The 144,179-nt window shown below is 31.7% G+C and overlaps 11 protein-coding genes, 1 long non-coding RNA gene and 3 other non-coding genes across 21 annotated transcripts; 10 read left to right on the top strand and 5 right to left on the bottom strand.

Moving 5' to 3' along the window:
- Positions 1–4,832: 4,832 nt before the first annotated feature.
- LOC129303669 (uncharacterized protein At1g66480-like) lies at positions 4,833–6,720 on the bottom strand. The gene is made up of 2 exons (XM_054943142.1): positions 6,050–6,720; positions 4,833–5,157 (listed from the first exon to the last, which is right to left on the bottom strand). Exons 1-2 carry the CDS (start codon positions 6,650–6,652, stop codon positions 5,098–5,100), a joined length of 663 nt encoding a protein of 220 aa, XP_054799117.1. The 5' UTR covers positions 6,653–6,720; the 3' UTR covers positions 4,833–5,097.
- Positions 6,721–22,068: 15,348 nt separating this feature from the next.
- LOC129302557 (uncharacterized) lies at positions 22,069–23,092 on the bottom strand. The gene is made up of 2 exons (XM_054941493.1): positions 22,151–23,092; positions 22,069–22,074 (listed from the first exon to the last, which is right to left on the bottom strand). Exons 1-2 carry the CDS (start codon positions 23,090–23,092, stop codon positions 22,069–22,071), a joined length of 948 nt encoding a protein of 315 aa, XP_054797468.1.
- Positions 23,093–28,978: 5,886 nt separating this feature from the next.
- LOC129301703 (transcription repressor MYB6-like) lies at positions 28,979–30,657 on the bottom strand. Its single transcript, XM_054940302.1, has 3 exons — positions 30,399–30,657; positions 30,061–30,190; positions 28,979–29,816 (listed from the first exon to the last, which is right to left on the bottom strand). Exons 1-3 carry the CDS (start codon positions 30,526–30,528, stop codon positions 29,432–29,434), a joined length of 645 nt encoding a protein of 214 aa, XP_054796277.1. The 5' UTR covers positions 30,529–30,657; the 3' UTR covers positions 28,979–29,431.
- Positions 30,658–53,157: 22,500 nt separating this feature from the next.
- On the top strand, positions 53,158–63,114 carry LOC129303127 (pyridoxal kinase). The gene is made up of 14 exons (XM_054942202.1): positions 53,158–53,209; positions 57,034–57,134; positions 57,329–57,431; positions 57,816–57,909; positions 58,066–58,170; positions 58,763–58,846; positions 60,066–60,139; positions 60,521–60,585; positions 61,215–61,278; positions 61,868–61,933; positions 62,188–62,244; positions 62,456–62,500; positions 62,596–62,649; positions 62,879–63,114. The coding sequence occupies exons 1-14, from the start codon at positions 53,201–53,203 to the stop codon at positions 63,017–63,019; spliced, it is 1,062 nt and encodes a 353-aa protein (XP_054798177.1). The 5' UTR covers positions 53,158–53,200; the 3' UTR covers positions 63,020–63,114.
- A 1,404-nt stretch (positions 63,115–64,518) lies between these two features.
- LOC129303018 (uncharacterized) lies at positions 64,519–73,964 on the top strand. 2 transcript variants are annotated; one of them, XM_054942009.1, is made up of 13 exons: positions 64,519–65,123; positions 66,042–66,263; positions 66,835–66,917; positions 67,462–67,519; positions 68,401–68,460; positions 69,543–69,672; positions 69,847–70,070; positions 70,211–70,303; positions 70,383–70,454; positions 71,336–71,368; positions 72,212–72,337; positions 72,871–72,927; positions 73,563–73,964. In XM_054942009.1, the coding sequence occupies exons 1-13, from the start codon at positions 65,091–65,093 to the stop codon at positions 73,767–73,769; spliced, it is 1,398 nt and encodes a 465-aa protein (XP_054797984.1). In that variant the 5' UTR covers positions 64,519–65,090; the 3' UTR covers positions 73,770–73,964. The 2 variants fall into 2 exon arrangements, with proteins under 2 accessions (XP_054797984.1, XP_054797985.1); XM_054942010.1 differs by lacking the exon at positions 64,519–65,123 and having other exon boundaries at positions 73,563–73,658; positions 73,741–73,964.
- Positions 73,965–77,307: 3,343 nt separating this feature from the next.
- Positions 77,308–81,355, top strand: LOC129303102 (receptor-like cytoplasmic kinase 176). The gene is made up of 6 exons (XM_054942150.1): positions 77,308–77,683; positions 78,174–78,499; positions 78,682–78,817; positions 78,928–79,070; positions 79,153–79,276; positions 80,622–81,355. The coding sequence occupies exons 1-6, from the start codon at positions 77,632–77,634 to the stop codon at positions 81,056–81,058; spliced, it is 1,218 nt and encodes a 405-aa protein (XP_054798125.1). The 5' UTR covers positions 77,308–77,631; the 3' UTR covers positions 81,059–81,355.
- A 6,873-nt stretch (positions 81,356–88,228) lies between these two features.
- Positions 88,229–91,302, top strand: LOC129302555 (alpha-L-arabinofuranosidase 1-like). Its single transcript, XM_054941492.1, has 13 exons — positions 88,229–88,372; positions 88,481–88,535; positions 88,653–88,855; positions 88,964–89,082; positions 89,161–89,314; positions 89,420–89,489; positions 89,575–89,720; positions 89,812–89,910; positions 89,991–90,430; positions 90,505–90,561; positions 90,656–90,848; positions 90,937–91,080; positions 91,207–91,302. The coding sequence occupies exons 1-13, from the start codon at positions 88,229–88,231 to the stop codon at positions 91,300–91,302; spliced, it is 1,920 nt and encodes a 639-aa protein (XP_054797467.1).
- A 4,533-nt stretch (positions 91,303–95,835) lies between these two features.
- Positions 95,836–100,419, top strand: LOC129303575 (serine/arginine-rich SC35-like splicing factor SCL30). Of its 5 annotated transcripts, none has more exons than XM_054942977.1 (9): positions 95,905–95,992; positions 96,328–96,487; positions 96,614–96,691; positions 98,061–98,225; positions 98,337–98,377; positions 99,399–99,477; positions 99,559–99,735; positions 99,855–99,979; positions 100,054–100,419. In XM_054942977.1, the coding sequence occupies exons 1-8, from the start codon at positions 95,962–95,964 to the stop codon at positions 99,976–99,978; spliced, it is 855 nt and encodes a 284-aa protein (XP_054798952.1). In that variant the 5' UTR covers positions 95,905–95,961; the 3' UTR covers position 99,979; positions 100,054–100,419. The 5 variants fall into 5 exon arrangements, with proteins under 5 accessions (XP_054798954.1, XP_054798953.1, XP_054798952.1 ...); XM_054942976.1 differs by having other exon boundaries at positions 95,974–95,992; positions 100,075–100,419; XM_054942979.1 differs by having other exon boundaries at positions 95,836–95,951; positions 99,855–100,419.
- A 1,942-nt stretch (positions 100,420–102,361) lies between these two features.
- LOC129303706 (16 kDa phloem protein 1) lies at positions 102,362–104,897 on the top strand. Its single transcript, XM_054943186.1, has 5 exons — positions 102,362–102,594; positions 102,820–102,885; positions 104,113–104,251; positions 104,432–104,567; positions 104,676–104,897. Exons 1-5 carry the CDS (start codon positions 102,528–102,530, stop codon positions 104,730–104,732), a joined length of 465 nt encoding a protein of 154 aa, XP_054799161.1. The 5' UTR covers positions 102,362–102,527; the 3' UTR covers positions 104,733–104,897.
- Positions 104,898–105,325: 428 nt separating this feature from the next.
- On the top strand, positions 105,326–105,397 carry TRNAK-UUU (transfer RNA lysine (anticodon UUU)). Its single transcript has one exon. It is a non-coding gene; the product is annotated as a tRNA-Lys (tRNA).
- Positions 105,398–107,507: 2,110 nt separating this feature from the next.
- Positions 107,508–107,579, top strand: TRNAK-UUU (transfer RNA lysine (anticodon UUU)). Its single transcript has one exon. It is a non-coding gene; the product is annotated as a tRNA-Lys (tRNA).
- Positions 107,580–109,646: 2,067 nt separating this feature from the next.
- Positions 109,647–120,123, bottom strand: LOC129303525 (AP3-complex subunit beta-A). Of its 2 annotated transcripts, none has more exons than XM_054942899.1 (11): positions 119,793–120,123; positions 118,831–118,907; positions 118,239–118,488; positions 117,387–118,016; positions 116,331–116,504; positions 115,870–115,996; positions 115,682–115,797; positions 114,087–114,287; positions 111,882–112,861; positions 111,005–111,268; positions 109,647–110,220 (listed from the first exon to the last, which is right to left on the bottom strand). In XM_054942899.1, the coding sequence occupies exons 1-11, from the start codon at positions 120,006–120,008 to the stop codon at positions 109,857–109,859; spliced, it is 3,399 nt and encodes a 1,132-aa protein (XP_054798874.1). In that variant the 5' UTR covers positions 120,009–120,123; the 3' UTR covers positions 109,647–109,856. The 2 variants fall into 2 exon arrangements, with proteins under 2 accessions (XP_054798874.1, XP_054798875.1); XM_054942900.1 differs by having other exon boundaries at positions 115,682–115,791.
- A 5,521-nt stretch (positions 120,124–125,644) lies between these two features.
- LOC129304103 (uncharacterized) lies at positions 125,645–127,349 on the top strand. Its single transcript, XR_008591594.1, has 2 exons — positions 125,645–126,596; positions 127,075–127,349. It is a non-coding gene; the product is annotated as an uncharacterized LOC129304103 (long non-coding RNA).
- Positions 126,143–126,302, top strand: LOC129304313 (small nucleolar RNA snoR143). Its single transcript, XR_008591678.1, has one exon. It is a non-coding gene; the product is annotated as a small nucleolar RNA snoR143 (small nucleolar RNA).
- A 902-nt stretch (positions 127,350–128,251) lies between the features above and the next one.
- LOC129304008 (expansin-A4) lies at positions 128,252–130,434 on the bottom strand. The gene is made up of 3 exons (XM_054943621.1): positions 130,230–130,434; positions 129,799–130,117; positions 128,252–129,018 (listed from the first exon to the last, which is right to left on the bottom strand). Exons 1-3 carry the CDS (start codon positions 130,378–130,380, stop codon positions 128,709–128,711), a joined length of 780 nt encoding a protein of 259 aa, XP_054799596.1. The 5' UTR covers positions 130,381–130,434; the 3' UTR covers positions 128,252–128,708.
- Positions 130,435–144,179: the final 13,745 nt, after the last annotated feature.

Genomic DNA, 144,179 nt, shown 5'->3' with positions numbered 1-144,179 from the left:
TTCATTCTAGTCTGCCGTAAATCCACACCAGTTCTTGCTTTGTTTAATTTCTTGGGGATAGTGATTTTTAGCTTGAAGTACTGGATTGCATTTTTGAACTCGCACGAGATTAAATTGGTATTGTGAGGTTTTGGAGACGTCTCTAGGTTGCTGAATTGCTGTGGCGTGGTTGACTCTGCGAGGTTTAACATAGTTAATTCTGAAACAGTATGTGAAGACAATATAGCTGCCCAAATAGTGGTCGATTCCTCAGTGAGATTCCAAGTATTAATGTTGGGTTTAACAGCCATAAGAGTAATTCGAAAGGTCAATATGAATTCTACTTAGCTGATACATTTAGGGGCTTCAGACTTGCATGATGATTTTGTTATTTTGCTTCAAAGAGATTGGCAAGTGGAGGTGGTGAATATTGACCATGTGTGTAATGAGGTTGTGGATTATTTGGTTAAGTTGACCTGAGTTAAACTACAGCGTTGCAGATTTTAACTGGTGAAGAGGCCAGTATACTAAAGAAGATCCTGGTGGCTAGTATGCCACTATAGTTTTGTTGTTTTTTTCAGCATTGTTGATTTTTCTTTGATCATAAAAATATAATCCTTAAGGTCAAAGCACTTTTCCTAACAAAGCAAAAGGAAGGGATAACTGCCGTCTGGAAATGTCATGTCAGCACAATAAAGTCAAAAAGATAGGGTTAACTGTAATATTACGATCAAGGAACATTTATACCATTTTGAAAAATGACAAGATGAAATTATATTTTTAAATATTTTAGAATATCAATTGTGTCTAAAAAAAACACTTCAAGGGTAAATTTATATTTTAATCCCAATTTTAACTAATTTCGACTAATTATGGATCGTGATGCGGAAGCTGGAAGATGATCGCTTAAGAGGTGTAATCCCTCCCACAAAATAAAAGTAAAAGCGAAAATCAAACTAGTAGCAGTAAAATTGTTTGGCAAAAATAAAAACACTAGCAAGAAATATTGGAAGAAACTGTTGGAGTAATTTGTAATAAAAGGAAAATTTGGCCAATTATAATTTTATATATTTTTCATGATAAATTATGATAAATTTTTTACTCTTGTAAATCTTCCGATAGAATTTGCTCTCAATTTTTCTGTCGGACTTGATTCTGTGTCTACCCAGTATCAGTTATTTCAAGGTCACATCGGATTTTTGGAATGCTGGTTAGTCTGGTTAATTAAATAAATACGTTACTTTTTTTGGCCAAAAAATAAATAAATTACTTTAAGAAGTGCTCATTTAAATTACAATCCAGGCGGAGGTAAGTAAAAAGGATCAATGAAAAATTATTCATAAAAATCAAATTCATGAACTATTCATTCTTCTGAGCCAACTTCAAATATCTACTTTAATTTCTATTGTCAAAATTCTAAAACATTTTCAACCATATTTTGCATACCAATAAAAAAAAATTATTTCCTTACTTTCACGAAAAATGACATTTTTTTCCTTTTTCCCTTAACTCATTTGTCATGAAAAATGAAAAGAAGTGTTTAATCAGATTTATTTTTCATGCCTACATTAATTAATATGAGGGTAAATTTTTTTAAAAAAATAATTTCTAAAAGTACTAAGTTTCATATATATTCCTCTTGGTCCCTAATTAATATAAGATGAAGTTTGAAAATATTTTCTAGTCCTTAATATAAGACTAAGCTATAGTAATTAAATTTTTTTAAAATTTTACCCCTTGATTGTTTATTCATTTGAATTCCTCGACAACAATTTATTATAATTATTAATTATAACGAAAGATAAAATTAACAAGTTATACATTTTTTAGTAATTTTAAAAATATAACTATCATTTCTTAATAAACTTGAAATTGATTAACTTTATCATATATTAATGACAAGAGAGAATATTTCGAATCAAAGCTAGCTAGTTATGAAAAAATGTTTTATAATTTAGATAAAAGGAGGCAACATCTAGTAGACATGGAAAATTTATAAATATGGGTTCAAACATGTAAATTTAACACTCAAAATTCTTGAAAATAAATAGTGTGTGAATTTTGGAATAATTTTTTGTTAGAGACAAATGTGAGTGGGGTAAGTATTTGAATATTTTGCGTTGCAGATGGAAGGAAGACGTGGGAAGAAGTCTGCAGTCAAATTGCTTGCAAATGAGGGAGTGGTAAGAAAGCGATTAATGAAAGGAGAGATAAAGATGCATGAAAGGAATATTACTCCCCCCATCACATTCATTATCCACATCTCTTCTAGTCAAAAAAAACCCGACAAAGAGGCAATCCAAAACAAAATCACATTCAGAATATATTCGTTTTGGTTTCTTGTGTTTTCATTCACGGGCTCGACTTAACCAGGATATGGGACCCTCCTTGAGTTGAGCTTTCCAAGGACTTGAAACTCGCAAACTTTGGCGTTAATCAAGCGCCTTCTGTATAATTCTGTGTGGTATTATTAGTATATCGTAGTCCTTCATCAATAATAGTACTACTTACTATTATTATTTTAATTAATTAGATTTCGTTATATACACCCAAATCGAACTTAATATACTCTTTTATGGGATTCGTATTTCCATCTATTATGCTCACGAGACCCCTTTCATTTCCTCTGTTTTCTTATTTCTCAAGTGATATGGCTGCTGATTTTATTTCCCCACAAATCCTCTGCCCCCTTTCAATATTCCCCCGCCTTAATATCTTTTCATGATATAAGTCGTTTTTTTAAAATAATCAATGATTTATTTCAAAATTACCCTTCATTAATTAAATTTGTAATAAATTAACTGAGGGTCTTAGTAAAAATATAAAAGATATGACCATTTAAATATAAGATCTCGAGTTTGGGTTTGAATCCTTGTGAATTTTAAAAATATATTTGAGTGTTATTTTTAATTTAACGTAATGATGCTCGAATATAATCAGTCAAATAGTCATATAAAAAACATAAGTTTAGGTTGTATTAAATGAGTGGGTATTTTTAAAATTTTATATTTTTTAAAAAAATTAAAATTTCAAATTGTATTTAGTTGACTTCATGGGTATTGACAATAAATTTGTAAACAAAAGGTCTTATAAAATTGAATGGAGAGAATATTAATTTATAATTAATGGCACGTTAATTAAAACTACCCCTTATGTTGCACAAAATGCACGCACAAGGACGAAAGAGAAGAAGGTGAATAATAATAATGAAGGCTGAGGAACTCAAACTTGGAAGCTTGGGAGATAATCAAGCAGGGAGGGTTTGAAGTCGCGTTACAGATTATAGCAGAAGCAACCCATTCAATTAAGTATTCCTCAACCCATTCCCTCTATTCCTCTCTCTGTCTTTCTTTGCTTACAAGTTCCTCTTCACTTCCTCCACTCACAACTTCTCGTTAAACAACAATTTATCGATCTGCAGAGACAGCCACCGTGTCGAGCAATCTCATCTTTTACTATACTTAGAATGGCCCTCATGTATTTATATACAATTTAATAAGAACAAGATTGAAAGCTTTTAAATCACGTGAAAAGTAATTTATAAATAAAACGAGAGGAAATAATTACAGCCTAGTGTTAGTTTTGAGGCTCTGAATTTTTATGCATGGCTAGACATGTAGGGTGCAAAGTAGCCTAATGTATGGCATAGGGCTGCAACATATACCTACTAACGGACCCAGGTCCCAAGGCGCTGTGCCCAAAATGTCAAAGCAAAGTTTGACTATGGTTGGGATGATAGAACAGGGGATTAGTCAACATCTACTTCATTGTACACATTGACAATATTAGAGTTTGATGCACCTACACATTTTTACTCCCAACCATTTCCCATGTGCCCATGTTTGTGTTATCCTTCTTTTCTTTTCTTTTTTAATGTCCATTTATTACACCACATGCATGATCTCCTTCTCACTTTTCCCATTGTTATCACGAGAGACGAATTTCTCCATTTTCCTTATTCTCCTTTGCTTTCATTTTCCCTTCATTATTTGGATCAAAATTCTCCACAGTTTTGACTTAAAAGTGTTTTTTTCAGTTTTTTTTTTTAGGGAGAATCTCACGGGTTCTCATATTATAAAATTTTACATTTAAAACCTAATACAATCTAAAAACTCTCTACAGTATCAAGGGCCTTAAGTTGTTGGAAATAGGTTTTAATGTCCTTCTATTACACTGCATTGATGCTCTGCTTCTCACTTTCCCTTGTTGTCGTGGGAGAGGAACTTCTCCAATTGCCTCACTCTCCTTCGTTTTCATTATTAAAGTGATTTTTCAGCTTTTTTTTATTATTTAAACTGATACTAAATCATAGCCCTTGAAGAATTAATAAGGGTAGTTTTAAAAAGCACTATTATAATTTTTTTTTGACAAATTTAATGGGTTGCTCCCTTCAATTCTAATTATAAATCACTCTTTCAACATGTTTTATTAAAATTAAAAGAAATTTAAAACACATTATTTAAAAAAATTAATAAATTCTTAACTTTATTTTTTTAAATATACATATCTTGATTATGTATTAGATATTTTGATTACGTATTCTCTCTCACTAATATTTAATAAAATAAAAAAAAATTTTTGCTAAAAAATTAATGACATGTCTTATAATTTAAACAAAGAAAAAAAAACAAAATCTTTCTCCTCATCATACATGAGGGCCAAGGTTACATTTAACTTCCTTCATTTGATTTGTAGGTAAATTAAACTTATATTTTGGGATATTTGAATGAATTACCTTTATATATAAAACTCTTAGATATTATAGAGCATGTAGCGTTGAAATTTTCTAAGAATACAAGGGAAACATGGTTGGGCTGCTGGAGCGAGTCAGGGCGATATGATATGAAACCAAGTTTGCAGCTTCAAACAACTGTGATCCATTAATCCTACTTACTCACAAGGATCTACTACAAGCAATCAAATCGAGCCGCGAAGCCATGCTTGATTTGAATTCTGAAGCTAACTCTAAACGCCTATAATACAGTTAATTTGCTCTGAAAACTGAATTAAGCTATAACAACATTTCATAACAAAATTCAGTCACTTCTGAAGCTCCAAAACAGAGACCGCTCCTCTGTGCTGCTACTGCTATAAATACAAATATTCGAGAACCAATTACTATTGAGAAGCTGCTTCCACGCGTATTTCCCCTTCCATTGGACTGAAACTCACCCGCTTCTGCAATCCAAAAAAATAAAAAAAAAAAACATCAACCATCAAGATATTTTTTATAAATTAAGAAGCATAAGCACCGACTTGAAAGTTTCGACAGAGTCTAACATTTGACCTTTTGTTTTTACACTTAACAGAAACAGACAACGCACGAATCCAGCAACAAGCAGTTCCCACAAACAATTGCTAATCTTGATTCCATCATTTACTACTACATTCGTACGTAGCTTGTTTTACTCACGTTTTGTTCAAAAATCCGAACATGTCAAAAGTCAAACATTCAAATATGCGTTTCTTTGTTCGTACTTTTTAATGTAAATGCTTCTATATAAGGGTCAAAGAACAATGCCCTTATTAAAATAACACGCTGCTTTAAATCCGGAATAAGAAAACGGCCGTGTCGGCCGTTGTCTTCCTCGTTCAAGATCGCAACACAAGCGCCCTAACATGCGTGTGTGATATTTAAATTAAACCCAATAAAATTTTTTACCTTTTTTTAATTTAATCTCTCATATCATTACTCTTTCATTCAATCAGTTATTCATGACTCATGAGTGTTTATTAATTTGATTCATCAAATCAAATAAAATCATTATGAATAATATCCAGAGATCAATCTAACATGTTACTAATTTTTTATAAATTATAAATAATGTCTTCCGTGGATTAATAAGAGCGTGTGTTTGTATTTATAATTGTTAATTCTAGTTTGTCAGAGATTATAAATTGAAATTAAATAATTTTAGAAAAGCTTGAATTAAAATTAGTTTTATCTGTATCAAATTACATTAAAAATTCAACACTATCCTCTTTATTACGAAAATTTATTTCTTTTTATTTTTTGGCCAATCAAAAATGAGACTTTATTGGATGAGAATATCAAGAGATAAGTGCATACCCCTCGCGGCTTTCGAGCCTCTTTTTTGGCACCCAGCTCAGGCTTGGCTTCGACGGCGACGCCACCGGCCTCGGCGGCATTATTGGCCATGTACAATTTGATGATCTTCTCGGCGACCTGAGCTCTGTCGTCACTCTCCTCCATGAGCTTCTCCAGCTGGGCCTTGGGAAGCCTCATTTTGACTCTTATTGGCTCGCCGTCGGCCCCGGACCCATCCAGTTGGCCGACGGGCGGCAGCTGCTTGTTAGCAAACGTGATATCGGAGACCGATCGCTTGGAAAGCATCAAGAAGTCGAGCCTATCCTTAGCATTCATACCCCGAATCCCGCTGGATCGGACCCTCCTGGCCAGCTGAGGCTCCGCCGGAGGCTGAGCCTTGGGTAGCTCCACGAGGAAGTAGATTCTCTTGGGCTTCAGCTCCTGATGGGGCTCCAACGGTTTGGCCCGAACTCCGAAATGCTTAACCGCCTCCGAATCCAACAGCACATGACCCGGGTGGTCCTTGACGACGTCGTCCACCCTCGCCGGCGTTTTCAGCTTGAACGTCTCTCCATCTACTTTCATCACCTTCGCTTTCCTACTCCGTCCAACGGCGTTACCCATTTCTCTCTCTCTCTATAAAAGTTGGTTTGTGTGAGTTGTGTTGTGTTTGTTTCTTTCTCTGGAGCGAGAACGTTGGTTGTGGGGTATTTATACGGCTATGTGCGTGAGTTGATATGGGAAGTTGAAGAAATCAAAATTGATTTTACGGTATGTTTGTTTTTTGTGTGCGTGGGTGTGAAATACGGAAATATGGTCGAGATTCCATTGATTAAAGATTAGGATGATTAGCTTGAAACTGGATTAAAAAGGGGACAATTTTTTGTTTGGTGGGCTTACTAAAATTAAAAGCATGAATTAAAATAACAAACTAAATATTCATGTGGGGTAGGCCAAGCTAACCTTCCCAACCGAGAAAAATTGAAATCAGTGCGTTAGATAGCTTTCACATCCTATTCTTCCATCACTCCTAAGGTGAAACCATGTCGTTATTTTAGCATTCCCTTTATCTAATTTGTTTTTCTTTATTAAAATATTGGGATTTTTGCTCATTTCACGCCACAACATCAGGTTTAAGGTTTACCGTGACTGTGCGTGCACAGGGGCAGGCCTAGAACCAAATTTACGGACGGGCCAAAATGTAAAATTATGGGGCTAAAATTAATTTTAGCATTTTTAATTAAGGCTGTGCATAAGTCCTTTCATCTTGTTTGACCCAATCCAATACAAGATGGTCTTATCCTATCTGCTCCTTATAAATATTGATCCTTCAAAACTAAAAAAATTAAAAAAATTAGATTATTTCTTCAAGTTGGGCTGGATAGGAGATTGGGCATTTGAACCATAATTTATTTAATATAATTATAATTAATTTATTTTTGATAAATGCTTCAAGTGTAATTTATATAAGGAGATGATTGTACGAAGATTTGTTGAATTTGTTTCTAAATTATTGTTGTAATATAGTGTTGTAAAAGTTTGTTGACTGTTGTTTTTATTAAAGTTATAAATTTAAATAATTTAGATTGTAATTAAAATATTTTTTCTTATTGAAAATTATTTTAGATTTATTATGATTATAAGTGATCTTATTATCTTAATTGAATTTATTAGATTGGAATGGATTATTGCTTCTCATAAAGGAAAAGGTAAACAAAAAAATAGTCAAGTGAATATTGAATTAATAGAACCAGTTTTCTAGTTTTATGGACCAAGTTCAGTCCTGTTAATTTTTGGGTTATCACTAGATGAGACCGGACTATGAGTTGGCTAATCCAATTCTTTTTATGAAAGAGATCAGGCTTCATGTTAGGTCGAAGTCCAGTGCTATCCAATCTTTTTTACAACTCTATTTTTGACAAATAAAAATGTAATTTTAAAAGATTTTTTTGTTGGTGACATTCTCTCAGTATCCTAAGAAATTCTTATATGAGTCCGACTTATTATATCACCTATAGTCTATTTAATAAAAACATTATATTTATATGATATTAATTATAAATTAATTTTGACATAAATAATAATAAAAAGAAAAAAAGATAAGAAATTAAATAGATATTTTATTATTAAAAAATCCATTAAAAATAATTACACATACAATTTTATTTAAGTGAATTTGTAAAATTTGACTAGATTGATCATAAATAATGTAGTGCATCAGGTTTATTTAAAAATTTCTCAAAAATCTGTCCCTGAATGTGGAAAATTGCTTCTTCATTTGATAGATTTATTGGCATAATTTAAAAAATGATATATGAATTCATCCATGATATGATTAATCAATAATGGGAAAAGGCAGTGTGAAAAGAAGATGCATGAAAGGTTAAAGTTGGGGGGCAATGAAAAGTAGTGGCGAGCATAAGCTTAGGCGACAAAATTCATGATTCAACTTGATTACTCGTTGGCTTTATATAAGTTCTCTTTTGTTAGGAAAACTACGTACTTGAAGGTTACGTGTGGTTACTAAATAAAATAAAATAAAATAGATTAAAAAAATCAAAATAAAAATGAATTAAATCATCCTTCTTTATCATAATAAACATAATAAAATTTATTAATATACATTATAAATGTAAGAATAATCACATTTTTATAAAATTTTTATAAATTATGATTCTTAATTTTATGAACTAAATTGCCCATTTCTTTATAAATATAATTTACTATTTTTTTTTATCTTCTCATTTTTTTATTTTAATTTATTTCATTTCTTTTTAATAATGAAACATGACAAAAATTTGTAAGAGGCATTGATTATGAAGGAGGGAAATAAAGGGTGATTAGGAAACATGGAGATGGAAAAAGAGGATAAGGACATGAAGGGGGTGCTACGTACGTTTTCCACCAGAGGTGCATCAAATTTTAACGAAAGGATGTAACGTCAGTGTCGGAGAACCCTTTCTCATAAAGATTGATCATCACATGCATCTGCCTCTGTCCAATATTGACTTTTCCTTTCTCATAAGTGTGTAGGCCTCCTGCATTTATCAAAACTACTGTTGGTGGTTAACAGTTGGTTGGTTATGCTCTTCGTCTTTGCCTTTTTTTTTTTTTTTTCTCTTCTTTTCTTCCTTTTAAGTACATCATCATGTGTCTGAAAATCAATGTTTTTGACATATTCAGATTAAGCCGGGTCAAGAAGATCATTTCGGGCGGAAACTCTACAATTAAACACTGCTATATTTTCAGGACTACTCGATCATAACTCTGATTAAGCTGGCACAATTTAATAGATCAATAATATAGTAATATTTATTGATAATCTTCCCATATACACTTATTTATAGTTTAAATAAATTTAATAAATTTTAATTTCTTCTACTTCGTTGGCATTATTTTCATAAATATTTTTAAATAAAAATTTTTTGAAATTTTTTTTCTCAAGTTGAGAGTGAGAATAAAAATAAAAAGATTAGAGAGATTGACTCATCGTAGGTTTCATAAGTCAAAAAATAAATAATATTTAATCAAAATTGATAAAAAAAAAGTGTTGGATGGTCTATTTTTTACAATAGAGGCTACCCAATATTTTTTAAAAAATAATTTACGATTAAATTTACACCTTTATATATTGAAGTGGCTTGCCATGCATTATTTATAGGCCCCACATAATGTTTACTGAGTAAAATTAATGGTAAGCTATTGAATACTTTATTTTTATAAGTTGAGAATTTATTTTATATCACTTGATATTATATCAGTGCTTCTAAGAAATAATTTGTAGTGAAATTCACTTCTTTACCCTGATAAAAGTATAGTTTAAATAGAATGATGACGAGGGGCACTTTAGCATATTGAAATGACACTAGATAACATTTTTTTTATTTCGGGTCTTGCCAGTCTAAATAACTTTTAACATGCATAAAACCGTAGATTGCAATTTGCGCATGATTGTCTCCAAGCTTAACCTCGGGAAGCGAATGAATTAATAGGGTTTTGAATAATTATTATTAATTGGACAAGGTCGTGGTTGATTAGCAAGTTGAGACGTGATGGAATTAATAAGACAGCAGCGGACCAAGACTAAGTTCTGAATTTTCACGGCCTGTCTCCTTCTCTAAATATAAAGCAATCGATTTTATCGATTACACCACCCTCCCACACTCTCTTCCTATTTTTATACATAAATTTTTTTTTAATTTTTTTTATTTTTAAATATAAAAAATTATTAATATTTTTTTAATAAATGAATCATTATATCCTTATTAAATTAAAAAAAAGTACTCTCATTAATTTACTTTTAAAAAAATTATTTTTTATTTATAATGATTAGGAGTAAAATTAAAATGTTATTGTACTTTTAATTAGATAATCAATTTTCATTTATTTACGTAATTCGATTAAAAATATCTTATATATAGGAACAGAAGGTAGTTGTTTCCCCTTATTCTATGGCTTGGTATTCTAGAAAAAAATGATGCTAATTACTATCTCCCACTTATATTAATTCAAATCCCATTGTGTATGATCATTGTTCCCAAGGAAGCCATACTTATTTTATATATATATATATATATATAACATTACATCTAAAAATCAAACTCTTCAAAACCATATGTAGCTATTATCTTTAACTATCGAGTGGTTCAGGTGGTTTGGTGTAGATTCCGTTCAAGCAACGGCGGTCTCATGTTGTGATCATTTTGACTCGATTCTTCTTGGACTTATTCAATTTAATACGGTTTTTTTTGAAGTTAGTGATATATCAAACAAACAAAATATATATCAAACTTGAAGTGAGCTTTGTACACATCACATTACATCTTATGGATAATGACACGTAACTCATGAATGAAATCAGATTCTTCCCATTTATCGTTATAAAATATTTTATATTGAGATTGATTATACACAAATTATTATGATCAAGTTTTGCCTTTAAGAATAATTATTTTTAAATATTTTTAATGTAAAAATAATAAGTCTCTACATTATCTTGATTAGTAGCAACAACAGAAGCAACAGTAATAGTAATAGTAGCAATAGTAGTAGTAGTAAGAAAAATATATCTTTTAATTCTTACACTTTGCATGCAATTTGTTTTGGTCCCTACATTTTATTTTCAGTATTCTAAGTCTATATAGTTTTCTCTGTCTGCACTTTAGGTTCTTACACTTTTAGAGGGGTGCTAATGTGGCATCAACAGTATTAATTATGCTAATGTGGATAATAACACCATTAATTATACAATGACATATCAGTTAGTGACTTATGTGTATTTTTTTTGAGAAAAAAAGAAAGAAAAGCTTATGTGTACTTTTTAATAATTATATATATATAAACAGGGTTTAAAATTATGAGAAAATATCACATGTTTTTTTTAGATTTGCTACAATTCTATGCTTCAAGGTGTCTTTTCTGTGATTCCGTGCTCCAAAGTTAGGTTTGAAGTTAAATTTGAAATGATTTATTATTTTTTAATGTATATAAAATATATTATTCAGATTTAAAATTAGGACAAATTTTTTTCACTTTCTGACTATTAAAAAAAATACTCCCTTGGGTCATATTTACAAGATATATTTTAAAAGAAATTTTTGGTCTAAATATAATATACTTTGTAATAATGAAACTACTTTTTTAATTTTATCATTTCTTGATTAACATAAGAGTATTTAATATAGTTTTATAATTATTTAAAGCTAAGGGTAAAAATAAAAATATATATTATTTTTTATGATATAAAAAAATTAAATTTTCTTAAAATACATGAAACGACTGAAAGTGTTTTATAATAAAAACTAGATGAAGTATGCATAAGCTTTTCTTTCCTTTTTTTTTCCTAGAAAAAATACACATCAGCCACTAACTGGCACGCCACCATATAATTAACAGTGTTATTATTCACATCAACATAACTAAAATCGTTAATATCACGTCAGCACCCCTCTAAAAGTGTAAGGACCTGAAGTGCAAAGGAAGAAAATTGTAGGGACTTAAAATACTAAAAATAAAATGTAAGAATTAATACAAAATCACGTGTAAAATGTAGAAAATAAAAATTATGTTTTCCCTCATCATCATCATCATCATCATCATCATCATCATCATCATCATCATCATCATCATCATCATCATCATCATCATCATCATCATCATCATCATCATCATCAATAGTTGTAAAAATTTGGAAGAACCATGGATCCCCCTATAGTCCTTCTTTCTTTAACCATTGATTGCTTTTATATAGTTAGGCTTAGGAATCTTCTATACATAAGCTGACGATCTTAGTAATAATAAAACTATAGTTTAAATAGAATGATGATGAGGGGTACTTTAACAGATTGAAATAACACTAGATAGCATTTTTTTCTTTCAGGTCTAGCTAGTCTAAGCAACTTTTAACATGCATAAAACCGTAGATTGCAATTTGCATATGATTGTCTCAAAACTAAACTTGGGCAAGCTAATGAATTAATGGGGTTGAATAATTATTATCAATTGGATAAGGTCGTGGTTGATTAGCAAGTTGAGATGTGATGGAATTAATAAGACACAGCAACGGACCAAGAAAGTTCTGAATTTTCTTGCACCTGTCTCCTACTCCAATTATGAAGGGATTGATTTTGTCAATTGCACCCTCTCAAATACCACCACCATCCTAAATTATAAAATATTTTTTAAAAAAATCTTATATACTAATAAACTTTATTAAATATAACAAATAGCAACCTTATTTTTTAAAAATAAAAAATAAACTTTTAAAATATCATTCATTTAATATATTAAAAAAAAGAAAAAAATTTAAATCAAGATAAAGAAAAGATAATATTGAAATACTTTTATTTAATAAGATCTTAATCTTTTCAAAATATCTTTTGAAGTACTTGTTTTCTTATTTTATCACTTGATATTCTGAGAAATGTATTATTAATTATTATCCCTCATTTAATCCAATCCAAACCTTGTTATAAAGAATCGGTATTACCAACAAAAACATGCTTATTCATTAGAGATATATATATATATATATATATAATGTAAAGATTACATCTAAAAATCAAACTCTTAAAACCATATATAACTATTATCTTTTAGAATCAAAGTGACAATTGAAATAAATAATAAGCAATATAATATCAATTTGTTCAAGAGTTTTGGTGTAGCTTCCCTTAATTTTGATCATTTTGACTCGAGTCGGGTCATGATTAGTTCAATCTAATAAATTTTTTTGAAGTCGGTGATATCAAAAAATTATTATTATACTAGATGTAAGCTCTGGAGATCATATCACATTAAATCTTATGCATAATTCAGATTATTCTCATTTTAAAAGTTGGAGATTTAAAATATAAAATATTTTTAATGTTTTAAGGTGTAGTTAATATGTTTTCTCCATAATTGTTCATAATAAATAAATTACTTTATATTTATTTTAAAGTGAAGCACACTATTAAATAGTAGTAAATATAAAAAGATAATATTAATTTAAAGATAATTGACTATTTTATTATCCATTAGAGTGGGACGATTCAATTAAAAATGTCTTATATTTTTGAACAAAGAGAGTATATTATATATTTTATATTAATATTACTTATACACAATTTATTATGAGATTTTATGAATCCTTTAAAAAAGCTTAATGTAAAATGTTTAAGAAATAATTATAAGTCTTTAAATTGATTGGTTGACCCAATTATATTATTATTATCTATAGAAGTCTCACTAAACTAAGCAAGGTCAACTTAAGTAACCTATTCTGAATTTCTAATTCAGTGCTAATCAAATTACCATGAATGAACCGCCATCCTACTATTCGAGTCCATGTTTTGGCCGACCCCATGTTCAGTGTCATGATGAGCATCAATCACTACAGTGCAATCCACCGTCTTTTTTTAATATTTCTTAAAAAGCAGAAAGTGGTATTCTACGAATTAAACTGAATAAATTAAGAAAACGTCTTCAAATAATTAGTTAATTAATTAAGAAAATCTAAGTCATGATGACCATCACTCTCTAGATGAATTAGATCATAATTAAGTTCTGCACAAAAATTCAACTGGTTCAATGACACAATGATAAGAGCATCATTCTGGTTTGTATAAATTCGGTTTAATTCAGTTTAATTATGGGAAATTAAAGCTACGTTAGGTGAAGCTGGTTTATAATAAAATCAATTTTAAACTTTTTGTAAGTTTTGGTTTCGTAGTCTTCGTTTGTTTGCACCGAAAACACTTAAGAAAGTCAATGCTGTCACCGAAAACACTTCAACGTTTGCACCAACCCAAAAAAGGTCAACGTTGTAATAAATCGCTTTATGACGCTACCTAATGGAAATGATTAGGGAAAAAAGTTCAAACAGACATCACTACATGACTTTATCTTTACAGATAATTTAGTTTCTACAATTATAGCAGCAATGTCTGAAACCAATCGAGATTTATTCTCATTATGTCCATACATAAGTAAATGTTATAAAGAAAGAAGAATAAGTTTGATCCATAAATAATAGAGTTTAACGATTATTTTAATCAGTATGTTAAGGTTGTATAAATGCTCTTAAAAGAAGGAGTTAGTTTTTTTTATAATGTGAGGAATCAAAGTTTAAATATTTATTGATCAAGAATGGTAACATGATTGTTTCTTTTACAATGATATTAGTGAGACAAAAAAAAACCCCCTTTAACCTTTTAAATTTTTAAAATTTATATAATGCAAATATATAAAACATATATATTTTCTAAATAGTTTCTATTGAATATACATTATATGTATCAGGGGAGGGTGCATTGTTTGCAATGCAAGGTGTGATTGTGGGAGTTGCTGTGAAAAACGATGAAAGAAAAGGCAATGTTGTGTGTGAAAGTGAAACCGGCGCGAGGGAGGGGGGGGTTGGCGGAAAGAGAAGTATGTCTACTTTTTCACATGGCTCTTTTTTTTTTTTTTTTAATAACTATATAGAAATTGGTTTGATAGAAGCAAATTTCATAAAATATGACATAAAAAGAATTTAAAACTTGAAATGTATCAAATTGAGTTGTAATTTATAGTATCATGCATGATAAATATTTTATAAAATGTAGTATCTTGATAAATAAAAATTTTACTTGCAGCATGATGGTCAATTTGCTTATTAAGTGTGTGTGTGTGTTCTCATTTTGATTTTTTATTGGACACTGATTTTTTAAAAAAAAAATGTGAGGTTTTTGAGCACAAGAGGTTAGCTGTCTAGCATATTTGAAAATAAATGTTCAAAGTGTCCGAGTAGCTTGTGCTGTTGTAATTCGATTAAAATCTAATTTGGTTCCCACCAGTGATTAAAATAATTAAAAATTACTTAAATAGTTAAATAATTGCTTTATTGCAAAATGAGAAATGCTAGCTTAATCACGACCGGAGCTTGCATGATTTTTTCCAAGGAACTTCGGGATTTTTTTTTTTTTTTGGGCCAGAGACATCATCACTGAAGACCGACAAAACCGTGTTGCTATGAGTTTGACTTAAATTTCTTATGAAAAAATATATCAACAGGTGTTTATAATTTTACTTAATTTTAAATTAAATTCTTACAATCTATTTTATTTTAATTATGTCTTTATAATTTAGTCTATTACATATTAACCTTTTAAAGTTAAAATTAATAAATTTTATAAAATAAAAATATTCTTGGAGTTTAAAAAAAATTAATTTAATATACTGTTTACATTTTTATTAATTTTTTATAAAAATTTTATATGTATAAAAGTATTTAGAAGACAACTTAATTATATAAATTTGAGTTGTAAAAATTATACAATTAATTTTAAAGTTATATAATCATTTAATAAAAATATAAATTTTCTTAATTTTTTAAAGAAAAAATTAAAGAATTTTAACCTTCAACTATTAAAAATTTTAATTAATTAAACTATAAGGATTTAATTAAATAAAATAAATTATAAGAACTTAATTTAAAATTGAATGAAATTGTGAGGATCTGCAGATATATTTTTTTAATTTTTATTATCATGATTTTTCTTTCACGTGCATTGTCTTAATTACTGATTTTTCGTAAAATACGAGGACAGTAAAAAATTAAAAGATTCCCTCTATATATTTGTGTATATATATAATTATATAAATTTGGCCAACGATTCCCTGTATATTTAAAGACAGATTGTAGAAAGCAGCACATGCAACATGAAACAGCGTTAATTAAGATTTAAGACCTAAAACCAACGAGGGCTTTTCTTTTTAAATTACTGTTATCATACTTTTTATTTAAGTTGTTGAAAAGTATAAGTTAGTAAATTAAATCAGCTCGCTGAAAATATTTTTATACATAATAGGTGAATTACAGGGAAAAAATATATATAACATGAAATATCATTATTAAACAACATCAAAATATATCAATGAAATGTTAAATAATATCATTTTTGACAGAAAAATATGTTTATGTTATAATACTTAAAAACTTGTGATTGAAAATTTGCAAATAATATATATAATTTACAAAACACCATAATATTTTGAAATTTTTCATAGTAACTTTTAGTTGTACCATCAATCCAATTAAAAATAATATATGCACACACAGTTAACATTTTCATTTATTTATATTTTAATAAGGGGTAGATGGACAAAATTATCCTTAAACTTTAAATTCAGATATTATAGACCTTGAACTTATTTATTATTCAAATTATTCTTTTAACTTTTGAAAATGGTATAATCTAACTTTTGCCATTAAACAAAGTTAATTTTAACTATTAGTTAATCAAAAAATAATTTCAAAAATTATAAAAAAATGATCAAAATGTTTTAGTTATTTTCTATAATTTTTTGAGTTCTTATCTGTAAGTTTTGAATTCTTTATTATAATTTTTAATTTTTTTATAATTTTTAATGTCATTTTCTAACTAAATTACAATTAAAGTTAACTTTTGTTAAGGATAGAGGTTAGATTATATCATTTTTAAAAGTTAAAGGATCAATTTGTATAATAAATAAGTTCAGAATCTATGGTACTATTGAAATTAAAGTTCTGAAATAATTTACTTATTTACTCTTTCATAAACCATTGTGGAAAATTAAGAAAAAGTATTATTTGTATGTTTGCATCAAATATATAAATTGAAAATTAGAAGTCACCTAAGGTTAAATCAGATCGGAAGGGAATGATATTGATAGGGTGTAGTTAGATATTGGATGTTCAAATCCTCTTAATGCATGCATAAAAAATAAGATAAACTCAAGGAGAAGATTGATGAAAAAAAATAATAAAAGGCAAAAATAAGGGAGATGGCAAAAAAGACAAAGGAACAATAAAAAATAAAACAAAAAAAATGTCAGTACATTCAAGTTAAAATATTAAATAAAAATTTTCAGGCATAAATTCAACAAATTATTTAGTGGGTCCAAAATCATAAAATTAATGCGTGCTGTAACAAAATGTTAAAATTAATATTAGATGCAACTTACAAACATTTCAAAGGGGGGAGGGGGCGAACATACACCAAAGCTCCCCCAGTTATCAAACCCTTAAAACATTAATTTGCCACTAAAATTCAATTTTGAGCCAAACAAAAAAACTGAGATGGTGTGTAATATATAGCATTTATAGTTTTGTGTCACACTCAAACGAACTTTTAATTTAATTATAATTAAATTAGTTATTCATACTCGTATTTCATACTCTCTCTTAATTCTACCTCGATCCCTCAGGTATAAAAAATTAATTATGCTCTTATCTCACAGTTTCACGATGATTAGCTTTTTTGTGATTGATAAATATTTTTCATTTTAAATTATAAGATACTATAAATAAAATCTTAATATCAATAAATCTCATTAAATACATTTAACAACTTTATTTTTTCAAAACAAAAATATAAACTTTTAAAAATATTCATTATTTAATATATTAAAAGGAGAATAGATAAAAATTAATTATAGAGAGAGAAATAGTAATATTGAAATAAACATATTTAATAAAATTTTAATGTTCTCAAAGTGTCTTATATTTTGAGATGTTAATTTTTTTAAAAGTGTTTTGTAATTTGGGATGAAAGAAGTACATTCAGATAGGCCTTAATTCACCTCATTTATTTAATACACATCCTTTCCATACTATACTCTGATCCTCGATGTAAGAGATAGATAATTGATTTGCTGAGATTAAAAAAAGTTAGTTAAATTAATTATTTATATAAAAACAAAGAAGTGTGCGTCAGCTGGGTTTCTTAAAATACCCTATTTAATTATTTACATTAGAAAAATTACTCTCATCGATGAAAGTCACACTTTAATATGTGCAATCATAGTTTATATATATATATATATATATATTTGTAAAATTTTGGAAATAAAGTGGATTGAGATCTTATATCTAGGATCAAAACAAATTCCTCAACTAGTTTTTATATTTAATTAGGTCGAATGAGAGTAAATTAATATTGTATAGATAAGATTTAAACAGTCCTGACTCTTGATGTTTTATTTTGTTATGAAGATTTTGTTAATGGAGGAATGTTTTTTTTTCAAAGCATAAGCTGCACACGGCAAGCATATATACAGTGAGACGCGATCGTAATCCTCGCGTATGTTCTGCCTAAGATATCTCCTGTGATCTCACGATATTTACAATTAAAATAATAATATCTAAATCCCTACAGTCACGTGCTTTAGTTATGCCGCATATCACGCATGAGCCCACGTGAATAGTTATTACGCACGAGAGTACCATGCATGCACGCTTTCACTCTCCCCTCAAGTTGGAGTGTGAAGGTCCGTAACACCCAATTTGCTAGTCAGATCATGATGGCGTTCCTTGATCAAGGCCTTCGTAAATATGTCAGCCACCTGATGCTTTGTCCAAATCTTTCGTGGGGATATTTCCTTGGACTGTATCCGCTCGCGAACGAAGTAGCAATCCATTTCGACATGCTTAGTTCGCTCATGAAAGACGGGGTTTGCTGCTATATGAAGTGCAGCCTGATTGTCACAATAAAGAGGAGTGGCTTCTGAGCAATGAATACCTAGTTCTTTGAGCAACCATCTCAACCAAACTACTTCACTCACAGTACAAGCCATCGCACGATATTCTGCCTCTGCGGATGATTTAGACACAACACTTTGTCTCTTGGAACGCCATGAGATTGGAGAACCGCCGAGACTAACAAAGTATCCAGTACACGACCTCCTCGTCATTGGGCAGCCTGCCCAATCGGCGTCACAGTATGCAACGAGCCCCAATGAACCAGAGCTTCTCATAATAATTCCTTGTCCTGGAGTCGCTTTTAAGTAGCGGAGGATGCGTTCTGCAGCGTCCATGTGGATCTTACGTGGTGACCCACTAAACTGACTCAATACATTAACAGCATAGGTGATGTCAGGGCGTGTGATGGTGAGGTACTGGAGTCTTCCCAACAAGCGACGATATCGTCCTTCATTAGCAAAAGGGTCTTCATCAGTGGGTTTTAATCTACAACTTTGTTCCATGGGAGTATAGCATGGTCTACACCCCATCATTCCACTATCTTTCAAAATGTCTAGGATGTATTTTCGTTGACTAAGCATGAACCCCTCACTAGATCGGGCAACTTCAATGCCTAAGAAGTACTTTAGCTTCCCAAGGTCTTTGATGCTGAATCGCTGATGGAGGAAAGTCTTTACACTCTGCATGTGAGTCTCATCATTACCTACCAATAAAACATCATCCACATAGATAAGGGCTGCTGTGAACCGCTCCCCCTGTCGATGAAGGAAAAGAGAATGGTCGGCAGAAGAATGTACAAAACCACGTGCAAGAAGGGCATCCGTGAATTTGTGATACCAGTTCCGTGAAGCCTGTCGCAAACCATATAGGGACTTCCTTAATCGACACACCTTGCGCGGTCCAGAACGATGGAAACCCTGTGGGATCTTCATGTATACTTCCTCATCGAGGTCACCATGGAGAAAAGCATTGTTTACGTCGAGTTGGTGGACAAACCAATTCATCTTGGCAGCGAGAGCAAGAAGGCACCGTACGGTCACAAGCTTAGCAACCGGAGCAAATGTCTCATGAAAGTCGATACCCTCTCGTTGAGTAAATCCTTTTGCTACGAGACGAGCCTTATATCGCTCTACCTCTCCCGTGGGTTTATACTTAACTTTGTATACCCATTTCGAGTCAATAGCATGTTTGCCAGGTGGGAGATCGACAATCGACCATGTACCATTCTGTTCAAGAGCCTCGATCTCACATGCCATGGCCTCACGCCAATGTGCATGGCGGACTGCTTCTGTAAAATGCTTGGGCTCATCTTGCTTATCAATTGCTGCCAAGAATGCTTTGTGCGAGGAAGAGAAACGCACGTTAGAAACAAAATTAGTAAGAGGGTGTGCAGTGGAGTTACCTGATGCAGATATCGAGATCCCTGAAGAGGGTAGAGTAGGATGAGACGGATGGGCTAAAGAAGTTGGAAGGTCGAGATCATAATCTCCTAAATGGCTTGGTGCTCGCCTGGTTCGTTGACTACGACGAACTGCGTCAATCTGTTCAACTTCTACAGTAGGAAGACAGTCAACCGATTGCTCAGTACTTGATGCAGCACCAGTCTCAACAAGAGAAGAATGACTAGTAAGTGGTGCCTCTGATGCATGTGCTACCTTTTCATCATCAATAATGGCACCATGGGTAGGTGGCTTACTAACCGAAGCTGTAGTCTCGGTTTGTAGGTTCTGGAAGGGAAACTGAGTTTCCAAGAAAACCACATGGCGTGATACATAGACTTCTCCACTACGGATATCGTACAAGCGATATCCCTTCTGGCCTGTGGGGTATCCGATGAAGACACACGCTCTCCCACGTTCATCAAACTTATCTACAATTCTTGAGTTGTGTGCATATGCCAAACACCCAAAACTGCGTAAGTGTTCATATGTCGGTGTCTTACCGAGTAGCACCTCATATGGTGTTTTATGACGCAACACCCTCGACGGGAGGCGATTGATAAGGTGCACAGCTGTCAACACACACTCCCCCCAAAACGACGTTGGCAAGCCCGCTTGAAAACGTAATGCTCGAGCCACCTCCAATATATATCGATGTTTGCGCTCCACGACCCCATTTTGCTGTGGGGTATATGGGCACGTGGTTTGTAGTGTAATGCCCTTCTCAACATACAATGCAAGCATGAAGCTGGACTGGAATTCTAAGCCATTATCTGTGCGAATTGTTTTTACTCGTGCCCCATACTGTGTTTCTATCATGGTCAAGAACATTGGTAAATATATTTTCACATCTGACTTATGCTTCATGAGATAGACCCAAACAGTTCGACTAAAGTCATCTACAATGGTGAGGAAGTAATGTGCACCTGACAAAGATGGTACTTTATATCCACCCCATATATCGCAATGGATCATGTCAAAACAAGAAGAGGTTTTTATTGTACTAGAAGGAAATACAAGATGGGTCTGTTTTGCTCTTAAACAAGAATCACAGTGTGCCAAGAGCTCATTATTGAAAGCATTTGAGAGTAGACTCATTTTCTTCATTTTGTCTTCAGGAGGGTGCCCGAGTCGATGATGCCAAACCTGCAGATCCACTGTGTTTCGCACATTCATCACACTTCGCACATGCGTGGCTGCCTTTTGTGACATTTTCGACTCAAACATATATAGCCCATCCCGTTCTCTAGCCACTCCAATCAGGGTCCTCGATCTGTAGTCCTGGATAAGACAAATATTACGCACAAGAATCACCATATAATCATATTGTTTTAGCAGCTTCATTATAGACAACAAATTGCATTTAAAATCTGGGATATATAAAACTTTGTCTAGCTGTAGATGATCATTTATTGTAGCCTGCCCAATGCCTGCCACTTGCACACTATCTCCATTAGGAATTTGCACTGGAGGCTGATTTAAAGCCTTTGAAATGTTATGCAACAACGTTGGGTTGCAAACTATGTGGTCGGTTGCCCCTGTGTCAATCACCCAGCTATTATTAGAATTCACCATACCTGCCATGTTGGCTCGCGGTCCACTTTCAACCTTATTGACATCTATTTCTTGGTTGATGCATTGTAGAAGGCGTTCATATTGATCAGTTGTCAATCCTGGAATAGGACTCTCAGTCATGCTCACCTGTGCAGCACGTGGCATACCCTTTTTCTCACCCCAGTTCGTCCGTCTTTCTCGTTTGTCACGACTCCCTTTCTTCCAATCCTCAGGGAACCCAATCAACTCGTAACATCGATCTTCTGTATGTCCTAACTTTTGGCAATGATTGCATTTAGGCTTTTCCCTTTTTCCATCTCTGGGTACTTTATCAGTACGCACTTGAAACGCCGCACTTTCGATCACAGGCCTCTGCATAGCTGAAACTTGCCTTTGTTGTTCATCCTCTGCAACCAGGTGGTATGCTTGTCCCAGCCTTGGTGTGGGTTTCATACTAAGAATCTGAGTTTTAATGGTGTTGGATGCCTCATCTAGTCCCATGAGAAACTCGTACAAGCGATCTCGTTCCTTCATTTCAACAAGCTGCTTTTCAATATCACACGTGCATTTACCACACTCGCACTTAGGCATCGGCATGATCGTCTCTATTTCATCCCACAAGCTTTTCAGCTTGGTGTAGTAAGTGGGTGCTGAAGATCGATCCTGCCGCATCATTGCTACCTGCCTTCGGAGTTCATATACGCGAGGCGCATTACCTTTTCCGAATCGCTCCTCGAGATCTGTCCATATCTCACGAGCACTCTTAGCGTAACGTACGCTAATGCGAACATCCTTGTCCATCGAACTCTTCAACCATCCCTTCACCATTGCGTTGCAACGCATCCACGCACTGAGTTCCGACGAGTCGACAGACGGCATTGACAGTGTGCCATCAACAAATCCTATTTTGTTCTTAGCGAAGAGAGCGTTCGCCATGTCGTTCACCCACTCCGCATAGTTGCCTTCATTAAGCAGTTCACTGACATAAACTTGCCCTGGGTTATCAGATGGGTGTAAGTAATAAGGAGACGATGTGTCGCTACTGTTCTTCCCATCGGCACCACTCTTGGCTTCATCAGTTTCAATCATGGTTGAACACAAACAAGGTATTCAGGACCTCAGCTCTGATACCATGAAGATTTTGTTAATGGAGGAATGTTTTTTTTTTCAAAGCATAAGCTGCACACGGCAAGCATATATACAGTGAGACGCGATCGTAATCCTCGCGTATGTTCTGCCTAAGATATCTCCTGTGATCTCACGATATTTACAATTAAAATAATAATATCTAAATCCCTACAGTCACGTGCTTTAGTTATGCCGCATATCACGCATGAGCCCACGTGAATAGTTATTACGCACGAGAGTACCATGCATGCACGCTTTCATGTTAACCAAATTTGAACACTTGTTTATTTCAAATGATGTAGAAAATAAAATAATACTAATATCGAAGTTATAACCACATCAATTTGTTAGCGAAAAATTAATATTTCAGCTTAAAAATGTAGGGGGAAATAAAATAAAATAAAATAAAAGATCTGGACTTTAATTGACGTACCTAATCATCTGGATCGTTTAAAATAAGACATGTAAAACATCATTAAGCCCAATTAGAAACCTTACGAATTAGGATTGTTTAGGACCCAAGAAGGTGCAACATCCTCATGCAATCCACTCGGTCTCCACATGGAACCACACAAACATATTTTTGGCAGTGTACATGTTTATGAGAAACTATAGCAAAAATGTTTTTCGTGGTTTTAACAAAGTTAATAATATTGACGATGACAGTCAAAATATATGTGTGGCTTAATTAATAAAGATATCGAGATGACTAATTACAACTTGTCATACAATTAATTAAATTAGACTTGTTGAATTGATTTTTTTTTTTTTAAGCATTCTAGAATTAGACTGGACTAAGATGGATTCAAACTCTTCCTATACACACATGCACACACGTGATGGATGACGACTATATAAAATGTGCACAATTCATGCTTTCAGCTCAGGCAACTGTCGATATATTCTTTTCGTGTAAAATTTTTGTCTCATGAAATTATCTTCTTAATGTGAACATTTCTTGTTGAATAATTCATAGTATACTTCGTACGTACTAATTATATACGAGTTAGTCAAAATTGGAAACCATATACACAAATTATGAAAACAACCATATATATATTTGGAGGATAAATTTTCCACTTTTTTCAAACTTTTTTTTTTTTGAAAAAAGGTGGAAGATACATGACATAAATCATGCACAAATGTATAAGAGTATTACAATCGAAATCAAACTGCGTGCATCATTCGTAACTTTAATTTGTAGAATAATATTGGTCAAGTAATAAAGTTGGAGAACAAATTATTATTTAATCATCTCAAATACGTAAGTCCTTTATATCCATGCATAGATCATTCTTTTTAAAAAGGTCTTGCTTTTCTATCTTATCACTTTTTTTTTGGGACGGAAATTATCATTCACATTTCACAATTCAAATCCACGTCAATTCATGCACAAAAGTTTTTGGAAAAGTAAACAGATTCTCTTGCTATTGTGTTTGATGGATCATTTACTTATTTTTGTTTTTATTATCACACTGTTTCTATTTTTCTCTTAAACATCAAAATGAAAGCTTGTTACAGGTCAACAAAAATTGGAAGTTTGTTCTTAAATCGAGTTAAATATTAATTATTTCAGGTCACACAAAAATTCGTTTCATGGAATTCTTTTTCCTCCTTCTATAAATAGTCTCTTGAATTCATTTCATGCACCAATACGATAGTTATATAGATGACCGTTTGATATTTCTGGAGCAAAATATATATTTTTTAATTCCTATTATGCTACTATGTACTCAAAATTGAATAATTTTTATATTCTATATAATTTTTTTAAACAATAGAGATGCAAAGATCCATTTTCATAATTAAATTTCTTTTTTATTATATTTTAGTTCTATATCAAATAAAGTACTAATCATATTACTAAGTTCCCATACACACACACACATATATATATAGACATGCAATTAAACAATATTGTTAATCATGAACAGACTTGATTTGGTTTGGAAAAAAAGTATAAGATTGGATAAAACTAAATTTAGTGTGTGTGTGTGTGAATGAAAAAAATTATAAACTTGAATTTTAAAATTTTAAATTATCATAATTAATTTAGAAAAGAAACATATCTTCAACTAATAGCATCATAACTGTAACTGTTAAGGAAAGAAAAAAGTTTAGAGTGAAATTGGCTATTTGGTTCGACTAGTTTTTTGTCAATTCAAAACAACAATTCAAAGCAATTCATTAAATAATAAGAATAGGATAAACTTGTATAAGATTTCAATTCAATTACGTTGTTAACTTCTTGGGGGGTTCCAAACGCACCCATAAAATGTCATCGTTGGCACTAATTATTAATTATGGTTGCATGTGAGTAATTTCTCTTGTAATTAATTAGAATTTGTGGTTCAATCACACATGCTTCTGATGAACTGGTCACCCATGCTTGCTTATTTTTTTGTCTTTGAATGGTAGCTGCCCCGACACACGTGATGTAGGACGGACGGATGTGAAAGATATCTAGGTAAATTATTTCTAGAGAACCATAAAATTTAAATAATTGAAGTTAAATATTTTTAAATAATTTAAATAAGATCGAGGAATCAAATCTCCTAAATGAAAAAAAGAAATTATTTTAAAAAATTGACAATTGCTAGGTTTTAGGTAAATTATTAATTTATTATTCATAATATACATTGATAAGATTTTTTTAAGTTTCAATAATAATTTTTGAATAATCTTACAGTAAGGTTTCTTTCAATAATTATTGATAGGTAACATTTAATAAAATCAAGGACCCCATTTAATTGCTTGTTTAATTTTAATTATTGAATAAATTAATAAAATTATTAATTATAATTGTTAATATCTTTTGACATAAAATTTCAAACTTTGGATGATTAGATGTAAAAGAAATATGATGGGTGATGATGAATTTGTTGTCAATGCATTAGGTCATGGAGCAAATGGTTTAGGGATAAATCAGAAGTATATATAACCGTCCTACTGATGTTACGTATTAGAAGTGGGTAAACCAGAGGGTTAATTAATTTAATTCAATGAAGTTGACGGATTTAATTAATTTAATGACTTCTTCAACACTTTGGGTAAAGACGATCACTACCCGTCTAATCTATCACCAATGGGGACAATGACGTCCCTAAATGTGAAAAGCTTACAGCAAAAACTGTGCACTGATCAATGATTGTACCAAAAAAATCAAAACAGCACACAATTATGGGCTCATTTGGCCCAATAAACTTGTTCTGGATTTCAGAATTTGCTTGGGCTATCCCATAAGGCCCAAAATCCACAATAACCAACAAAACAATCAGAGAGCTCTCCCAACATGATTGTAAAGTCCGAATTGTATTTGAATTATTTTTTTGAAACATAAAATTTGTATCAAGTCATGAAAACTAATATAAACTTTCATAGCTTGGCCCCACACACACACACTTGGAAGGCTGGTGAAGTCATGGAAGCTGAAGCTGGCAATCACGCAAATTTTGTGCTGATGAGTAGCTGCAACTACCGTTCTATAAATAGTATAAACTTTATGGGTTGGGAATGCCAACATAAAAGGAAGTCTTAATGGTACAGAGCTTCACATTTATGACAAATCTAACTACCACTTGCTCTCTCCTTCAAACGTTGTCTAGTTTTTCATTTCAATCTACCTGGCTACGGAAAGAGGTCTCTCCTTTTCTTTCATTTTCTGAATCTCCACGTTGATTTTATTCTATTAAATAAATTTATTTTAATTACAAATTTTGTAAATGATGAGGATTGAGAAAACGAGGAAAAAGAAAAGGAGAGTCTCTTGTCCCACCTCAGTAGCTCTTTGGAACATATTCATTTCGGTTTTTATTAGAGGCTATTTTTAATTATTTTATTAGAATTAGAGAATGACAGTTAACTTATTAAATATATTTTAAAATTTAAAAATTTAACTTTACCCCTATTATGTTGGAATTTGGGGTGAGGGAATCTCTAAATAATTGATATAAGCTTGGACAAGAAAAGAATAGTTTCATTGAAAGAGTAGTTTCATTCAAAGAAAATTTTTATTGCAAACTCTTTCAACAATTTACACATGCTCTTGTTGACTTTTCAACACTCACAAGCTCTCACCATGTCATTTCACTTTCTTTCTTTCTTTCTTTTTTTTGGCTTGCTTCTCACACACGCATAGCACTGGACACACTCACATGCTTGCAGAGAAAAAAAAAAGTCAGACAAAGGTATAGAAAATTTTGAAGGAAGAAAGACGTCGATTTCAACATATTAAAGATAGGAAGAGGGATATAAAATATTCAATGAGTCATAAAATTAAATTTATAATAAAAATAAAATTGAAACATTGTAATAAATAATTTTTGATGTGCTTTATATTAAGGATTAAAGTGGATCCTTCCAAAATGTGCCATACACCGAGGGAGTACACTCTCTCATGGTACGTGAGATTTTTAGCCCAGGATTGTCACCACTATATGCACACATTCATGTTCTCTCAATTATTATTATTATTATTATTATTATTATTATTATTATTATTATTATTTTGAACAAGAAAAATTTAGACAAGCTTAATCTTGGGATATTTGCTAAAGTCAAGGTAGGTCTCAAAATTATTTAAACAACACTTGTAGAAATATTTATTAATTACTCATGAACAAGGTTTCATATTAATAATAGGATTCAAATCCGTGTCCTTGCAGGATAACAAGCCTTAACTAGTTCGATTTTTATATACAGTTACAGGGTCAAGTTATCTTCAAATATTTTAACAATTATAATTTTTTTGAGAAAAATATAAAATTTCATGTAACTTGAGATCCAGTGAAGCAAAATTAATAATAGTAACACATGAAACATATAAATTCAATTCAAATCTACCCAGTTTTTAATGTGGTAGGGTGTTCGGGCAGCATGCGAAGCCTCACAGATGAAGCCCCACCCACCTCCTAGCCGACCGAACACCCAAATGAAGGCTATCACCAAAAAAAAAAACAAAAACAAAAACAAAAACAAAGTAAAAGAAGGCTGAAATGGAAATTTCAAATATGTTGAGAGAATGGTCTATCCACTTAAAACTCAGTCAAACTCAATTCCCTAATCTTGATATTGTTATGATCATTTCCTTATATAAGAAATGTTAATCTATATGTACATGTACTTATATAATTATATACTATAAGCTTTATGTTTACACAAAATTTAAAGAGCGAATTACATTGCTTAGGAATAATACGAATTTTAGTAAATTTTGCAATGCATCGTTTTTTTAAGCTTCTAGTATTATTGTTAGCACATATCTTCCTCAAGATACATGCTCCTCATCTTCTTATTCGGCCTCATGCTCCTTGATTGGGATCGAACTGAACTTGCGATGCCTTTATTCCAGAAAATTCAAGTATATGATTAATGTTTTTATGACTCAGATATCTTTACAACACTTTTTATAATTTCAAGCATCAAAATGTTCTCGAGAATAATCCTGTTTTATTCGGCCTGCGTAGGAATTAGGTTATCCATATAAATCACATGTCGAGATAAAGAGAATGTTTGACTACGTCCCATATACTGTACAAGGCTTGTCAGGCCCACCTTTGTTACTTCATAACCGAGTTTATACATGCATATACATATATACATATTTATTGTACAGTTTAATTATTTAGTTGTACGTACAGCCTCTGTATGTATTGACGTAAAACAGTTACCAAAGTATCAATAATACTCATTCTCATTCAGTACCATTCCCATTTTTTGACTCAGTCGTCACAAGGCTATGTTTTTGAGTATCTTGTTACTTGATACCTTTTTCATGTTAAGAGAGGGCTCGCTTTTCCCTGTCTTCTTATCTTGGAGGTCTTTCATGTTGAAATAATGAATACAAGCTACGCAAACGACACTTTCTTGCCATATATATGTATACACACACTGACACACACATCTATTTGTTACAAGGAAGCTGTTTGAATGAAGAATTTAACTCCAAAAGCAGCTTATCAAAGTTATGACGCATCTAACAGTCCTATATAAGATAATTTAGAATAAAGCTATGTACAAAGTACTCACTAATAAGGCATTCCCATTAGCAGCAAAACTCAAATAAACCCACACCATTTTTAAGATATGAAACATATCATAATCATGATCAATTGGATGAATGTTTTTTGTCGACCTCGTGACCTAATTTTCTTGCCGTAACCAACAAGCACCTAAATTTACAAAATACAGAGAGATCTGAATATTTGCGCTCAACTTGTACTGACATAAAGGTCAATATATATATATATATATATTGAACATTCAATTAGAATTTATACATGAGACATATATATTATGAAGCTAGTTAAATAGAGGAAGGGTTGGAGCTGATTGGCTCTGATCCATGTCCTTATTATTAGCAGCAGTATTGTGGGAGGACTCAGCAGAATTTAGGTTTGGTGCAGTGCGAGAAGGAAAAGCAATAGTGAGGTCAAGATTCAACTTGGACGATGGTTTTTCTTTTTCCTTTAATGAGTCAGAGGATGTCGCGGCAGCAGCCGGTAGGGCATCATCATCGTCATCATCATGACGAGGACGATGATTATGAAAGCTCTGGTGAAGATGAAGCTTATGGTTCTCAGGGTCTATACCCATCTTCGTTAGCTTCCTACGGATGTGAGAATTCCAATAGTTCTTTATCTCGTTGTCTGTTCTTCCAGGCAACCTTCCAGCTATCAAGGACCACCTTGTAAAATTACATACCAGTAAGCTAAACTGTTCATGAGTTATTATTAGGGACCTGGTTTCTTAAACTCGTGGGCCCACATCTAGTATAGTTACATGTAAATGCCAACTATAATTAACAGTGGATAAAATTTGTCAGGGAAATTAATTACTCTAATGGGTAAAATAAATAAATACAGTAAGATAGCAGATAAAATATATGTTTTACTTAAGATTTGTATCAGATTATATATATATATATATACCGGTTGCCGAGGAGGGCATGGAGCTTGATGATGAGGTCTTCTTCGTCTTGAGCAAAGTTTCCACGTTTGATATCAGGCTTCAAATAATTTATCCATCTCAACCTGCAACTTTTTCCGCAACGATGCAGCCCTGAGATGAATTATTTACAGTGATATATATATATATATATTAGCAGAGCTCTGAGGTATATCCCATAAAGGACCTGATTTGAAAGACTGTAATTTCTTTAAAGGAGAGATCTCTTTCAGTTGAAACCAGCAGGTAGCAGAATGAAAATAGAACCACACTATATATATATCAGTTGGTTTGAGAATGAAAGAAAGAAAAAGGAGAAAACCTGCGGCTTTGGGAAGGGAACGCCAACAGCCTTCACCATGAGTTTGGATGTAATCGATGAGCTTTTGGTCTTCTTGCTTAGACCAAGCTCCTTTGTTGGTGTCTTGTTTTTCACAGCAAGGCTTTCTCATTCCTTATGAGCTTCTTCTTCTTCTTCTTCTTCTTCTTCTTCTTCTCTCTCTTTCTTTGGCATTCAATGTAAGATGTAAGAAAGAACCCAGAGAACTATGGCTATGGCTTTAAAGAGAAAGAGAGAAGGGGGGGGGGTTCCCTTGAGAAGGGCACGGGAGAGGGTAGATATATGCACGCCGTCAAGTCCTTTGGGAGGTTGGTTGACTTGGACCGGTGGGTTAGCCCGCGTGGGTGCATGCATGGCTTACTCACTGTTCTGGATATGTTTCAAACTTTAAACTAATACATTTTTCTTATTGTTTTTATTACTATTATTCATAAACATCTCATTTAATTTTTTTTTAAACCAGATCATGTCATTATTTTTGTTATTATAAAATATCCGAATTATGAATGTATATAACTATATATTCACATAACAAAATGTAATTAATATATATATATGACATCTATTTTTTATCTGTTTTACTCATATTTTCTTTCCCTGTATATATATTTTTATCTATGTCGTCTTGTATTATATGAAATTGTTTTATAATTTATAACTTTAAAATATTTGAAGGCAATGATATGCATGGGTAATGAAGGGAGTGAAATTCATTGGAAATTAAAGGATAAGGTGGGTTCTTCTGAATTGCTTACTGTCAAGTAAATGTCATTTTCATTTCGTCATGTACGTTTGAGAAAGTGTTTTCATGTCATTGAGATTTAGTTACTGGTCAATTTTCATGGTTGAAATTCAGAGGGAAGGTGTCACAGTACAAATTATTTTCCAAGGACAATTACCAAATTAAGTGTATGGTTATTGGAAGTGAATACCCAAAATTTTGGAGGAATTAACAGTCTCATCCGGAGCATCAAGTGCGGCTACATGAATTAAAGGATGTTATGGTACTTTATAACATCCAAATCTTTGAATATAATGTTAATTAAAAGATCTCTTTCAATAATTTTATTGAGTTTTTTTTTTTGTCTTTCTACCCAAAATATGTGTTTATTTTCCTTTTTTGCCAATTTTAAAAATGTTTGAACCATCAACAGCTTTTGAAATTAATAAAAAAACAACCAATATAAAATACACAAATTCTAGCAAGCTTTGTATATGCTGTGAACAATATGATTCTTTTATCAACTTTTATACGATATGTATGGGACTCATGTGGAGTTTCATGTTATGCGTGTATATGAATTTATATAATTGTAGAAATAACTTCGGCCAAAAAAATAATTGTAGAAATAACAGAAACTGTCCTCTTTAACTACACTAAACCTTAGGAAATTACACTTATGCAATTTACAATAATTAAAAATTATTTTTGAAGCCCTCTTTTAATTGATGGCGTAAAATCTAATTTTAGAAAGCTTGCCATACGCATCACCCATGGGAAGCTATTACAGCAATTAGGAAATTCGATCAGCTGTACGACATTGATAGATAGTGATAGATTATAGAATAGAAAATGGTAGATTAATATGGATTTAAATTCAGTGCTGTACTTAATATAGGTATTAAATATGTGTATCATTTAAATTATTAAAATATAAATCAACGATTCAAATAAATTCATTTATTTATTAATCATAAATAAAGTATAAATTCATAATCATTGATCTAAATTTTAAGTACAGTTACCAAATCTAAATTTAACTACATATGAGTACGTCCAAATCTCATTTCCTTAATTTTGTTTTTCTTTTAAATTGTGAGGGCATAGGAAAAGGATGTTTCCTTCATATTGTCTTGTGACCCTAAATTAATATCATAAAATATCAGAAAGAGAAAGCGAAATTAAACTTGACATACATATCCGAAACCAGTGCCATTTCCATCCACTAGTTGTATCTAAGGATAACAAATTTTATCCTTTTATTCACACACATATGAGTTTTTTTTTTTTGGGTAAAAACATATATGAGTACAAAGAAAGATTCTCCAAAAGTTTTTATCGCGGACTTCTTCTAGAATTCGAAAATAGAATTAAACAAATTACTTATTATTTGTTGAAGAGAAATATATCTCTTAGATTCCTCATCGAAAGAGGGGGGGAAAAATACCCCTTAGATTCTATGGAAGCTTCCACACTCATTTAGAATGAATTTTCTCATACTCATTTGCCTTTCAATCCTTTCAAGAAAATTAATTCGAGACCTTTGAACATGAATTTAGATGGTAGCGTTAATGTCTAGAGAAGTTAACAAATGCTTAGACTAGCTCTCTCACCATCAAGTGATTCGGGATAATTTGGATATATACCAAGATCGTTAACAAATTACTCATTTTATCTCAATTTTTTTAAACATTTTAGGTAAAATTATACATACTAGTAAAACTTTTTAAATACACTTTTATTTATTTATTTATTTATTTTTATGAGAAGCGATGCAAAAAAAAAAACCAAAACAATTTACACGGAGACATGATCAAGAAAGAACTTCCTTTCATTATTCACTACTTTGACCTAACAAGGTCAGAGTTGTACAATTTTATTTTTTAAAACAATAATATAAATTTTTAAAAATACATTTTATTTAATAACTTTAAAGAGAGGGAAAATATAATAATAAAAGAATGATAATATTAAAAAAGTATATTTAATAAAATTTTATTATTATTAAATTGTTTTATATTTTGGGATGTTAAATTGTTAAAAATATGATAATATGGGCTTTGGGCCTTGACCCAATATTGTCATTGTATAACAAGCTCCTAAGAGTCTAGCCGTATGTGGTTTAGTCTAAATCTACTCATGTCTCAATTGACTGTACTTGTAATCAAGATATTTATTGAACTCTCCCATTCTCTCTCTTTCTCAGTTTGTCTCGTATAAATCACTTTTAAAATTGTCTTTAAACTAAGACGGAGCCAGTATATTCTATTTAAAAAAGAATACCAAAAGGAAAGTGTAGAAAATGATAGGAATACTCCGATTATTTTGATAAGATTATTGGTGATTTGGAGATAGCAAATCAATCTTTGTTATCCCAGAAGTCAAACAATTTGAGACGAGCTGCTGCTAACTAATTAAACCATATCAGATTGTGTATATATCTACAGCTCCAAACCCCTTTACGTGTGTGTGTATATATTTTCCTATCCATGTCATAAATATTTTAACACTATATATATATATATATATAAGCGCAACCTTTTCTGATTCTATTCTATATACATATAACTCTTGAAAAGATCAAAGAAGGCGTAGCAGAGCAAGTGGTGAGGTCTTGTTTTGTTTTACAATTTCCCATGTCACTGTCTTTTTGCCCTTTCCCGCATATAGTCACGACTCTATCACAAAGGACCAACACTCTCTTTTTCTGTGGTCTTGGCATATTCTACATTTAGTAAAACCATTGCCAATTGTTGTGGACTTTATTCAATTTCACCTTTTCCAAAGCTCCCAATCTTGATTTTCAGAAGTACACAGGCGACTGAGAATCTGAGATGAGTGAAGAAGATGCCATAGAAACCGTAGAATACATGGGAATCTTTTCAGGTAACCTCAGCTGCTTCGACTGTTGAAATGGACATGGTATGTTATTTGACTCAGTGCATTACATGTTACTTTTTACTGACCCCAAAACCAGCTTTTTTTATTGCATCAAATAAGGATTAAATTGAAGCCCTCATGGAATGTTTCAGGTGACCCATTCTATAAATATTTGCCATTATATTGCATTTACGGGAACTGAGAAAGCACCTGCCTCAGAATTTAAGATCTGAGACACTCAAATATCATTTCACTCTTAATTAAGATCCAAAAATTTATATATTCTATCTTGTGTGTTCAAGATACTAATTAAAAGATAAAAATAATGTTATCCAAATTGTCTGAATAAAATATATACACTCTCTCTTGTCCCTATTATAAGGTATTTTCAACTATTTCGTAGAAATTAAGAAATAACAGTTAATTTTTTTAAATATATCTTAAAATGAAAAAAATTAACTTTATTGCTATTAAAAATACAATAGAAATAAAAAAAATGTAATAATAAATAAACCTCAACGTACGTTACATTAAAAATTAAATAATTTTTTAAAAGATGTCTTATAATGATAAGAGAATTGAGTACTTAATTTACACATCTTTAAAGGCATGCAAGGAATCTTGACTGAGATAGTATTGCATTCCAGAAGATGAGGAAAGTTAGATTTCTTGAACAACTATTCAATACCTTAAGATAAGCAGGTCATAGAAAAAACTCATCCATCTAGTATTTTATCAACTTACTAGCTATCATTATTGGCAATTTTTCAAATTAATAAAAAAAGTATTTTGATAAACTAAATTTATAATTATTATTAGTTTATTGCTCCTCGTAAAAATGACTATAATAGCTTTAACATGTATGAGATCTTAAATTTGAGTTTGCCTTATGAAAGCTATCTTAATTGGTTCAAACACTACTTGAAATTATTAACTCAATAATATTAGATATAACATGTACTCCCTCCCGTCTCTATTATAAATCACTTTTAATTATTTTATTAGAGTTAAGATAACTTATTAAATTTGTCTTAAATTAAAAAATATTTTAACTTTCCTCCTATTAAAGAGAGAGGGAGAAGCCCAACATTCCATGAGTCATATAAAAACACTAAATTAAAATTAAATTCTCCTTAACCTTTAGTAATTTGATAGGGGCAACATTCAGTGGCGCAGCCATATTGAACCAAAGGGGCAGATGCACCCTCTCAACTGGGGTTAGTTTGATATGTGTGATGAAGGAAAGAGAAACTTGAAAGTATCTAAATGTTGAAAGTCATGCCACATAGGAAAGAAATGTGAAATTGTACATCTTGCGTGGTTTTTCTACTATACTGTATTTGACAAAAAAGTCACTTAACTTGCAATAATCACCTCCTTTCTATTCATTTTACTAAATACTTTTTTTATATATTAAAAATGTAAATACTTCTTTTTTTGATTAGATTGTGTAAGATTTAAGCTTTTAGTCTTCTATTTTTTGATATTTTGCACACCATTATACTTATTGTTTGACAGTCACCTAATCTTGATTTATATCCAAATATACTATATATATAGATGTGTGTTCTAACTTACAATCTAATAAACTTTAAACATAAATTGTAAACTCATTAACTTGAGTATGCCAATATTTTTTTATTATACATATATCAAATAAAAAAATATTCACAACAATTTTTTTAAAATTATTTAGTTTTTTATTTCTCATATTCAATGTTTTTTAAAACATGAAATCACAACTATAAGATATAAAATTAAATTTTAATTACTAAAATTTATTTTAAATATTTTTAAATTATATTGCACCTCCTAAGTTGGGGTCTTGGCTTCATTACTGGTAACATTTAAATATATCAATTAACGTGATTTATATTGAGAATCAATAAATTTTTCAAAAAAGTGACATATAATAGGAATAGGATGGAGTGCTTAAATATATTGAAAAAAAATCAAATTTAGTTAAATATATATATTGCTAGAGTTTAAAAATCAATATTAGTGTATAGTGAACCGAACCAAGGAGTTTTGAAGTGGAATGGTTGGTCATACTCATACAGATGCTATATGTATCTCATCTGTATGCTATATGTATCTCATCTAACAGTCTTTGCTTTTATAAATGGATACATATCCTTTGACGCTTATAATCCCCACATTCACACGCAACAAACTAAGGATTTCATACATTTGTTGACGTGATATGAGACGAAGAAATTTAGGGAGTGGCGAGTGTGGATAATCATCTGAATAACACATGAATCAGCCTTGCATTTCCTGACAACAAAACCAACTGTTACGTACAGTTCGTGAAAGGGACAATTCAACAACACACATCGACATTCATTGCTCATTCAATCTTTTACTGTTATTCTGTCATATTATTGGACCAATTTAATATGAATATATGCCTCTTGATCTTATCTCATAGGTTTTGTCCATCACCAAGTACCTCATAGTCCAAGAAAAAAACTCACCGATTTGTAAAATAGATGTGACAGTACATTGTTGTGTGGCTTTATGGGATGATATGTACAGATAAATATAAATCAATATCAATATTCAACATAAACCATGCAACAAATTATATTGTATGCACACACAATACAGGTCATAAAAACATTACAATTTATTTTTCAAACCTTGGAAACCGTATAGAAAAAAAAGGCTTGTTTAATGGTAGTTAAAAAAAAAAACCTTATTTGTCTCTATTTTTATGTGTTTTAATTAGATGTTTTTTTTTTTTTTGCTTAAAAAAAGGTGTGTATTTGTTTTTGCATTATTCTTTATCTAATGGAAGGACTTACCCGCAGGACGCTCATGAAAGGTTAAACCGGCGACGTCATGCTTAAGACGTAAGCTTAATGGATCGGATGTGCTTAGGGTTATTATGAAATAAGACCCCAACAAATTTAAGTGTTGTTTTAATCCATATAATAATATAAAAATATATCATAACATAATATAGATTTTATATTAAAAAAGTCATTTATAAGTTATGAATAATATAATTAACTTGCCCAATATCCTGGCCTAGGTCTACTTATTGCTAGATTAACTGTGCTTTCTTAAAATTAGAATAGAATTAAATTTTCCATGATGTGGTTTAGATGTGATTGAGTAGGTTTTGACGTTTTAAAACAAATTCGTTCTCACTTAGGGGAAAAAAAATAATAGAAAGAATCCTATTTTGATTTGAAAATCTGTTGTTATTTTTTTATTATTAATAGGTATTTTACCATTATAAACAACTCTATTCAAAATAGGTTAGATAATAAATGTTAGTATCTCTCTTAGTTGAGATTTGAACATCAATTTATTATCTTATGAGAGACTGACCTCTCACTAGACCCAAATCCATTGTTATTTATTTATTCATAAAAAATACATTGTTATTTATTAGGCTAAAGTAAACTTTTAACACCCTAACTTTATATAATGTTTCAATTTGATCATTTAATTTTATAAAGTATCTTTTTAATCATTTAATCATAATATCATTAATTTTAAATAATTATTTTTTGTGACAAATATTGTTATTTTAAAAATATTAAATTTAATATATTAATATTTAATAATATTTTATTAATATTTAAAAATTTAATGTAAAAATTTATTGACATAAAATTAATGATATTATGATTAAAGAATTAAAAAAATATTTAATAAAATTAAAGGATGGGTACGTTGAATTGGGTAGAGCTTTAGGCTGCCCAATATGTAATAGGACTACCAAAAGTCTGAACAGCTGGATGGGTTCGGCGTGAGCTGACCGTGTTTTCATTTGATCAGAGGCCATTATTTTACAGGGAAAATTACAGTTAAGACCCACCCAAAAGAATTAATTATTATAAAATTTATTAATAACTGAACTAAACTACAAAAATCTTACAATAATTAATTTTTTTTATATAGGACTTTAATATAATTATCTCTATTTTATATTGAATATTTATTATAATATGTATAACTAGATTTTATACACCAGAATATTAACATATTATTTAGTTTGAAAGAATTAAAATGGAATGAAAAAAGGAAGAAGATTTTAATGAGCTCATTTTTTTCAAAAAGATGATAACTGATGTTATACAAATTTAATAAAGAGAAAACATAAAGGGAAAGACTAAGAACAATTAATTAAAAATAATTTAAGACAATTTATTTCAGCTTTATTTTATTAAAAAAATGACTTATTTTTTTTATAATAAACAAAAAATCAACACAGCATTAAAAAGAAAAAAAGCAACTAACTAGCCAGAATCAACTTCCCTCCAGAGAATGTTTGCCTCATTGCTTGGAAAGAGCATCAAATGAGTCACTGGTTTTAGAGCTTTTTTAGCTAAAAAATATGTTCCTCTATTGCTGTCTCGATCAATTTTCAAAACTTTCACTTGCCAATCTCTCTACAACAAACTTTCAATCTCATGGATAATAATCCAAACCTCATGTATGTCAGGACCCTCAAAGTATACCAGCTCAACAACTTCCATGAAATCATATAATAGTTTGAGGCACCAAGATTTTTATTCCATGCATAACAAAGTCTCATTAAAATCCCCCATAATTCAACCGATAGGCCATCCTTTTCACTAATGTATCGATAATGCCTCTTCAATCTAATTAGAGAATATAAAAAGCACAGCACCACAGCCACTAACTTGTGTCATAAATAGCTATTGCTTAATTATTAATATTCCTAGTGAAATTGTCAGTGCACAAGATTTGAAAATATTTTATAAAATTTATGAGATCTTTCAATAATAAATTTTTTTCTGTGAGACCTGAATGTAATTTTTTCAAACACTAATAAGGGAATCAAAGTTTGATACTCGAACGACATGCATAATACTGGCTCCCAAATACAAGTCAGTAATTAACCGGATCAAGGATGTTCAGTTGGTGAACAATCTTTCCCTCACAGCAATCTTCTAAGCTATCAATCTTCACTTGTTCATGTTTCTTCCTCATATGCCCCTTGCGCGCTCTCTCTCCTCTTCTTTTGTGACTAAAATAACAACCAAAAGCTTCAATACACAATGATAAAAGACAAATCAACTCAATTAATTGACATAGATTGGTGCAGCTAATAACAGTGCAACCTATAAAGACATGGATTCAAATCCCGTTCCCATATATCCAAATAAAATTATTTGGGGGGAAGTATCAAGGACCATCAGCTTACAGCGCTTTAATTGAAGGTGGCATTCTATGCAGCAAGCTCTGTTTCCTCAGTAATGTTAAAATAATAGTGAACACTCAACGTTTCTACATTATTGTGAGCTAAAAGAAGTGAAGAAATGAATGTGTAACTTTTTAGTGTTTCACAGCAGTCTTGAATTATTCGACTGCTCACAATATTAACCCAAAAACTTCAGTAAAATGAACTTAACAATTAGATCAGCATAAAAAGGTTCCGTAAATATAACTATATGAGCTTTCCTTATGGTGGGAGGAAATACAAGCTCAGAGAAAGCTTGATAATATAGAGATCAACACACAGGAAGATTAAATTATCAGATAGCTTACGTTTGCCTGGCTATCAAATAGTATGACGCACGTTTCTTGTGAAATCAACAGAGAACACAATCATAGATCACGATCGTGAATATAAATTTATCAATACTAATAGCACTCTCTTGGCCAAACTCAATCGTTAACGTAAGTAACATCTGACCTGCCAGCACATGTGAGGGCATACGAATGCCAATCACAAAATACCTAAATTATGATCATTTGAAATACAAAAAGGCCATTTCCAGAGCCAAAAAACTACTGACAGGTCCCATATGCGAGTATATTTCCATTGCCCAAATTCAAAGCTTCTAAGCAACATCACTAGAGAAAGTACAGGACAAATCGTTCAAAAGGAGCTTTCCTAGCAGCATACGCAAGATGCCCAAAATAACAATATACCATGACTTGGTCCTTGGAACATAATTTCGTCGGATCAACTAACAGAAGTAGTGATAATCTTCTTTTCGATCCACAAAAATAAAATAAAAAAGACTACCACTTCCATTGTGGTTATTAGATAGTACTCGAGTGTTGCCGTATCTTACAGTAGAACTGAACTAACACGGGCATGACAGAATTTTTTTCCCCAACATTAATTCAAAAATGAGGTTCCAACTTATGTACCCTAGATGTTTGGCCCAGTTTTGATGAAAGACAAAAATCTCAAGCATTTCCTCCAGCTTTTGAAGAAGCTTTGTTATTTATGCAAGCATCACAGAGCACAAATATGTAAGAATTATCAAAGAGATAATTAATATAAAAGAAGAAAACCAGTTCCAACAGAAGCATCCCAGCATGCAAGCATAATCAAAAGGAAAAACAAGACATCATCTTTCCTGCAACGTTTCACGTCAACTAAAGTGTCTGGAAAGAGTCTAATGCCCATAAAACAGAAATACAATAAACTGACGATTGAATTTTCCTTTCATTACAGTTATAGACCAATATATATATACTCTTTAGCTCTTTCAATTACAAGACAGCTGATAGGGAATTTAAGCAATCACAAGAATAATACTCAAATTTATCTATTTATGCTCATTGTATCTAATCTTCTGTTCCACTTCTACCATATGTTAAGCAGTCTTAAGTATTCCTAACAATTATGCTGTAACAATAACAATGCATGGTGACAGAATAATTGCAATACCTTCTTGATCAGTGAAACATAACAACAACAACAACAACAACAACAACAAGCCTTTATCCCACATCAGTGAAACATAACAGGGTAACATAAACGCACTTAGACAACCACCTATGCATTTGGCAGGCACAAGCGGAACATCTCAATAAAACAGTGAATCGTGAAAGAGAATAGCTTCTTCATTCAAATTGCATGATTCTTAATAAATTGTTATTTAGGAAAGTTTTCAATTAAGTAATGTACTAAAAACTAAAAAAATGTGACATACTCATAAGCCTTTCACTTGGGTCTTTCTTCTATGGAGCCATTTGATATTTAAGCCCGGATAAGATCAATCTTTCCCTTACACTGCCTCATAACTGAAGACATCCTTCCAAGAAAATATTAAATCGTGATACACTTAGGAAAGATCAGTCTAGGCAGCTAACAAGTTGGGTCACCCATTAACAAGTAAAGGCAAAAGCTGCAATTGCATAAATCTGGAAAGATTATTCCCATTTCTCACACCATGTAATGGCTTTAAACAAGAATCCGTCTTCTCAGATCTAGAAAAGATCAGTTGCCCCGACCTATACATGGTGTATATGAAGAGTTCAAACTTAAAACTACAGTCTACATAAATTCTGAAGGCGAATTGGAATCAGGTTTTACATTTTCACCCAATCCATCTGTATGCTGCAAATTCTGCAATACTTGAGGAGGCTAAGCCCCCAACCCAGCACCCAATGCATCAGTGGCCGAGCCAAAAAATTGACAAATGAGTCGAGCCGTGATTCCAAGAATCTGCATTTGGTTCTGACACGCATCAGCATGCATCTGCATCATCTGCTTCTCGTGTTCAACTTGCAAGGCCACCATTCTCTCCCTCCACTCCATCTCCTCTTCCTCCATCTTCTCCTCCATCCTCTTCCTCCATTTCCTCTCTTCGTTCAGTTCTCGTTCCAACCTTATCCTTTTCTCAAACTCCTTTCGTGCCCACGTCAATTGCCTCTCTTCCAATTCCAATTCCCTATTCTCCAACCATTCCTCCCTCTCACTCCTTCGTTTCTCCTTTCTAAACTCAGCTTCTTTCCTCCTGGCTTCCCTCTCCAACTCGACCTTCTCTTTTCGAAACTCCCTTTCCCTTCTCCTCTCTTCTCTCTTCATCATCGCATCCCTCAATTCCAAAACCTGCGCACCAATGGAACCCAATCTCCTGTACACACCAAAACCCTTCTTCAGCTTCTTCACTGGAGGAAGACCCACTTCAACAATTTCCTTTTCACCCCGAAATTCACCCTCACTTCCCACGCCTTCTTCACCCACCTCGTCCGCATCAGTATTATCATCATCATCACAGCCTTCTGGCTCATCTTCCTCCTCCTCGTCCTCCTCCTCCGAATCATAGGTATCAATCCCAAAATCTAAATCCCCACAATCCCCAAAAACGTCAATATTATCGGTCATCCGTTTCCCCTTAGGATCGAGCTCCACATCGCCGAAAACCTCCTTGTATTTCAAGAAATTCTCCCAGTGGTTCTCTCCATCTTTCCAATTGAACTCGTCCTTGGAGACTCGGATCTTCTGCTTGACGCCCAAGTACTGATGGCGCATGTTCTGGACCTTGATGGAAACGTCGCGCCATGACCACTTGAAAGGGAAGGTGACAGGGTCCTGAAGATGGTGGACAGAGTTGACGTGATCGGCAACGGGCTTGAACTTCTTCTCGCGGGTCCTGAGCTTGGCTAAGGCACCTGAGTTGAGCAGCTCCGAATATTTAGAAAGCAGAGTCTGCTCTTCGAGTTCGGACCATTTCTTGCGCTTCATTGCTGAGTAAGTGAGAGAACGACGATTAAGGTGGCGATGCGTGTCTTTCTGTCTGATGTCTGCCTCAAATCGAAGGCTCCGATTGGGGCCTGTTTGGTGTGAATGTGATTCTGGGGCACTATATGCCCCATTTGGCACGGAAGCGAGCTTCCTTTTCCCCATTTTAATAAAGAAAAAGTTTAGATACGGTTGAATCTCAAGACCTCACAAAAATTTGAACATGCTTTTGAATTTAAATAACACTTATAAATTATTTATTAATAAAATTTTTATATTAACAATAAAATTTAATTTTATAATATTGTGAATTATTTTTTATAGAAAAGAGCCGTTGAAAGATGTGTGAATGGAGATGAGACTGTCATGAGTGACAGGAAAAAAATAATCCCACGTACTAATAAAAAATGACATGGGGTGCGTTTGCTTTGGAGGAGAGAAGGGGGATAAAATGACACCTTGTTTGGATTTATTGAAAATAAGGAGAGGGGAGGAGAAAAGTTTTTAATAATCCCTTGTTTAAAAAGAAAGGAGGGGAATGGAGATAATAAATGACAATACCCTCGTAAATTAATTTATTTTTAAAAATGGTTCCTTATATAAGGTAATTTTTCACCTTAATTATTAAATTATAATTTTAAATGGTGTTATATTATTTTTTTAATTTATTATAATTTTTATATTAATTATTGTTATATATCTCCATATTGATTAAGTAAATAAAACTAGAAGGTTGAATGGAAGTAATGTGGACAAACCACTCGAGGATGGATTTGGATCCTCTCAGCGGCCAAACTCTCAACATCCCTCAATGTCCAAATCTGGTCCACTTAAATCGTCAAAGTCTTATCAATACATACATTACATGGCTACTAAAATTATATATAAATAATTTATTTTTAAATAGTAAATATATATATATATATATATATTGAAATATTAGAATGAGTAAAAATAAATCAAGCTTAAGCTAGATTTTAAGTAAACAAGCTTAGCCTATTTATAAAAATAAGCTTAATTATAAATTTAAATGTGATTTTTTTGTTAAACAAATTATATCAAAATTTAAAAAGGACAAACTATATATCTCTACAGGCATATTTGCTTATTTTAATATAATCAATTTTCTAATTAAATAGACCTAACCTTGCTTGCAAAAACATATAGCATGTCTTGGTTAAATTTTGATGTGGTCAATTTAATGAAAAGATCATACTTAAATTTATAATTAAGCTTGTATATATAAATAGGCTAAGTCTATTTACTCAAAATTTGGCTTAAATTTGACTTATTCTTATCCATACATGATATTTCAAAATATATTTGGGAAAATGACAATTAATGACCCCTTAAGGACATTAATCTCAATTAAGAACCATAAAAAATATATCTAATTTTATAAAATTGTCCTTCACTAAAGACTAAAAGATAATAGCTTATTCTTGTGTTCTCTATTCTTCTTTTTGGACACAAAAAATTTGTTCTCATGTGCTCTTGTGCGCAAAAAAGTTGGGTGAAAAAATAGTGGAATGGATCGTCATTTAGGTCATCATCATCTCCCCTCTTGGTAGTAAGTAATTGTATGCATTGTTTCTTTTACATCTTCTCCCACTCTCGTGTGTGAAAAATCTATAATTTTTTATTCTTTGTTTTTTACATCTTTTTCTCTATCATGCATGAAATAATTTTTATATCTTTGTAAATGTTATTTTGCACTGTTTCTCTTTTATAGTTAGGAAAAGAAGTAATCTTTTTGATGATTATATAGATTATAGATACACACTCACACACAATAAATGATTTCTAAGAATGATAGTATTGAAAAAAAAATTGAGTGAAAAACAAGAAAGATGTAATATGGATTTGAATTTTTATGTTTTGTAATGAAAAGTGAGCTAATATTGAAAAATATAACATAGTTGCTAAATTATTATAGCTATGGTTGAGATTACAAGAAGGATAGTGTGGGGTAATAAATTTGTATGTTGTTTCTAGTTATTCTAGATTTATCTTAATACTTGTTCTCTATTTCATGCTAACAACAACTATTGGTCTGATGATGAGTGTGGGAACTTTTGGCCGAATGACTCCTCACGATTGGAGAGCGGGGCTAATCTAGTCACATGGGCTAAACCTGTATGAGATAATAGCACATTGATTTGATCAGACGATATAAGGAGTGGTATAAGGCTATTGTATTTGATCATGCGAAATACATTATAATTATACATTGTGAATAATGTTAGTCTGCCTTATGTGATATTAAACACTTAATTGTTAGAAATGTCATACTTTAATATGCTTGATTAAATTACTTAGTTATTAAAGTGTTTATTTCACTTTCGTAATTTAATGTTTACATGTGAGGATCAACTTAAGGGAAAAGAGGAGGCCTTTAAAACTAGAGACTGAATAGTTAATTGTAATATCTTTAGTTTCATCATTTATGTGTAATTTAAATACAATATTTGCTAACTGAAGTTCTTTTATATTGACTTGTGTTTATTTGAAGTCCACTTGTATTTGTAGCCTTAAACATCAAATTTAGACATTTTTGTTCTTGTTTTGGCCATGATAGGGTTTAAACCCCTAATCTGACTATGGTGGTGTGTCAAGATATTTGAACGAGTATAATTTAACAAGTTAAATGATTTTTGTATGATTCGAGTGATTATTTAGCTTGAATGTAAAAAGTTACACTTTCACCCCCTCTTTGTGTGCTTTATGGTGACTAGGTGGTCAAATCTTAAATTATAAGTTGTTTGATGCATATAATTGTTCAGACAAGTATATTATGATTTATTGAGTGTGGTTCAAATCCAACCCTTATTTAAAGAGTTCAGGGCTGGGCCCATAAGCCATTTATTATTATTGTTTGAGTTTTTTTTAAAATTTAAAATTTCAATTATAACATTTCATATTTTTTAAATACAAATTATAATGTTAGAAAATTTAAAATAAATAAAAAAATTAAATTTTAAAGTTTAAATTTAATTTAAAAAATAAAAATATTTTATTTTCTTAGAATTAAAATGAAATAGGGCTGCCTTAGCCCATTTTTCGAGAGCCTATCAGGGCTGGGCTTCAAAGCTTGATTTTCCTAAAAAATAACCTTTTTTCAAGGCCAAACTCTTATAAAATTTAGTTTAAATGGGTGGCCCATCATGTCTAGCACTTATTACTAGCTCTACCTTGTGTGGATTAGTGGCTTATGGTGTGAGATTTGGATATTTGGTTGATGACTTTAGAGGCAAAATGTGAAATTATGGTCTCAGGTGTATAAATTCTTCTTTTGATGCTGGATTGACATGAGACCAAAAAATTAGCTAGATTATGAATTGTTAATATATGGGTGCTTAAATCACCTCAATTGAATATCCAATTTAAAAGATATGCACATTAAAAGTTTGTGGTTAGTAGCTGTCGTGATAGATGCTGTCATGACAGCTTTGCCTGCGGCTTATAGATTGTTGGCTATAACCAAAGGAGTTTTTGAGACCATTTGGCCATAGCCAAATCTTTATTAGAAGTATTAGTCATGGCTTAATGTTTTATAGTCATAGCCAAGTATCCTTATTAAGTGAAAATGACCTATTTTCTCTCATTTTAACTTGTTTTCAACTCTAGTTAATTTTCATGCTTTCAAAATATTTTTTTCCCTTATTTATAGTGGTTAAATGATATTTGAAGCTCCATTTTGAGATTAAATGATTTATAGGATCTCATCTCTATAGGGTTTTCTTACTTAATTTTTTTTGTTTTTATATAGCTAAGATTGATCATTCTTCTTCCATCATATATGTTATTGTTAATTAAATTAGTTGTAATTACCATTACAATATAATTCTATCTTAAAGTTAAGTGTGTGTTAATTATTTATTTAAGTGGAGGTTTTACATATTTGGTATATTTATTTAATGTGATTGAATATCCAAAACTCAAACTCTAAATCTTGGTAATTTGAGTCAAATTTGAATAAGTTTGAAAAACTAGGCTTAGTAAAATTATACTTTTTAATAAAAAATTTGGTCAAGCCTAAACCTAAATACAAAAAATTTCTTAATATTTAATATATTTTATATATTAAATATATTAAGTATTAATAAATTATTTAACTTTTAAATCATTTTATACTATGATATTATATATTTGAATACATTATTATAAATATTTCTTAAAAATTTAAAATATTTATGTTGTCATATTTTAATTATTTTTAATGCATAAAATACCTCAAAGCAATATTAAAAATGTATTTTAATATTGATTTTAAATTTTAAAACTCACATATTTTTTAAAAAAAGTTTGAATCTTCTACATCATTTAAATATTTCCAAAAGTATATTTTATATTTTTTATAAAATAAAAATAATTAATTATAAATTAAAAAATTAAATTAAAATTAATTTTAAAAAATAAAAAATTGATAATTTAGATATTCATGTTTGTGAACACTGTATTTTATTTGAGCATATTTTACATGTAATAAAAATAGTGATAAATTAAACCAAAAATAAGAATATAAAAATAAAATTTAATCCTTTTTAGAATTATATTTTTAAAATTAAAAAATCTTTAATTAATATGTTTAATTTTATTTTAACCTTGATAATATTTTATTAGTTAGGATTTATTTATTTTAGTTCATTAAAAAAATAATAACCAAAAAAATAAATATAAAAAAATTTAATCCTTTTTAGGATTATATTTTAAAAATAATAATTTAACAAAGTTAAAAAAATATATAATCTTGCTTCAATCTTTAAAAATCTCTCTTAAATTATTCCAACCATTCAAAAATAATAAGAATTAACTTTTGAAAGTTAACTTTTTTAATTATATTTTAAAAATTAGATTAACAAAAGAAAAGAAGCAAAAGCATTAAAAAAATAATAAATAAAAGGGAGTGTGAAACACTACAATCTACACCGTTTCACTCACCCCTTTTATCTCTTCTCTTTGCTTTCAGTAGACAAGAAACACACGCACAACAGAAACGCAACACTCACACAGCAAGTAGAAAAAGAGAAAAAGAGAAGGCAAATGATTATGCACACGAAAAAGCAAAAAGGCAGAGCAAAAACACAGCCAGCATGCGCGAAAAAAACATAGGGAGATCAGACTCGCAGAAGACACAAACACACATGAAAAACACACAGAAACACAGCCATGCAAATGCACGTCACAATAGAGTCAAAAAGAGAAGGCGGAGAGGAGAGATGGATACAGGGAGCAGGCTCGCGTGCAACTGAGAGGAGCAGAACAGATGCACACACAGCCACTTTCGACGCGGGTAGATAGAATGAGAGAGGAAGAACGAGAGAGAGAAGGAGAAGAAGTTTAAGAAAGAAAAGGGAGACAGAACAAGAGGTGGAAGCACGAAGAGAGAGATCGAGAGAGGAAGGGGGAGGATCGAGAGTCTGAGAGAAGGAGGAGATTTAAAAAACAGAGCGAGAGAAAGAAAGGAGACCAAGAGTGGGAGAGCAATGGTAGTTGGAAGAGGAACCAAAAGAAAAAAAGAAAGGAGAAGATGGTTCAGCTCAAGGGACGCAGGCGAGGCATTTGTGGGTTGTTATTCATTTAACATTTTACAAAAAACAAATACTACAATCTTCCACGGGAGAAAAACGGCGCATGCAGCAATGTTTCATCAAACCTTGTACCGCTACTTTTCCCCTATCAGACTCACACTACACTTTATTTTTTGAATCTGGCATCTTGAATGGATTCACTTCGGTGTTGATGGTCTATTTATTGTGGCAATTGGGGCTTGTATGCTCACTTCTTTGGTTTTCCCAGTCTCTAATGGTGGATAAGAGGGGGATGGTGATTCCGCCAGGGATGGAACTCATATTAGGTTCGCTGTGGTTAGGATTGTTGGCTTCATTCCTTATTTTAATTGGCTGGTAATCTGCATTTCCTGTTCTTTCATCTTTTTGGGAATATAAAATTTGATCATTAAAAGTTTAGCTCTTGACCCTGGAATTGTCATATTTCTGTTAATTGCTATCTACGTATTGAGTGAGTTAGTATATGATTTGGTCGACTTAAATCTCTTGAGTGCTTTTAAGTTATGATGAGTTTTAAATGATTGGATGTGTCTTTGATCTTACTATTCTTACCTATCATAATATGTAATTAGTACAATAGTTAATTGTTTTTCTCCATATAGTTTAAGTGAGGTTCTATTTGTTGTTCCAATTAGTTTAATTTAGCTTCGAACAAATTTTCATTTTGTTTGTGCCCCAAGTTGCGAGTGATTTGTGACATAGATTGAAATTGGATTTAGATTCATATTGGCACCAACAAAAAAATGTATAAACTTCTTGTTATTTTATTGAAGGGATGTGTTGATTATTTTTGGAAAGATTAGAAGCTTTACTTGTAAGGATAATACTGTGATTGCTACATGACTTACATATTTGGTTTTCCCATTTTAATGAAATAACATTGCTACTTTCATATTATTTAATGTTACTTTCTTTTGAATATCATTGAAGCATTAAACCAAGCATTTAAGGTAACATGGCCTAGTCAAAAGTGAAAATGGTTTACTCCTTATTAACTGCTTCTGTAAATTTTATATTTAAATGAATGATTCTTGAATATACATACTCTTTTATGACCAGATGCTAAACACAAATATCAATTTTTAAAGTTTGTTGTATGAAATTTTGAAAATCTTCACAGGCATTTAAATGATCTCATACCGTGTAAATCAATAAGATTTCGCAGGTATGAGGATCAATCTTATATGTATTTATATGAGTTCCAAAGGTTTATTATTAAAATTAATTTTCTTTTTATAATAAATATTTAAGTCTTATATGAGATTTTAAAAATTTTCGTAGAGACTTAAATTAATCACATCATCATGTGGGATAATATATCCTCACAGATATTGTGATTCTCAATTTATATGATAAGTAAATAAACAAATTTTTGTAAATAAATTAATAAACATTTTTATAATATTAATTAATTAAATTAATAAATTATAATCATATTTATCGATTATATTTTTTAATCATATGAGATTGTTGAATCTTCATATAGTTTTAAAATAATTGTATTATCATATGAGTCAATAAGACTCTACAGATATGACGATTAAGTTTTAAAAAAATATATGTAAAGTATATAAATACATAATAAATATGGTAAATTAATAAAAATATATTTAAATAAATTTAATTCTTTTATCGTGTGAGATTTTAGAATCTCTGCAGATATTTAGGATAATAATAAACATTATTTTATAATATTAATTAATTAAATTAATAAATTTAAATTATAATCTTACTGATTATATCTTTTAGTCATGTGAGATTTTTTGAATTTTTATAGATTTCTAAGATAATCGTATTATTGTATGAGTCAATAAGACTCTACAGATATGACAATTAAGTTTTAAAAAAATATATGTAAGTTATATATTAAATCAATTAAATTAAAAATGTACTTAAGTGTATATTATTTAATTTTTTATTGTGTGAGATTTTGGAATCTCTGCAGATATTTAGGATAATCATATTACCGTATAAGTTAATAAGACTTTATAGATATTGTGAACACTGTATTTTGTTCAAGCATTTTTTTTATTTAATAATAATAACTAACCATAAAAAAATAATAATAAAAAATACAAAAATAAAATTTAATTTTTCTTAAGATTATGTTTTTGAAGTGTAAAAATTTCTAAAATTTAATCTTATGATTAGGATTTTTATTTCTTTTAGTTCACTAAAAGAAATTAATTAAATTCAAAAATAAAATTTAATCCTTGTTAGGATCATTTTTTAAAAAAATAAAATTAAATAAAATAACCTAGCAAAAAAAACAGAGGAGGTATTCTTGCTTAATTCAAAATCAAATTTTTCTCTTAATCGGATTTCCAGAATTATAATATGAATAAAAAGAAAAGAGGGAAAAAAGGGAAGAAAAAAAAAATATATATATATATATATATCTAGGTAGATGAAATGCTGAAAGGCCTAGCAATTTCATCCTGCCCACACACGCATAGCCGAATGAATGATGGACCAAAACCCCCACACACAGCCTAATAGATGATGGACCAGAACCCACACACACAGCACAAAGGGGTGACACGGACCAGAATGCGCACACACGGCATAGGGCAGAACACACGATACAGAGTAGGACGCACATACACGGCACAGACTGGAACGCGCACACACGAGAGGCAGAGTGTAGAGCAGCCCTAGATTAGGTTTTTCGGCTAGAGCAGAGCAAGACAAGTTACACACGACAGCAAAACGAAGGTAGAAGTCGCCATCAAGATGAAAAGACAGAGCAGAGCAGATCAAGAGTGCACAGCAAAGGAGAGCAAAAGCGACAATGAGAAAAGGAAATCAGAACAGATTACTTCACCTACCCCTGAGCACTTTCGGCAAAAGGCAAAAGAAAAGCACGAACGTGGACGGAAACTTGGCGGAAAGGAAGGAAAAGCAGAAAAATGGAGATGATGATTTGAGAGGGAAACGTGTAACGGTAAGTGATGGTTGATCCTTTATATAAATTCTGAGGTTGAGGATTCGTGACGTCTGGGTTTTTTAGGGCTGGCCAAATTTCTAAAAAAAAAGGAGAGAGACCGAGAGTCAAAACTAAAAATGTTGAGAGGATTTTTGGGAGGAGGAGTTGGCTGAATTTGTTTTAGAGAGGAATCAGGCAAGAGGAGTCCGAAGTCTCTAAATATTTTTCTGGAGAAGGGAACCAAGAAAAACTGAGGGAGTTCGTGACTGATTCTGGAAACAGTTTGAGTCTCTGAAAATGAGAAAGATTTGAAATTCTCAGTTTACCCCAATAGGTTCGAAATTCTTGAATCAAATTACTCTGACTTTGATCGATTAGCTTATGTTACCTGTTTGCATATTTGTCTTTGTTTCTTTCTGACTATGATTTGGTGCTGGTAATCTGGAGTTGAGAATTAGATGGGATTTTTTTGTATTTTTTTCTTTCGTTCAGTTTGCAGGGAATCTAGGTTAGCTCAATATACGTATGTGTATGTGTTGAACGAATACATGTATGGTTGAATGAATGATCTTGGCTTGGCTCAATATATATAGGCGTTTGGACGAGTGTTTGAAATTATCTCTACATTTGTATGTGTTAGATGAGTGTACAAGAGTACAGTTACAGGTTCAAATTATATTGTTTCTTTTTTTTATTTTTTTTCATTTTTTTAATTTTATGCCCTTAGCAATCAGATCATGCTTGCTTATTAGTTATGAGAATTTATTGATTGGTCATGAGAATTTGATAATCTCATGGTGATTGCTCCGAGTATGGTTGGATTATAATATTAATCTTTTTATTTATTTATTGGCCATGTGAGATTATTTTTAAGAAATCCGCATAGGCGTTTAAAATGATCACCTACCATGAAAATCAATAAGATTTCGTAGGTGGACAGATCTAACTTATACATATGATGATATAGATTCCAAGGATCCTCCATGATAATTAGTTTTATTGATTTATCATTTTTTTAATTAAATCAATAAAATATATAAGTTTATTTTTGTGTGAAAGTTCAAGGAATTTTTAGAGAACTTTAAAATAATTGCATTATCATAATATATTCTCACAGATAATGTGATTATTAATTTATATATAAATTTTTGTAAATAAAATAAAACAAAATAATAAACGTTTTTTTAAATAAAATAAAATAAATTGATATATTTATATAATGACCTCAAAATCTTTTAGCCTTATGAGATTTCCTAATCTCTATAATTTGCTAAGATAATTTTTGTATCGTGAGTTGATAAGACTCTCTTGTTATGATGATTATGGGTTTTTTTTTTTATCATACTCTATGAGTGATAAAAGCTTTTATTGGCATATCAAATAAATTTTCAATGTACAAAAGAACATATATTAGAATAAAAATGTTTTATAAATGATCTACGATTTTATATGGAAACACAATACGAAATTTTAAAAAGGCATTAAGGTCATTTGAATTATCTAAGCGTCCACGAGTGGCAATAAGTCTCCGTAGACATATTGAAATATTCTTTAAAAACATATATATATATATATATATATAACAATAATACTTTGCTATGTTGACAAGGTGAATTTTCAAAAAAAAAAGTATAACAGAGAAAATAGCTTAAAAATATATATATATATATAAATGGAACAAGGAAATTATCTTTACACAATAAATCATACCAACTCACAGCGTGTAAAAATTGTTTTGTTTGCAATTGATAAGTTATTACTCTTTTTTATGAAAATTCTAAATAAAGAAAACCATTGACAATTTTCTTAACCCGAACTACGTGGACTTTGATTCCCACCGCAGGGTACGTAGGCCTCAGAGTCAGATTTTGAGTCAAGTCCTCCCCATAAATAAATAAACATTTCGCACTTAATTCTTATTTTTTTATATCAAACACATAAATATAAAAGGAATAATTAGAATAATTTTAAAACTATATTTATAGAGCACGACAAACTTTAAGTAACCGTTCTTACGAACGGGTGTTGTGAGGTGCCTAACACCTTTTCCACACTCAATCGACTTTCAAACTTATTTTTTATTTTTGCAGACCATCCTTATTCACCTTTAAATGATTTCCCGAAATTTTTCTTAAAATTTTGGTGGCGACTCTTATTTCTTCGATCTTCCTTTCGAAGGCCGGAACCTTCGCTCTCACACCGTCCGCATCACATTTCTAGATGCGACAGGTATGATGATTAAGATTTTTTGAAAAAAAATTGTACATGTACACACATGCTTAAAAAATAAACTAAGTTGTTAAACTTTTTTGTCGTGTGAGATTTTAAAATCTTTGCAAATATATAGAATAATTATATTGCCGTATAAGTCAATAAAGCTCTGCAGGTATTGTAATTAAATTTTCAATCATAAAATATAAAAAAATAATTTTTAAACTCTTTTCTTTTCTTTATTCCAAAAATTCAAAAATTTAAAAAATAATTAAAATTAAATTACTTTTTACAATTTAAAAACACACATGTCAAATTTTTAAAAATTATTTTATTTACAAAATAGTAAATTATTTCTAATTAATTTCTCTTCAAAAATATTTTCACGAACTACATGAACTTTGATCCTCATCGTAGGGTACGGCCTCAGAGTTTGATTTTGAGTCAAGTTCTCCCTTTAAATAAATAAATATTCTCCACTTTATTATTATCATTTTTTAAAACACGTGAATAAAAAAATAATTAAAATAACTTTAAAACCATATTAATTTAGTATAATAAACTTCAGGTAACCGTTCTCACGAATAGGTATTGTGAGGTGTCTAATACCTTTTTCATATTCAATCGACTCCCAAACCTAGTTTTTGTTTTTGTAGGCCTTTCTTATTCTCCTTTAATTAGTTTCCCAAGATTTCTCTCAAAATTTTAATGGCAACTCCCGTTTTATTTTGTTCCTACCTCGAAGGCCGAAACCTCCTATCGCGCTCCATCCATGTTACATTTTTGGGTGCGATAGTGTTGACCTAAATAAGCCTGAGGCCTGAAGCAATTTAAGTAAGGTTTGGCTATTTGAGTTCTTCTTTAAATTCATGCTTATTTAGCCCATCTCAAATAAGCCTAGCCCGGTTATACTTGGTTCGCTTGAATTACTAGCTTTACCAAGTCCTAGAATCAAGTTGATTTAATTCTCTAAACCAATTAAACAAAATACGTTTGATTAGATGAAAATAATATGAAATGATGAGGAGAATTGGTCAAATGACATAATATTCCCAATAAAAAATAAATGAAATATCCATTATTATTTTTTTATTTAGCAAAATTTTTTTTATGCTCATAGTTAATAAAACACCAATTTTTGTTTAATAACCTTTTGAATTCGTAAAACTATTTTTTAAAATTATTAAAAAAATATTTTTAAATTTGATATTAAAAAGTTAGATTATTTAATTGATACTTTAAATTTTGACCTTTTTTGAGACATAACCTTTAAATTTTGATTTATTGATAAGAACATCATTTTGGCTAGAAGAAAATCAATTCATTAAAAAAAAAAAATAGTTACACAAGCCAATCAACCATAACTCAACTATAAAAGAGCCCAAAACAAACAATGGCTCATGCACCCTAACATAAGTAAACTTAAAATACTCAAGGACATTAAGATAAACTCTTTGCAAATCAAGAAGCAAACTGAGATACAACATATAATTCTTTGTGCCTTGAAACTCATGGTAGTCTAAAGTAAACTTAAATGGCTGGAAGGAAAGGTAGTCTAAAGCCTTGCTCAAATATTGAGCCCATATGCTTATGCCCCAGTGCAACATAATTCATAGCATTTTTAACAGCCACTCTCATCATAAGAGGGAAGGAAATGACCTAAATGCCAAAAACAATTTCCAAGTCAACAAAGAACACTATAGAATCGAACCAACAACATCCATAACAATGGCAAATGATTCACAGGGCACAATCTCTCGTAATGCCAAACAAAATAGGAAAAAATAAAAAATACACACACTAGCCTACTCAGATCACATCTACTATATAGTGAGGGCATATTAATCTCCATCAGCACCACCAAGAGAGCTCCAAGCCCTTATTTACACCAATCAATCGCTATAAACCAGCCACATTGGCTCTCAAAGTATGCTTTCACAAGTCCTTTAGCCATTGCATCTTGAATAATCATTAAGCAGTCATGAAGCAAAACTTGACAAAACAATCTAACCATAATCGGAGATTATACCAAATGATTTAGATTCAATAGGAGAATTATCAAAACCATTATCACCAACTACATTATATGTCAACCCATACATACTTGAGATATCACTTGCCTAGCCCATCTTCACACACGGTTTCACAAAAATGTAATGGCACATTCATTGAGTCATACATAGCCAATTATTAGTCATTTTCATTCGTTACCTTGCATAGAAGTTCCATTGCATCGGTATTCAATCTCCATCAGTCTATGCAAGTATTCAAGTCAAGTTATTCAGTGAGCAAAGCATACCTTATGTGTAGATTTGGATCCATATCGCTCAATGTATCTGCTACTTGAATTGTCCAAATGACCTTCAGAATATTTCTCATATAGCTTCATGACTTACCATTCTTGATCATCTTACTAATTTTGTTGAATTGTGTTTCCACATACTCATTCAACTAATTAGTGAACAAACTCATCAATTCAACTATTAGATTGCTCATAATATTGCTAGCGAATAGCCTCCTTTATTTCTCATTAATAATAGACTTTATCGACACATCTTAATTAAATCTCCTAATTAAAAATTTTAAATCATTATCGTGTCCCAGTACCTTAATCATGTGCTTTAAATCAACACAATTCATGTCAATCGGCACTCTTTCTTTAAGATTGTCCTTCTCCTCTATGATTCTTGCTCCAATCTTTTCCTTCCAATCCTTTTTCATTGCCTCTTTCATCTCCACTTCAAAATTGCTATGGAACCAACAAGTGCTTCTATGTCAATCATTGCCATCACCACGCCTATCCTCATCGTCCACTAATAACGGAGAAAATAGATATGTCACATGGATGTTGCAATGAGCTCCCATGAAGGATAGTCAAAGCTCCCATACCATTATAGGTAGAGTCAATGACTTATAGGAACGTTTAATTTCATAATAACTTTACATTAGATTTTCAAGTATAATATCTCGATTACTGCCTCTTCCAATCTTTTCCTGCCAATCCTCCTTCATTGCCTCTTCCATCTTCACTTCAAAAACTACTATGGAACCAACAACTGCTTCTATGTCAACCATTGCCATCACCACACCTTTCCTTATCGTCCACCAATAAGGGAGAAAATAAAAAAGTCACATGGATGCCAAAATAAGCCCCCATTGAGGAGAGTCAAAGCTCCCGCACCATTGCAGGAGAGTCAATGACTTATAGGAACGTTTAACTTTGTGATAACCTTACATTGAATTTCCAAATATAATATCTCATTCCATCCCTCACTGCATAAAAAATTCTCATTTCAATATTCCAAATAAAGATAAGAAAAGTGGAATTTTTTTTAATCAACAGAAAGGTGAAAATTAAACAAGAGAATCACATCTAAAGACTTAACAAAAAAGTTAATCATAGATAAAAATAAATACAAAATGAATTATTATTAAAATAAGAATAGATATTTATATTTTTTTAAAATATAACTTATTGTTGGTTTTTATTTATAAATATTTTTTTTTTCAGATCTTTGACATATTAAATTCCTATTCCTGGACAGGTTCACTCTCAACCTAACATTACCAAACACGTTAGAAAAATCCTCCTTTCATTTTTTCTCCAAGATATGTTAAAATCTTCCTTCCATTTCATTTGCTTCATCTCGACCAATAAAATTAAGTTATCTTTCTGTTCTCGCTCAAAATTTACGTTGTTGTGGTCATACAAGAAACCCTAAAAATCTACGCATTAGATCCCCTGAAATCAACGCGGCTGATTGCGCTGACGGCTGAAATTGATGGAATTAATTATTAATTATTAATTATTACTTTAATTAATTTCTTAATAATTTATTTAGAGCCGGCACCAAACACCACGTCGTCCTTCTTCGATGCTGGCGCAGTCCCTGTTCATAAGCCAACCCGGGTTCAATTTCCCCCGAGAAACTCTCATTTTCCGGTAAAATGACACTTAAACTCGTGATTTGTACTTATCTTCCCCACTTTTTCACCTGTTGCTCTGTTCAAAATCGCATTGGACAGAGCTTGAGCTAGACATGCGATATGCAATCTGCTTTCTATTTTCTTCATTGTCTCTTAACTTCTGTTCTGGTTTGTTTTAATCCTCTGTCTTTTGATTGCTCGAAATTTTAGGGCGAAGAATTCCAGAAATTCAGAAATGGCGCCACCGATTCTTTCTCTTGCTCTTCCGTCGGAGACTGGTCGAGTTCTCAGCATTCAATCACACACTGTGCAGGTTTTTGTAGTCCCATTTCAAATAAGACCTCCTTATACTTCATGAATAAGAGCTATGGGGTTGCTTAATTATTATACATCAAATGTGCTTGTAAGACTTTGCCAAGAGTTGGATCCTGGGTTGTTCTTGCTAGGCGTATAAGGAGTTAAAGTATCAAGGGGCACTCCTTTGTTACATAATTTCGTAGAATGGTAAATTGTTGATGTAAATAAGTTTTTTAATGTAAATATTTAGATTATGCTGCCTCTTAATGAACAATAAAATTCATCTCATTGTTTTTCGATTGCCATTTCTAGTTTGCTCTTAGCCTAATTCTGCATGTAGGTTGCATGCAACATGCTAAAGAATTACCTTGACAACGTAGCCACTTGCTATTCTTCTTAGGGTTATGTCGGAAATAAGTCAGCTGTCTTTCCGCTACAACTTTTGGGCTATGATGTGGACCCAATTAACTCTGTGCAGTTTTCGAATCACACAGGCAAGCTGCTTCTATTTCTTCATTCAGTCTCAAGACTCTGACTCTTTGAGACCTGATTTATGGTGCGATGACATTTGTCAATCTGAATAAGTCCAGACATGGTATAATTTTAAGTAACAGTGAAATTTTGGTTTAATAGATTTAAGGACCATGCAGGATATCCAACTTTTAAGGGTCAAGTTTTGAATGGACAGCAACTCTGGGATATTATAGAAGGCCTTGAAGCAAATGAATTATTGTTCTACACTCACTTATTAACTGGTATGTCAAGATGTTTCCTATATGTGTTGTTAATAGTGAACTGCATACTACTCTTCTTACCTCTGACGAAATTTAAATCAGCATTGTGACAGCACATGTTAAGAACATCACAGTATATAAAAGCAATTAGCTAGATCATTATGCTGCACTATGGCGTATCCTAAATTCCTAAACCAATAGCCAAAGCATGTTTCCAGCAAATTCAGTTACAAGCTTTACTCATAATTGTGAGACCATATTATCCATGAGGGAGCTGAGCACCTTTGAATTAATAAGGGAGGTAGATTGCAGATTCTCCTTGGAAGGGGGTATTTCTAATGAAGGATGAGTCACCTGACCTTTTTCCAGTAGCTTTTGATGAAATCTTCTGGGCCAGTCACTTGTCATAGAGATGAGGTCATATTATGTCAAGCGTTACTGAATTATTCTGCTAAAATCTCTGCTTCAGTATTAGAAACTCTGATCTTTAGGCTCTATCTTATTATGTCATGGGTTACGTGACATTGTCACTAACATACCAATTTTGTTGTTGTTGTTCTTGTCATTGTTGTTTGTTTTCCCCCTACTTTGGTTTCAATTTATATATTTTCAGGTTATATTGGTTCAGTTTCTTTCCTGAACACTATATTGGAAGTTGTCAGCAAGCTTCGTACAATAAACCCTGAACTTACATATGGTGAGATTTCTGAAATTATTGAAGCACAAGGGTAATCATGAGTTGATTTCAGTTTGAGGCTCAACCTTGCTCTGAATAAACATTAATTGGTTCCTTTGCTAAAAAAAAAATTGTTGGTTCTGAGCTCTGATGTTTCCAAACTCAATTCAAACCAAGAGGGCTTGTAGGACTTCCCAAATCAAACCATCAATTTTTGGTTTGGTTCTGTTTCAACCTTAGTGCATCTTTGTTGTGTCAGTCAAAGAAATCTGGGCATGGCATAAATACATATAAGACCAAGTTCATACTTCATACCTGTGGTCTCTCAAAAAATCAGCACCAATGATTTGCATGTACGGTGTACCAACAATTTCTAATTTGTGATCCATATTATTGTTCTTCGGCATGCATATCTCATGTTATTATTGTTTAATATTCTTATGTTTATGTAACTCTTACTAGCTGCATTACAACATTGTATGGAAACTCTTTGTTCCCTCTTCTGTCAAACTACAAGATATAACATTGTATGTTCTAAGGCCTTGATGTAAGATTATTTAATTTGAACACATGCAGCAAGTTTCTGTAGTTAAAAACAAACTATAAAGGATATGGATGGTTCTGACATTGCAAATTATTACATATTTAATGTATAATAATATTCTTTTACTAAATGTTGGTGTCATCTGGGTTACACCCCCTGTGTGAAAGATGATAAAGTGAATGAAAGAAGAGTCTGTGTCCTTCTTGTTTGAGAATTCCAGTTCATTTTTAAGTTCAAACCATATTTTACAAATATTGAGTGGTATTCGAATAAGACACAAGACACTGGACTCTTGAGGGATCAAGAAAGTGTGTATAAAACAGACTGGGATGATGTGGAACTACTATCATAACCAATCAATGAAGTACCATGCCTTTATCAATTGATAAAGGGCTCAATAAAATCATTTTTTAAAAAGCTACCTTCATTTAGATCGAAAATCCTTGAATTTAACCTGATAGTTCTGACTACCAAATAATTATATAAAAAAAACGGACCATGCTTTTTTGTAGTCTCAACTAATAATTCATGCCCTAGAGGGCATGTATTGTTTAATTTTATTTTCAATCTCAAGGTTGACAATTAAGCTCTTTTCAGTCTTCAATTCTTTTTAGGAGCTCTACTTTATCTTACTTCTCCTGGAAAAGTAGAGTTTGTATACCTGTATCTTCTCTGAAGTTTGTATTTTCTTGTCAGTATGTGATCCGGTGATGGGTGATGAAGGAAAGCTTTATGTTCCTCAAGAGCTGGTATCAGTTTATCGTGAGAAGGTAAGACTGATCCACAAAATATTGCTGGAAGCGGGTTCAAATATTATAATATTCATTATTAAGAGTTAGATTATATTTTATCACTTCTTTGGCTGCCCTGTGCAGACCCAAGTCACTAATAATTGAAATCCAGCTTTATTGCATGATTCTGTGTCCTATGTATGAGATGGCATTTGCATAATTTACTTTTAGATGGTAATCTTTTTTGGCCCTGATAAAAGGGAATATATTAACTGTGCACTTACACGTCTTGGCGTAATACCCCTGATACATTCATCATCCACCATCTTGAGACTGCAAGGGGGTGGATGATATGTGGTCCATTCTTAATATAGAATCTCGTTGCTTGTTTTAGCATCTGAGTAACTCACATTTTGTTAGGTTGTTCCAGTAGCTTCAATGTTGACTCCCAATCAATTTGAAGCTGAACTGTTGACAGGGTTCAGGTAATCATATGACAACTAAGGTTGCCTGACTCTTTTTTTTTCCCCATGTTTTATATGCTCCTTATTTTCAGTCTCTTCTAAGTTTTAGTATATTGCGTGGCTGGTACTTGGTAGCATAGTGCTTTGCTTGTCATGTTATTATATGGTATAATAACATGACGTAAATGACTATTCAATATCACTGAAGTTTTGTGGCGGATTTGGAATACTGTTAATTGTCTTTAGTGAGCACCATGTTTGCCCTCCTGACTTGGAGCATTGTTTAGATATTAAGTTTGAAGACTTAGGATTGTTGGAGATAAACCTTGAAAAAAGTTCCAAAGAACAATGAGAAAACAAAGGTTATAAGCATGTGGCAATCCTAATCAAGTGGTTTAATTTAGTTTGTTTACTTTTCTTATTAATGGTTGGGAAGATATCTTGTTCTTTATTTATTTATTTAATTATTTTCTGGTTTTCTTTTCACATTATGTTTAAAATATTTTTTAATTTAATTAAAAAATTAACAAGTGATTGAAACCTTATTTCCCGAGCCAAAACATAATTTAAGTTCTTCAACATTGTTCATGCTTTTCCTACTCCTTTGTGGTTTATCAAGGAGATTGCCTATTCATCCTATTTTTTAACAGGATTCAGTCCGAAGCAGATGGCCGGAAAGCCTGTAACCTTCTTCATGAGGCTGGACCTTCAAAGGTTTGCATTTGTATTTGCACTGCGGGAATCCTATGTTCACATTTTTACTCTCTCTCTCTCTCTCTCACACACACACACACGCTCTGAAATATTTCTGTTCTAGGATGCTTTTCTTCTCCTCTGGACTTGGACTTTTTGTTCTGATCTTGATTCATCCTTTATGAATTGTCTATCTGAAAGGTGCTTATCTCTCTAATCGTTATAAACTTCTAATATGGCTATCCATTGTAACCAATCAGCTGCAAATGTTTCATGCTTTTCGCTGTGATGCAAATTGACTACTCGCCATAATTTAAGCCACATGCTTAGAGGGAATGAATATTCACTTATTGAAATCCTGTTGAAGATGCAATGTAGCTATCTAAGCTGGATCTGTTTCAGTTTTTTTTATAATAAAGTTCTACTTGATCTTTCTCTTAACAACAGACAAACACGTTGCTCAAATTTGTGTTACATATGTTAATTCTGAGCAGTAGAAGTAACCTGTCTCTGAAAATGTTTGTGTTCTTGCGTTTCACTTTTGTCTTTACTTAACGTCACCTGTAACTTGTGTACAATGAATGTCAATATAAGTGCTCTTGACCTTCAGGTTGTAATTACTAGCATAAGTATAGCCGGCAATCTCTTCCTGATAGGCAGCCATCAAAAAGAAAAGGTAGGTCTATATCATGCATGATTCTATTAATTCTAATATTTTATTTTTAATTCCTGATATTTGAGCAGTTATGTTTATTTAAAGTGTTTACTTTTCATAATTACCTTATGTTTGCTTGTATCTTGACAGTCATGCAATTTTTTTCCAACGACTTTTCATAAATTTTATATTTTATATTTATATTTTCAGTTACTAAAATCCTATCTGCCTTCCATGTGGCAATGGCTTATGATCATATTACGATTGTGTGACAGGGACAGCCTCCCAAGCAATTTAAGATCGTGATTCCCAAAATTCCAGCTTATTTCACTGTACGAATAGTTCATTGCCTTAAATTTATTGTTTAATCTGTGCTACGATTGTTCCAAGAAAAAGAAATGGCAACTTTATTGAACGTGAGATCATGTTGATTCATAAATTTATACGAATATGGTTTTCCTACATCTTATTCTGTTTAGAGTTGCCTCCATACACTAACTGAAGCTTTACTTTTTTTTCTTGGGTATGCTTTTATGTTTGTAGGGAACGGGGGATCTCACGACAGCTCTCCTTCTTGGTTGGAGCAATGTACTTCCGATTCTCATTATTTTTTGGCTTTAGCTGTATTTTTTATTGTCTAGTAATTCCATAATATTCATAGAAAATGTCGTTTTGCATTCTAGAAATACCCAGACAATCTTGAGAAGGCTGCAGAACTTGCTGTATCAAGCCTGCAGGTATTTGTTTTATTTTTTATTTTCTCATGCATATCATTGATGTTATTCATCCCTCTCAATATTGCGCTGGCGTTGCCACAGAAATGGAGAGCTTTCCATAATTTGCCATTTTGCAAATTTCTCGGTTCTACATTTTCTGGCCTGCAACGCCATGAAATTAGGCTTTCTGAGATTTCAAAACTTCTGAATGATGGGAGCTTAATGTTCTCTGTACCCCGAAATCATGCAGGCACTTTTGCAGAGGACGGTCAATGATTACCAAAGAGCTGGACATAATCCTCAGTCAACTAGTTTAGAGATCAGATTAATTCAAAGCCAGGATGACATTCGTAGCCCCAAAGTCCTATTTAAAGCTGAAATATACAGTTAAAATTGTGATGCCATTGGTGCAGGATATGTGATCTTTGCTTCTTCTAGAACTTCAAACTGTAAGGTATAATAAAAAGGAAAGATGGTTCATTCTTATTTGTTAATCAGACACACACAGGAAGTAAATTTATGACGATGTTTAGCAAAGCAGGCCTATAAAAAGGTAGACTATACCATCTGCTAAGGTGACAATATTCAGGTAACTGCTGATATGATTGGTAATAATTAATGTTAAAACGAGTTATTACATGTGATATAGTGACTAGCTTGGTTCCTCTCTTTAACCGGAGAGGGTCCTGGAAGGGTGAGTGAAGTATGAGAGATTCAATTGGTCCTGCTCAGACACGCCTTGCGTTTTACCGCCTCTCTTCCTCCTTGATCCAAGCCCTCAATATGACTGACTTAGAAGATGTCAATAACATAGTATGTAAACAGGAAATGCTATTAAATTGGAATTTGAAGTTGAATATTAAGTTCATCTCTCAAACATCCAAATTCCTTTTTTTTTCCCCGTAATAACTCATCCAAAGATAAACTACTAATTTGTAGTCATTTCTTTGCCCCGGTCTTTTCATCTTTGAAGAACCATCAAGGGGATTCCTAAACTTTTTTTGGAATGCATATGTTGGGCAGGTATTTTGGAGAGATTCAGATCTTTATTATTAGGAGTTTTGCTTCCTTTGACAGTGCATATACTGGGGGAAAATCCAGAAATCATCTCCTTATAATGCGTTTGATATGCAAATGACAAATTAATAACTCTTTTTAATCTTTAATTAAACTAGTTAATAGTTAACTTTATGTGATTTTTTGTGCCCCCATTTTCTGACATCGACCAAGATTTCTCCATAAGAGGAACAGGAAAGAGGAACATTAGCAACGGTTGTTTCTTCTGGACAGAAATGAACATTATCAAATTCGTCAATGTAATGTTAATATAAAATAAGGAATTTATAACAAATTGCATTATTTATAACCACCAATACGTCTTATTTTTTGGAGACTATAGTATTATACAAACTCATCAAGATGCATGTGTTAGTGACTGTTACCTTGAACTTTTTTTTTTATTTTTAACATGAATCACATATATTTAAAATTAAAAATTTTCTTTTAAGTGCCATAAGAGAGGCAATAATATTATATATTTTTTGAAAATATTTCCCTTTAAAATTTAGTTCTTGCTAAGTATGAAAGAAAAAAAATCTAACTGAACGACTTTCTTTTCTTTCCTTTCTTTCTTTCAAAAGGCTGTACAAAGCATGATAAAAGAAGCACTAATTTATGTCTTGCAGAAAGTACAATTTCGAACAAACTTCATATTTTTAGAATTAAGGTTTAATATTATTTTTTTATTTATTTTTTAAGAGTGTTTGGTATCTTATGCTATTAATTTTAAGTGAAATAATTTTTTTTTCTTGAATTAATTTTTCGACAATAAAAAATGCCCTTCTATTACAAATCTGTTATCTTTATCATTAGTTGCTTATGTGGAGGGGTTGTGCACCCACGCAATGATGGCAAAGTCCCTCGCCGGTCTTGACTATTTGACTTCTTCATTCTCCTCAAGGCGAGCCGACGAGGTCGTCACTGAAGCCATCTCCGAGCACCTTAGCCCCTAGGTATCCTCCTTCTCCTCCCCACTATCCTCCTCCTTACCATTCAGTTCCTCTCCTCCATGCGGCTCCTTCATCTCCTCCCTCAGCTGAACTCACGATTCCACACTGCTCCTCGCTTATCATTCACAATTCTAGAGCTTCAGACTCCAAGCTCGTCCTTCCTCTGTGGTTTCCTCCAAGTTTGTTCATGATGTCATTTGCTGCTGCTTCTTCAATTCTTCGTCTTCTCGCCGAGCTCCAAATCCAGCTTCCACTCAAAAATCCCAAGTCTTCGTCTTCGTCTTCTCATCTCCTACACCCTCATCGATCTGCCTCCTCATGACTGCAACTTTGTCCGTGGGTTTCGAATGATGGTAGCAATAATAGTGTTATGAACTTCTGATAATCTCCTGTTGTGGGTTCCATTTTCTCTCTCATCCCTTGGTTCTAATTTGTTGCCATGAGTTTGATCCTATGAGGAAGAAGCTTGATTCTCGTTTCCCTGCTGTTAGTTACTTCTGCTTCTCTTCATAAATTTTCTTTTTCTAGCTTTTGGATTGTGCAATGTTGTTCGGTAACTCGGAAATCTATTGAAAAAACCAATTAGCTCTATAATTTGAAGTGGTTTGGATAATTTGAACACTGTGGGTTGAATTATTGATCAAATAGCTCCTTTAGCTACTACGACAACGACAACTTAGAAATATTTACATGAAAAAGGCTAGAGTTTTTTTACTTTTAGAAAAATTGTATGAAGAAAGGCTTTGAACTTATCCTACTTCTACAGATGACTCTGGCCTCCAACCCTTGCCATCGGCCATGTATGAGAGTTCCTACTAAGGTCAGGATTCGAACGGCGTTTGGAGCAGTTTGCCCAATTCTAAATAAATGGGTCAAAAAATAAGATGCCATGTCTGAGGACCAAGGCTTATAAATTGGATGCCAAGTCAGAAAGTAATGGGTCTTGTCTCATGACACGCCAGCACAAAATGAGAGATTAAACGATTGACAAATAAAAGGATAATTTTGTTTCTTTAAAAAAATAATTTAAAAAAATTATTTCATTTATTAATATATAATACTCAACGTCTTTTAAAAATAAATATAAGGATAAAATTAAGTTTTAATCTTAAGTTTTATATTGATAGTCTAATAATATAATATAAATATAAATTTTTTAATCAGAGTATTACATGCATTTGATTATTGCTAAAAAAACTTGATAATTTATGGATAAAAATTTGATAAAACAGATTGAATTAAAAATGTTAAAGAAATTTTTGGGAGGTAAAAACTTGTTTAATTTCTCTCCTTATGAAAAGTAAATAAAAAATCAATCGGAAGCAAAATGGAATTTTTTTATGAGCAGTATAATGGAATTTTTTTCTCCTTCTCTATAACATAATTTCTTCGTTGGACACGCAGTTTGAAGGCTCAAGGAGGTTCAGAACTCGGGAACTTTTGGCAAAGTCAGGAAAACCTTGCACTGTCCCTCTTCTTCCGTTTCAATACAGAACACGAACTGCAAACCGAAGCTTTAAAGTTGGAGACATGGATCCTGAGACTGCGTTAGAACTTGTGAAGCACGGTGTCACTCTCCTCCTCCTCGATGTTCCTCAGTATACCCTTGTCGGAATCGATACTCAGGCAAGTGAATTATTAACATTTTCTCTTAATACCTTTTTGGTCAAACGGGATAGTTGGAGCTTTCATTGCATTTGGTCTATCAATTAGTAAGCTCGATATGTACAAGAATACTATTTGCTATCATTTCCCTGACTGGTCTTGAAGTATGCTTAATTGCTTCTCCCATTGTCAGTGAGTTTACTTTTCATAGTCTTAATTTACAAATGTATATCCTTTGTGTTTAGTTGCCCATGATGTTTTGTTTATGCTGGAGCGAACAGTATACTACAGAACCTAAATTTAATACTGCAAATTTCATTTCTGTTGGCTTGTCAAAGCTTGTAGATTACAGAAAACCATAAATAGGGAGAATTGAGGTGGAAATTTGATTTGATTTTTGTCAGGTAGCGTAGAGGTTATCCTTCAAATTTCTCTCGGTGCATGTAGTTTTTCTTCTTTTTTCTTTCTTTCTTTCTTTTTTTTTTAAATCTTTGTTTTTGGAAATTGAGTGTAGCCATCTTGATAAAGGGAAAAAACTTTCTTGTTGATTCCAACTTCGTCTGACACGTGACATTAAAATTCCTTTTGGCAGATGTTCTCTGTGGGACCTTCTTTTAAAGGGATTAAGATGATCCCTCCTGGTCCTCATTTTGTCTATTATAGTTCTTCAAGCAGGTAAAATCGTGCTTCATATCATCCATCTCTAACTCTTCCTTAAAGAAATTAACCTTTACTTTTTGTATGAGTGCAATAAGCATAGAAAAGATGTCAGAATGGAACAATATATATTGGTACCAATATATGAAGTGGGAGGGGTTCAAGACAGTAATAGGTTATTGGTGGCAAGTGGCAAGGACATTATTCTATGCCTCTCAAGAAAAAAGAAGAAAAGAAAAGAAAACGTGAGAATTGGTATTTGTGTATTTTAATCCATAGCAAAAGTCAGATCTTCAACATCTTTTCAATTTTGTATACCATGGTAATATTACTGAGAAGTAATCAGGCAATATCATTGGAAACAATTACTCTGGTTTAAGGCCTCAGTATTATTTTGTTTTGCAGATCATAAAATAAGAGGTGTTATACAACAATGCATGTTGGTGATAGAACTATTGATACTTTCTGCCAATGCTTCCTGTATTTCAATACTTCTATCCATTTTATGCGTCAATTAATTTGGTACATCTTTTCATTTGACATTTTATTTTTATTTTCACAGGGATGGCAAGGAGTTCGCACCAATAATTGGGTTCTTTGTTGATGTTGGTCCTTCAGAGGTTTGAAAATTTTTCTCTTTAGTCAAATCATCCACTTAAATACCAAGATGGTTACTATATCTTAATGTTGTAATTGATTTTCCCCCACTTAAAATTTCACAAGTCAAGCATGGCTGTAGACTCGGGAAGGGATGAGTAATGCCTTAGAATTTCCTTTAAACCATGGTTATTAGAATCTTTATTGATGCCGCCTTGAGAATCTTGAACATCAATGTCTATAGTCATCCCTGAGATTTATTATCTTTTAATTCCCTCATGCTGGAATAGAATGATCCTTAGATCCAACGAAAATCCTTTTCAGAAACTGTCTCTGGTGTCATTCATTAATGTTATGTTTAGTTTCAGATAAGCATTCAATTTTAATGAAAGATAGTTGTGCTGTGGTGTTGGGGGAGGGGGAGTTTGTTTCATAATGAGTAACGTCTTTGCCTTTTAAAATCTCATTCAGAATTGTCTTGAATCCACCATAGAAAGGAAAACTTTGACATGCAAAAGACTGAAGAATTTTGCAAAAGTAAAATGATTTTATATTTTACTTTGTGAATAAAATCTTAGGAGATAATCTAGAAAGAAGGCAAAGTGAATAGCATTTTTCCTGTTTATAAAGTTAGAAGTTGTCCTAATGCCTTGAAGCTGTCATAATCTTTTCTCACTAAATTCTCATCTCTGAATAAATTTTACGGTTCTTGCATTAGTCCTACACTCCTAATGATACTCAGCACCTGAAATGGATTGGTAGGAGTCAGGCTTTCTGGCTGAAGACTTGAACCCATTTTTGAATGGACATCATAAAGGGAGGAAATATAATGCATGGCATTGTGTAATTGAAATATCTCGAAAGTTTTTAAAACTGTATTTTCTCATGTAATTTGGCTACACAGGTAATTATTCGAAAATGGGATCAACAAGAGGAAAGGCTAATAAAAATGTCTGAGGAAGAGGTATGTGTTCCTTAAGTTTTATATATATATATATATATATATACTTTGTCTAATTTTATATGCATGAAGGATATAAATATAATGATATATAATGATCTTGTTTTCCTGCATAGTATGATATGATCTCTCAGTCAATTTAGACCATTCTAAGACAATATTAGGAAAAACTATGCACCGATATAATTATATGGTGTATAAGTATGACCTCCAGATAACTAGAATCCCATTTCATGAAGGATGCCTTTGATTCTGTTCATAAGTGAGAGACTATGATTGCTTAATGTAACAATGTGGTTTGGGAAGTAAATTATTGTGGCAATGTGCGCTGTCTACAATTATTTGGTTTATGAGTATGAACTCCAGAATCTTTACAAAGTTAGAATGACATTCCTCTTCTTTTATGTGATAGAACAGTTCATCTTGCTTTGTGTTTGGGTCAGAGGTTTATCGGGAGAGTTGTGCTAGTCGATAATTAGTAGAGGGATTAATTTTTTAGCTTGATTCTTAATTGGGGAAATGCCACTTAGGTCCCAAAAGTTCAATCAAATGATAGTTAGGCCCTAAATTTTTTTGCTGAAAAGTGAATTGAAAATATTAATTCAAATAGTTGTAAATATGAGATTCTCAGTTGCAAGTTAGGCATTCTGCGGCTGATACTCACATATTTGCAACTTATTCTTCAGAAATTTTTTGGGAACCTAACTGTAATTAAAATGAACTTTTGGAACTTAACTGCCATTCCTCCTTCTTAATTGCATTTTCTTGTTATCCTTTGCTTTTGGCAATTGCTCAATTTTATTTTTATATTTCTTTTATTGTCCAAAAAACTTTTTTTTTTTACCATCTCAATAAACAATTTTTTTGCGGACAAGGTAATTGACTCCTGTCATATTTGTTCTTTGATTTTGTATAAATGAGATCCTTATTTGGATTGCCAAAGGGCCTTAGGGGGCAGGAGAAAAATCAGATATCTTTGCAAACATGGAGATGTAATTCATGTATAATATAAATCCAACATATTGTTTCCTGTGTGTTGAATTCTTTGAATCATATGATATTTATTTTTCTCCACCTTTTCCTAGGAGGAAAGATACTGTCAAGCAGTTAAAAGTTTGGAGTTTGACAGACATCTTGGGCCATACAATCTTACTAATCATGTTGGCTGGAAGCGATTATCTAATTTTGTTACGAAGAGTGTCATAGAACGGCTAGGTATGCTGTTTGTTTATCTGCAATGGTTCACTGATGGTTCACCTTGGTCCATGCACTCTCATATGCTATTTGCTCTTTGTATTAAAATGGTTCACTGATGTTGGAGTGGCCATTCTTCTGATTTCGTATTTTGCACAATATTCAATTTTTTAAACTGATAGACTTTTTGGGTAGAGCCCATTGGAGGGGAAATCACTGTTGTATATGAGAGTGGGATAGTTGGAAACACGTCAAAAACGCCAATGGAGAAGGCACTAGACAAGCAACTTAAGGCTAGTAAGTTTGCAACGTCAGTTGACAAGTCTCAGAGGAAAGGATGCTACTATACCTCTGTTCCCAGTGTTATAAAGCGTAAAGGGATGCATGGACAGGAACTTACTTCTGTGAATCTTGACAAGGTATTTCTTGTACATATTATTGAATACTTAATCTCGAAAAGAAAATTGTGTGCTGGTATTGGTTTAGCATGTAACCTTAATACAACATTCCAGCCCTTTGTTCTCCAATTTATGTGCATTCTCTTTGTTTTTCTATTCAGACACAATTGTTAGAAACTCTGCTGGAAAAAGATTATGGAGGTTCTGAAGACTTGCTTCTTGGAGAACTGCAGTTTGCATTTGTTGCCTTCTTGGTATTGCAGATGAAACATGATTTCTTGCTAAATTAGTTACCATATTTGGCCAAAAATATGATATTTGGTAAATGTGCAGATGGGACAATCACTTGAAGCATTTCTCCAGTGGAAATCTTTGGTTAGCCTTTTTTTAGGCTGTACTGAAGCAGTGAGTATAGAGTTTTAGTCATATTCGAATTGAATGATGTGTGCATGGACTTTACTTTTTTAATGAGCTTTCGAATATTAGGTTTCATGTCTATGCTTGTTTCTTATCAAAGATAGAAAGTTAGAAGACTGAACTGAAGGTGCTGCAAAATAATGTCTTCCATACTATTCAAGTTGATAGAATAATAAAATCAATCTCAGGGCTCTTGCTTAACAGGACAGCTTAACCGATAAGTCAATTGATTCTTTGAGGCATGCTTAGAACTCATTTTTGTTGTTGTTGTTAGAATTCATTTTTGCTATGTCTGGATAGTTCTTTGAAAGAATATTCTGCATGTTTACCTTGCAAAACTGAAAAGGGCTCTGAACCTTTTCTGAAAGCTAAGTTGAGAAGATAGCCTGTGTATTTTGGCTGAGTCAAAACATATGGTTCTTGTGAGTGGGAGCTACATTGAAGGTTTATAAAGCCCTTTGCCTTTAGGGAAAGGAACTTATCATATTAAATTGATATGAAGTATATGAAAATTGAAGCTTATTTGAGCAGCATACAAGCTTACACCTGGCACAGCAAAAGAACTTCACATATTAAAATGGGGCTTCTATATCCATTTTAACATCTGAAACATGGTAATATTCTTTATTCTGTCTCTGCATTGAAATTTTCTCATATTACTTCACAGGACAGATTTTTCTTCTTTCCTAGGACATTTTGTTGGTAGGCTGTGGTTTTAGGTGGCATGGCACATGTGAAAATTATAGCATGGGATCACAATGGGATCAAATGAGCTTGAAATTGTGTTATTGAATGGTTTTTATATATATATATATATATATAGACACACATGTTTATTTTTGTCTATGACATTGTCTAATCTTTTGCAGCCCTTCCATACGCGGAGTCAACTGTTCACAAAGGTAAACCTTGGAACTGGCATTTTATTCATTAAGATAGTGATAGGCTTCTGCTTGGGAAACCCTCCCCATATTAGCCAATTACTTAAGTATCCCAAATAGCATAACTCAATGCAGGACTTAGGCTTCTTATATTGTCTTGGTTCCTATTAAGTACAAACAATAAAAATATTACTTTGAATATTGTTAAATTGACAATTTTCAATTCTGTTTGCTCAGAATGCCGCCTAGGAACATAAGGCTGCTGAATTTGGATTAATGGAATAAGTAAAAAATCTTGTGACTATTATCAAATTCCTTTATGATGCTAAATCAGGACTTTTGAGTTATATTTTTTATTTCATTTTATTTTTTTGCCTGACAAGGCTGGTTAGGTGATGGTGGCTAGGAAGAAGAAATGAGTTGTATATTGCCATACCCAGTCCTAGAATCAGAGAAAGAATTTCCATCTATCATATCTGCTGTGGATTGAATCAGGGTATTGTATGCATATAGACAGAAGTTAACAAAAATAAGAAAATTGGGTGAAATAATTCTTAGAGTACGAACATGTGAACAATTGCTGAGGAGCCATGAATTATCTGAATTTCTTAACTACATTTATGCTGTCCAGGAGTTTAATGTATTGCACAGTTTGATATCTTCTTCTAAAATCTTTGGTGTTTAATTAACATATTACCATATTGAATATAACTGAGTTGGATCTTTATGTTTTGCTGTGGTTGCTTGTAAAATAATTGTCTATTTGATATACTTGTTGATTTGCAGCCTACAATGCTTTCATCTTTTGTTCGCCTTTTCCCCCTTCATTTAACTGAAATTTGGGAATTTTATGGATTCTCATAGTTCATAAAGGTCATCTACTATCAACTAAAATATGGACTACAGAAGGATTGCCCTGATGAAACAGGGACAGCATTACTGGATGATTCTTGGTTTTCTGCTGATAGCTTTCTGCACCATCTTTGTAAGGTAGTTTGTTGATGTTATGAACTCAATATTTAAATTCTTAGATTTGTATCGTTCTGTTATCTAGCACACTTATTGTAACACAAGCAGGTTGGCTCTTCTGATTATTTTTTCCTCTCCCGCTTAACTCTGTTGGATTGGTAATCTAATCTTTCAAAGTGTCTTAGACTGCATTTTTCCTAGCTAGAAATGCGTGACTGCGCACGCGCATCTATTATGTAATGTTTTGTCTTTTAGGATTTGTCAGAAGTCTGGACTAACACACACAAAATGAAGAAGATTTAATGGAAATTTAAATGTCTCAAATGCTAGTCAAGGGAGGTCTGCCTAGGCTATGCATTATTGTTCAGTTGTCCTTCCTATAATATGTTTGATTGTTTTCAATTTCAATGCCTTGACCCTTGTGATCATTGGCCAAATTTTGGCTGTTTTAGCTAATATTGATTGAATCTTAATTTCAGTTTAGCGTCCAAATAGTTAGATTCAGCTTAGTGAGTTTGTGGCATTCGATGACTTGTGGCATTTTTTATTTCCAGGATTTCTATTCTCTGATTCAAGATGCCTCTGTTGTTGATGGAGATCTTCTGTCATGGGTATGAGCTCTGATCTTGTCTTCAGTATACTGATATATCTTCTGCTCCTTCGCTCCGAAGAAAGAGAATTATAATTAGGAATTGAAATATTACTGGAACTGGAGGATCGAAAGAAGATGAAATAGCAATTTCTTTCTCTTTTGATGTGCCTGAAATGTATCATGCACTAGTCAGCACAACAGGAATAGATTTGGCCCATCTGGCAACTGGAGGTGAAAAGAACTAGTTGACTGCCTAGATACATGTGTCTCCTACGTACCCTCAAAGAAAAGAAGTCATGATGCCATGATATTCCTGTTATTAAATAAGTGTTTAGTTGACATGCGTATAATTAAGATTAAAAGGCAAAATCGCGTATGCAATAAGAAAATGTCAAAACTATGACTTAGCTTGGGCAAAAGCTGCAATAAATGATATTTGTTGTAACTTAATGGTGGCAGTCAACCGCGTTGAATCATGGCCATTGATGGCAGGTATTGGTAGTTATGATGACCAGAATAATTGCATAAGGACCCGTCTGTAGATCTGTACTCTTTTGTCTGCTCTGAAATTTATTACAACTTGTTCTTTTGGCTGCAGTGTGTTGACTGATTATCATGAAGAAAAAAACTGTTGACTTTTTTCACTCATTGCAGACAAGGAAATTCAAGGAGCTGCTGGAGAGCAGCTTGGGTTGGGAGTTTCAGCAGAACAGTGCCGTTGGTGGGATATATTTTGAAGAGAATGACGAGGTCAGTGGATTCAATATTTTACTCTCTTGGCCTTGCAATCTGTATACTTCTACATGGACCTTACTCACTATACATTTTGCAGTATGCTCCTGTAGTGGAGATGTTGGATGATGAAGCCCCCGCAGTGTAGAAAGTATATATATTACACACACAAACGTACGAGTATTTTAGAGTTAATTATGAATATTTTGAGAATTTCATGGAATTTGTCCAAAGCTGCTGTCGTGGCTTTGGGAAGTTCCTAAATTTTACATTGTAGGGTAGAACACGATAACAAGTTATTATAAACGAAGCATTTTAGTATTCTGCTCAGTATATCTAAAGAGTTAGTGGATAATAGAGCACAATGAAATTTTAGGATCCACATAGTCATTCTCACCTAGTAAAATGGGGCTTGTTATTAGTTTTGCTGCTGATTCGGGAAAATGGTTTTTAGTAGGCTCTTGACTTAGATGATACAAAGGCTTACATGGTTTGATCTAATTTTGAAAATGTGTGCCTTGCTCACTGTCACAATTCAAAGTGAATTAACTGGAAGTTGAATTTTCCTTTTGGAAGGTTGGTAAAAAGTAGGCAGGGTTGCCAGACAATTTATTGTTTTACCCAACGACTAAATTAAGTTTCTGTGCACTGCATCAGCATTTCTTTGGTTTTTTATTTTCCTGGGTCCAATTGATGAAGTGAGCTCTAATAAATAATCATGGTGGCTGACATATGGGATTTGGGAGTACATTTTATAATGTACAACAGTGGAAGTGCTGAAATTCTCGGCATCACAGAAGAGAAGGTCCTAAGTTGAGTTGGCGCAAGGTCACGAAGACAAAACGAAATTTTAGAAGTTACATAGTCCACGTTAACGGTCACAGTAAAAAAAAAAAAATACAGAAACTTTGTAACGCTGACTTCCTTCAGTGCAAGGGACAGTCAATGAAGTGATTAGATCTAATGCTGACTTCCTTTCTTCATGTATTACATCCTCCCACCAACCAGTGGTGGATAGACTCTCACTATTGGTTTATGAATTTTGAATAGTTTAAGCTTCAATTTGTCAATTAATAATAATGTAATGTCACTGAAGTTTTGCTTTTTTTTATTTAATTTAAAAATGTAAGAGGTGCCGAGACTTCATAAATTAGTAGTATGACATATGTTAATGTTGTCATAATAATAGTAATAGCAATAATAATAGCTGATGTTAATGTTGTCCTTTTTATTTTGCTTTCTAACTACATGCTAAAACTGGGAATTAATTTTTTGAACTTGAAAATCTGTAAATTTCATGGAGTTTGCCTTTTTAATAAAGAAAAAGAAGATTTTATGTTTTATAAAAATAATAAAATATCAAGAATATCAACAACAAAAAAGTCACAGAAATTCAGGGATCTCAACCTCAGGGAATTTGTTTCTGTCAATATCAACAAATTTCAGCGATGTTTGATGTCTTTTATTTTCAAAATAATTGATATAAAATATGAAATATTGTTTCACCCAATATAATATAAATTGTTAAAGAGAGTCAAAAGGTAGAGTTTAAAATAATGCGTCAGAGTAAAACAAAAAATCGACATCTATTTTATATGCAAGTCGCTTACAAAGAAATTATCTTTTTGGATAAAACAAAATTTACAAATTTCATCAGCATGAAAATAAATGTATAGGAATATTTCAATTTCACAAAAAAAAAAAAAAAGAAAATGTTAGACAGTTTAAGGCATGAATTTAGGAACGAGTGACTAGAGTTCCAACTTCCAAGCAAGCTATTATTTTAATTTTTTTTTAGAAATTATTAGGCTTGGCAAATATAAGAGTCAAAGTCAATGGAGCAAAATATATATATATATATATATATTCAAGCTGACTATAATATTTAGGTGCTTCCATTCACGGACGAAACTGTTTTCTTCAGTGGCTTCATATTATTTTATGATCCGCTAGTACGCAATAAAAAAGGGATCATGTGGTATATTGCAAATTGACATAATAATAATACAACAAAATTATGAATAATGATGATGCCTTGGCTTCAAATGTCAAACAGGTTTCCGTCTCTGTGAGTTTTCAAAGAAAAGAAAATCCAAAACTCTTTTGTTTGCATTTGACTGTTCTCTTAATTTTTCCAAGCAAACGATCAACTTTCCTCATTTATTTAATTGAGCATATACTGTCGTCTACGCTGACTTTTTGGCTGTCTATTTTCTAGCCAAGTTTCATCAATTATTTTCTCCTAACTAATCATGACGTACCAAACAGAGTCACTCTACCATGATTTTTTTTTTATTTTTTTTACCTGATTTTTTTTAAAAAAACTTCGCAGCTTAATTAGACAAGGAAATGAGGAATTACCAGTAATCAGTATCAACTATAAAAAAAATAATACCTATATTTATGTTTAAATTTTATATAATACATAAATCAAAAAAAATAGTATATGTCTAATTGTCTATACTATATTTGATACAAAAAAGTATAAGATGAGATAAATAAAAAATATGGATGGAATGTATTGGCGTGTGTTTGTTTGTATATGCACCGTCACCTACCAATTACTAACAAGACGGTTTTAATAGTCGGCACTTCAAGCGGCGTTAAATTTGACGAGCAAAGCAATGTAATGCCAAACTCGATGTAACCTTTTGTTCTCTCAAGAAAGGGTTCAATCTAAAGGAAAAGAGTAATTAAGAATTTTTATTTGCATTAATTATAATTCAATAGAATTTTCAAAATCAATTTCCTTATAGTTATAAAAAAATTAAAATTAACGCACTTAACTTAACATTAGTGTTCATACTTCTTAAAATACTACTATAAAATACTCTAATATAGTAAATGATAGTATTTTATTTTATCATCTTAAAATTTTAAAATTATTATTACTAATTACTTGAATACTTAGATTCTTAAATACAATCATGTTTCAATTTATAAGATATTTTAAAAAAAATTACACATTCTAATAAAATTAATTAAATATACTTTACAAATTTAATTTTTTAAAAAATAAAAATAAAAATTTTAAAAAATATGCTTCTTTTGATATAAAACATTAAATAGAGAAAAAATATAACCAAAAAATGATATTAAAACAATTATATTTAATAACTTTTTGTTATCAAAAACATCTCATATTTTAAAATATCGAATCTTATAAATGGATGGGAAGGAGTAGTAGATAATTACCATCTCTCATCTTTAGTCGAGGAAAAAATGAAAATTAAATTTTAAAGGAATGAATTAATAATAATTAGATTTTTAATAAAAATTTTTACAAAATAAATTAAAATATTAATTTAAATAGTTATAAATAAATTTTTTTATTATAACATAAAAGTTGTGTTTGATATTTAAATACTTACTTGTAATTAAAATTTATGAGTTTGTAATAATTTACATCAATATTTTTAATTTATTTTGTTTTAAATTTTTTTAAAGACTTAACTGATATTACTTAAATGTATTGGGATGTGATTCTCACTTAATCAAACGGCTGGGGGCCACGGGTCGCCGAGTGCGAGGATGGGATTGGACAAAGAGAAGGATAAGGTTCAGAGTCGGAGCGTGGAATGAAATGAAGGCAATTTCCGAGTCTCCTTCCACTTGCTCTCGTTAACGAATTGTAAAACCAGAGTGACAGCTCGGTCAACGCCCACTGCATTTTGTCCTTCTCGATGGTCTAAATTTATGATCTTTCCTTGCAATTCCTTTTCTCTCCCTCGTTCACACCTTCACTTTACCCATTCAAGCTTCGTGCATTCATTACTTATATTTTGAGGATCAAGTCTCCGCGGTTGACAGCTAACTCACATGTGAAAATAAACCCTCCCTTTCATACTTGTTATGTCTGCTTTTCCATTTTCACCAGTGCCTCTTTCTCATTGATATCAGAGGGTTTTCGATTCTTTCTCCGCTCAAACTGGTGGTGGGTTCACTAAAAATAGCGACAACCTATTCTGGGTTCTGAGGTTTGTTTGTTGTAATGGGTTGCTGCTTCAGTGCGAAGATCAAAGCTGAAAGCCCTCCACGCAAGGGTAACATTGCTGTTCTTCTTCCCCGCTTCCTCAAATAATGTTTTGCTTCATCAGCTTGTTTGGTGCTTTCTGAGCTTGATTTGGCTTGGGTTGTTGAAATTCGGTGTTCATTCGTTTAACATAGTCATATGCTACAATGCTCCAGCTAGTTTATTTGCGTCTGTAAATTATGGGTTCTTTTGTTTTGTTTTGTTTTGTTTTTTTTTTTTTTGGTGGCTTGGAAGAGAAAAGGGTCTGTTTCTGTTCTGTCTTTTAGTCATGAAATGAATCCTTCAACCATGGGATGCATGGGAAGTGTTTAACAAGTTTCTCTCATTTCCGTATAGCTTACTTTCTATATTCGAAGTTCCGGTACCTTCAGGCTCCTTTGATAGCTAAACAATGCATCATAACCTATGTCTAGGGTGTTCCCATGCAATCAGAAGCTTAATTTGTAATTAGAGTTCTTTTAGATGTCCTGAAAAGTGGGTCTCTTAATTTGAATGTGCAGATAGGAACTCAAGCCATGACAGCAAAGAAGAGGATGGTTTGATTGGTGGAAGCAGCAAGTTCTCCACTTCCTCTGTGCCTCCGACTCCTCGAACAGAGGGTGAGATCTTGCAGTCCTCCAATTTGAAAAATTTCGCATATAATGAGCTAAAAACAGCTACAAGGAACTTTCGTCCGGACAGTATGGTGGGCGAAGGTGGGTTTGGAGGCGTATTTAAGGGGTGGGTTGATGAACAGACACTTGCTCCAGCTAAACCAGGGACTGGGATTGTCATTGCTGTGAAGAAGCTTAACCAAGAAGGCTGCCAGGGACACAATGAATGGTTGGTGAGTGTCACTTAGTGGTTGACAGGGCTTGTTTACAAAAAGAAATTTGCTTGAAAGCATAGAATTTAGGCATGGCAGAAAATTGTCATATTAATAGCTTTTGGTAATTTCTATTGGAAATAGATAATATTTTAGATGCCTTTTATTGTTTGATATTGTCACTAATTAGTCTTGTGCTTTAGACAGAGATCAATTTTCTGGGACAGCTGCATCATCCTAACCTTGTGAAATTGATTGGTTACTGCTTAGAGGATGACCACCGGCTTCTGGTATATGAGTTTTTGACCAAAGGCAGCTTGGATAATCATTTATTTCGAAGTGAGTTGATAATTTTCCTTCCATTACTACTATTTCAAGTTTATATTTGGGATGACAATATTTAGTGCTTAGAGACTCAAACTTTCAACTACCTATTGTTTTTGGAATAGGGACATCTCATGTTGAACCCCTTTCTTGGAGCAACCGCATGAAAATTGCCCTTGATGCTGCAAAGGGTCTTGCATTTCTTCATAGTGACGGAGTAAAAGTGATATATCGAGACCTAAAAGCATCTAATATCTTGCTTGATTCAGTATGTAAATCCCACTGAACTTACAAGATTAGAAGTTGTTAGCTGGACTAGCTATTCTAACATCCCATTTTGTTGTCATCAGAACTTCAATGCAAAGCTATCTGATTTTGGATTGGCAAAGGACGGACCATCAGATGATAAGAGCCATGTCTCTACCAGGGTCATGGGCACCTATGGCTATGCTGCTCCTGAGTATATGGCCACAGGTATCTTTCAAACTGAAGAGTAATTCTTAGATCATGATCACTTTAAATGGTCATATCCTATTGTTTGCATGTAATCTTGTCTCTGTTGTTACTGTTCTTCATTTGATATATAGCATTTCATTTCCCATAACAACCTTCATCTATTGCGTATCACCTTTGTCAACTTCTCATTGGGAATATCAGTTTCTTTCCTCCTTTGGAAAGGGTGGAATAAAAAGATTAAACATATAATTCACTGGATACCAAAAGGGTTGATGTATCTTCTAATAGCATCCAAAATCAGTTATGATGCTAACTTTTTGTTCTGAATTGGCCACCAAACATTGGCTTGGTTAGATAATTGCCTGGGAAATATGATGATGAGTGCGGGACTTGTGTAGGGAACTCATGGAAGCTAGGTTAGACTAGGAGATATAAAGAGGGGGTCAGAGCAGGAGAGGTAGAATTTTAGTGTTCATGTGGGAGCTTCTTTGCCCCCTGAATACTGCAAACATTTTTCTTACTCTTTTGTATTGGGATAAGGCTTGTTTTTATTGTTATTTTGTGCTGATTTCTGCTAGCTTCTTGTATAGTCAATGGCGTAACTCCTTTTTTATTACTCATAGATATCCTCCTATTGGAAGCAATCCTATTCAAAACACGGTTGGATACTAAATGCGGATACCTCTTCCAATGGAGATTTGAACTTTGGTTCTCCACGATGTGAGGGATTAGTCCCTTCATCTAGATCCAACTTCCATTTGTAGTAGTGTGACTATTTTTAATTTGTGATAAGTGTGACTCACTTCACGAAGCCTACTTTCTACGGAGTTAACTCTTAGGACACTAATTTCCTGAACAGGGGTTCTTTCAGCGACTATCTTTCAAACTATCTGCCTAATTAGTTAGCTATCCATGTGAGCTGTAACTTGATCTACTTTTCACAAGCTCTACATTGCAAATCAAGACCAGAAAGCGAACTATCTAATGTTAAACACGTCAAAACATTTCCCTCCTCCCTTGTTTGCCCACTATATTATTGATTTTTAACCTTGTTAATCTGTTTGCTGAAAGAAATTTATGAGCAACCCTGAAATATAGTGTACCATAGCTATGCAATTTCATTATGACCAATGCATTGTGTGGGTTGTGGGGTCTGTTTCAGCTGGATATTGTGTGGCCACATTGGTTCTGCGTTGACATTTGAGAACCAGTTCTCTGAGTTCTGTGCTGTTGCTCCCTAGTTCACTTCACTTTATTGGGAGCTCCTTTATTTATAGGCTTTCACTTGATAATTCACACTTGAGTTGAAATAATCTTTGCCCACAATATCATTGCTGATCCTTCTCCATTGCCCTTTTTGAAGGTCACCTAACCAAGAAGAGTGATGTATACACTTTCGGGGTTGTTCTGCTTGAAATCATGTCCGGCAAACGTGCACTGGACAGAAACAGGCCAGGCAGGGAACAGAATTTGGTTGAATGGGCCAAGCCATACCTTTCAAGCAAGCGCCGGATTTTCCAAGTTATGGATGCTCGTATCGAAGGCCAGTACCTGGTGCGTGAGGCCATGAAACTAGCAAAAATCGCGATCCAATGCCTTTCTGTAGAACCGAGATTCAGACCGACCATGGCCGATGTGGTTGGAGCATTGGAACAGCTTCAGGATTGCAGTGATACAGGTGGCTCAAGCAATAGCAGCAGCAGCAGCAATGTCCCTAAACAGCATGTAAGAAGTACGAATGAATCTTTACATGGGGTTGGAACTTCTGGGACCAGATCATCTTCTTCTCATTCCACATGAACAGAGGTAAAGTGATTGGCATGGATTCATGCTTCGCTCCTTTTTATCGGCTGCAAGAAATAGAGTTGGCACATTGTATATCTTTGAACTTGAGCTTGTCTTCTCTTTTTTCAAGATAGGTGATTGCTGTACAGTTTTTTGATTCTATCTGTTGTTGTTATTATTATTATGTTCTAAATTTGTTTATCTTCTGGCATTCTTTTTCCTTCCTACATTGGCACGAACACCACTTGACTCTATAAGATGGGTGATTGCTGTTCACCTTTATGATATATATATATATATATATATATTAATCACATCAAGCTTTATGATTCTTTATATGCAAAGCGAGATAGCTTCATGGTGAGGGATCAAAATGTGATGTATTGTAACGTCGAGTTTAGTTTTCTTTTCATGTTCATGGCAGAGCGACTCACAGTTTTTGAAATTTGATATAAAATAAAACTTATCAATTAAAGTATGATTTGTGAATTTTTTTTTGAAATAATGATAATTTAGCAGAAGTTATCTGCCCGATGCGCGCGTATTTGACAAGCAAAGTAGTGGAATGCCAACTTCATTTAGCTTCCGTTCTCTCCTAGAATCCCTGATTCATACTAATAATAACTTAAATCCGTTCTCTCCTAGAATCCCTGATTCATACTAATAATAATTAAATGTTTTAAGACTTGATGTTGGAGGCTTACGGTTAAGGTATACAGTGCTTATAAAAATATTTATAGATTACTCACTAACAAGATCTTCATATTGATAATGAAATTTATAAATTATGTACTAAATTTTTATCAATTAGGCAAACATTTGTTAGTAAATTAAACTTTGTTTTACAAATTCATAAAAAGATAAGTATTAATATTTGGAAATTCTTATTACATATATAAAGATACAATAGAATATATTATAAAAAAGAAAAATATAATAGAATATACTTCTTTTGAACCATAATATAAGTCATTGCTAATTCATTTATATTTTTAAGTTTCTAACAAAAGTTGATTAAAATCTTATTTTAAAATTTTTTTACATATTTCCAATCATATAATTGAATAAAATAAATATAATGTTTTCCTCATTCAAAACACTTTCATTAATTATTTGATGAAATATAATTGAAATATATATATATAACCTACCTAATACTAAGTTGGTTATATTCATAGAAAGTAATAACCAAATAATAATAACCAGAAAAGAAAAAATGAGTTAAAGGTATTGAGTTTAGATTTAGATAACTGTACGCATATAAGCCATTTCACTTTTAAATATAACTAATAGATATTAAATTATAAGATATTTTTGTTTATAATTGTTTCAATCAATATTTAAAATTTATTTTAAAAAAATTCAAGACATAATTGTCATTAATTCAAAATTTGATTTGGTGGGTTAGCTTGAGTTTGGCTCACTTGCCAATTATGATACATAAATATTAATGCACGTATCGGATACTATATGTATCATATCATATATGATGTATTAAAATATGATATTCCTTTATTTAAAATATAAAATATTTTTAACTGAATTTTATTTTTAATAAAGTAGTTACCTACTTTCAAACTAACCTTATCTTTTCATATTTACTCTTATTATTTATCAATAAGGACACTTTTGAAAAAAAAGGCAATGATTACATTTGGAAAAGATTAAAAATATTTTATATTTTTTAATATCTAATTCCTCAAAAAATACTTTATATTTTTGAATGGAGGGAATATATTTTTAATACATGATCATAAAAAATATAAAAGATATAATTTCAATTTAAAAATAAATTGGCATACATATGTCATCTTTTATAATAATGCCAAAAAAAAATAATCATTAATTATTCTATCTATGTCTAATTGTCTATCATCTAGTCTCTACTAATAGTTTCATGCATAGATTTTATATGACAAAAGATTGTATTTCTACATTTTTATAATTAAAAATATAATTTTATATTTTTATTATAGGGTTAAAGTGTATTTTTATATTTGAAATTTTTTCAAAAAGCACTAGGTAGCCTATATTGATAAGTGATGTAATTTTTTTCTTAAACTATTTTTTTAGGAGAAAAAAAATTTTTTTATTAGTTAGCCGTTAATTTTCTTTTTGTTACCATGACATGTGCGTAAGGCCCATGTACAATAAAATTAAAACTTTAATCATGTCTTTTGATATTAATTTCATCATAAACTCTATTTTTAAAAGTGCTAGATATCTTAAAGTTTTTTTTTTAGGAATATTGAGCACTTTAAAGTCTTGTGAAAATAAAATTTAATAAATATTAATAAAATATTAAATATTTTAATATTTAATAATGTAATATTATTATTTAAAAATATTCATCAAAATTTATAAATTATTTTTTAAATATCAATAGCTCAAATTAATTTTTCATAAACTTATAGACAACTTGTTATTTTTTACATATTGATTTTTCAATCTCTTTTTAAGATAATACCTAGATCATTACACTTTTTGTGTAGGTCGAAACTAATCCATATTTTTAATATTCATTAAATTTCTTAAATTTTTAGCTCATTCTCTATAACCTTTTTAGTTAACTAATGATTTTCTTTCAAAATATTGCACCACCTAAATTTAATATTTTTTATATGCTACAGTGTTAGGTGTAAAATTAAAAACATGATAGATTAAAACCAACAATATACTAACAAAAATATTTATTTAAAATATATCATCTGTCCCATTAATATACACATAAAAAAGGTTACTTAATAAGATAATAATTGAGATATGTAGAGAAAAATTCCTCTATTAATTTGGATATTCATTCTCTTCATTTTTAAATACAAAATTATAAAATATCAAAAATATTAATATATTAAATTGAGTGATGTAATATTTTAAAAAAAACTATTAGTTGATTAAAAAAATTACAGAAAATGATGTAAAAAATTTAAAGAACTCAAGTAATATTAAAAATATGATCAATATATAAAATATTATAAGTCATCTGTAAATTTTTAAAAAACTAGTTTGAGATGTTAATATTTAAAAAATAATTTATATAGTTTAGATGAATATTTATAAATAATAATGTTTCAATTATTAAATATTAAAATATTTAATATTTTAATAATATTTATTAAATTTTATTGTGACAATACTTTAAAGTGCTTAATGCTTTTAGAAAAAAAACTTTAAAAAGAAAGCCAAGCGCTCTTAAAAAAAGAGTTCAAGGGTAAATTAACACTAATAAACATAGTTAAAGTTTTATAACATAGTTAAATTTTTACCTGTCATTATGTATGAGCTTCACACACATATCATATCAACAGAAAACAAAAAAGTTAACGGTTATCTAACAAATGAATTTTTGCACATCAAAACATAGTTTAAAAGTAAAATTATTTCACTTATCATTACAAGATGCATAAAGCTCCTAAAAAAAAGTTCAAGGATTAAAATACACATTAACCCTTTATTATATCGAAGACTTTTTTTTAAAGAAAAATCTAAAATTTGACTTTAAAAAGCAAATCACAAAAATATATTAGAAAAAAATATTAATATTGCAATATTTAAAAAATTTAATTTCTTAAAGATAGCTTTGAATTATCTGTTTTAAAATATCAACTTACAGTCTCGAAGTACCTAATATGTGTAGAAAATTAAATTTTTTAAATTAAAATAATAATATTTCGACACCCTACAAATACATAGTAAAAATATATCGGCTAGTATTGACATCCAACATGATAATACATGAAACAATCTGAAGTGTTGGTGCTCTTGCCAATCTTTTGTTCTTTTCATTCCATTCATTATTGCGAAGGAGTTGGGGCCGACAAGGAATCAAAGAAATTAAATGACATTAATGTGATTTAATCACTAAACATTCATCCTCTCCGCCACATCTATTATCTCATTAACATCAAATTAAAGGCATTTTTTTAGCAAAAAATTAAAGGCATATTAAATTAATGCAATTACCCCCCTCCATTCTGTAATATGAGTAATGAATGAGGATATTCGCACCATTAAGAAAATCTTTTCTCTTTTCTATTTTGCTTCCAATAAGTATTTTATCTATTTTATTGTTCATATTTCCTCTAAATCTATATATAAATTAGTAATTAAATTATTGATATTATCTGAAAAAATTTCTTATTTTATCCTTATTAAATGTATTATATTTAAAAACACTTGCTCTTATATTATAATCTGTTACTCTACTAATATAACATTATAAAAAGATAAAATTAGGATAAAGCAATTAATAATCCATCTTTGTATACAAAGTAATTTCTAAAAATGTTCATCAATTTATTATAAAATGTTATTTATAATAAGATCCGGAAAAGTATTAGATAACAAATGAAGCATATGGAAGGAATATGATGAAATAGAATAGGTTTTCTATGAAATGACATTAATGTGATTTAATGTCATCAACTCGCTGAAAAGACGGGAAATTGGGAATATAATTTCTCGTTTGGAAGAATTTATATGCAGGTTTCAAATAAAAAATTTAATTACTCACAATTTTCAATCACTTATAAATTATACTCTGCCGGTCTTAAATTATAAGACACTTTAAAAAAAATTTTATATATTAATAACCCTCATCAAATATACTTAACAACTTTATTTTTAAAAATAAAAATGTAAACTTTTAAAATTATCCTTCATTTAATAACTTTAAATCCACACCTAATTAATATTAAATAGATAGAGAAAGAGTAATAGTGAAATTAGCATATTTAATTACACCTTAATCTTATTAAAGTGTCTTATAATTTGAAATAGCAAATCTTTTTCCTCTAAAATTGTCTTATAATTTGAGATAGAAGGAGTAATACTTAAGTTTAACATATACAAATATAAAAATTTAACTTGTAAAACAAACTGAAAAAATTATTAGTTTTTTATTTAAGACTTGATTGATTGTAATTATCCCTTCCCTTCCCTTCCCTTGCTTCGTTGTAAGTTGTAACGTTCCCATTTTGATGTTAAAAGCTCAACTTGAGCGTTTTCAGAATTAATCCCACCTGTCACTTTCCCTTTATAATGTGAAATTAGCGTTGTATTAAAAATTACTCGCTAGGTTTGGAACATTATATTCTAAACAAGTTGAGAATTAGCGCCTTTAATTTTATTAGTGAGCCAGCAAATCAAATCTTAAATTCTCGCTAGGTTTGGAACATTATATTCTAAACAAGTTAAGCCCTTTAAGAATCATTGAAAATGTAAAACAATTCCCATGATAATTTTTTTTTTCATTTAATAGTTTTAAACATAAAATTAAAATTATATATTAATGTATGACGATCAATTCCACCACAATTGTTTTTTGGGCCACAAAGAGAAATTTTACAATTCGAGTATAGCTAAACTAATCAATTTTGGATGTCCCGCCCAAAAAAAAAAAGTCAAATGAAATTCGAATAATTAAGCTCTCGCGCGTATTACATCAATTCAATGAGTGATTTAATTTTGAAAAACTGAAAAATCAGAATACATATATACTCTCTCTTAAGCGTAATTGCAAAGAGGATGTGAAATCAGTGGAAATGTGTGCGTGATATGGAAGGTGATGCAAGCTAAGAACTTAAGATGGATCATGATGAGTCATACATATATCTTGATTAAAACAAGCAAACTTGCAAAAAGATCATGAATAAGGAATTAATAATATTGTACTATCATAAAAACATCAGCTCTACTTTCATATCAACTGTTTGTCTAAATTTAGTTTATGTTCCTTTTCAAAAAAAAAAAAAAAGGATTGCACAGGCTAAGGTTGTTAAACTTATGAGTTTAAATAAATTCGTGATAGGAATGTAAACTCGTATCACAAACTCGAATCATAAACTTATAAGAGTTTATCTCTATTAACAAATAACTATTAAAATATGACTGTAATTTAATTTAAATATATTAAAAATATAAATAATTGAAATTAAACTCATCTACATTAATAAATTATCATATACAAGACATATAAATTTTAAAATAGGGGAACTTATTTTTGTTATTTTTGTTATCTTTTTTATTAATATTAGTTTTTACATTTTAATTTTTTTTCCTTTAAACCAGGTCTTATAATTTTTATGAATTGAATTTTTCATAGTATATACTTAATTTGAACTCAAAAAAAAAATTAACGAGCTTAATAAATTTAATTAAACTTATATCTAGTTCGAGTTTATGAATTAGTTGACACGATTTTATAAGTTAAAAATATAAAAATGACAAATTTAAAGATAAACTCATGAATTTAACTAAGTTTATATTTAATTTGAATTTATGAGTGAGTTAACATAATTTTATAAATTAAAAATATTAAAATATTAAATTTATAAAGTTAACTTAAAAATTTAACAACTATGGCACAAACGATGTGCATTTGACAAGGCTTTGTCTCAACAATGTCATTATCGCTTGTTGACTTGCGCCCAATGAAAGAGTTATATTTTGTTGTAATATTCATTTACCAAGAAAAACATATCCATAAAAGAAATCAAATTTAATTTTCTTTTAATATTTGATTCCCTTGCCCAGGATCAGGTGTCATGAAACTAAAATTTGAGAATCATACATTTAATTGATGACTTGAATATCTCACACACACATATATGATTTCATTGTTTTATAATTTTCTATATTTCCAATTATTCATATTATTTCTTTTCATAAAAATAATTTTTGATAAACTTTCATTCAATTGAAATTTTGTTTTCCAAAAATATATAGCTTTCTAAAAATAATCGACCGCGATGTATACATACTAGGAATTCCTTTTCATGTAATTAAATACGCTAAATAAATGTGTGGATAATTACATGTCTGAAAATACCAATAATCTCGAAGATTTTTGCGTTAGGTTGGCCAAAAGAAAATATATATTATTAACAAAATTATATAATTATCGTCATTCATCGTAAAAAATATACAAACAGATATTGTTGGATTTGCCAAAAATAGAAAAAATAATAAAGAAACGAGGAGACACGTTAGGTTACATTTCTTATGATAAATGGAAATAAATTAAGAAATAGGATAAGGTCTCTATATCAACCAAAATAATTAAGTCTACCAACTTCCCAAAAAAAAAAGGAACTATAACAAGTCTATTTTAATCCTAATCAGCTTTGGTTATAAATACTAGTTAGCACAAATGAAAATAAGCACAATCCTGAGTGTAACATAAAGATGCCATCTTTCAAAGCTTGTGCTCTTCCGCTCATACTCTTTGTCCTTGCTTCTCAATGCAATGCAAAGCAGGTCTCAACGCTAGTTGTAAATCTTGAGTCTGGATGGCCAATTTCTGAACACTTTTTTGGAGTATTTTTTGAGGTAAACATATATATTATATGCCTAGCATTATTTGACAGTTCACATATCTATGTAGATGTTCGTATACACAATATTGTGTGAATAATTAACCGAATATTTGTTTTATAGGAGATTAATCATGCTGGATCTGGAGGGATATGGACAGAACTCGTAAGAAATAGAGGTGATTATACATACAACAACTTTGAGCTTGCCTCTCAAGGATTGATTCAACTTTTTTCTCCCTTCTATAATGTGATGTGTTTTGATAACTAAACACAAGTTTATGGTTGTGATGAAGGTTTTGAAGCTGGAGGCACAAATGTTCCTTCAAGTATTTTTCCCTGGTCAATTGTTGGAAATGAATCAACTATTCATGTAGAAACAGAACTTGCTTCTCCATTTCCCCGTAATAAAGTTGCTGTGAGATTGGATATCCTTTGTGAATTTCCTAAGAATTGCCCAAAAGGTGTTGGCCTCTCTAACCCTGGTTTCTGGGGCATGGTATGTCTGGACTTTTAACTCTTAATTATATATCATTATGTTCCTTATTGCTGAATAACTATTTTAACTATCTAATTATTATTTTATTTATATGTATTATTCTTTTAGTCTATTGAAGAAGGGAAGAAATATAAAGTGGTCTTCCATGTTCGAGCATTAGGGCCAATTGATTTGAAAATCTCATTCAAAGGAACACTTGGCCAAGAACTAGCTTCTACTGATATAAGGTTATTATCACCTTAACTTTTTCTGATAATTATTTTATGTGTGTGTGTATCAACTACTTAATTAATCTATTCATGTAGGGCATCTGCAAATGTCGTTTCAAAGTGGAGAAGGATGGAAACTATTCTTAAAGCCATTGGATCAGATTTTAATTCTAGTTTGCAAATTACAACCACCAAAAAGGGAGTGATTTGGTTGGATCAAGTCTCAGCCATGCCCATAGACACTTACAATGTTTGTAATATTTAAAATAGTAATTTTTAATCATGTGAAAATAATATTTGTTTATTATATACTTCTCCTTTTATGATTATAATTATATTTCTTTTTTTATTTTAGGGACATGGTTTTCGAAAGGACTTATATCAAATGGTGGCAGATTTGAAACCAAAATTTTTTCGATTTCCAGGTATGCTTATGTAAAACGATACACCTCTAAATATGTAGTTTTTAAGATGTTATAATTAATTTAATTATATATTGGTTTGCAATAGGTGGTACCTATGTTGAAGGAGAAAAATTAAGAAATGCGTTCAGGTGGAAAGAAACTGTTGGACCTTGGGAGAATAGACCTGGCCACTTTAATGATCCATGGGACTATTGGACCGATGATGGTTTGGGTTTTCTAGAAATGCTTCAAGTATATGCCCTTTAATTTTTTTTTCCAAGTAATTATTTTTTTTTTGTATCAATAAGTCAATAACTTAGTTTGACTTTTTGCATTTAAAAAGCTTGCAGAAGACCTTGGTGCATTGCCAGTGTGGGTGTTTAATGCTGGAATTGCTCGTCAAGAAGAAATCAATACAACTGAGATTGGTCCTTTTGTGCAAGTATAATTTTAAAATCGTTACTTCCTCTTTATTTTTTAGTAATTAAGCTCAACTAATATTTTGCATTAATGATTTTATAGGAAGCTCTTGATGGTATAGAATTTGCTAAAGGTCCGACCACATCAAAGTGGGGAAAGATTAGAGCTTCTTTGGGACATCCTAAACCATTTGATTTACGATTTGTTGCTGTTGGAAATGAGGACTGTGACATGTATAATTATCAAGGAAATTATCTTAAATTCTATAAAGCCATCAAGCATCGCTATCCAGATATGCAAATAATCTCAAATTGTGATGCCACCATAAAACCACTAGATCAACCGGCAGATTTGTTTGATTTTCATATTTATACTACTGCTGAGGATATTTTCTCAAAATACAACAAGTTTGATTCTGCTAGACGTATTGGCGCCAAGGCTTTTATTAGTGAGTACGCTGTATGGAAAGAAGATGCTGGATTTGGATCTCTTTTGTCTGCATTAGGAGAAGCTGCATTCCTTATGGGATTAGAAAAGAACAGGTTCATTGTTCCCTAAATCATTGAATATATGTTTTAATAACTTAAATGCTAATATATTGATGTTTATGCTGCAGTGATCTTGTGGAAATGGTCTCTTATGCACCACTTTTTGTAAATTACAATGACCAAAAGTAATACACTTTAATTATTTTATTTTATGTATATATTTATATACGCATATACTTTGAATGAAAATTATGTAATTTTTATGTGTGGATGACACAGATGGAAACCAGATGCAATCGTGTTTGATTCATATCGGAGCTACGGAGTTCCTAGTTATTGGTTGCAACAACTATTCACACAATCAAGTGGAGCGACATATGTTAACTCAAAACTCAAAGCCCCATCTTCCATTGTAGCATCAGCAATTGTTTGGCAAGATTACGCAAACAAAAGGAGTTATTTGAGGATTAAGGTAATGCATAGATTGATAGTCAATGTTGGGGTGGGTCAAATTGATGGGTAATTAGTTGCTTAATGTTGATTTGAAATATCTCTGTTAGGTTGTGAATTTTGCTAACCGAGCAACGACTCTAAGTATTAAAATTGATGGCTTGGATCCCGATGTGAATCTCTCTGGGTCAACAATTACTTTGCTCACTTCTGGCAATGTCAGAGACGAGAATAGCTTTTACAATCCTGTTAAGGTACATATGTTTTTTTTTTTTGTTATCATTTTGGGTATATTAATTTATTTATTGGAGAAAATTGGTGTAAATTAAAGCTCATTGTGAAATTACACTCATGTATGTTTGTGTTTGACTTGTATATAGGTTGTACCAATGAAAACCCTATTGGAGAATCCTCAGCCAAACATGAACATCACGATTCCTCCAATTTCAGTGATATCAATTGACTTCCCAAAATGATAAGGACATCATGAAATTGGTCGGGCGGATATGTGAAGATAGAAATAAAACTCCTTAGGCAAAAATGTTAGATAATTCACAACATGTTTGGGATGATGCTTTTGGGTTGGTAGTTTTTTCTGTTTATGATCAGCAATTTTTAATTTTATATGGAATTTGTGAAGTAAGACTACTGGGTTGTTTATGTTTTTAACGGTTTCAAAATTTCCTTCGGTAGTATTTACCCTTAATTTTCTGAAGAAACTCAGCCCCTGCAACACAAAACTAATATTTAACAACTCATAGTTAGAAGAGGATTACCGAGACTCAGTGATGGATCCAGAAATTTTGAATTGTGGGCACATAATATATTTACTCATATAAAAATATACTTGCAATGAAACAAATATATCATAATACCACAAAAAAAATTGAAATATATCATAAGTTTTACTTCGAATGTTTTCAGACAATCTTTTCATGAAAGGTTTCATATTTTAATGATGTTGAATAATTTTTTCATTTTTGATACTATCAAAAATTTATTTCTTTATATAAGATCAAATTACCATTCAACAATTTATCTCCTATTCTTGATGATATTAATAGCAGAGATGGCCTTTTTAACTTATGCAATTGTTACTTGTAATATCAAGACTAACTCTAAAAACAAATACATTAACGGATATACAATGTGTGAAGATTGTGACAAGATGCTGCTTATGGATTTAGCTTTTTTAATTGAAGTGAGACGGGAAAAAATGACAAAAAAAAATAGAGGAAAAGAGTCGATTTTAATGAAAAAAATAAATAACCACAAATAAAATGATGAGCATAGAATGTGTTGTGGGCCATGAAAATTAAGAATATAAAAATAAAAAAGAAAAATTGAATGGACAAGTTATTAGTGGGAGCAATTATTATTATTATTATTTTGAAATCATAAGGCAAGTTACAGAAACTTGAAAGCAAATAACAAGAACCTAATTAGAGGTCAAAGATCTCATGTCTTGTAGGAAATTTGGAAAGCAAAAGGAAGGAACAGAATTAAAAATAATAATGTCTGCTTTTATGCATTGAGCTTTTCTAACAAGCTTGTCAGCACATTTGAGTGATTCTCTATAACAATGTTGCATCTACACAAGTTGATTGGCAACTAAAAGTACACGAATTTTTTGTAGCTCCTCATAAAGAGGATAGGATGATACTCTCTACCACCACAATATATAAGATTCAATGATTTCATTGAATCAGTAAATAAAAGAACCTTGAAAAAGCCATTTGTTTGACAAAATTTAAGCCCCATGAGTATTCCATATAATTCTGTTATAGTGATTGTCATGAATTCCAATTTTTCTTAAAAAAACCTTTGATTCAATTGCCTTTGCTGTCTCCAACTATGCCCCCACAGGTAACAAATTGTTGAATATCTGCTGAAGCATTCACGTCCAAACGCAGGTAGTCATTTGGAGTTATTATCTCTGAGATGGGGGCATATGATACACATATTACACATATTTATTAATTTATTAAATAACTTGCAAAATATTTATGAGACAGCTGCACTATCTATACAACACCTCGTTCATCATTGCTCAGGCTACTTTTTGCCCTCAATACATGAGGGATAATTTTTGTTATCGTTTACTCTTGTACTGTTAAAAAAACTAATAGTATTGTTTTGCGATAGATTATCTAAAATTACCACTTCAAAGTAAATTATTGACAATATGTTAATTTATGGTTTTATTTTGCAGTTTATATGAAAAGTCATTTTCCAAGTCAATTTGATTAGAGGATACTGACTCAATACTATATATATATCAGCCATCGTTTTTTCACAAATTAATAGCCAAGACATAATAATACTTACTTTTATTGTCAAATTCTCGAGTTAATCCTTTAAGTTTATTATTTTCATATTTCTAACTTACAAAATTGTGTCAACTCGCTCAAATTCAAATTGGATGAAAATTTAGTTAACTCATGAGTTCACTCTTAAATTTTACCATTTTTTTATTTTTAACTTATAAAATTGTGTCAACTCACTCATAAATTTAAACTAGATGCAACCTCAATTAGATTCATTAAACTCATCAATTTTTTATTGAGTTAAGTAAGTTAATTATATATTATGTAGAACTCGGTTACAGAAACGGTAGAACCCATTTCAAAGAAAAATAAAATTTAAAAAATAAAAGTAATATTAATAAAAATAAGAAATACAAAAAAATAAGCTAACGTATTTTAAAATTTTTACATTGAGTATGATAATCTATTAATGTGAATGGATATAATTTCAATGATTTATATTTGAAATATATTTAAATTAAATTATGATCATATTTTATATTTTAATTATTTAGCCATATATTTTTAATGATTATTTATCATTAAAAGTAAACTCTTATAAGTTTGTAATCCGAGTTTAAAATTTGAATTTACATTCTCATTATAAATTAATTTAAACTCTTGAGTTTGACAATCTTATATTGATTAAAATTAGTTTTTTTTTTACCTCAAATATGATTAAACTGCTTCTAAAGAAACAAATAAAAGGAAAGTACAATGGAATTATCCCTCTCCTCTTCCTCTAGGAGGTGAATGATGAAGGTGACCTCGCTTGTTCTTGGATGTTTTGTACTCCTTTTTAGGGTGTTCTCATATATGTTTCGGTATTATTAAAAAAAAAAAGAAAAAGAAAAAGGGTACAATGTAGCGAAACAAACGACTGAAATTTTCCAGTAATTTTTTCCCCCGAGAAATGAGCAATGAAAGGCATCACAAAAATCAGAATAAAATAAAATAAATAAAAAAAGTCACATTTAACATCTAATAATGTCTTGAATTATTTTCAATAAAAAATATTTATGAATAAAAAAATATTTTTTAGATGAAAAATGTTGCCACATGGGGATAGCTAATTTGCACACCTAAAATTTGGAGGGATAACTCTTTGTTCGTCAAAGCTTTCAAACAAAGGTTAAAAAAAATAAAAAAAAGATGCTTTGGAACTAGGTTTATGAGTTGACCCATGAAAGCTAAATTATTATCCTTTTTATTTAAAAATATAAAATATTTTTAATTGAATATCACTTTTTAATAAAATAATTATCTACTTTTTAACTAACCTTATCTTTTCATATTTACTCCTATTAAATACCTTACAATAAATATAAAATTATTATTAATAGGCATACTTTTAAAAAATAGAATATTAATTACACCTCAAAAGACTAAAAATATTTTACATTTTTAAATATTCAACTCTTTAAAAAATATTTTATATTTTTTAACGGAAGAAATATGTTGTTTTTATATATGCTGGGGTATAAGAGAAAAAACTTGTATGTAATTCCTTATATATTTTAATACATGAAACTGAATAATTTGTCCATAAAAGATAATCAAACCTTTTTTTCAACAAAATACGAAAATCAAAGATACATGCTCAAGTAAAAAATGATATTTATATCATAATTTGATTCTAAGAATATTATAAAACAACTATTGTCTTCATTTTTATTAAAAAAAAGTTGAGTTATGTGCGTTTTGTGATGAATCAAACTTCCTATTCATTCAGGGGAAAAATTACTATAAATGATTTATTTATGGACATCATATTTTGTTATAATTTTATATAAATTAATATTAACTCTATATATATATATATATTTTAATATATAACATGGAGTCTGAAGAATGAATTATTTATCTTATAAATGGTACAATTTATAATAGATTTTTTTTGTTATTAATTGATGATGGCATTGATATTGATATTAATATTAATAAATGATAAAAAAAAATTTTCTAAACGTTATTGTAATAAAGAGTCAAGTGTAAATTTGGCTTACACTACAAATAGGGAAAATATAATTGGCCCCTATATTTTTAGCATATTTTGTTATTGGTTTCTACATTCCTTTTCATTGTTCCTAATCCCTTAAATTTTATTTACCGGCAATGTTAGTCTTTATTGATATTGATAGAGTAAATCTATTGATATATACACAACTCTGTTAATTTTGTTGCTAAATTGATAAAACTATATTGAATTGGGTACTGTATGAGAAAAATAACTAGTAATTTTTTTTATCTCAATTGTTACGTCTTTTCCATTCTGAAGCTTCACTTATTATGCTTTTAAGGATTTTGACTGTTTCTTTTTGGTTTCTTCTCTAAATTTTTATTTTTATACAATTGATCATAATTTTAACAAGTCAACATAAAAAAATAATAAAATTTATATATACGTCAGCTACTGCTAAGTCTTTATAGTCATATTTAAAAATATATGTATTTTTATTTTCCCACACCCCAAATGCAACGGGGAAAAAAGGGGAAAGAAACAAGAAAGCAGAAGGCTTTTTTGTCCCAAAATCAACTGTTCTCTGGGCCTCAGCTTAGTGGGCTGGTTAAGTTCAGACTTCCGAATCAATTGTTTTTTGTAATCCTACTGAGAATTAAGATAGCTGGGTTTCAGTTTCTGCCCAAGTTTTTCAGCCCAAACTGAATGCCACATTTATTTCCTCCATCCAAAACGACGTGGCTCCGAGATCTAGGGTTTAAAATAAGAAGGTTCGGCATAAGTTTTCAGGTGAAGTATCCAATTGACCTCTGAGCTAGGTCTTCCTTTCTTGTTTGTACTCTGAAGCGCAGTTGCGGAGGTAATCAACCATGCATATTCCATCCAATCTTCATGATAAACGTAAAGCAGATGGTTTGATTCGTGTTGCATTTTTTATATCTGAACTGTTTCGAAGTTGATCTTCATGTACCTTTGTTACCCCCGCCTGTGAAACTTTACTTTTCCGGTCTGTAGCGTCTCGGTATTGTCTACTTTCTGATGAAATTTCATGATCCTGTGTTCTCTCCATCTTTATTTGATTTTTATGGGTGGTACCGTGACGATGTAATTATCATCAGTTGCCCGTTTTAATTTGGGTTTTTAGTGGTTTGCTCATGATATTGTCAGTGATAAATTTTTTGGACGATAACTTCGAGTATTTTTGCTTAGATTTGCAAGCTTTATTGCATTCTTAGGCGATAAGATGCGGAGGTACAGCCCAGCATACTATAGTCCTCCTAGGAGAGCATACGGTGGTGGAGGGAGAAGCCCTCCCAGGAGGGGCTATGGTGGAGGCAGACGCAGGGAACAAAATCATGGGAGCCTTTTGGTTCGGAACATTCCTCTCGATTGCCGGTATGATTATTTTTATGCGGTTTTGTTTTGCCTGTATGCATGCTGTTAAATCTTCTTATCTCTCCATTTTCATTAGGTTATGCTTCTGAACCCTCATGTTAACCCATTCTATCATGGTTTTCACAGACCAGAGGAACTTCGAGTTCCATTTGAGCGATTTGGACCTGTCCGGGATGTTTACCTACCAAAGGACTATTATACTGGGTGAGTATTATTGCAGGGGGAAGGGTGATCTCTCGCAATGGCCTGCTTTAGTTTTCCTTTCTCCCCTTACTGTATCTTTTATATGTTCTGAAGGTATAGTGTATAAATCTTAATGTTCATTTACTGAGGTCTGGCATTATTGTCTTTCTCGCCGAGTAAGTGCCATTCCTAGTTATTAGTGGCACGAATTTTGCTTTCCGTGGTATGTGGCAAGATACAGGTAATGCGACTCTGAGCATAACTAAAAAGTAAAGGTTGAGAGCAAGTAATGCTGATAGCGATTCGTTTATATTAGTTGATAAGATAATGATTACTGTATTTGTTACCCCCTAAATTCTAATTAAGCACTCAAAATTAGTTTTGTAATATTTGAATACAAAAATACTTTAGGCTTACGTGAGCTGCTAATAGCTACCTTGGTGTTTGAACATTTTCTTCTGAGTATGTGCCTAAAACTTTTATTTTAGTAATAATCAGGGGGGATTATGCAACTGTGATTAGTTTCTTATTTTTGCGACTGTGCTTAGATTTTGACTTTCTATGAAATATGAATAGATAATATTTTATGAAAGAATTTACTTGTATGATATGAAGTACCCATACAACTATTTGACTTGCAGGTGAAGCTCTTCAGATTGGTAAGAATTGTTGAATTGTCAGTTAATTCTGGGTTTCCTTGTATCTTTTTGTGCTCTTAAATTATCGTCAAAGTAGGGGATGGATTTTTTTCCCTTGAACTGAATTATATACATATTTTTTAAATATTTAGTTTTACTTTCCTTTCATGAATTAATATTGGACTGGTTTGTCAGGGGGTATGTTGGTTTGAAATTGAAGTATAACAAGCCCAAGCCCCACAATTGAGGAGACCTACTCTCACTGTTTATCATTGCCTAACATATTGGTTCCCAAGTATATAAATGTTCATATGAAGAGTGTTCCTATCCTATGTGAAGAGAACTTAGATAATTACACAATCAATAGAAGTTTGATGGAAGAAGATTGATTCTTGTCCCATTGAAGACTTGGTGAAGATGTTTTTAAGTTTGTGGGAACGTTGAATTCAATTGAGTATAAATTCAAGTGTTGAAGAATTTTCAAGTCACTTGCCTTTTTGAGGTTGCCTTTACTACTTGAATGTAAAGAAAAAGGTCAGCCACTAAGCTTGGATTTTAGCGGCTTTAGTTAATTCAACATCCTCTGCTGCCTTCATGTCTCTGATGTTATATGTTTTCTGATGAATGCTATATTTATTACTAAGTAATGCAATTTTCTGTGCTTGCTGGGTATGCAAATTCTGAACCATAAGAGTATCTGCTAGTGTTTGGTCTGTCATTCTTATAATGGTGGTCTACTTTTCTTTACACAGAGAACCTCGTGGATTTGCATTTGTGCAATTTGTGGATCCTTATGATGCTTCAGAGGCACAATATCATATGAATGGACAGATTTTTGCTGGAAGGGAAATATCTGTAGTTGTTGCTGCAGAGTCAAGGAAAAGGCCAGAAGAGATGCGTCAGAAGTCAAGGATGAGGTATTTCTTCTGCTTATTTGACGCCTTGCTCTCGTGTGATGAAAACAACAAATTAGGCTTATGCCTAAGATATTTGCTTTTAATTATATGGATATTATTCCCCTTATGCAGAGGACCAGTAGGCTATGGGGGGAGAAGGTCGGCTTATTATGGTATGTTGTTTCAAAAGTTGAATTTTTTTTAATATTCCAATTTGCTGTGACTTTCAAAATTAATATTTCATGTTGTCTGAAACTGAAGAAGTTTCCTTTGTTGATGTGTTAATAGAAACTCCAAATCTATGCAATCTGAATTTTTTTCCTTGCCTCATTAGGCTTCTCATACTTGTTGTGTGGATCTGAATTTTATGTGGCTTATCATGATTGCATATATATGAAAGAATGAATTGACTGATGGAAGATTTACCCCTGATTATATATTGATATTTGTTGTAAATTTTAGGGTAAGCGCTTCTTATTACCTTTCTCTCATGTATGTTTTGTTTAAAGTGCTGTCAGTATTTATGAATCATTAAATACTAATAGGTTCGGCTGTGTTATACTTCTCTGAAAGGAGTAGGACGGGTGTATGTAGGCGTTCTACACTTTCTTATCTGATATTTTAAAATAATGATTTATGTTTTCTATATGATAAACAAATATCATACAAGGTTCAGGACTCATCCATTATGCACTTGCTGACTTTCAAACCCAATGCCCAATTGTCTTGCTTTGGTCATGCAAAGTTAGTTGCAATTGTGATGAAGTCTGTACTCGTCAATGGCATCTGGACTGCATCATTGACCTTGAGTTGTTGAAAAGTAGTTTTTCATGTATTTTTCTTGTCTACCATTTCATTTAATTGGAAAATTTCTTTAATTGGGGACTTGAAGGCTGCTTTAAAGACAGATTGCTGGATCACATGAAATTGTTATGACTTAGTTTTGGCCAAAACCTAGTTGTCATGATAGATCAAATCAAGGGTGTGGTTAACCTTACTCGGGACATATACTTTAATAATAAATCTAGTTCATATATTGGAGCCTTTTCCACCACGTGGAGGAAATTTGTTTTATATTGTGTTCTCCTATCACTGAAAAACTAAAGGTAATTTTACATTGGAAACTCTTCAAATGAATGAGGTTTTTTAGTTGAATACTGTATGGAATCTATTCTCATGTTAAATATGCTTCAGGACGATCCCGATCTCGTTCAGTTTCAAGATCACGCTCCCCACATTATCGCTCTGGTTCTAGAAGTAGATACCATTCAAGGTGAGGTCTAGAATATGACAAACTTGGTCGTTTATAGCATCGTAGAAGCATTTGATCATGCTTGTGATTTGACATTGTCAGGTCATATTCTCCTGCTCCAAGAAGGCGAGGTGACTATTCTGTTTCCCCTAAACCACGTGATGCGCACCCTAGATCACCACGAGGTCCTTCTGTGGAGCGAGATGGTGATCAGAAGCGCAGGTCATACTCTCCAGGTTATGGCAATGGTCCAGATTATGATACTGTCAATGGATATGAGTGAGTCTCAACGGATATATATTTATGTTTAGCTCTTTTACTTGGTTACATGCCTTGTTTCTGCCCTTTTCCTCTTTTTGGGAGGTTGATTGTGTATGCCTTGGATAATCCTATGAAAGGAAATCTGTGTATAACTCTGAGGCTGCACGAGACCAGTGGGGGCAATCACCACGCAGAGCATCAAGATCACCCATTGGGTCAAGATCAAGGTCTGCTGATTTGTCTCCCAGACATGGCAGATGAGGTAAAATGATTTAATAGCAAGATTTTCTGGGCCAGACGATTGGTTCTCCATGAGGGCTGACATTATTTTGATAGTTTCCATGGTGCACGTCGCAGAGGGTGTGGCAACATGATGCTGGGCTTCTGTACAATTCCATGAATATGTGAACCTATACAAACACCTGTATCTTGGCTTAAATTTCAAGTAATGTCACCTTAAGACTTAGAAATTGATTTCTACTGAGCGTGCCGAACTTAATAGAACTACAAAATCTACATCAAGTTGATTTTCGGTTAATTGTGAAGGTTCAAATCAAAATTTCAGCCAATCAAGGGCCTGTTATGAAGTGGTATGGAATAGGTAGCATTAAGAATTTGTTTGGACGTGTTGAACTTGGTATGACTGTAAAAGTCTTGACTTATTTCCTGATTTTTGACTGATTATGAAGCTTCAATTCAAAATTCCAGGCCATTTTCCGTAAGAAGAAAGTTCTAAATTATGGGCGTTTGCCAAACTTCAAGAACAGATATAATTATCTAATTAGGTTTAAGCACATCATTAATGACATTTAAATTGGATGTTTGTTAGGCTTGCTAAACTCTAACCAAGATCTACGAGAATCGATTTGGTTGGAATGAATCTATAATCTTGGCGTCTACCGTTGAATGGTCATTTCTATTTCTAATCAACATTAACTATCTGACCTAATGTCCGAAGGAATTATGAAAAGCGTACTCGTTTTAAGAACTCATCTCCCCCCCTTACGAAATTGAGATCTTATTGATGCAACCTGTCAAAAGGCAAAGGACTGTAAACGAGGAGTCCTGAAAGAACGTTCTAGCGGGGGGATGAAAAGCAGACTTTGCAGAACACAAGTCCATTCGTGGATGCTGAGACCTGACAGTAGAAACTAGAAAGGAATTAGAATTAAAAACATCTCACGAGTTGGCATGAAATGCTCAAAGTGCCCCTAATTTAACCACGATTCTCAAATCCATACTTGTTCTACCACCTTGTAACCTCACTATTTGAAAGAAAAAGCAACAGAATTATTTTATAACTGATTTGCCGTCTTACTGTTTATCAACCAATCTTCATGCATTTGATTCTCCGTGCACCTTATGATTGTACATTTATCTAATATTAGTTCTGTAGAATACGTTTTCACATGGATATATTTGACATTGATTGTTGGAAATTGGATTTGCATATATCAGTTTTTGTGCATGACTTTTTTATATAACTATTTTGTATTTAATGTTACTAATTAATAATTAAGGTCAAAATAATGCTCTCCCAATGTGCCAAATTACACGATCCCCTCTCCCCCAAGATTTGCATATGATGTTAATGAAAACCTATTCTATAAACCCCAAATCTACACACACACTCTCTTTTTACCATCCCTATTTTCACATGCATGTGTATACACTCACTTTTAGTTTATTTTTATTTTTATAATGAAAATGAGTTGGGTACTAGAAATTTACTATTTATTTAAGCTCTTGCCTCTACGAAAAAAATATTTATAATTCATTTATCAGCAAGATCTTTATATTATCAATGAAATTCAAACACACTCTTATTACATATGAATTGCATCAATACCACATAAATCAAATTTTTGTCATAAATTACATTATAAATTATTCATCAACAAAGAGTCCAAGACGTCTACTAAACATTATAATGGTGATCATGATGTTTGTTTTCCCTTACCAATGAACATAATTACTTCTCTTAGACGCTTGTTTCCACCACCAATTGGGGTTGTATTTCGTGTATGTTATAATCTCTCAATTTTAAAGCCACTATTACATTTATTTTTTGAAAAATTGCTCGTACAGAAATACTTTTAAAACTTATTTCTCTCCTAGATGAGTTCCCTTTTATTCTAATGGATCTACTACATCAATATCCTTTGAACTTTATAACAAAAGATAAAGCATATATACTTAGTCTTATATACTTAATATATTTATATTTAATTAAATTATGAGAAGTAAATCTTAATATGTTAAAAAAATTAATAATAAGAATTTATTATAAAATAAATAATTTATAAAAAATTTACATGTCTTAATTTAATTGAATACAAATATATTAAATATATAAAGTTAAATATACAAGTTTTCTTCTATCCTAAATGCCTAGAATAGTTAGTAGAAAGAGATAGAAACTCGATTGATGCACCCAATACTCTAATTTTTTTTTCTTGAAAAAAAAATGAAAATTGCGCTTACGTTAATGAAGTGCAATCCATTGAGCATGTAAATCATCACATGTTAAACAAAAAAAAAAGTAGATTAATAATTTTTTTGGGTCCAATTTTGCCAGGATTACGATTATTTGCACGTGACGGTAATCAAATACAGCGTTTTTCTAGGGGACTGGGCTTGACTCGTTCCGAACCAACGTGAAAACCAGGAATGAGTTAGGCGACGACCTTTCGCTGGTTTTCGTCTCTTGTTGCTATAAATTGTCATCGAAGGCATCATCGGCTAGTTCTCACTTCTCCCCGCGTTGTTTACTTCTTCTAAGAGCTCCAAAGGACACGTCACACAAAGAAATGGCGATCGGATTCATGGAGGTGCTTGTTGTGAAAGCTAAGGGCCTTCCTCTGTCAGATCTCTTCGGTGCGTTTCCACTTCCACTTTTCTTTTGGTCATCTTTCTCACTCATAACTTGAGATTTCACAACAATCCCTACATTAATCCCCAATTCTTGAGTTATTCGCTGTGTCGTCGATTTCACAAGGGGTTGAGTGAATTTCTCTGGTGTCTGGAAGTTTTTATGTTTTCCGTGTTATTATATGTTGATTCTAACAATGTTTCGTTCTTATATGTGTCTTCTCTCTATAGCTCGTATCGATCCCTACGTTCTGATACAATACAAAGGCCAAGAGCGCCAGACTAGTGTAGTCCATGGTTAGTTTTACTATCACCAATCTGCTTAGACATGAATTCCTGTGTGTGTGTGTGTGTGACTCCAATCATTCCCGCTGGAATCAGTTTGGAGATGCATTTGCTTGATTGAAATGTGGATTTAGTCATCGTATGTAGCTGTTAATTTTGAACATTTTTCTTTATTGTTTTTCTGGCTATCACTGTATATGACCGTCTCTGCTGTACCTGAACTTGTAAAACAGTAGTAGTTTGTGTGTGTGTGTGTGACTCCAATCATTCCCGCTGGAATCAGTTTGAAGATGCATTTGCTTGATTGAAATGTGGATTTAGTCATCGTATGTAGCTGTTAATTTTGAACATTTTTCTTTATTGTTTTTCTGGCTATCACTGTATATGACCGTCTCTGCTGTACCTGAACTTGTAAAACAGTAGTAGTTTGTGTTTAAGAGTATTTAATTAATGATGAGAAAGATTTATTAATTAGCTGTACTTGACTAAACCAAATGATTCGTATAGCATATGGTCTCGTTTGAAACCAGGAGCTTCACGATACACATGTCAAGGAAAAAAGGTTCAGAATTCTGTGATTAAGTTTCATGCTAATCGACTACTATGTAAGCTGGCGGAATCCTTTGCTTGTGGAATGTTGGGGAAGGAAAAATGAAATGTGAAGAACCAAATGATCTGTTCAAACTGAATGTAGTACATTAATTTTTCTGATTTTCCTTCATTCTGCTGATAACTAAGACTGAGTACCACTTTCTGTTTTCTTCTGTAAGCTTTTGCTAATTCCATATTTTTCTTCATAAAATAGCATGCTGATTTATAAGCAATTCTTTCTTTCGTCTCTCCTTCTCTCTCTCTAATTGAATCGAACGTTTACTTGCTGCTAAGTTGATAGCTAGAGTTGTTAGTTAAGTTGTTGTTTGTCTGTCTTCATTTTGTGAGTCCAAATGTTACATTTTAAATTTGACAGCAGCAAGGTCTTTAACAAAATTGTTGACCAAATATTCTTTTTAACACTTCTCTTTTTAATTAATAAAGGAGGTTCACAAGGCAGATTAAGTTCATTTGCTGCCTCCTCTTACAAGTGCATGATGAAAAGCATTTAAAGTTTCAAATTCATAACCACACATGCTAAATCCTAAAATAATAAAAGTAGCTGCTTAATTAATTATAGGTAAAGCATCAGAAAATTATGGCGTATGTTTGCTCACTCTATATATATATATATATAATATGATGCAGAGGGAGGTAGCAATCCAGTGTGGAACGAGAAATTTGTATTCAGTGCAGAATATCCTGGATCAGGCGACCAATTCAAGCTCAGCTTTAAAATCAAGGACAAGGACTTTTTTTCTTCTGATGACTTCCTTGGCCAAGCCGAGTAAGGGTCAACAATTCTTCAATAAACTTGCTCGATATAAAAGAAACAGATAAATCAACTCAGTTATTAATGATGAGGATTTTCTTTAAAGGATGCTTACCCAAGAGCTCCAAATATCATAATGAATATGTTGTTAGAGTTGAAGTTGACAAAGGATCGATTAATTGTGTGTGGTGGCAGAATATATGTGGAGGATTTGTTGGCTGTAGGAGCAGAGAATGGAAGAGCTGAGCTTCATCCTCGCAAGTATAGAGTGGTTGGTGTAGATCAATCTTACTGTGGAGAAATTGAAGTTGGTGTAACTTTCACCCTTAAGGTACGCTGCTTTTCAATTTCCAACTTGTTTATGCTGCTATATATACATGTGATGATGCAATCAGTTTAAAGAAATCTTTGACAGTGCCGTTTTGTTTTATGCTCACAGGAAGAAGACGACTATCTTGACAAAGACATTGGAGGATGGAAGGAAAGCGACTGCTAGTAATCATGTTCATCAGATGTATATTTTAGAATTTAATCTTATGAAAATGTTAAGAGTTTGAAGAGAAAGGGGGGATTAATTAACTTTATGTACTCTTAATCTTTGTATTACTTTATATTAATTTCACAGTTTGAAAAGATCTTTAACGCATTAATGTTGGAGCAATTCCTCTCCATTTATTTTGTCCAACCTATTTTCATGTGTTGTGAGCAAAGCATTTTAAGGACTAGTTAATATAATGATTCTGCATCATAAAGTTCTATTCAATAGAAAGAGTAACTGTTCATAATAAGAAAAGTGGTCTTAACTCTTCAATTTTCATGTGGGATTTAAGCTTAAATCAGAATTACATTGAAAGAAGTTAGATAAAGTGAAAAGGTTTAAATTTTAAAATTTTCAATATTTTTTAGATGAAGGTACATGTTTTAAGGTCTATTGCCATAATTCTTTGCATTGCTCAGTCCAAGTTCAAAGTGAAAGTGATGACAAAAATAAAATTAAACTAAAAAAAAAAAGGAGGGTGGGGGGGCTCTCTGAAGTTTTTACAACAACTCATATATATAATAATATTATATTGCTTTTACACATCACAAGCCGACCTAGCTCAGTGGTAGAGCGCGTGGCTTTTAACCACGTGGTCGTGGGTTCGATCCCCACGGTCGGCGCTTTTTTTTTTTTATCAAATGTTTTTCTCAAACTTATGATGTAACTTGTACCAAGTTGTTTGTCGTGTAGTGTAGTCGCGTGAGCTGGACTCCTACGTTAAATTTCCGAAAAAGTTTATCATTTATAAACCTAAAAAAACCTTTTCTGCAATGTAATTAAAATCAAAGCATACATTTTTTAATTATAAAATTAGTATATTTTTATTACTGACACTGTTTAGGGTTAAAATATATTTAATCAATATTATAAAATAGTTAATTTAAAAATTTTGAATAAAAAATTAATACATTTTATTGTCTAATTTACGTATGATTTGTGTTGTGTGCTTTCACAAAGAGAGGGAAGTAATTTATCCTAAATTTGATTACGATAGCAGTTAAAATGTGAATAAACTAAATAAATTCAAACGATAATTATTAATAATTAAAATTAATAAAAATTAATTTCCATCGGAATAGTATTTTATAGATAAAATGAATTTATAATAGTCTTGTCACTTACTATATTTTATTAACATTGTCAGGAAAAAAAAAAAGTATCATTACTCTGTATTACTTTTTACACAATACATATTAGTCACACTTTTTTATTTTTATGATATTCTTCACTTCAAAATTTTTTCCTATCGATTAGTAATTACTAAATCATATCTCTTTTACCCACCCCCCCCAAAAAAAAAAAAGAAAAGCCTTAACCATTAAGTTAATATAGACAATTGAAAACGAATGGTATAAATATAACGTCTCCGACTTAAAAGAGTGTTTAAAGAATAGGAAAATATTATCTTTAGTCCTTACATTTTATTTAAGTTTTATTATAAATTTTTATATTTTTTTTAATATTTTAGATCTTTATATATTTTTTTTTATCTATAGAGACTTACATCAAAACCCAACATAATGCAGGGGCTAAAAATAATGTTTTTTTTAAATACTTATTCCGTTAAAAAATATAAGGCATTTAACTGAATCACATTCAATAAAGTAGTTACCTACTTTTCAACTAACTTTATTTTTTTATATTTATCCCTATTAAACACCTTATAATAAATATAAAGTCATTATCAATAATGACACTTTTGAAAAAAAGATAATGATTACATCTAAAAAGATTAAAAATGTCATATATTTTTTAACATCTAACTCCTCAAAAAATATTTTAAATTTTTAAATAAAGGAAGTAAGATATTAATTTATTCCATACCTAACTATGACAATAAATTAACAATTCAAGGTTCCAAGGTGTTTCTTATCTTCAGGTAAAAAAAAGTGTTTCTTATCTTAGTGGTGGAGCCGATAACCTTAACCTGGTCCTTCATTTTGATTTTCTTTCTCTTTTTTTTTTGGACTATTTTTAAAGTTTTTTTGTATACTAATAAAATATTTTAAAAGTAATTTATAAATAAAACTAGAGGAATATATATTTGTAGCTAAGTTAAAGAAGTTGCCTAGTTGCCCACACACCCAAATATATTACTATCTCTGTTTTAAATTATAGGACATTTTTTAAAAAGTTTCTTTATCTTAAAATATAAGACATTTTGCATATATTAATATTTTATTAAATGCACTAATATCAATATTACTCTTTCTCTTTTTATAATTGATTTTCATTTTTTCTCTTTTTAATATATTAAATGAGAGTTTATATTTTTGTTTTGGAAAGATAAGGTTGATAAGTATATTTAATGATGTTTATTAATATGTGAGATTTTGTTTAAAAATATTTTATAATTTGAAATGGAAGAAGTACTATGGGTGAAAGTAACTCTTATTTTCCTTGTTCAGTTTTTCCAATTTTGAATTGCTAACGGCCATTATCAATTATTTACCATGGTGATCTACTGATCTTGATGATAATGTGTGTGTGTGTAGTGTTCACTCGTTATTAGTGTTTAATGTTCTCTCCTCTTTCTTTACCACCTGGTTTGACCAGTGAAATCTCATTATCAATCATCAGAGACAACCAAAAAATACATAGTCCAGTAAAACCAAAATCCAAAATACAGAACAAACAATAATGAAGTGAATACCAGGCACGACATTAATTGAATAAGTCCCAATTCCACCCTCACGTGTAATCCATAATATTAAACCCAAACATCAATGAGCCGACCTAGCTCAGTGGTAGAGCGCGTGGCTTTTAACCACGTGGTCGTGGGTTCGATCCCCACGGTCGGCGTTATCTTAAATTTTTGGAACCATAAGATGCAGTACTTTATTCCCATAATTTCTTTTTATTAATTTAAAATAGCAGAAAGAAAGATACTGTCATCTGCGGTCAAATTTACGATTTAGTACAAGGGCAGCCTTTTTTTTTTTTTTAAGTACAGGATCACAGAAAAAACTGCACAAAAACTATAGAAATTAAATCATAACAAAGTTTAAGATGATTCTATGTTCTATAGGAGATTCATTAAAAATAATAAAATTTGAATTGTTTGAGGATAACTATCAAAGAAGTTATGCTAGATTAGTGAAAAGACTTCTATAAAATTAATGTGAATACTAATTTTAGTGAATTTTACATTCCAACAAAACTAAAAACCTTTTAGAATGTCCAATAATTCTGAAAATCAAGATATTTTAAAATTCCATAATTCAATTTTCTTTTTCATTGCGAATGACTTCACCACAAGCCGCCACCCCCATTGGAGCTTTCCTGAATCATTGTATCAAGTCTAACCCACCTTACTTTTGAAAGACTCTAGTTAGCTTCATTTCCAAGTTTACCCTTATTTATAACATTTGCTCTTGATTGAAGCCTTATATTATTGATTATTTGTTAGATGCAAGAAAAAAAAATATCTTTGTCATGATTGTTCTCTTCAAAATAAATCCCTTTGCAGCTTTAGAACTACGGTGTTATGAATTCAATTGGGTTTTTGAACCCATATTACTTATTTTTCACCCAGATTTCATTTAACGTTATTTAATTAAAATACATATTAAATACAAACCATGAATTTTTAAATCAAAATATCTATTTAATAAAAATAAAATAATTTTTTAAAATTTTATATCACCTGTACCAAAACAGTATATAATAATATCTCCGTCCTAAATTACGAAATACTTTTGAAAAGATTCAACATCCGAAAATGTAAAACATTTTGATAAAAGTAAGACTTTATTAATGATACATTTTTAATATTACTATTCCCTTTATACTCTCTTCATAATATTCTTTTATAAATGAAGTATTAAATAAATGATATCTTTAAAAGTTATATTTTTATTTTAAAAAAATAAAATTCTAACACACATTTAATAAATTGTTAGTACATATAATTTTGTTTAAAAATATCTTATAAATTAAAAGGAGGAAGCGGTACAAATGAGAATATTAAGTTCATTGACCTTGCTTAAAAGTCTCGTGTTTACCAATGTGTACCGTAATAATTATCATATTTTTCATCCCTTTTTGACTTCTACCATCTGGCACTGCACATAAGTACCAATATAGAAAATTTTACGAATGCTGTATTTTAATGCCCTGAAAAACTTTTGGGAAAAGATTGCCATTTCGGGAATGGTTCTATAGAGAGAAATGGAAAATGAAGAACAGATAACACTGTTCCCAGTACCCAGTAAGAACAAGAAGATTGTCCTTTATTAGGTCAGAACCCATTTGGCAATATTCAAATATGTTTCCGATTTTTCAAGTTGAGTAATATCTACCACAGTATCTCCCACTCCCAACAATCACTTGGACTCAGACAACTAATCATCGACTGCTGAGGCACATATCAGTAACGAATAACATGACCATTTGACCAGGAAAAGAGTTATTCTTTTAGCCTCACTACAGAACTTCGATCAATATAAGCTCTCCAACATCTCAGGGCCAACTCGGAACTCGGAAGGAGACATTAAACATAAATTGTGCATTTTGTCATAATCCAAAAGGCATCAATGCCTGAAAAAATTCTGATCACCCACAATTCCTCTTTATTTCTTTTAATGGAACAGTTTTACGTGGATTAAGGTGATTGGCACCACTATGCACCGTTCTGCTGAACATTTTTGAAGCTAGAAGGATTCGTACGCTGAGGGCAAGAGAAAAATTGTTCGTGCCATTTCTCAGTCAAGTATAAGAGTGTAAGATTTCGCAGGCAAAATAGATCTCTCCATGAGAGACAACCTAATAACTCACAACTAGCAAAGATGGCAGCTACTTAGATTTCAGTTGGCAGTGGCGCCACGGGCAGCAGCAATAAATCATGGCAATTGAAAGAAATCTAGAAGGTAAACGCAAAGGTTATGGTCCCCTCCATGGCATACAAGTTTAAATAAAAAAAGAAAGGTATGTGGATGCTTTTGGAATTAAGTTAACCCCCAAAAACAAGTAAGAGATATAGTCATGTACAAGTTGAATTATCACAAAAATAACCAGAGACACCACACTTCAAAACTCTGTTCTTTTTCAAATGATGTTTTCTCAATCCAATTTGCAAACTCATGATTGGGTAAGAGCCTCTCCAGCTAAGAAATTGACAGCCCTGTTTAAGAAATTCAAGCCAAACACAGTCTCTTCGCAGTTGACTTTTATAGAGACATTCAATGGCTCCGAACATTTACCTTCAACAATAACTGTAAGCAAGCATGGCATGGAATTGCTCAAGATCTCACTGCTAAAACGCAAGCACAAACCAGATGCATCATCAAGGTTGGTAGTAACAGGCATATCCACAGATACGAGGGAAACATTTGCATTGCTGAGCATCTTTAGTGCTATGCTTTCGCAAATCACAAGAAAGTTGTCCTTCGTCAAAGAGCTGCTGTCCTTGTTCAGGTCTTCAATGTGATCAGTGAACGTACAACTGAGACATTATACAAGATAATCAAGTTAAGAATCTCAAAGATAAGACAGAAAAAATGAAGGGATTTCCAGCAAAATAATCACGCTCACAATGAAGCAAGGTAATCTTGTAATAATGTACAGAGTCAATTTTCTGTCTGCGGAATTCTCCAAATTAACAAGATTCATATTTGCTTCAACGTTTACAGTTAATGCTCTGCTCATTTTAAATCTAGCTGTTCATTATTTCAACAGGAAAAGATTGCCTAAGCAAGATGGCTATATCCTGAAGCTAGCCTTTACAATAATATATTCCACACCAAGTCTTTTAACACTGTTAATTTCACTCAGTTCATTCCCCGAGTATAAATCCCTCGCAGCAATTTTTCCCATTAAAATTTGAAATGGTCAAAAACCAGTTGGGAAACTCTTAGATGCACTATCACTATAGCATTGTAACAAAATGCAATTACTCAATTGTCCCAATGCAATAACAGAAATAAAATAAAAATCAACTCACTATGGAGGTTACAGGATAAACTCTAATCAATTATGGATTCAGATAAACACGGAGCCTATTTCAGAGATGCTTTCCCCAGGGATATCTTGCTGGGATATAAAGCTAGCAGATTAACAGGAATATCCATACTATTTCAGAGAAGCTATCCATTCTTTTCTTTTTATTTTCTCAATGTTTTAAGATGGGGGCACTCAGTCAAATTGACGATACATATCACATGGATTGGGATTGTGAATGCCAGGCGTAAACTAAATTTATTTAGTAGATGTTCCATACCCTGACTTACCTCCTCACATATTCAAACATCCCACGAAGATGAGATTCTTTATCTCTGAAATCTTCAATACTGATTGGAAGTGGTTTCACAAAGTAACCAATATCAGGCCTTAGCTTAACGGGAAATTTTTTGCCATTGCAAAACAAAGCCAGCTTTTGAGGCAATAGGTGGTGATGGAAGTGAACTTGTAGAGTCCTCTTTTCTGTCTGACCAGGCTCCAGAGAAGGAATCTCTTCCATGGAAACCAAATTTGGCAACTCAGTTTTCGAAGTACTGGAATGCAATGCCAAAAACAGTAGATCCATTAGTGCCAGAAAGCCAATATGTAAAAATCATGCAAATATAAGATGAGAGCCAAAAACAACCAAAAGAGCATATAACACAGCTCTCAAAATCTAATTTATCAATTTTCAGGGGGGAAAAAAGAATGACAGTAAGTGGGTAATTATAAGTTATAACCCTCTTGATGAGTCATCCCAAATAAGAAACCGAAGAATAAAAGCCAAAGCTTACCTTTCTCATCTTACCTTTACAATGAACTGGTAAAGGGATATCCAATCCAAGCAAAGGATAAAAGCCAAAGTTAACAAAATTAACGTTCCCAACTTAAAGCCCAAATTGAAATTTTAATAAACCATCTTCCTGCATCAGGTAAGCTGGAACTCAAGCCAATTCTTAAACTATGTTTTAACATATAGAGTAGCAGACCAAAATTCACAAAACGCAAAAGCCTTGTAGATTTAAATTATCACCCTGAGAGTGACAAATAAAATCTTTGCAAATGCAGAGCAAAACAAAACACAGAAAATAAAACCATATTGACAATCATGGTAGAAAAGGTACATCAAATTTTACCTTAAAAAAGAAAGGAAAATTTAAAGCTTACCTTTCAACAGTCGATGATGTCTGGTTTGTAGAATCTGAGCCCTTGCTAGAATCCTCATCTATCAAGACTATATCAGATAAGGACTCCAAAGAACAATTTTCAAAGAATAATTCTAGACATACAAGTTGAGGGGATATGCTTGAAGTCTCAGATGAAAATGAATAATTGACCTTCAATCCATTTCCATGTGCGGGATCTAAGAGCATATAGCATTTAGTTTTAACTCGACTTCTGATATTTCCTATGGTTATTCTAGCTGAAGATCTGCAGGCTCGACCTTGTTCCCTTGTACTTTCAGAAGACAATCCAGGCTGCTCATCTAACCATGACTCTAGAGCTCTTGTAGACAACAAGTCCCCAAGATCAGCTGTACCTGGGGGAGACCCACCATTCTGACTTTTGCTGCCATTAACTGTGTCTGAAATCTGAATCAAAGGATCAGCATTGCTGTTTTGATTACCAGAAACAGTCTCGTCACCATGGCTGACATCACTTGAACCAGTATATGAATGTTCAGAACTGTAATCAGAAGCACTTTCCTCACCCAAAGATCCAGATGCATCAGGATCATCCTCTTCATTGGAATCTCCTGAAGAAACCCCATCATATTGATCAAGATCATTGTATGGAAGACTAGAAGGCTTTGGAAGAGGCTCATAGCCTGGAGCTGCATGAAATACTATCTGGGAAAGAGAACCAGGGAGATAAAACCGGGAATTGATAGGTTCAGATGATACTGTCACCGTTTTTGTCTGCCCACCAAAAATGCATTTAGCAAGTGCATAGGACAGGTCTCTATTTTGTGATTTGTTATTTTCTTCCTCAATTTGTTGGGACTCAAGATTCCAGGAGAAAAGTTTCTTTACAAAACATGACCGATCACGAATATCATAATTCAGGTCATGCTCAGCTAGTTCAACTACATAACTTAAGACTCTTTGCAAGGACCCACTATCATCTTTCTTCGTGCATAGCATGACCTGCAACCAAAAGCCATTCAAAAAAATAAAATTCATCGCATCAAAATGAAACTTCTACTTTTCAGGCCGAAAGAGTACTATAAATTTGAAAACCTTTAAAATAAACTAGCTAAAAGGAACAAATTATTAACATCTGGGAATCCAAAACAAAAAACTTGCTAGCATGTGGTCATATATTCATTTAACAATGCACAGAATTCAAATACTACCATAAATCCTAGTAATTGAGAAAGCAAAAAAAATAAAAAAGGATCCATATGTCAAATATTTCATTTAAAAATGGACAGTATTCAACCATGTATGCACAGAAAAAGTAAACTGTGCCAGCATAGTTAAGCAAGAAAAATCTGCATATTAAAAAATGCATGCTCTCCATCTTTCTGTTAACAGCCTACTGTACTTGCATTAAGCAAAAATACATTTAACGGGTCCCCAGGTTAAGATTATGGCCAAAAGGATAGCATTATTCAAGATAGAATTTAAATTTCTCTTTTCCTTTTTCCCCTTTTGAAAGGGAGGCAAGGGGACTTGCAAGAAGGAGAAAATTCAAGTGGGAGCTTTGAAGATTATATGAAAGAATGCAAAGGATAGAACCATACAATTAATAAGCTACACTGAAAAAGAAGAGAAAACATAACTTTGTGTCCTCATACTTAGCTCGCATTTTGCTATATGTCCTAGCACTTTTCTTTTTGTGTTCTAGGTCCCTACAATTTTATTTTTCGGCATTCTAGGTCCCTAAATAAGCAAAGTATAAAGACCTTGGAAGGACTTAAAACACCGTAAAACAAAAGTGTAGGGACCTAAAATACACAAAAAAAAAAATGCAGATACCTATAGCAAAACACAAGCAAAGTATAGGGACCTAAAATTATGTTTTCCCATGAAAGAATTAACAAGTCTATGAAGAGACGTAATCCTAAATTGAACTAAATAGAAAAAAGGAATCTATGATCACAATAGTGTTATAATGAGTTCTGACCAAGGCTACATGTAGTTAACCCAAATTAAGAGATTAAGGCTTATAATCACAGCCAGAGGACAAGAATATAAAATCAGTTATTGATCAGCTTTTAGTTCCATCTTTGTTTACATTTGAGAATTGAAATATAAGTATTTGATACTTTTAGTTACCAGAGAAAAGGATTACGTTCAATAACATTTGTTCAATCGCCATATGGATCAATCAGTGGAATACAAGTGAAAAATTAGCTTCATGACATACCTTTGCCGTTGCGTTAAGTATCTGAAGCTTTGTTTCCAATGCTTCTGAAGCAAAGCACCGAGCTAGATACTTAAGTACTGTACTCAGCATCCTTGGGATTATCTCACCTAAAGAGCAATACTCCCCCATCATCCAAACAATCATAGCACGAGCAGCAGGAACCTTGATTGTATCCAAACTACGAACTAACTGAATTATGACCTTTAAAAAATGAAGAAAGTCACCAAGAGATGCAGAAACAAAGCATCCAAAGATTGCAAGAACTACTAGCAACTAACTCAACTATAGCAATGCCACAAGCAAGAAACTACAATGTTCTCCGTACTGACAAAACCAAAGGTGGAAGACAAGGAACTCTGAAATGATATAACCAATTACTACTATTAATAATTACTGTAGCAACATCGTCTGTACTGACAAAAACAAGGGTGGTGATCAAACTGTAGAAAGGAATAACCGGAAACAAAATATAAAACAATATAATTACGATAGGGCCTATAGGAAAAAAAAAATCCTAGGAATGCTTGTGAAGCACATGTGATAGACATGAAATAAGATATTATACAAAGTTTACAAACAAACAAATAATTTACATGAAGCATGTTTCTCCAATCTTCTGCAATCACTTTTGGCAGGAACGTACTAGCATTTTAGCTTGAAATGTACTTACATTGCTATGATATGTGTAACAAAGGGACAAGAAATCTATAAATAAAGGTGTAATCGCTAATGAAAGCATAATGCCTAAAAGAGGATGAAGTAGCATAACAAATAAATGACGCACCGCAAACATGAAAGCACAGAAATAATTTTAAAAAAATTAAGTTCCATCAGCATATAATGAGATTCATCTATCTCATCCACACACATCTATAATTCCACCAATAATCTTTCCAATATGATCAAATATATTAAAATAGGTAAAAAGATATATATTTTTGATAAAAAGATAAAACTTAGCTTAATGGTTTGTTATAATTATTGCCACTTCTACAACTGCCAGTTATGAACTTATGACTTAAATATATGTGCACACTCAAATGCATAATATAATCATACTCACAAAACTGGAAAAGAAACATATATGACTCCAACCCTATGTCATAAATCAGAAACATATTTTAAGTTAAAGTTGTATTTGCGTTACTGGACACTGTATTTATAAAATTGTCTTATACCACGAGCTAGGTAGGTCATGAAAATCCTTTCCCCTCACCTCTCTTCAAACTTGTACTCCTCACCATCACATACAAAAGATAAAACTTTATATGCCTCCTCCAGCAATTTAAAAATACATTGAATAAGCCCACATCACACTAAATATGTCAAGACAGATGTAAGCAGTTCATGATATAAACAACTCGCAAACTAAGGTCTAAATAGCAACAGAAAATATTAAATTAACCTAACAGCTAATAATCAAAATGGTGTCCTTGGAGACCAGGGTGCATACGCTGTATGCTACCCAAGCTTATATCCAGTTTGGTAGCATCTTTTATATTGTCTTTTGAACAATTTTTTTAATCAACAAAAAACAGCAGAAAATGTTAGGGTGGTTTGAATGTTTCATGATGACAAAGAAAACATCAAAATACCTTCTCATAACAGGGTGGATCCAGTTTTATGATTGATTTAATGGATATGATAGCCTGAATTAGCACATTGTCTTCTCCAACCACAGATTGAATTCCGCTAGACATAAGTTCTGCAACTAAGGATATTGAATAAGGAGCATGTCAAATCTTAAATAGGCATGAGAAGACGCTGGTACATAGTAACATACCATGTCTTATCAGAGTTAACAACCACTCCAAACATGCATTTGCCATTTTTGGAATCCTTTGAGCGCATAGACCAATGGCAGCAACTGTATCTGCAGCAAATCTCCTATCTGGATCTTTAATATAATCCTAGCAACACACTAAGAAAAACATCAATTTATGCAGAAACCTAGTAAATGGAATTTACATTCAAAGTTCATGGTAAAATTTAATTCACACCCCAATAGAATCAAAATATTAATGATCCCATTTCTTTGTTTTGAAAACATAAAAGATATTAACCATAAATAAGAAGCAAAAGTAATTTTCAGTATGTGTGCAGAAAGTAGTAATAATGTTTATTCCACAATTTGCACAGCAAGCTAAGGTTTAATGCTGACAAACACTTCTTTTTAGAAGGCAGTAACTCATCTACATATCACAACTTAGCTGAAAAGGAATCCTTGAATTTGAGGTGAAATACCTGAAATTCTTTGAGAATGAAAGAAACAGATGAGTCTGTGGCAATGGCAGAAAGTATCTCAAGCTTCAGAGCTTTTATCTGATATGAATCTGAAGAACATATAAAGAAGTCTTCATAGTGAGCAACAAAGAGCGACGGCATAGCTTTAGCAAACACTTGGATATTGCACAGGACCTGCACAAATCAGAAAGCAAACAATCATTTTATTTCTAAACCCAAGTATCAACCAAATTCAGAACATATACCAATGAACAAACATTTAGGCCAGGGGAGATGCTTTCTTAACATTCTCTTCCCTAGTGGCCCCCTTCATTTACCCCACCCTTATGCATTATGTTAGTGCGTGTTTGGATACAGTGCAGAATCAATTTTTTGGGTAAAAAAATTGATTCTCCACAAAATTATCCAAACACCCAATATTTTGGTTAATCGATTTTTGGGCCAAAAATTGATTTTTCTTGGAAGCTGAGAATCTGAGCGTTTGTAGAAAAGCTTGCCGAAAAGCGTTGGGGAAAATTACAAAGAAAGGCCAAAGAAAAAATTACAAAGAAAGCACACAATTTAATAAAAATAAAACCAAACTCTCTTCTCTTCTTTATCTTAATAAAATTCAAACTTTGTACCGTCAAAAAATTGATATTTGGTATTTAAGAATTAAATTATATAATAATTTATATAGCTAAAATTGATTCTAATTAAATTATCCAAACATCTTCGATTCTATTAAAATCAATTTTAAAAAAAATAATATCCAAACAGATTACGTTATAACATAATCAATTATGATTAAAATCTACCACTTAATCAATTATTTTCATAATATATTATACCCAACTAAAATCCAAACGGGCACTTAATAGTCTTAATGGGCCTAGACCAACTGAGTTTGAGCCCATCATATATGTAACAATGTAAGAATTTCAAGAAACAATAGAAAGAAATGGAGAAGAGTAGACGTGCTAGAGTAGAAAAACTCAAGTGAAAGCAGCATGTATGATTCTACTCAAAAGCAGAGAGCAAAATAAGACATAAACAAGGGGTGCAAGAAATGCCTACCACGTATCTTGAAGCATATGATGATCGCAGGACAAACAAGAGTGGTTTAACAATTTTTTTAACATCATCCTGAGAGGCCATTATCCAATGTACGCCAGCAGCTGCAAGTACTACAGCACTGTTATTACTCCACAACAATGGTGAAGTACACTGCAGCAGGATCATCACCTCATCATTCCTGGAAGATGAAAATTGAGATGCATCTAATTTAGGAAAACCCTTATTTGGAGAACTTGACCGTGATAGATATTCATCCGGCCCTTCAATGTAGCAATGGAAAATCATATTTGCTAATTCAGATAAAGGATTCCCAGAGCCATCAGCACCTTCTTTCACTGTAAAGTCAGCCTCATCATCTTCAGATACAGTCTTTCCAGAGCCATAATCCTTTTCCTGACACAAAGAAAACATGATTGATTCTTTGACAAGTCCATTCCTTGCAATCACATACCGCAGAAGGATCCCAATTAGGATTATCTGACCCCATTCTTCCACATCAGGAAGAATCTCACACAACCGTTTGTACTTTCTTCCAAGCAACAGAAAATTATTTGGACAAACAGTAGCAAATGCAGAAGCTGCAGCCCCAACAACTTCAGGGGAATTGTCATTTAATAATAGTCCAACAATCTACAAAAGCAGAGGACTGCTGTTAATTAATTGAACCTATTATGGCCTCATAATCATACATTGATAAACCTCCAATATCTGGCATAGAAGTATCTTTTGCAAACTCAGGTTTCAAAGTATGAATCCCATGAAGTTAAGGATACAGGTGCATTAACAGAGCACAAACACAGAAACAACGACAATGATGAACATAGTGATAAGAAACAAATATGTAGACCAGACCTCTTCAATTGCAGAAGTATGTTCCTCTATCCGCAAATCATGAAGCTTGGGAAGAGCGTTTGCAGCACATTTTCTAACAAAAACAGAGGGATCTCTTGCACATTTTCCCACAGCAACAAGAACAAGAGGTGCAATTACATGAAGTCGAATACCAGCCATGGCACGAAGTGCCCATGCCCTCACCAATGGATTTGGGTCACCCAGGTCCTTTTGGAAACAATTAATTGATAGTAATGCTTCATTTGGACGCCTAAATCATTAAAAGGATGAAATAATAAAAGCATTATCAGTAAGAATAACTCATCATGTGCTGAAACTAAGTATAAAATGCCAAAAGCCAGGAAATAAAAGCACATGTTAACTTCTAAACGCATAATTATAAAACATGACCATGAATACACTCCAAAAAAAATGAAAGAATAAAATGTGTTGTGAATGTTTAGCAAATGAATTTTGATGATCCCATTAAACCTACAACAATAATAAAAGCTTCAAAGGAAGAAGAAAGATAAACTAGAGAACAAAACAAAGTAACTAAGTGAAATGGTTGCATATAGGTCACAAAATTTAAGGGCTTACTGCAGCTACATACTTTTCAGCATAATGCAGGAGGTACAAGTAGACCAGCTTCTTAACTTCCAAAGATTGAGATGCAACATTTTTAACTACCTGTAATTTCATTGATAATGGAAAGAAAAAAGATGGAAAACAGATGAGTACATATTAGATACAAAAATCTTCAAACTAGTTTGAGACCTAGTTTATAATATTAAAATAAGCCCAAAATCCTTATAGCTCCCCTAGCAACAGAATTATGTATTAATATTAATCAATATCAATATAAAATATAAAAGATATAATAAGCAGCTCTATTTATATAACAAGTCAAAAATAGATTCATTTCTCAAACTTCAAACAATGTACAAGATTCACATCTAGTTGAAATAACCTAAAACTGCTTAAAGCTCCCCTAGCAACAAAATAAAGTAATAATTCAAACTAGTTTGAGACCTTGCCAATCTTCAATCATCAATTAAAAATACATACATATATATATATATATAGAAAACTCTAACAAGCCACACTATTTAGATTCATTCTTCTCAAACTCGATGCAATGCACAGGAGCTGCATTTAGTTAACTACTAAGTATTAAGTAATAATATTAAAATAACCAGAAACTACTTTGGCTCCCTTAGCAACAGAATAAAATAATAATACAAACTATTATGAGACCTTGCTGGCATCATTCAAAATGGGGAAAAATATGTCATAGAGCTAATCGTTTTCTAGACGAGCTATGACTGCAAGTAACCACTGAAAATTTGTTTCCAATAAAATTTGGATGAAGAAATGTAATTCTTATCCAGTGATTTTGTTACACAATGAATGAAGTACATATCGTGCTCGGCAAGTCAACATACAGATTACGAACCCGATAAATAATGATAAACTGCAACACAAAACTGAAATTGATTTTTTAAAACTTATGAATAGAAGATACTTGATCAAACAAATGGATGAGAATCTGATTAAGAGGGCGAAGAGTAAGACCTGAGGGAAGAAGCTGGCGACATCGAAGCCCTGGGCGATGAGAGCAAGCAATCGCTTAAGAGCTTCGCATTTCTCAGAATCGAACTTGCTGTCGAGCAGGGGAGCAATATTGACATCCTCGGGATCGTCGTAGAGATGGGCGTCCGTACCGATCCGGAACACCAACGTCGACGCTTTACTCAAAGATTCAGCCGTCGCTCCAAATTGTGGGAACATATTTTGCGAAGTATTCTTTCAGTCGCTCCTCTTCGCAATTCTTCTCTCTGATCTGTTACGAATTGAATTTGGAGCGAAGTTGGGAGTGCTTGGATACAGAGTTGAGAGCAGATCGTGCTCTGGTGAAAAAACCTTCGCTGGGTTTGGGCATGTGTATAATAATAATACTAATAATGTCAATATGTCGCCGGTCTCGTTTGTTTTTCAAATAAAAATAACATAATTATTCATCCCGGTACTGTTCTTATAACTTATTTTAATGTTAGTTCTTATGGTTTTTTTTTTTTTTTTACAAGCCCTCTTAAATTTCATACTGGACCAGCAGTTGAATGTTTTTAATAAAAATTAAAATATATATGTTTACGCTCCTTTTTTCATTATCATTACAAGGCCATGTAAAAATTAGTTAAATTAGCCACAAGGTACAAATTATTATAAGAGTGTTTATATTTAGCACTTGATTATATCTCAAATATGGCTGCAATTAAAAAAATCTAGTTAAGCTGGTAAGGATGAGATCGTTGTCCCATGCTGGGTGAGTTAAGAAGCATAACATTACCATTCATATGATGAACTTGATGGAAAAAAAAAAAACCAATCAGTATATTTATTTATTTGCCTCCCTTTTAAATTCTGAAAGCTAAATTGTTAGGCTCTTTGAAAATTTTCAAAAACAATCCCTAAACTTTTCATGCATTTCAAGTGACCAAGACAAAGACAGCAAACATTTCAAAAATTGTTCATAGTGGCTTAGTGGCTATTGTTGTTTGGGTATTGTCATGTGGATCCTTTGTTGACCTTGAACATCATGAAATGTAAAGGACATGACAATGAGACAGACACCTAGCTTGAGGGGAAAAGGAGCCGCCCCTCCTAAATCCTTTTTTCCTTTGGCATCGTCACTTCATTATATTAATATATGAAGATAATGCCATTTTTTTGAAAAGATTTTTGATTCTAGCCCCTAAAAATTTTAGATGCCTCTGTCAAATAAATTAATCTATATCTCTTATATATCAAAGTCACTTCAAGCTGCTTAGGAAATGGCTTATTGTCGACTCCTCACTCATATTACTGTTCAATTGAACAGTTCCAGCTTCATTTTTTTTTTTCCCTGGCTTAGCATCCAGCTTGCTGCTCCAGGAAATAAGTATAAGAAAAGGTTCCTTCTTTTTATTTTCAAATTTCAAAACTCACTCCCGAGTCTCAAATTTCAATGAATGAAAAAGATTACCACTCTGCCATCTACCACTCTGCTTGTCCTTTTCCTTTCTCCTTTTTCCCCCTTCCTCTCACCCACTCTCCTCTCCTTGAGTTCTGCCTTTAGCATTCTAGGCTTCCTCCGTTCAACTTTCAAGGCTCTATTCACATTCACGGCCTCTATACTAGTACGTTTTCCTTTCTCCCCTTTTCTTTTCCCCTCACCCTCTATTCTCGTAGCTCTGCATCAAGATTCTAAACTTCCTCCGGTTCAGCTTTCATGTCTTTCCTCCCCGAGCTCCACTTCCTCTGTTTAGACTCAAATGCACACGTTGTCTTGCATTTCATTCTTCATCCCCGTTGGCCAGCTTTTGGTGACTCCATATCCACCAAGGGATTTTGACTCATGGGTCCTTCGATTTGACGAGATTAGCTTGCATTATGAGTTTTCCATTTTTTTAAATGATGCTTTGTTATTTTACTTTTTTAGCTTTCAATGATCTGGTATTCTTCATCATCCTCTCATTTGATTTGATCATTTGACAGCTTTTAGGCGAAGTATCGTTCAAAATATAACAAGCATCTCGTCCATTTCTCTACCTATGAAGTGTATGGGAACATGATTGGAAGCTTTCTCCTAAAAGATATGCATCTTTGTAAGGTAAGCTTTCATTTCCCAAATGCCCCCATGATTGAAGCTATTTCATTATATGAGAGGATTGGTGAATTTTAAAATTTATTGACAGCATTTAAATGAGGGTTTTTTTTTTATTGAACCAACTATCAGAGTTGATGTAGATACCTTTATGCAAATTAGGAGAGGAGAAGTTTTTGGACTTGTTCTCTATGTAAAAACATTTAATATCGAGGAAGAAACTATTAAATTAGCAAATGATACCCAATGAATTTATGTCTAAATTACTTTACCATTACACTTTGTTTTACTCTTACTTTATTTGCTATTTGACATTAAAGTTACTATGTATTTTGGTGTTTCATAGATATGAGATATCAAAGACTAACCTAAGATTGTCATAAAAACAATAAAGTGATTTGGTTGCTTCTGGGTTGTTATTGTTGTTGTTTCGAATATGTTACTTTTGGACTAAAACAGTATATTATTTTGCTTCATTGTAGGCTTTTCAAGTGGGAATTGTATGGATCAATTGCCCAAATCTGTGCTTCGCTCAAACCTCATGAGGAAAACCAAATTGCAGCATGCTAATAAATAGATTTGTTAGTTGTAATTGATATTTTTCTTTAAATTTTTTACATGCTTCTTTGACTTTTCATTTTTTTTGAAAGAAAGTCAAATGAATATATTAACTAAAAAGCATAAAAATATTCTTACAATTCAAAAGATAATAAAAAATGGCAATTACAGAGAAAAAAATCAATAGGCTATTGCAACTGTTGCTTCTCGAACAAAATAGAATTAAAATAACCAAGCAATTAGAAAACATCCTGAGCAAAGTAATCAACTTTTTCCTCCAAAGGCCTTAAGTTTCCTTTATAAGTTGAAATGGTGATGTGACCTAGAATGTGTGCGTGATCAAGGCTACCCATGAAATTGTAAATCTAGCATAGAATTGCTCCTAGGCAAGCCAATCCAAATCCTTATGACAAGCTTTTCAAATCATGAACCTGCTCAACTCATCACTATTATACAAGACTTGAGATCCACAAGCAATGAGCCTACCTTTTTTGAACTTTGTGATCTTAATTATCCATTTATTTCTAGAAAATTGAGATGACTTGACTATGAAGGAATTCAAAACTGAAGATGATAATTATTCATTTTTGAACTTTTTGAGTCGGATGTTATCGAAGATGATAATGCTAGCTTCTGTTGGCAAGCATTCCTGATGAAACTTAGCTATCCATGAATGTCTCGAATAACTTGATATGAAGAAAATTTGAAAGTCCCATAAAGGGCTTGATTTCTATTAAACCAAATTAAGTGAAGGAGAAGGAAGATTCCTTCAAGCTTTGGAATTTTATTATCACGATATGATGCTTCTGATGTGAAGATGATCCATTATACTAGTCCTATAGCAGACATAACATGAGAATGGATAGAACATGAGCCACACCAAATGGCTTTAATAAAAGGGCTATCACATAAAATGTGCTCTAAGGATTCATCACAACCACAACCAAAAACACAGTAGATGGATGCCAATACATAATGCTTGAGAAGTATGTCTCTAGTTGGAATATTTTTATGAACAAGCTTCCAACTAAAGAGCAACGTCTTGTAAGAGAGGTTCAATTTCCAAAGAAAAGACAAGATGTTGGCACTATAACAAAGATGGACTGCATCAAGAAATGTGGAGAGATTCTTGTACCCCTTTTTAATAGTATAAGAATCATTCATCCAAACCAATTTGTCTAATGAATCAAAAAAAGAAAGGGGGATCTACAATATTTGATCAACAATCTCAAGCCTATGTATTTCATTAAGAAGAGAGAGATTCCACCTAACCCTTTGCCAAGGCTAGTGTGAAGCGATAATGAGGCTAGAAACTGTATTAGGTTGTTGTCTGTGCGCAAAAATCACATATAAAGGTTTCCACCATTTTCCATGAGTAAGGGATCAGACTACCATTACCTACTTGCAAGAGAAATGGGATGTGATAGTATCAGTTGATTTGAGAATGCCCTTCTAAAACCAACCATCAATATAAGGCTTGTTGAGAGAGAATCCATCCCTAGAATTAATATACTTGAGTTTTAGTATGTTTTCCAAAAGAGAGTAAGGCTTAGATTGGAAGATTCTCCAAATCTATTTGGCAACGAGTGCCAGATTTATTAATCTTGTATTTTTCAAACCTAAATCCCTTGAAGCTGTAGATTCAAAAAGTAAGTTTCTTGTAAGATGAATATTTTTCTTCCCTTCTCCAATACCAACAAAAAATAACTAATTTAAAATCAATGATATCACAAATTTTTTTAGGTTTACTTTTTCATATTCATTTCCATTGAATTGAGCACACTCTTTCATATTAAAAATAATAAAATTTGAATTGTAAGATAAAGTCAAACTCCATCAGTTCATTCAATAGAAATATATTATATGTTAAAACTTGAATTAATAAAAAACATATTAAATGGATACAGATAAAATCACCTCTAAAAAATGATTTATTTTTACATTGAAATTAATAAAATAGAAATTGGCATTTTTAGATGAAAAGACAACAGCTCATTGATTTTAGAATAATTTCGCCAAGTGAAATTTTTTTCATTTATTCCTTTTTAATATAATTAGTGGATAAAACTTCAAATCACTAACCCAAAAGAACTTAAGAACTTATTTATGAATTTTGAAGTTTTACTTTTTTTATTGTTTTATCTATTCCCTTTATACAAACAAAACTAACAGATAAATAATTTTGCAACATTTACGGAGGAGCTTTTGGTTGAGTTAAAATATAGATAATTTTGAAAACATATACTTCCTCCATTTAAAAATAAAATATTTTTAACCAAATCCCACCTCTCAATAAAGTAGTTACCTTATTTCAAATTAACCCTATTTTTTTTATTTTTACCTCTATTAAATATCCTACAATATATACAAAGTCATTCATTAATAAAGATACTTTTACAAAAAAAAAATAATGATTACATTTTGAAAGATTAAAAATGCCTTATTTTTTAACATTCAACTTTTTAAAAAATGTCTTATATTTTTAAATGGAGGGAGTATGTGATATAATTATTTTAAAAGAGTCAACGCTAGTTTTACATGAATAACATTGGATCTAGTTTCATGACGGCTTAAATTTTACATAATTTTTTTTTATATTTTAAGGAAATGAATATTTTAATAAAAATAAATTTAAAATAAATATAATCTTATAACCATCACTCTAACAAAAATAGTTTATTATATAAAAAATTTAAATTTAAAAATTTTAAAGTTTAGCAATTAAAATTAATTTTAAATGAACTCAGATTTCATGATACAGTGCTTGTCAGAGTAATAAGATTTCAAATTATGCTCAATTTAATAATAAATTGGCTCACACATTTTAATAAATCAGCTTATCACAAATTATGTTTAATTAATAATAAGATTTCATAAAAATGAAAGCAGTATTTTACATTTGTTGAATTATCCCATTTTCACAATAAAAGCATGAGAAAAACTTATGTATTTAAACTTTTATATTTAAAATACTTATATCCAATTAAATCAAAATATATAAATTTTTTATAAATTATTTTTTATAATTAAATTAATATATTAAAATTTACATGTCATAATTTAATTTTAATATAAGTATGTGAAGTATATAAATTTTGGCTAAAAACATATAGCATTTTGGATGAAGCTAAATTTTGTGCAAAAAAAATTAAAACCATTACCAATTTTAAATTTCCATTTTATGGCGGGGCGATAGTCTAGAGAAAGAGAGAGAGGAGAGAATTGTGAGGTCGCTGGAAACCCAAACCCTAGAAGAGAGAACGAAGGAGGAGGTCCTATTCCTATATAAGCGCCCCGGCGGCTGATGAGTACAGCATTTCTAGGGCTGTGATTACAAAGAGAGAGGCTTGAGTGGGTCTGATTGGAACTGGGAATGGGGATGACCGACCACGGAGCCTGAAGGTGCCGCCGACACTCTTCGCCGGAAGGGTTCGGCTTCGGTATCTCGGCGACTCGGCCTCATGTCTACCCCCCTGTTTCAATTGAATTCTCCCTACCATGACGGATCTTTCTAAAATTTACACTTGATATGAGCCCTCATTTCTTCTGATTTCTACCTTCCACGCTCCCCTCTGATTTTTTTTTTTTGGGGGAAAATTTCCCTTAGGGTTTCTGGAGACTTGCACTGGTTGTTTTTCCTTAGAGAAAACACTTGACTACGGTTTGTTTTCTCGCTGAAGCTTCAGTGCTGACAGAGAAAGCCTGATCAGAGCACTCGCTTTAGTTGCAGATAACAGGTTTTGTTCAGCGGAAGAAAACTGGTTGTTTCTGGGACTTAGTGGTGTGTTGTGATCAGGCAGCGGCCAGACAACCGTAGGGATGGTATCCACAGACGATGGGTTTCTTTCTTCTCACTCGTCTACTGATCCCATCGCACATTTTCTTTTTGTGTTTGTTGATTCTTGTTTGCTTGCTTGCTTTTCGTCAGTTTCAGCCGGCTAGTCTTTTCTTGAATATAATTTGAGGGTAGATACTCTATAATGATCCCAGGACGAAGAGGAAGGGCAAATTGCCGAATTATATTTTGAGGAAAGATATTTTTACTCTAATTTGGTTTATATTTTGAAGAGAATTGATTTGGGTTGGTTAAATATTTACCGGGTGTTGAGACTGTGTGTGTAGAGCTTGATGATGGAAAACAGGAATGGAAGAAATATTGGATAACTTCTGGTATGGTATGCCTTTGACAAAGCCAATGGCTAAGCTAGCGTTTTGGGTGTGCCAAAGAATGATACAACAGAATATTATATTGTGGGCTTTACAAAAACTAGAGTGGCAGAGTCATTGAGTGGTTTAAAACTGATTTTATTTTATTGTTACGAGATGTTTTGGAAATAAAAAAATAATAAACATATTTTTTTATTTTTTCTTATTTTTTAAAATTATAATTTCAAAACACTTAAAAATTGTTTTTATTTTTTTATTTTTTAAAATGATATTTATTTTTTAAAAAATGTTTTAAAAAATATATTATTAAATAGATTTTTTTATTCTCATATTTTAAAAAATAAAAAATTGTTTTCAGGACAAATTAAATATGTCCGGTGTTTCTGTTTGTTAATTACTGATGACATGAAAGGGAATAATATTTGTCAAAGGAACAGAATCTAATTCGTAAAGCTGGTTAATTAGAATATGATATTGTTACTGCAGGATGACTGCCTTCCGTGATCTCAAGAAGCCATGTAGCATCTAACCCTACACTGCCTTGAAAATATGGACTGCAATTCCATTGCCAAATCCTGAGACAAACTCGGCTTGCCTTTTGCCAATAAATCTGCCAGAAGTGCAGAACTCTGTGTGAAGATCTGTGAAGTTCTAGGTTTCATATAGTGATATTTCCTATAATTTTATGGAGTTTTACTTTTACTCTTTATAATTTTTTTTTCTGTATTTTGAGTTTCTATAATTTTAACAAAATTAGATCACATTTGTTACTTTCATTTTTTTTAATTTTAATACTTTTAGTCCTTATAAGGACTGAAAAAATTATAAATAAAATACAAAAATTAAAAATAAAATTATAGTGATCGATTTTGTTTTCCTCTTGATATTTATTAGAGGGCTAGATGAATCCAACGAAATGATTGCTGCATTAGAATAATCCTGGACTCACGGACACCGTCGCCAATAAAAAAGGAACACTGTTGTAGCCCCTCTAGGCCCAAATATTTTCCTTGGCCCAACAAGAAAACTCTTGAGAAATCATGAAATGAACCCCACTTATTTTAAAAAAAAAAAAATTGAAACAAACACCACTTGTTCCTGTTTGCAGTGTTCGGACAAAAAAATCATCCTTACTTGATCTTGTGTTTTAATAATGTTAATATTCCCTTCGTTCGTTGCTTATCTATAGACGCGCAAAAGCTGTGGAAAATTAAGGGGTTATCCAATGACTATAGTGATTGGAGGGTTACTCTCCTTATCTAATGCCACTTTTCCCTATGAATATAATGGGCACTCAATTTTCATACACAAGAGTTTGCCGATCTTAAAACAGGTTTTTAAGTAATGTCAATGGACCAGTGATGACATCTTTTTTTATTTTTTTAATACTTGTTTCTAAAAGGAAAAACTTCATCTTTTTTTGAAAAAAATAAAATAAAATGCTTTTAACTTTCAGTTTTGCTTTATTTATCTCTCGTTAGTGAGGGTACATTAAGTCAAATCCTTCCTCAATTCATCGTCCAGAACCTTATCTTCATTATAGAACCCAAGCTGGAACATCCCGTTGGGAAGTGATTTTTATACTAATTAAAACCTTGTGAATCCATTTGTTTGATTGTTTCATCCACGCAAACGTTGAAGTGAAAAACTGGAGACTGAAGAGTAAATGCTATGAACTTACAACTAAATTTCGCATTAGAGAACTAATCAATACACAAACACATTCAAAGAAGAGACTAAAAGGGATGCATTGACTCTGAGTCTCTCTTAACATACATAAACGTAGCTGCGGGCTCACAAATTAGCAGCCAGCCACTTCAGCGTCTTGAAAATTCACTTTGACTTTTCCCAATCCCCAATCCCTCCCACTCCCAAAAGAAAAGGGGGGGGGAAAAAGACACTAATATAAGTCAAAAAGTTTCCTCGCCGTCTCCACGTACTACTACAGTACTACTTTTTCTTTTTCTTTTTGCCCCTTTCTTCTCCTCGCCGTTCCCGCGTATCCACATTCCAAAGCCAAAAGAAGAAAACAAAAAGACAAAGAAAAAAAAAAAACGCAAGCAAGATTTTTTTTTCCAAAAATATATTTTATATAATCGGCGGGAGCAAGTTCGGAGATCTCAGACCCTGAAGTTCTTGCCGGTGAAGGTTTGGCCGAATTGCCAGTTGGAAGGGACGATGTTCCAGGAGGTGGATGTCCGCCGGTCGCTGCCGGTGACCCTGAAGGACAGTGACTGACCGATCAGGACGGCGTTGGATTGCCAGTTCTGACCCCAATTACGGCTCATGTTCATCCACTCCGTCTTCGACCCCTTCACGCTCACCCTCACAACATCCCCGGCGCCGGCCACGTTCGTTATCAGAACCAGGTTGAAGTACTTGAACCCGTTGATCGTAAACCTTATCCCTCCGCTTTTCCGGCAAGGTATCCTGCATAATAAACGATCCGTAACATAATGATGAAGTTGAACCATTATTATTCATTGAGATATCAAGCTCTGAAAAGGTCATCACGGTGACAACAGACGAGGTACAGAGTACGAGGCATGAGGATGGCGAGATAAAGATTCGAGAGATGGTTTGGGAGTCCTGTAATTACGCGGTGTGGTGTGGGTTCGTTTGTCAAAAAGTCAAAACCTGAGCTGGATTCAGACCAAGGGCTTGGATTCTCTGTGTGGGGTTTTGGTGGGGTCACGATCAATAACGTGATTCTTTGACATGGATGTGGGACAGAAGGGAAGTGATTGCACTTTCATAGATCAACGGCTCAGCTTTTACGACGACACAAATTGTACGATACTTGATCAGAGTTCACACGGCTGTACCAATCATCTCCTCCCAAAAGGCCAAAACTTTATAGTTATACTAATAACCCCTACGCCCAACTATGCAGCAGAATCTCATTCACTTCTTAGTTTTTTACCAAATGCTGAAGATTTGCCCAGTCATTCGACCGGGTTAAGTGTTAAAGTTGTACTGAAGAGTCGTGAACAAAACACTAAGCAACGATTTAACAAATTACTCGTCCAATCTTCAATCATCAGATCGAATACTACGATTTTTACTCTGGTTAAATTGGAGGGAAAAAATTGGGTCTTCATTTAATAGATAACAGTTAGTTCGATCAAGAAACAGCATTAACAAACAAACAAGGACGATGAGACTACGGCGTCTGAGTAAAGTAGGAAAAGGGCAAGGGAAGGGACGTACCGGCGGTAAGAGACGGGCACGATGCCGGCGCGGTACTCGGCGATCTTGAGGAACATGGGCATGGCGAGGTCGAAATGTGGCCGTGGGGGGTTGCACCAGCCGCCATTGTCGCTGGGAAGAGCATAGTTGGGTGGGCAAAAGTTGGTGGCCGTCACGAAGATCGACGGGCTGCCGGGATGGCACCATTGTGGGTCGCTGCCGCACTTGATCTCGAAGCAAGCCCCACAGCTCAGGCCATTGTTGAACAGAGCCGTGCTCAGCGCCGCCGTGTTCACCCCATACCCTTGGCTGTACAAGTTCCCATACCCACACGCGCCTCCTGCACATACAACACAATTCGCAGAATTTTTAAGAAATGGGTTTTACTTAATCGGCCATTCGAGTAGGAAAGCTTAGAGCTTTGTTCTAGTTTAGGTGAAGAAATGGAGTACCCATGGTGCCGGAGGCGTCACTGCCGCCGTAGAAAGTAGCGTGGGCGTTCTGCCACTCTCCGCCGGAGTAGACGCCGGGAATTTTAGCATGGGTGAGGGTTAGAGAAGCAATGAGGGAAACAATAATGGCGAGGGAAGTGAGGAGAGCCATTGGAATCGATGCTGGCTCTTGAGATTGCAGGGTGTGTATATGTTCCTGAGGATTAAAACAGAGGAAGGAGGTGGTATTTATGGAGGCAGGGGAGGGAAGAAAAGTGAAAAATTGTTTATTAAAAAAACACAAAGAAAAAGAAAAAGTGAACATTCAGGGGACGCAATTATCATCCTTAATTAATGCTTCATTGTCTCCTTAACGCCGTAAATAACTTTTTTCCACTGGGAAATAAAAAATTCAATTTGTTTTAAGCAAATTACACTGAACAACCCTAAATTAAATATATTTATAACTTTATATTATGTTTATTTTTTAAAATGATTGCTATTCTTGAGATTATAAAGCGTCAATATGTCAATATAATATGACCAAAATATGAGTTGCTGTTTCGATTTGACGTTGTTTAACTATTATACTAACCTAACAATTTAATGACACGCGCGTCCAAATAAACACACAAGCAAATAAATGGACCTGTAACCTAAAAACGTATGAGTTTTGTGCCAGTAGAACCAGAAACTTCGACATTAAAGATGAATACATGTGTGTCCTTGTTAAATTAAATATGCACGTTCTATGTATATTGATAAATTAAATTTTGATAGCACCTCCATTCTTCTCTATATGTCAGTCTTCCTTCTCTGTCCATGCCTCTATTGGACCATGTATTTGTGGACGGAGGCTTTGGGAAAATATCACAATAATCCCCCTTTTGTCTACTGGCGTGGAGTTGGGAAGGTAACAAAGCCACAATTTATTAAGTTGTTGTAATTATCAGTTAATTAATTTTATTTTTGGAAGGAGTCAAAATTCTTTGATTTCCATTCATATTCCTTGTGTTTAGGAAATAGCATTGTGTGAGAGAGAGAGAGAGAGAGAGATATGCAACATGGGTTTAAAACCTTAGCACTGTTTACATTCCACCGCATCCTTGTTATTTAGGTGAATATTGTGTTATTGCATTAAATATTATTTTCGTGCACATTACAAAAATGAAAAGCTCAGAAAATGCACGAAGATAGCTAGCATGTTACCTTTTTTTTTATCGAGTAATGTATATTTTTATTTAGTGTGAAAAATTAGTCATGCCATCTCTCGAGTGTAGGGGACAAAAGAGAATGCGGAGCTCTGATGCAATATCCCTTTGCTTCATTTGCAAGTTGTGCTTTCGAGTGACAAGTAATATCATAATAATCAATTTCTATTTGTAATTTGTTTCCTTTTTTTTTTAATCTTCTTTTTTCTTTACTATTTCGAGTTTAACTTCTGTGGGGAAGCAAATCCTTAGAGATATCTACAATGGGAAGTTAAGTTCCCCGATCTAATTATATACAGTTTGTCTTCTATCTTTTCTGACCATGTGATTTAACATTTGGACAATTCACAGATCTCGCGTGTGTGTGTGTGTGTTACTGAAGTTTTAAACTGTCCGATTTAATTGTTAAAAGTTTAAATTTGATTGTTTATCCTTTGTCATGATTTAATATGTTAATAAAAAATTTATAAGAAACCAATATAAATTCTTCAGATCTTGAACTAATGATTAGATTAAAAAAAAAAAAACAGAGAGGAAGAGGTATAAGTAAAAAATATGAGCTAAGCTTGTCTAGCTACCCATTTAAGTTTGTCCATTTAAGTTCGGTCTTTGAACATTGATATTGAAGAGGTTTCTCAGTCTTGCTTGTTTGTTTTTAAGAAAGAAGGGTTCAATCTATCCATTTAAATTTGTATTTATTTTTAAATTCAAAAAAGTATGGTATCTCATATTTTTAGACTTAATTTAAAATTTAGAATATGTGTTTGTACTTTAAATCGAGGGTTTGTTTTTATTTTGAATTTTATAAAATTTAGCTTATATTTTAAAGCATGGGCAATGTTCTAATATAAAACTTAATTTTTCCAAAACAAAACAGGCTTTCTAGCCCAGCTTTGAGCGTTATCAATAAATATTGAATTTAAAAAACAATTAATTTTGGAATAAAATAAATTATATCTAAACTGGAGCATCAGATATAATTTGTTCAGATCTTGAACTATTGATTGGAAAAAAAAAAAAAAGAACAAAGGGAAAGAGGTATATACAACCAAAAATACGAGCTGAGCTTGTGTATCTACTCGCCTAATCTCGTTTTTGTTAAACCCCAGGCTTTGAAAATTGAGATTTTAGTATAAAGGGACTCCTTAGTCTTGCCTGTTTATTTTTAAGGGGAAAAAAAAAGGTTTGGTCCAGTTAAACTTGTATTTAATTTAAATTCAAAAAATTATGGTGTCTTATATCTTTATACTTAATTTAAAATTTAGAACATGTGTTTGTGCTTTAAATCCAAGGTTTGTTTTTATTTTGGATTTTATAAAATTTAGTTTATACTTTAAAGCATGGACAATGTTATAATATAAATTTTAATTTTTAAAGATAGGGTTAATGAGCATCTTAAATCATAAATTATTACATAAATAACATTTTAAACTCTTACGTGCAAAAACTCTTCTCAACTTTTAAATTTTCAGCACCTGAAATCTCGTCGTTAAGTTAACAAAATGACCGTTACTTTTTATAATTGTAGAGCTCAATCGTACTTTGATGTGGCACTTATCTTATCCTTTAAAAATAACTGTTATTTTTTTCAACTTAACGACAAGATTTCAGACACTTGAAATTTAAAAGTTGAGAGAGTTTTTGCACATTTTAAAAGTTTAGAATCTATAATGTTCAATAATCCTTGAAAATAAAACAGGCTTTCTAACTCAATTTTGAACCTTATCAATAAATACTAAATTTAAAAAGACAATTAACTTTAGAATAAAATAGATTTTGAACTGGAGCATCAAGCTCGTTCATTTCCAAGTTCTATAAAAAGAATGGGTAAAAAAGCTTCCATACCCTAAATTTTGCAACATGGGTGAAGTTTTAATAAGCTTAAAATCATTTAAACAATTAATAAAAATAAATGATAAAAAATTCATGTAAACACAATTATTATTTAGTCATATATGGCAAATGGGTGGTACTGGAAAAGATATAAGCACAAAATGTGGACTTGAAAGAAAGGGTGGGCAATTTAACAACAAGATGTGTAAAATCGATCTATCGAACAGTACTAAAAAGATGAACTGAATTGAACCGAATAAGGATTGAACTGAAATTTAACAATTCGATTTGGTTGGTTAATTCGGGTCTAGGTTACTTGGACTTGAGCCAATTTTATTATTTTTTTACTGAAATAAACAAGGCTTATTTATAAAATTGGGCTTCTAAAGTGATAGTATCCCATTTTAATGAAGGGTTAGAGTTGTAATTTATCAAATTATATATTTGCTTTTATTTAAGTACGATTAAAAAGAATAAAATAAAATAAAGTAATTAACAACTAAATATAATTTATAAATTAATAATTAATAAATTATATATATGCACGATAATTCGATTGATTTGGTCTATTTAATTTTAAATTTTATTAATCAAATCAAATCGATAAATCAAAATATTAAAAAAAACTTAATAGATCAAATTAAATAACAAAATTCCGTTCGATTTTTAATTTTGGTTAAAGTTTGATCATTCTTACTTGAAAGCATGAAGGTGTGAGTAGAAGAGAGTGGAAAATTAGAGCCAAAGTATGATTTTATCGCAACCTTGATTCGCCTCAAAGGCCAAAAAGCAACAAAACCTTGACCATAATAGCTTCAGGGGATAAGAATATAATACAGGGTGTTTACTTCTTTTTTTTTTGTTTGTTTGTTTGGTGCCTTTTCCATCTCACTAATGAAACTTGACAGTGGGGTCAACATGTATTATATTCAACCACAACGAAGCGGGCAAACACAATTTAATTATTTTTCCAAAAAAAAAAGAAGATAACTAGAAATTAAACTATGTCATAGGAAAATGCGTGATTCTCATTTGGAAATTACAGGCATCGGTTTACATGGGCTTCTACGTCTTTCTTTTTTGACTGGTGAAGGGATAATAATATACGACCAACGAATAAATAAGAATGAGTCATATTTGGAAGACTCCCCTGAAAGTCACGATTCGTCGAATGCGTTATTCTCATGGATACAAACTACAAAGTTATATATATTTAAACACACAAATTTACTGTTTTTAATTTAGATTTAGATCCTTATTGATAATTACTCCCTTCTGTTCAAAATATAAACATTTCCCCTCAACTAATCTTAATTTAAAATATAAATAACTTAATACATATAAAAAATATTTTTTTCATTTTACCTCTCATATTTATTAATATAGACCTTTGTGTAAATGTATTTTTCACCTATCATGGAGTGCATTTATAATTGAGATTATGAATAAAAAATAATATATATTTTTTATGAAAATGAAAATTTTATTAGCATACAGATTTCTTAAAAAAACTATTTATATTTTAGATTAAATGAAGTAATAAAGAAGAAAACAGCAAAAAATGTAGCAAAGACAATGGATTTTGGGGATCTCTAGCCAAATGACACTCCTTGAACTTGGCTAGGGTAAACTTGACATTGGTAATTCTATTAACTTAAATGAAGCCACTACTTGTGAAAGCATTATCTATGATGAAAAAAAGAATTGGATAAAATGCTTTTCTAAATGCCTTAACTATCATCCTAACACTATTATTGAACTTCTGGATATCCTTAAAGGGCTCAACCTTTATTGAAAAAGTAATTTTTTAAAGTTAATATCTACTCTAATTCTCTCTCCCTTTCTCTTGCTCATGCATTATAATTTTAATAATAATCACCCTCTATTTGAAACTATCACAAAAATTAAAGATCTTATTATAAAAAATTAAATGATAACTTTTAATTATGTTTTCAGAAAAGCCAACAATTATCGTCATTTGTAAGGTTTTTTGCCGTGATACTCCTCATCTTGTTTCTTATGACTTGATTGTTGTTATTTGCATAGTTTTTGCTATGACCCTCCTCGTAAAAAAACAAAAAAAAAAAAACAAAAAAAGGATTTCGCGGGACCCATGTTAGCCCTCGTTCATCGCTCCACGGATCACGCCGTGCGTTACCCGTACATTTGGGTTAGCCCGTAAGTAGGGCAATTGGTGGATTTGGCTTTGCGTCTATGAAGCTGTCGTTAGTCATCTTAATTAGAAAATGTTTTTTTTATTAGACAACAACATCCCTGTTATCTCTTTTTTTTTTTAACATTTAAATACAATTTTATATATTTTTAATCAATTTTTACAATTAATTTGAATTACTATATAATCGTTATCGTTAGTCATACAACGGGTACATAACAAATTATATACTGCTACTTTTTTTTTTGGTGTGCGCGTGAAACTGCAACTTATTTCAAGCTTGATCATTCAATCTTTCTAAGTTTGATTCCGAAAGAAAAACATTTTTACTTTCTTACCTAAATTTTAGGCTAGGATCACATTTTTTATTGGCAGGAAATTTCTGGGTGTCATAGCAAGAATATGTTACATGATTTTAAAAAAAAAAAAATACCAGTAGAAGAATTCAACTATTACATTTGGACATTCCTTTCATAAACATCTGGGAAATTGGTCAAAAGGGACCAAAAGACTAAAATATTAAGGTAAAGGGAATTATATGTTTACGGAGTAGTGAGTGAATTTACTTATTAGATTATTATGAATATTATTTTACTGTTATTTATTGTAAAGGTATTGTTGATAATACATTTTTTTAATAAAAAAAAAGAATGACGTCCACGTGACAATTTTACCCATCGGAATACCTCCTCGTCAAATTTGGGTGACAATTGATGTTATTATGAATTTCTGACTTTTATAAAAATCAAAGAATGTACAATTTTCGTGGATTCCTTTTCCAGTATGTCTGCAAGGAGTCGTCTTCATTAGACAACAACCTTTTAAATCACTATAAGAAAATAATTTTCATGTATGTAATTTGATATTATTTAAAAGATTAAAATGATTAGAATTTAATTAAAAATAATTAGGGCATCTGTGCATGCATCGAGATGGTACCTACCACAGAAGTCCACGTTAGGTAGCTTTCGAGGAAGGGAAGTGTGAGTTGGATTAATTGCCGAATCAAGTGGATAAACAAAATCTAAGAGATATGCCACGTCATCAATATAATAAAGCAGTGGCTCAACAACACACACCCACTTATTCAAACTCACACATTACGTGTCCTTTGATAATTCACTTCGCGTGTCACGCGATCCCTATAGTTTCTTCTTCACTTTCTTGTAACGCCACATTTATTGTGTCGGTTCTTCATTTCCTTGCCTTTTTTTTTTCACTTTTAAATGTTAGTTCAATTGACAAGAGTTTGATTCATAAATCATAATCTTCAATATCATTTGATGATCAAATCTTATTACTAATATAAAAACCCCATCAATTGGTGATTTATAATATTTGTAAGTTCTATGAATCTAAAAACACATGCATGCATTAATTCTAGTAAATTTTTATGATTTAACTTATCTAAATTTTTTGCAAAGAAGAGCCTTAAATTATCTAATAATATAAATTTTACTTTGGTGACAAGATAGGTTACTGTTAGGAAAAATTAGATTTATTGGCACATATTTTATTACGGACTGAGTATATTAACTAAGGATTGGTGGGGTATTTTGATATCCATCATTTCTGTTTCAGCATTTACAAATTTAAGGGTGGATTGGATATGATTTCAGCATTCTTGTTTTTTATATTTAAAATAAAAAACAGATTTTAAAAATAGAAACCAGATTCACGATATTCACTAATTAATAGAATACTATATAGAATAAGTCTTGGGGTCCGAGACAGTATCATATATAAGAGGGGAATCCATTGTCTTTTTCTTTTTTCTGTTTTTCGCTGGACATTTGTTTGAAAAACTCAAGTATGTGAGTTTCATACTTATTTTTAATTCAAGATAAGTAAAAGATTAAGCTTGGGGCATTTATATGTTTCGTTTTTTGTTCAATTACATTTGATGTGCCTTTATCCTGACTCACACTGGACCGCAATGACAAGAGTTCAGCTGATAAGTTCTCAGTAGAATTAAAATGAAAATATAAGAACTAAACGGAATTTGTACTACATGGAAATTGATCCAATTTAAATATTTTTTGACCAACCGATATTTATTTGTTTTAAAGATGCGATTTTGTTGGGACATAAGGTCAAGTTTTCATATTCAAACTCATGGGATTAATGAAAGAGATTAAATATTAGTTCGGCACGATTCAATTAGGCCAAGAAGGTTTGGAGAAATATAATTTTAATATTTAAAACTTGTTCTTTCATCCAATTAATTAATTAGCATGAACGTAACCTCATGCTACAATGCCCGTGATTGAAACCCAATAATTGGGGTCATTGGTTGTTGCAAATTAAAATCCCCACCAATAATTATATTACATTTTTTACTTAATCAATATCAATAAAATCTTCGAATTTTCCGTGGATTAAGACCATATAAAATATATTTAAAAAAATTCGAAATCAGTTATCTGTATATCAAATTGTGGCAAGATTGGGGTTATTAATAATTCTGTCCTTTCATTCGACATTGTCCGAATTGTTGAGGCTCTTTTGCTTTTTATTATTATTTATTTGTTTTCATTTATGCAGAACCAGTGAATCGCTATCAAAACAAATTAAAGCTCCGAAATTAAAGATAATTAAAAAATCATTATGTAATTAAATAAAAATCGAGAGACCCCATTGATTGTAATCTATTATATATCTTTCTTTTTGTGAAAAGTACACATCAAATGGCGTGGTAGGTAATTCAGTTGGGAAACATTAAACCAATTCAAAAGTCGGAAGCGACTCAGATTTATTCTTTGCCATTCCTACGAGAAAACTGATTACCAAATCTATCCCTGAAGAGAGAATATATTTCAAATTTGCAACATTTAATTTCAATTTTTTGCTAAAAAATTGATTCGAAGTGTGTGTGTGTGTAACTTCTCCAACTTTCAACAGCACCACTTTTTTATTTTTCGTAGAAATTCATATAAAATAAAAAAGGCAATAAAAAAAATAGGGAGAGAATAATATCGAGGAGGTACTTATATTGGAGATAGAAACTGGGCTGGTCTATAAAGGGACCATGAGGACCCTTTAGCATGGCATGCTTTCTCTTTCAAATCAGAAATGCTCAAAATGAAGATCTAATATTGAGCTTTACGCAATCCCTATAAAAAAGCTCACAAGCTTCCCCGCCATGCAAGCAACAAGATTCATGGGGTCGACCCAAGATCTCACACATGCGTATTTATATATGGTGCATATAATTATATTTCATTGTTTAGAGGAATTGATATAGATTTAAGAATTATTGAATTCAGAATTGGATAAGTATTCAAACATCTAATTTCGGGTTAATTAAATGTATTTTTCCCCTGCAGGTATTTTCCAAAGAGCCACAACACACAAGCAGGGGAAAAATAAGAACTTTTCACACAAGTAGGAACGGAGTTACAAGGAGGCAATGAGGGGACAATATCCTCGACTCTCCACTTTTTATCCTAAAAGGGTTTATTTTTCATTGTAAACAATTTTAAAATTCATTGTAGCGCCCAACTATTCATGCAACTTTCACTTTGGCTCCTTGTATATATAGGAGTTTATATATAGTTGGGAGAATATAGGAAGAAAAAGAAAACAACAAGAACTCTGAACAACTGAAAGTTCATCTATGTATAAATCAATAGATAAACTTTTAGTTGTGTGTAGAGAAACATTTAATTGTTTGAGATTCTCACTGTTTTTTTTTCCCTTCATGGGGCTCTCACTGCCATTATCCCTATATAGTTTTGGATCCATCACTCCACACAAGATTTTAGAGCCACCTGGTGCAATGTTGTTCATTTCTAATTGTTCGTTATAATGTTAAGTCAGCCATTGGTGTATGTTGGAAATTTTTTTTACTGAAATCTGAAAATATTTTTAGAAAAAAAATACACCTTAATCTTATAATTTTTTCCATTCACCTTAAAATTTGGAGTTATGGATTTCTCCCCTCTTCATGGAAGCCAATAATTCAAATTTTTTATACAGATGCATTGGAAGTCTTCTCTTGAACATCGCGTGCAGCATGAGCTCAGCTTTTTTCCTCTTTTCTTTTTGAACAGAAGCTTCCATTTAATCATATTCGAGGTAGGCCCTTTTTGACCCCAACAGAGGACTTCCCTCCCTAACTAAACCTTTTTTTTTTAAAAAAAAAATCAAACTAACTACAAGCTTAACTAACTGTAATGGGGTCTCAAGCCTCTTTTCATTCATTCATATATATATATATATATATATACACATACATATATATAGTTATACTTCATGTCCTTAACTATCATAAAAAAAGAGTTAAATATATATTAGCAACTAAAACCAAAATATATATTTTATGAGTTTCAAATCAGGAGCTTCTCAAAATAAACGGAAGTTACATGTTCAAGGGCTCCCTCACTCCACATGCCAATCTTTTGAAATGAGGCCTTTCTTTGTACATGTTTAGGGCCTTTCTTTTGAAATGTTAGTGTCTTAATTGAGATATTAATGTCATGGAAATGACTAATCATAAAGAATCTTGACTAATAAGAGATTAAGTAAAGTGTCATGGAACAAAGTCTTTAAAAATGTTGATTCTCAAAAGAGGTGGCATTATTATGACTTATGAGTCTCACGTTGGAAAGTTTCACAAAATAAATATAAAGTTTATAAATTTAAAAGACTCTCTTATCCAACACATTAATGTTTTTTTTAAGTGAGTTATTAGACTTTTACATGTAACAGTATATTTATAATTTTTTTTAAGAGGAACTTGGAAAAGAATGACGCAAACATGACATTATTGAATTATAAATTAACAAAATGATAAGCTGTTAATAAATGATGTTATATACAATTAATTTTTTAGATAAGCTAATTGATCAATCAAGGGACAGAACCGGGGCCACCCAAGAAAGTATTCAATAGAGTACAAACGTAATATTGTAATTAGAGGGTGTTTCTACGATAAAGTCTTCGTGTGGAGTTGGTGGAATGATTTTGTGTTTGATTTTTTAATAGTTCCTTTAACCCAAATTATAATATATTTTTATAAAAGATTCAGTATTTTAAAATATAAAATATTTTAATAGAAATAAAATTTTATTAGTGATATTTTTTTAAAATTATCCTTTTCATATATTCTCTTTTTTTAATATTTTTTATCAATGAAATATTAAATGAATGGTATTTTTAAAAGTTTATATTTTTATCTTAAAAAGATAAAATTTTAAAGTAATTTAATGAGTTTTATTGATAGAAAGAGTGTAATGCAAAGTGGTAGACGTTATTTATAAGTTACTTATTCAACAAACTGTGTATTGCACACAATACAGTCTTACAGTGGTATTATTATTTATTATGAATTATGATACGCTCTCATCAAGTAGCTAACTCTAGCAAGTAAAATACACATGATAACAGGGATGTTCCCAACTTGTTTTGCAAGAGATTTTAAGTTTGTTTCTAGGATTAAGTTATGCTGACTATGAAATGTAAGATAGGGTGTGAATGAGAGCACTAATTAATAACGTGACATAATGGGCAATTGAAAATCTTGCAATTTAATCCTACCCTAGCACGAGTAAACCACATACTCATGACCGATGAGTGACAATAAATTGCCAGGTTAGAATTAATACTTTTAATCATAACATAAGTCGTTTATTGAGGATAAGGTTTTCCTATTATTCAGGATATTGTCATAATCAAGTCTTGAAAGTGTGCTTCACTGACAAGTTATTTCTTCCATTCGTGCCTCTGGTACAGTGAGAAAGGGGAATTGGTTAATTGTTATGGAATCGTCATTGTCGTTTATGCTATATCCAATAAAAACAATTCAAACAAAATATAATTTTTTTGTTTTAAAAAGGAGAGGGGAAATGTTTGTGCATTGGAAAAAATTGGACAAAAATTTTTATTAACTAGTTACATGTAAAATTTCTTCATTATGTAGAGCGTCAAACATAAATGGTACATAGGGCACTATAAATTTTCTAATTCCTAAGCCAAAAGATGGCAAATTGACTTCGGTACTATAAAAAAATATTTATTTAAATGTTATATTTTTAAAATTATTTTTTTCCATACTACAAATTTAAAACTCAATTTATAGCAAACCAAGTTCTATTTTTTTTTTTTTGATTTAATATTGGAGTACAGAACTTGGTCTCTGCTGGACCAAGATCTATATTTACATATAAAAAAATAGAAGCCTCAAGTGCAGGTTGACAGTTGAAGTATTGGCTGTCACGCGTAATTTTCCTCCCCACATCCCACTTCCTCTATTTCACGAAATATGTTTTCTTTTTGTGTAATTGTGTATCTACAATATGTTATATATCAAAAAAATAATATATTATTTCATTAATATAATTACAATAACTATATACTTCAAATATATATATATATATATATAAATTATAAAATAACTATGAAATCAATAAGATCGTAAAATTACATAAATTTAAATCATAATATATAATTTTAGGGTTAAATTGTTAAAGATCATTTTTTTCCTCAACATTTTTCTAGTAGTACTCTAAATAATTTTTTTAAGAGCAAAATTATTATTTTTTCAAAAAACATTTTATTTTCCTCATTATTTATTGACATGGAAATGAAATAGTTATCACTGTACGTGGACCTTACAATTATTTTATATTTGCAGATAATAAAAAAAATAACAAATTTCTTGTAAATGTTAACTTGGATTGGTAACAAAATGTTTTGACTAAAAACATACTCAATAATAAATTATTTTTAAAAGATTAAAATAACTTCTTAAAATAATTAGATTTATGCTTTTTTTTTTCATATTTTGATTATTTTTAAAAATTTCAACAAACACAATAAAAACTCATAAAATAATTTTTTTTTCAAAATAAATGATTCTTTCAGAAAATAATCAATTATTTTGTGGGTATATTTGCTAAAACAAATGGGCCTAATAAAAGAATAGAAAGAAGAAAGCTGACTCAATAATTTTGTGAGCTTACATATATTATTTTTAACTTTTAAAAATAATTTAATACAATAGATAAAATTATTTGTGGGTGTATTTTTAGTCAAAATACTTTGTTAGCAATTAAAGTTAACATCTGTCAAAGATTCATTATTTTCTTTGTTATCCGCAGATATGAAATAATTGTAAGGTTCGCATACAGTGATAACTATTTCATTTTCATATCAATAGATAATGAAGGAGATAAAATATTTTTTTGACAAAATAACAATTTAACCCTATGAATGATATTGCCCTATCCTATATGGTGCCCAAACACTGCTGGTAAAACGTTGAGGGGGAAAAATAATTTTTAATGTTTTAACTCTAAGATTATATATTATGATTTAAATTTATGTAATTTGATGATGTTACTGATTACGTAGTTGATTTATAATTAATATTTTTTTGAAGTATATAGTTATTATAATTATATTAATAAAGCAATATATTATTTTTTTGATATATAATATATTATTTATATTATACATAGATACACGATCACACGTTGAAATCTCCTGGCCCAGAAAGAAAGAAAAAGAAAACAAATCTCATGGAATAGAGAGAGTGGGATACAAGGAGGGAAATTATGCATGACAGCCTACACTTAAAACTTTTATTTATTTTTTATATATGCAAGTACAAAACTCGGTCTAGCAGAGATCGAGCTTTGTACTCCAATATTAAAAAAAATAAATTAGAGATATAAATCAATTTTAAATTTATGGTACGTGGGGAAATAATTTTAACGTGTAGTACTTAAGTAAATGATTTATTTATTTTTTTGTAGTACCCAAGTCAATTTGCCCAGAAAGACACAAGCTCATGCAGCAAAACATTCTTGTTTCTTTTTGTCATAAAAAAATAATAATCAAGCCCATCGTGTGTTCTGTTTGTTGGGCCATAATCCATTATATTTTAATTAACTTATCTGCGTTAATGTGATTTCTCTTTGTTGCGCCCTAATGAATTCAGGTACTAAGAAGAATTAGATACAACTCATTGCCTTACTCATCCGTGTGTGTGTGTGTGTGTTTTTTTTTTTATGTAGCTATAAGATCATATTTGAACATTATTAGGTTCAATTGAAAGTAGTTTTTCATAAATCATTTTTTGCATTTATATGGACTCAAATTTGAGAATTTATGCTTAAGCAATCATCATAATCCCTTGCACCAGGACCAGTGTATGTTAGTGGTTCATCAGTGTGTTTTAGCCTAAAGCTGTTTGTTCATTCAAATTGGGCTGAAGGACTAACAAAATTTGGGCTGTTTAACAGTAATTTTTAGGCGAGTCGTGGCCTAGCCTTAGGCCATAGGGTCTTCAGTCAAGCCAGGCCTAGTGCTGCAAAACGCAGCCAACGATTTCAATTATTTTATAGTTTTCTAGACCCCACACAAAAAAAAAAGAAAAAAAAAGTTATCGTCCTGTTAAGTATTAAACATTAATAGTAATTATATGTTGGGGTTATATTATATAAAAATAATGTTTGGTTATGTACATAATATCTCCAACTGTTAAGTTTTAAATCAAAATATAATAAATATATAATTTTAACAATAACAATATGTGTTTTTACATGAAAGAAGCTATAGTTGTCAATTATATATTATTTTTTTATTTAAAAATATAAAATATTTTTAATTAAATTTTATTTTTTAATAAAATAATTATCTACTTTCAAACTAACTCTATATTTTTATATTTATTCTTATTAAATATTTTATAATAAATATAAAATTAATATCAACAGAAATAATTTAAAAAAAAAGACATTGATTACATAT

Source organism: Prosopis cineraria, unplaced genomic scaffold (assembly GCF_029017545.1).
Source record: "Prosopis cineraria cultivar Desert tree isolate PC_DT_omini unplaced genomic scaffold, ASM2901754v1 PC2, whole genome shotgun sequence".
In the NCBI taxonomy this organism is placed as follows: Eukaryota; Viridiplantae; Streptophyta; class Magnoliopsida; order Fabales; family Fabaceae; genus Prosopis; species Prosopis cineraria.
Note: the sequence above shows the minus strand (reverse complement) of the source record. Positions and strands in the feature narration are given on the sequence as shown.

Coding starts and splice junctions, on each gene's coding strand:
- LOC129303706 (XM_054943186.1), top strand. CDS start 102,528: ATGGCGATCGGATTCATGGAGGTGCTTGTTGTGAAAGCTAAGGGCCTT. Junction 102,595..102,819: donor TCCTCTGTCAGATCTCTTCG/GTGCGTTTCCAC, acceptor TTCTCTCTATAG/CTCGTATCGATCCCTACGTT. Junction 104,568..104,675: donor GTGTAACTTTCACCCTTAAG/GTACGCTGCTTT, acceptor TTATGCTCACAG/GAAGAAGACGACTATCTTGA.
- LOC129303575 (XM_054942977.1), top strand. CDS start 95,962: ATGCATATTCCATCCAATCTTCATGATAAAC. Junction 99,478..99,558: donor AGAAGTAGATACCATTCAAG/GTGAGGTCTAGA, acceptor TGACATTGTCAG/GTCATATTCTCCTGCTCCAA. Junction 99,736..99,854: donor GATACTGTCAATGGATATGA/GTGAGTCTCAAC, acceptor ATCCTATGAAAG/GAAATCTGTGTATAACTCTG.
- LOC129303102 (XM_054942150.1), top strand. CDS start 77,632: ATGGGTTGCTGCTTCAGTGCGAAGATCAAAGCTGAAAGCCCTCCACGC. Junction 78,500..78,681: donor AGGGACACAATGAATGGTTG/GTGAGTGTCACT, acceptor CTTGTGCTTTAG/ACAGAGATCAATTTTCTGGG. Junction 79,071..79,152: donor CTAATATCTTGCTTGATTCA/GTATGTAAATCC, acceptor TGTTGTCATCAG/AACTTCAATGCAAAGCTATC.
- LOC129303525 (XM_054942899.1), bottom strand. CDS start 120,008: ATGTTCCCACAATTTGGAGCGACGGCTGAATCTTTGAGTAAAGCGTCG. Junction 118,908..119,792: donor TCGCCAGCTTCTTCCCTCAG/GTCTTACTCTTC, acceptor ATGAAATTACAG/GTAGTTAAAAATGTTGCATC. Junction 116,505..117,386: donor CATATGCTTCAAGATACGTG/GTAGGCATTTCT, acceptor TGATTTGTGCAG/GTCCTGTGCAATATCCAAGT.
- LOC129303127 (XM_054942202.1), top strand. Junction 57,135..57,328: donor CGAGAAACTCTCATTTTCCG/GTAAAATGACAC, acceptor TCGAAATTTTAG/GGCGAAGAATTCCAGAAATT. Junction 58,847..60,065: donor AAACCCTGAACTTACATATG/GTGAGATTTCTG, acceptor TTTTCTTGTCAG/TATGTGATCCGGTGATGGGT.
- LOC129302557 (XM_054941493.1), bottom strand. CDS start 23,092: ATGATTGAAACTGATGAAGCCAAGAGTGGTGCCGATGGGAAGAACAGT.
- LOC129302555 (XM_054941492.1), top strand. CDS start 88,229: ATGCCATCTTTCAAAGCTTGTGCTCTTCCGCTCATACTCTTTGTCCTT. Junction 90,562..90,655: donor GTAAATTACAATGACCAAAA/GTAATACACTTT, acceptor TGGATGACACAG/ATGGAAACCAGATGCAATCG. Junction 90,849..90,936: donor GGAGTTATTTGAGGATTAAG/GTAATGCATAGA, acceptor TATCTCTGTTAG/GTTGTGAATTTTGCTAACCG.
- LOC129303669 (XM_054943142.1), bottom strand. CDS start 6,652: ATGGGTAACGCCGTTGGACGGAGTAGGAAAGCGAAGGTGATGAAAGTA. Junction 5,158..6,049: donor AGGCTCGAAAGCCGCGAGGG/GTATGCACTTAT, acceptor TTTGGATTGCAG/AAGCGGGTGAGTTTCAGTCC.
- LOC129304008 (XM_054943621.1), bottom strand. CDS start 130,380: ATGGCTCTCCTCACTTCCCTCGCCATTATTGTTTCCCTCATTGCTTCT. Junction 130,118..130,229: donor TGACGCCTCCGGCACCATGG/GTACTCCATTTC, acceptor TTGTATGTGCAG/GAGGCGCGTGTGGGTATGGG. Junction 129,019..129,798: donor GTGCCCGTCTCTTACCGCCG/GTACGTCCCTTC, acceptor TTTATTATGCAG/GATACCTTGCCGGAAAAGCG.
- LOC129301703 (XM_054940302.1), bottom strand. CDS start 30,528: ATGAGAAAGCCTTGCTGTGAAAAACAAGACACCAACAAAGGAGCTTGG. Junction 30,191..30,398: donor TTCCCTTCCCAAAGCCGCAG/GTTTTCTCCTTT, acceptor AATTCATCTCAG/GGCTGCATCGTTGCGGAAAA. Junction 29,817..30,060: donor CATGCCCTCCTCGGCAACCG/GTATATATATAT, acceptor TAATTTTACAAG/GTGGTCCTTGATAGCTGGAA.
- LOC129303018 (XM_054942009.1), top strand. CDS start 65,091: ATGAGGAAGAAGCTTGATTCTCGTTTCCCTGCT. Junction 65,124..66,041: donor TTGATTCTCGTTTCCCTGCT/GTTAGTTACTTC, acceptor TTGGACACGCAG/TTTGAAGGCTCAAGGAGGTT. Junction 72,338..72,870: donor TTCTGCACCATCTTTGTAAG/GTAGTTTGTTGA, acceptor TTTTATTTCCAG/GATTTCTATTCTCTGATTCA.